The sequence below is a fragment of the Blennius ocellaris genome (assembly GCF_963422515.1).
Source record: "Blennius ocellaris genome assembly, chromosome: 20".
NCBI lineage: Eukaryota > Metazoa > Chordata > Actinopteri > Blenniiformes > Blenniidae > Blennius > Blennius ocellaris.
Window position 1 is genome coordinate 13907089 of NC_137669.1, and position 144179 is coordinate 14051267.

The 144179-nt window shown below is 44.4% G+C and overlaps 5 protein-coding genes across 8 annotated transcripts in view; 2 read left to right on the forward strand and 3 right to left on the reverse strand.

Moving 5' to 3' along the window:
* Positions 1-12925: 12925 nt before the first annotated feature.
* Positions 12926-14384, reverse strand: fabp4a (fatty acid binding protein 4a). The gene is made up of 4 exons (XM_080515508.1): positions 14244-14384; positions 13966-14141; positions 13761-13862; positions 12926-13228 (listed from the first exon to the last, which is right to left on the reverse strand). Exons 1-4 carry the CDS (start codon positions 14314-14316, stop codon positions 13175-13177), a joined length of 405 nt encoding a protein of 134 aa, XP_080371634.1. The 5' UTR covers positions 14317-14384; the 3' UTR covers positions 12926-13174.
* Positions 14385-15365: 981 nt separating this feature from the next.
* Positions 15366-17371, reverse strand: mrpl53 (mitochondrial ribosomal protein L53; the record flags this gene model as incomplete). Its single annotated transcript, XM_080516452.1, has 3 exons — positions 15366-15556; positions 15915-16027; positions 17277-17371. 3 exons carry the CDS (start codon positions 17369-17371, stop codon positions 15438-15440), a joined length of 327 nt encoding a protein of 108 aa, XP_080372578.1. The 3' UTR covers positions 15366-15437.
* A 3587-nt stretch (positions 17372-20958) lies between these two features.
* On the forward strand, positions 20959-69697 carry pag1 (phosphoprotein membrane anchor with glycosphingolipid microdomains 1). Of its 4 annotated transcripts, none has more exons than XM_080515912.1 (10): positions 20959-21191; positions 47263-47338; positions 52163-52198; positions 54129-54360; positions 54823-54880; positions 58316-58412; positions 58842-59011; positions 59296-59730; positions 65582-65641; positions 66745-69697. In XM_080515912.1, exons 4-10 carry the CDS (start codon positions 54173-54175, stop codon positions 67087-67089), a joined length of 1353 nt encoding a protein of 450 aa, XP_080372038.1. In that variant the 5' UTR covers positions 20959-21191; positions 47263-47338; positions 52163-52198; positions 54129-54172; the 3' UTR covers positions 67090-69697. The 4 variants fall into 4 exon arrangements, with proteins under 4 accessions (XP_080372038.1, XP_080372037.1, XP_080372040.1 ...); XM_080515913.1 differs by lacking the exon at positions 20959-21191 and adding an exon at positions 37963-38074; XM_080515911.1 differs by lacking the exon at positions 47263-47338.
* Positions 69698-72957: 3260 nt separating this feature from the next.
* znf704 (zinc finger protein 704) lies at positions 72958-118990 on the forward strand. Its single transcript, XM_080516241.1, has 9 exons — positions 72958-73551; positions 77959-78146; positions 108658-108761; positions 110186-110463; positions 113784-113884; positions 114363-114657; positions 115091-115225; positions 115316-115407; positions 116039-118990. The coding sequence occupies exons 1-9, from the start codon at positions 73285-73287 to the stop codon at positions 116151-116153; spliced, it is 1575 nt and encodes a 524-aa protein (XP_080372367.1). The 5' UTR covers positions 72958-73284; the 3' UTR covers positions 116154-118990.
* A 10028-nt stretch (positions 118991-129018) lies between these two features.
* The window catches only part of tpd52 (tumor protein D52), a 15344-nt gene continuing 183 nt past the window's right edge, over positions 129019-144179 (reverse strand). The window contains exons 2-6 of the mRNA XM_080515794.1: positions 133801-133928; positions 133085-133233; positions 132518-132619; positions 130838-130886; positions 129019-130112 (exon numbers count right to left, since the gene is read on the reverse strand). Of these exons, the coding sequence (XP_080371920.1) occupies positions 129987-130112; positions 130838-130886; positions 132518-132619; positions 133085-133233; positions 133801-133928 (554 nt within the window). The 3' untranslated portion in view covers positions 129019-129986. The remainder of the gene's footprint in view (positions 130113-130837; positions 130887-132517; positions 132620-133084; positions 133234-133800; positions 133929-144179) is intronic.

The following is a 144179-nucleotide window of genomic DNA, read 5'->3' on the forward strand; positions in this document are numbered from 1 at the left end:
TCTCATGTAAAGACTCTAGTAACACATGTGAAGATTGAATTGTATGCATCACAATGACATCGACTTTCAGCTGCTCCCTTACACAGTTTGTGGTAAAAAGAAAACATGTATTTGAGGTGATCTGTGGCCTTAAACTGTAGTGGGGAGAAATTGCATTTTCTTTTTTTTCTTCTTTTTTTTAATGGCCCTTTTAATGATCGAAGTTACCAGTGGAAGGCCTCAAAGAAAGGAGGCATTTGGCTTCATTTTGAGTGCATAAAAATGATGAAAACTTTGAATACAACCACAAAAGGTCCAAAAGTCCAAGTTATTAAACTCTATACACAAGCATCTTCAACTTTATACAAAATAGACACAGATAAAATCCACAATGTTCCAGAAGTAGTGGCACATTGTCAACTGGCCCTCCCTGCGCTGGACAGCTATGGTGCCCTGTTGTCCTGGAACATGGAGGATAGTGATGAAGACTGGGGCGAAGAAGTACAATGTGGAGGTTCTTTATCAACGCCCGCACTACTGAAGCCCAACAGAAAACTGAACGACATTACAAATTCAGGCAGATGGCACCACATCCCCACTAAAAAAAAATGGAGGTGAAACTAATTTTGTTTATACGTGTCGGCTCATTTGAGGGGGAGGAAACACGGCAGATGGCGTGTAGTCTGAAGTACCCGAACGTCCCACCTGGGAACACCGATGCACGAAACCCAACAGGAGACGTGACACATGACTTCATCTCAGGCAAGTCGGAGTGCGGCGTTGCATCACTGGCCTCTGAGGGAAGCAATAATGTTGTGTTGTAAAGAGCTCTGACTGGGCCTGACTCTCCTCATTAAGGGGAGCGTGTGGCGACGAGGCAGCTCCTCATCATCCCGGGTCTGCACGCGAGCGAAACACTTTTGTTTCCAAACAAACGGATGAAATGCCGACGGACACGAAACCGTAATGTAAACACTACGTGAGCGAAGTGAAGTGGAACACTCCATGTGAGTGCGAGGCCGTTGAATGACTGCATGGGTTTGGAAGAATTGGAAAAATGACGGTTATCCATGAATGACACTTTTCTCTTCATAAGATTCTACAATCCATTAAATGTGCAAATATTTGGAAAAGAAAACTGTGTTCAAGTTCATGCTTTGGACATTATATAATTGAATAAATGTTTCAAAATCAAACTTTGTCTTTCGTTTTTACTCTCTTTTGGTCTTTTTCTTTATTCTTTTATGAAACATTTATTTAAAAGTAGTTGAATATAGAGTTAATTGATAGCATAATGTGTATGAATGCAATAATCATGCTCAACTGAAACGTTTTAAGCATTTCTCATACTTTTAACCGCATTGTTCTTCTTGGATCCGAGGATCGACTAACAGCTAGATCCTCCCGTCCAGTACCCTGGAATAGACTTTCCAGGGGAGGCTGAGGGATACTATATGTTGTATTACTATGCTATATGTTGTATAACTATGCTATGTGTTGTATTACTATGCTATATGTTGTATTACTATGCTATATGTTGTATTACTATGCTATATGTTGTATTACTATGCTATATGTTATACTACCATGCTATATGTTGTATTACTATGCTATATGTTGTATTACTATGCTATATGTTGTATTACCATGCTATATGTTGTATTACCATGCTATATGTTGTATAACTATGCTATATGTTGTATTACTATGCTATATGTTGTATTACCATGCTATATGTTGTATTACTATGCTATATGTTGTATAACTATGCTATATGTTGTATTACTATGCTATATGTTGTATTACCATGCTATATGTTGTATTACTATGCTATATGTTGTATAACTATGCTATATGTTGTATTACCATGCTATATGTTGTATTACCATGCTATATGTTGTATAACTATGCTATATGTTGTATTACTATGCTATGTGTTGTATTACCATGCTATATGTTGTATTACTATGCTATATGTTGTATAACTATGCTATATGTTGTATTACTATGCTATATGTTGTATAACTATGCTATATGTTGTATTACCATGCTATATGTTGTATTATTTAATTTAAGAACTGATTAAAAAAAAAAAAGCAGCTACCACAGTGACTTGTCTCAACTTGTCTCAACCTTTTTTCCTTCAGGGTGAAAGTATTTCATTTTTCTGTTGTTTATTTCATAGTCAGAGGATGAATGATAAAGTAAAATGTGAAATACATGTAATCTTTGGATAAATGAAGATGTAACTTGAACCTCTGGATCTTTTATCTGTTCGTTGCAGTCTTCACTCCTCTTCTGTCTAAATGCCTTGCCGCTTGGTCAAAACTTTAGGAAACTACCCTCCAGCTGCACCACAAGAGAGCAGCAGAGGTCTGCTGGTTCAGACGCATCACGTGAACGCAGCAAACTGAACCCTTTGCCTTAAATGTGTTTATGAAAGTGCAAGTTAAGGAAATTGTTTGTGTCATACAGCGAGTCACATTGCACCAATTGTAGTATGTGGTTTAAATCAGGATCATTCTATTCTATTCGCATTTTAGTTCAAAGTCATCATTTTCTGTGTTGGTTTTTTTTTTCTAAAAAGTGTGTTTGGGGGTGTGTGAGTGGGGGGGGGGGGGGGGGGAATTGCAAAAGCGCGCTGCAGCAACATTCAGGAATCTCAAACATGTGAGCTGAGTGACAAATCAGTAGTCTGGCACAGAGGTCACTTGGGTCAAAGAGTGAAAATGCTCTGAAGACCGAAATAGAAAAGGACTTTTCAAACTGTTACTTCTTCAATTATATAAATAACATTATTTAAAAGAACCATTTCAATTTTACTCTCACACACATGTACAAAAACAGTTTTTCCATCCCCTCCCTTTTACTTCACGTCTCTCTCTTTCCCCGAGTCTCTGCTCAGCGTGGGTAGGCCACTTATGTCTCCTGCAACTCGTTGCAGGCGTCCCACCTTTACTACGCCTTGTCCTCGTCCAGTTCTTTGTCCTCATTGTGACACCCTCCTCTCTGATTAAAGGCACGGCGGGGAGGCGCGCGGTGGGTGTGTGTTGCATTTGCTGACTGGGCTGGCTTGACTCTTTGGACTAGGTGTTAGGTCTGCCCGTTCAAAATGATTGTGCCTGGCAGAGTGAATGGAGCCAGTGAGGCGGACGCCAATCTCACCCCAATGAGCGTGATCCCAGTCAACAGAGGCCATGCGATGACTGCGCCCAAAAGTAATCGGGCCCAAATAAAAGCTGCGTCCGGCAAACGCTGACCCTCATAGAAACCCAATAACCTGGTGGGATTACTGCTGTTTGTGTGTGTGTGTGTGTGTGTGTGTGCTGGAAGACACGTGAATGAATCGGGGGGGGGGAATAATTGACTTGGTGGTTGTGACAGTCAGTACTTTTGCTGGAGTCTATATTTACTGTACATTTATTCCATCTGATGTCTTTTATGCACTCGTGCTGCGATGAACTCGTAAAATATGATGTGGTCTACTGCCTCAAGTCATTTTTCTCACAGTTGCTGTTGTTGTTTACTGATTTCTGCATCTATGTTTCTGATATACTGTACACATAGTAACCCCAATGTAATAATTGACTATTTTCACCTATTTTAATAGTAAATGGATTTTTACTTATTGGGGATATTTTATATGTCGATTCAATTCAACTTTATTTATATAAAATAGACACAAAAGACACAAAGCAGTTCTGCATTCAAACATTAGAACCTTATTAAACTATCCCATATGTGAGAAGGGACTACTCATTTCATATATGATAGTAAAATGTAACTTGTACACACATCAGATCAAAGTCACAAAAGAATCCGCTGATCGTGTTTTATTGCCAAGCAGACCTTCATCGGCTCTCTACGGTTTTCAAAAACATGAACATTGAGCGTATTGCTGTCGTGTCCTGGGCCGAGGGAGGAAGCAGAGATAACCTGAGAAAGTCCCATTATGTTTGAATCAGGAACATCCTTGTTTAGAGGTCGCAGTGCAAATCGCCACAGCGTTGCAAGCAAAACATCCCTGTATCCCTAAATGGTAATTAAAAATTGTTGGCTTTTTATGTCATCGTATTAAAAAAATTTGTCCATCAGGTCTCGCAGAAGCAACACATCACCTTCCTGTACATAATGTTACATTGAAGCAGACCCTCCCTCTCATAACAAACAGGAAGAAAAAAACATGGAGTTCCTGTGAAAACAGTTGCTGTGTCTATACAGGATGTGTATTATACTCTCAGACATACACTAAGAGAACAAGGTCAGCGAGTATCCTCAAGTCGTGAGCCGAACAGGAAGTGTTGAGGTTGTCTTTCTATTAGTCTTTGTCCTTGTTTTTTTTGTTTGTTTTTTTACATTAACTACTTAATTCCAGCCTTATTATACATTTGTAGCAGGAATTTCAAGGAAACCAGAGCCAGCCAGACTCAACCCAAGAGTCTTCCTGCTGTGAGGCAGTAGAGCGAACCACTGCACTGACCACCATCCAATATGTCCAAAAAATGTTGTTTTGTGATGCAGGCCTCTTAATAATCAGAGTTGTTCTTGTCAAATAGACAAAGAGTTGTATTAAAAAAACACTCTACTTTTATTAAGATTAATCATCAAGCATATTTGAAATGTTAAAGAAACAATTCTAACGCGCATGCTAACTATTCCACATGGAATTCAGCCTCGGCTTAAGGAAAGCTGTCAGAAAAGCACAGTTTTAGTCAACACTGATGTAGAACCTTTTATAAAAAAAAGCAGCAATATATCATCCAGATAACCATGTCAAGAAGCCCAATAAAATTTTTTATTTTTTTTTAAATAACCACTGCTGTCAATGTGGGAAGTTTAGCATCCAGTAAACTTTGTACATTTGTACTGCTCCTGTAACACACAGAGGTCAAACACACATCCACGTTAGAGGAATGAACAAAGCAGTCATCAGTGGGTCAAATAATCGAAGGGGAAAGGAGTCACTTGTGTCTACGAGGAGACCGGGAGGGAAGCTGTCATGTGATGTATGGTTGAAATTCCGTTGACTTGTCAAAAACTATAAGCCAGACAGAATACTCTGTGACATTTCGTGTTTCGCTCGGCGATCAAAGAGCTGACCCTTCACATTCCTACTTGTACAGTCGAGATTAAACCGACAACGTCGAGTGAACAAACACTTCACGCGGTTCCGTGAATCACGGACAGGAGGTTGAAGAAGGAACTTCTCCTTCGTGTGCCGTGGCAGCAAAGGGAAATCCTCGCTATTTTTTTTTTCGCCAAATGAACAGGATAGAATCCCAACCTCACTGTCTTGTATGTAACAGTGAGAACCAATTAAGTAGATTACGTCTGCTTCTCTTCAGCCGTGACAGGAACACCCAAGGGGAGGCTGAGAGATTACTACAGCTCTCCCACCGGTCAAGAAAAAAGAAAAAATCCCCTCTTCCTCTTCATCCCTCACCCACTTTCTTTTATTTCCTGTTAATGTAACAGTGCGTGCTCACCTTCCGCCTGTTGTTCGCACTGTGTCGCGAGGAGGTCGGTTCTTGTAATAGTACGAACACTCCTCTCTTCCCGCAACGACTGTTTTCTTTACTCCTCTAACTAACGGCAGCCACGTACATTTTCCCCCGAGCCTTTAATTCAGTTCAATCATGTCATTTTGCACTATTGTGACAGGTCGGGTGTGTGCGCTATAAGTGCGTACAGGTACAGACAGTTTATACAGTGATAAAGTATTGATCTTGAATGTAAAGATTCAAATTCCAGTCGCAGAAAGGAGGGCATCGACAGGAATAGCTAACCAAGTCTACAGTGCATGGTGCAATATCTCTAGCTGGGGCCAGGGAGCAGCTGAAAACACACTTTTTTTTTAATCACCGCTGACGTGAACCATTTCTCACTCTGTTGTCATGATCGTGTCTCGAAGTCACATGCTCCCTTTTACTGACTTCTGCTTTTTATTTTTTCCCCCCCTGATCAAAAGTGCCTGACAAGACAAAGAGAGAAGGGAAGAGTTGACCCACACAGGCTGCTTGTTTGTTCAATGTGCAGCTGTGCAATGCAGGGAAGGCGGCCGCGCTCTTTTCACACACGGACATCCGATCAAGAAGACGTAAACCCGGAGACCTCAGATCAATGTTAACACAGCTGGAATCGTATAGAATACAAGCGTGCCTGGTTTAGTGATGTGCAGTCCGTCCTCATATTATAATTCTAACACTATACCGGCCTTTTCCTCTCGCCTATCGGAGGCTGCGTTTATCTCGCATGCTCATCCTGGCCTTGTTTCTTTTGTCAGGACAGAATCTGCACACGTGCAACACATTACACCATCTTGTGGTTCAAAGTAGTATTACATGACATGACTGGCTTCGATTCGATGCTTAAAGTCAACCTCACCGTGGGATGACAAATGTTTTGTTTTTTTAGATCCACGATTGTGACAATTTTGCCAGATTGATTAATTATTGAATGTAATAAAGTGGAAAACATATAATATATCTTTACGAGAGTAATGTTAGCATTACTTGTAATTGTCTGTCTTAATAATGAGTCATAACCTTTACATATCAGTTTTGTTGTTGTTGTTTTAACATTTGCGACAAAGAAGGACAACAGCTATTGCTATCTATTATCTATTAACAACCCCATTAATAATAACCCCCGTTTTTGTTTTAAACATGGTCATTTTAAATGTTTTATTCACCGCCACCGCGGTCACAATATATTTACTATTTGGGTGAGACGTTTCCAGCTATAAAAAAAAAAACCCAACAACAACATCTATTCTATCTGCTGAACATCCGTTGACAAATGTGAAAAATACGAAAACAAAAACTTTGAGTTTCTGTCTCTCATTGACAAAGAATAAGCAAATCACCAGAATCACCACAGGCAGACAGTCTGGCCTTTTGCGTTATCAACATCATGGAGTCATGCCACCTGCAGTGGAAGGTCACCATGTCTGTGGAAGTGTGTGCATGAACAACAGAACAAAACATTGTTTCCTGCTCGCTTATATTCCCAGATTTCATGGAGCCGTATACTCATTTGTCTCCTGAGCACTGCAATGGTATGAAACAGTTGGCTGTATTGTCTGGCACAAAAGGTCAAATTCTACTTTTTGTGAAAAAAAGAAAAAGAAAAAGTACAAGCAAATTTCAGACTGTAATGTCTGCAACCACCCTGAAACTGCATTAGAGGTTTTCAAAGATAAAGATGGCTCCACTAAATAAAGGGTCACATGCAAACTGTCAGAGGTTTGATGGGTGAAAAACACAACTTCTCATGTATTATTTCACTTTTACTGCAGAGACACTGTCTGAACTTAATACAACAATAATATCTTAGATGTTGCTTAGATCTTCTCATTAAATTGCTTATCATTCCCAGCCTGTCTCGCTCTGCAAATTTCATGAAATCTTACTAAATAGTGCTGTCTTTAGCACTATAGTACAACACAGTGATCAAGCAGAGGCAAATTTTATGGTGTAATGTCTGCAGCAGACCCTGAAGTCAGCACACATGCACATGTCTTGCAAATAAGCATTTCAATCACTTTTTTCCATTTCGTGTTTTGTACAAATATAGCCACCGTGGTGCTTTTATCAACACATTCTTTCAGCGTAGCAGATAAAAAGCATGCATGCTTTAGTTATGCTGATTTCATTGGGTAATATTCTTGTAGGGTTTGTTTGGGTTTTTTTTTTTTTTTTTTTTTCCCCCTTCAGAGGTTTCATTCATGCTCTTCATGCCACGGTCATAAAATTAATCGCCCTGCATGCTTCACGTTCTCAACAAACAGAGGCCTTCTACCATGTCACTTCCCATCGGGCCCAATGCAGACCCACATAATATTCAACGGTCGCAACGATTTCAAGGATCTCTCTATATCCTCAACATCATCACCCCCTCAAGATTACAAGTCACATGTCCTGGCTGTCACACAGTGGCTACAGGAGGAGGAGGAGGAGGAGGAGGAGGAGGAGGAGGAGGAGGAGGAGGAGGAGGAGTGGATAATCCAAGCACTGTAAAGACTTGTGACGGATTCACAGCAGAATTTTTTTATTTTTTTTTCCCCGTTTCTTGCCTCGCCAAGCTTTTCTCAAGCTGCTGTTGAACAGAAAGTGCATGTTGTGTTACTCGTGTTTGCACATGGACAGAGGCTGTAGGCGTGGGTTTGCAGTGTTCTCTGGGGGAGAATCTATTGTTTGGGCTCCGGCGTGCATATAGCCTCACTTTAAAGATTTTTTTTCACCATCCTTCCTCCTCGCTATACAATCACAGGCTAGGGGCCTCGTCCTTAGCTAAACTTTGGCAGGAACTCCTGGTGGGACGACTGGAAAAACAGAGGGTCTTTGTGGTGCTCTCAAAGGCAATAAGTGGCTTCCTCATATACAGCACAAAGGCCTTTGAAAGTTGTGTTTTGTGGTGCCTCTTTCCCTTTTTACACAACAACTTCAAGCAAGTTTTGAATCTAAAGCTCAAACACTAATTCAGCTCATTGCTTAGAGTGAACTGGTATTGCGTTACAAAAATAAACTAATAGCTATTTATACCTTGAGTATAATGGAAGTCCCTGATAATATGGATTTACAGTAGTCGACTCCAGACACAAGGAGAGTTCGCAGACTTATCGAAACACTGCATGCTACAATTCAGTTTACTGACTTTATTCCAACGATACTTACTCCAGTAAACTGCATCACTTTAGTGAGTTGTTCAGTACGTCCAATGAAAAAAGCAGCTGTCGAGGCTAATGTGGGTTAATGCAAATACTTACAGTCAGTAATGATTTAGGGACCAGCAGTTCAGTGAAACATTAACAGAGCTGCTCTTTGCTGGAGATGAAGGGCTGCGCTAATGCTAAACAACAGCAAGACAGAGAGGGACAACAGCTGTACACGAGCATGACGGATTTGACAGTATCACCGACATTTTAATAGCCATCTAATGTTTTGCCAAAGCCTTGCTTCAAAAAAGCAGTAGCAGTGGCATTATAGCAAATGTGTTATGCATTACAATTCAATCCAAAACAAATGATGTGTTCAGTTCTTCCAGATGTCGGCCCTGAAATCTCAGAGTTTACAGACTGTCTCTGGCCCTCCGCCTGCTTTGTGCAGCCAGACAGTACAGGGTACAACTTCCAGACACTTGTTGGTGAAATCAGAGTTTGTTTCTTCACACTTCTGGATCTCCAGGTTCAGGGAAAAGAAATGCCGTTGCATGGCAACCAACCCCCACACCCACCCAGCAGCGCTGAGCAGAGGGGCGGCGGCGGACATGTTTCTGGTTGCTCTGGACACTGATCTCCAGTCAGCGTGGCTCGCACAGGTCCTGCCGAGAGGGTGGAGGTACATGCGCGGGGGTGTTCAGGGTCCTTTAGCGAGCGCGGAGCCGCACTTCACAGGAACTCCGCTTGGAAAGCAAGTGGAGGTCAACATCAAGGCCGTCCCCGCCCTCAAGGAGAAACCCAAGTTGGACAACAGTGAAGGGGAGTGGGAACTTGTGTTGTAGGTGCAGCGAGGAGAGTCTCTCCTTACTGTTTATGTTTAAACGTTTCCCTGAAACCAAAGAGACTGAGACTCAACAAGTTGTGAAAAAAGAAGGTCAAACGTTTGGCTGCACCAGTTTGTTTGTTTTGTTTTTTTCTTTAACTTTCACATCTAACTAAGTGCGTTTTTATTTATATCTGATGTTTCACGTAAAAAATATTCATAAAGTGCATCTTAATAAGACTATAAAACACAATTCAACGTAAAAACACCAACGTTTCTCAGTATAGAAATGCTTTCCGCTGCCTCCTAAAGATTTAATGCAGCCTGTGCTGTGTTGAGACAGCAGGAGAGAATTCCAGTCTTGGGGCCGCTGCCCGAATTGCTCGATCCCCACGAGATTTGAACGGAGAGCTCGGGGCAAACAGCAACTTCAGACCTGTTGACCTCAGAGCAAAGGAGGAAGAACATGTTTCCAGCAAGTCAGAGATAGTTTTGGGAGCTTGACCATGTAGGGCCCTGGAAATTAAGACAAGAATGTTAAAAGGAATTCTAAAATGTATTGGCAACCGATGAAGAGAAGCTACGGCTAATGTGAGACTTTCTATTGACGTCATTTCAGTTAAGTTACTGTCTCTCGTCGCTATTCTTCAAATGTGATGAGAAAACAGAAACAATTTTGTCTTTGATTGTGTTTTCTGCTTCACAGGTTGAATTGTTGTGGCTTTTCTGAGATCCAGACGCGACACCAGTTCTTACTCTTCATTGGATTAAAAGAATGGGAAATTCATCGTGTGTTAACGGCACCCAAAGTCACAGCTGACATGTAAATACACATCATCTGATTACTCTTGACTTTATTCCTTTAGTCTTACAACATGAAAACAAAAGTTAAGCTATATACAGTACAGGAGAACTGATTGTTGTATACGTACGCCTGCTGATCCACTTGAGCATTAAAGGTGTTTTTCTTTGACGGAGTTTAAGCCGAGGACACGCAAAGGACAAGCAGAGGAAGGGTGTCAACCCCGTAGTTCAAGTGGAGCTTTCCAGATGTTTTGTGAAGGATGTGATTTCATTCTTTTAAAGTCCGAGACAATCTCTGTTAACACCAAACAACCCGAGAGTCAACAAGATATATATTGCCTGTCAGGCCTGAGAACACACAGCGGTGATAAACGCTCACTGGAACAACAGACACATTTGGCTTTTAACACTGTGAAAGATTCACGTTGAGCTTTAGTTCACATTTCTTTGCGCAGAACGTGACTCAAGCTAGAATTCCACCACTCCACACCTTCCTCCCGTGGTGCCTTTGTGTGTTTGATTGTATTTTTTTTTTTTTTGTGTGTCTTGTTTCCTTCCCTGCCAGCTTGCGGTCAGTTGGCCTCTCACTGTCTTTGTCCTTCCTGAACAGTTTCCTGGTTGCACTCTGAGACCACTCTGCCGCCGTAGGGTTCATCTCCGTAAGCTTTGGACAGCAGCAGCAAGAGCAGGACCTTTCCTCTAGTGGAAGGTATCCCTTCCTATCCTGTTTGGCTGCAGGCTGAAAGAGTATTATTTCAGATGGTCTGAGAGACTTTCTTTTTTTTTGTTTTGTTTTGTTTTGTTTTTTTATGCCCCATGCACGCAGTTCAATTTATAGAGGTGTACTGTTTATTTACACCTCTTCTTGAGTCCCGAAAATCCAGAGAGACCATCTTGACTTGTTGAGATGTTTTGAAATTGCCGGGTTTACTTAACAAATTAGATTTACCGTCACTCAGAAAAGCTGAGGATCTATGATACGAGATGCCTGTAAGTCAATCCAAAGCAGATGTGGTTTGTTCGCTTAAAAAAAAAAAAAAAAAAAAGGCTTTTCCCAGTACTTTGGTATGACACGCCCAGAAATCTCACAAGAAGTGATCAGATATTGATCTGTTCACACTTTAAATGTGTTAATGAATCACTGATACTTCAAGAAAACCCATACAAGTTCAGGAAGGACCTGCAAAGACAAGGCCCCAATCAGACCCGGCTCTTATTGCTGTGAAGTGATCATGTGTACCAACGCACCACTGTACCAGCATCTGTAAAACTGTGATAAGTAACCATGTCGTAACGCAAACAGTATCACCACAGACTAGTTTACGATTGATCATAACACTTTGCTCCGAGTGTCGCTGACTGGAGGTCCCCGGATGAGAATCCCCGGTAGAATGCAAGGCAGCGCTCTCCGCCATCAGGCTCCTCTCATGTGGAAACCAGCTCCCCGCTTTCACCGCTTTCTAGTTCAGCTGCAGGTTTAGATTACTGGGAGGCCTTGACTGCACTGAACTTGTCATGTAAGTCTGTGTTCTTTCCCTCCTCTCGCTCTCTGTGCCTCCCTGCAGGATCTCTTGACAGCAGAACTGGAAGTTTGTGATCTGACTCTCCTCCGCCCATCAAGTCTGCAGCGAGTGGATCAGCTTGCCTTTTTAAAAAAAAAACAAGCCTATTTGCTTGTGTCTCTCTTTCGATCCTCTGACCGCAACCAGAACATGCTGTTACTATCCCTACTGTATGTAAAGCAACGTGATTCGTCGTATAATTGCAGAGGACGAGGGAACAAATGTCTGCGCAGGTTCACACATGAAATGAGATCTTCAAACAAAGCCAGTGGGACAAACAAAACTTAACATTAACCTCTTTGGCTGTCAGATCTGATACTGTCATCCACTTGGCATCCCGCCAGGAGTTTAAGCGTTGCGTGTCCTTGACCACTGCCAGCCCTATTGTCCCGGCCGAGGGGTGTAGGAGCCCCCAGTTCCACCTTGTTCAGCTGTTTTGGCCATTAGGTCCAATCAGCGCTATCGTGTCTCTTTCCTGTCATGGAACAGTGGCTGTCGTAAATCTAACAACCTGTACAATGTAGAAAAAGAAAAGAAAAAAAAAACCATCAAGTTTGACCAGTGGCCAAAGGGTGGGGACGCCCCTCAGTGCTCTTAGTTTCTCCCTCCATACAGCTGCCAGCACATGTGCGAGGGGAAATGTTTAACCTCCAAGACGGGAAGAGGGGATTTCATGTCCCTGGTGACCTCTCTGCAAGATGCTGGAAAGAGTTCACATTCTTCAAAGAATCCCTGCTAACACACATTAATAATCATGACAGATCCTGTCTTCTTTTTTTTTTTTAAACAAGGGGAGTGTGGATCTTTTAGATTGTTTTTTTTACCCTGCCCAAAATAACTGAACTGTAGAATCCAATGCAGCTGCAATTAACCAGTCCTTGTGGAGTAATAACACTTTGTGGGAATGTATATCATTAAAGTCAAGAGATCAGCTTCTTAAGATTTACCGTGTTCCCATTAGAGCGCATATTTGTACAGCATTCCTCTGCAATGTCTGGAAAGCTTTCAAGCATGGTGGAATTGAAGCTGGATGTTACACAGTTAATAGACTTCAGACCGACGGACCACCAATGATAGAAACTCACAAAGACATTCTCACAAATTTTAAATGTTTATTCAGATCACCACAACAATTCCAAATGAAGCCGGATGTGTCATGGAGAACGGTGGCACGGGATTTGGTGTTTGGCAACAGAGTGAGGATAAAGAAAAAGGAGAGCAGAACACGCCAGTGCTTTCAGTTTGGTATTGCGCTCATTGAACTGAGCCTGTCATCCAGCAATGCATCAAACAAGTGGGTTGGGGGGGGCCGCAGGGTGGGAGGGGGGGGAGCTGAAAACGACTCCATCATGCCTCCTTCACGTACATCCTCACTGCAACCACGTCTCCCATAATGCATTTCTGTGAAGGATTACAAAGATTAGGCCAGTGCAAGTATCTGAAAGCACACGTTTTGAAAGTGTGGAAGCAGGGGAAGTGGGGAAGAGCAGAAGTTTGCATCACATTACCAAAACACATAAACCCTCATGAGGTACTTTTGTTTTGTAAATGTTAGTCAAATATAGACGACAAAATACTTTAAGACTATTTGCATAAAAAGTCAATAACCTAGCAAAATCTAATTTGTTTCAAAATCATGAGGAAACATGATCTGTTCCAGTGGAAAGTTAGTAGAGCAGGGGTCAATGACCTGTGCCCTATAATAAACTATTTAGAATTCATTAAATTAAAGGTATCAACATTGAGATTGGAAAGGGGGGGGGGGGGGGGGGGGGGGAATCCAACAGTGTCACCTCAAACTACAAGATCAGAATCCCTTTAATAGGCGAAGTTAAGATAAATAAATAAAAATAGCGGTTCATATTGTGAAGGCTGGAAAAGGCTGCAGGGCTATACAGGGGAGAATTTGTCAGTCAGACAACATTACCCTTACCGCTATCAATTTCCCATCCGAGATCTCCCTCTCGATATTCGTTTCTTTGCCATCCCAGCTCTGTTTCTGCACAAGCTTGCCATTCTCCAGAGTCACCACAGTCTGCAGGGCACAAACGAGACAGTCAGGTTTTGATTGATCTCAATTTTGTTTTTGTTTTTTGTTTTTTTTTATTATTATTCTCTGAACATCTGGAGGCACTAACCCTGGTCTTCCTGTCGTCTGCGGTGGTCTCCTCAAAGGGCTCGTTGAGCTTGAACTTGATTTCAGTAGTTTTGAAGGTGCTCTGAGACTTCAGAGATATGAGCCCCTGATCGTCCACCGACACTATTAAATTGGGCTTAGTCCGGTTTCCCACCTGCCGGATCGCGAATCCCACTCCTGCAGGGCAAAAGGTGCATGAAATATAAATTACATGTTAAGAAAATAAACAGAACGATAGTTATCAGCTGGTGGTGTTTTTACAACTATAATTTTTCTCACCGATTGCTTTCATGTAATCATCAAAATTCTCGCTGGAAATCATCTTCCACGTCCCAACAAACTTCTCGACCATATTTGCAGACTGCGGTGGATGTTATCCTCCAAACAAACAGACCAGTGCGGCGACTCTGGACTCTCCTCCACGGTGGGAAACTCGCTCGCTGCGCTTTTAAAGGGCTGCTCCGCTTTATCATCAGCCAATCACAGCACGCGACGTCACAGCAGAGCCGAGCAAACCCCGCCCTCTTCCTCCCTCTGATGCGTTGTATCACGTCCGATCACAACGAAGCTCCAAAACAGATTTTTTTTTTTATCGGGCGGTGCTGCGATTATTGGTTCTAATTAATGGAAATGTAACATATAACGTCTTATTGTAATAAACTTTTAACTCTCTAAATTTATATAGCACGATAAAGCTAAAGAGGAAACTTTTACAAGCGCTAAAGTGACAAAACATCAACTGAATAAAGAATAATGGACAGATTACAGTGGATGATTCAAAGTCTTTGTGTCAAATCTGTTTTCCTTTCCTTTCTCCTTTTGAAGTTGTGGTTGTAAATATCTAAATCGCCATCGTTGAGTGTATAATGTGTGATCCACACACAGCTTCACTGTGTGTGTCTTTCTGTAGCCAGCCTTTTATTATTTATTTATTTATTCATTCTATCATTAGTGCAACCATAATTAACCCCACAAGGTATGCATTTTGCCTTCTGTTCTTTAAAAAAAAATTGGTAAAATATCAGAACCAGATCAAATATTACTGAAACAGGGAATTATTGACAATGTTTGGACAATGAAAAAGAAAACAAATTAGACTAGCCCTAGTTTGCATGTTCTTCTTGCACACACGAGTGTCTGTTGATGTCTCTGAGTTTGAGCATTGTCTGTGTGGAAGACAGAGGGATTGGTCTGAATCATTTGCTCCTTTTTTTTTTAATGATGTATATTTACATATCCTTTGTCACTTTTTCCAACATGTATGAACAGTAACACAGTATGAATGTTTTCATTCAAGTCGATGCCCGTAATGTGGATTAACTTAAAAATAGCTGGCGTTAATTCATGTCTAAATGTGTGTCATTGTTAAATCCAAAGTTCACCATCACCGTTTACATTGAATGACATGGTTTTATTGTACATTGTTAAACTGTATACACAAATAAATACAATACACAGAAATATGACTGAGGGTCATTTTTTGGCTGCCGGTTTCCCCTGAGGGTCTTTAGCGGCGCAGCGGGACTGGAACGCGCTCAGCATCTCACCGCCGCTCAGGTGTGTCCCTTTTATCTGCAGCGTCTCTCCGTCCGCTGTGGAAAGAAGGCCAGAGACACACTGTGGTGACTCACGAGGACACAACAAGTCAACTCCATAGAGGAAAAAGTCACGTCGCGCACAGTCAGGTTCATCGGAGCTGAGATCTGTGGCCCACGCCTCAATTGGTCGTCAACCTTGACTCACCGATTGTGAATGATGCTGATTGCACGAAAACAGGAAATTTAGAGGACAAGGTCACGTGAGACGTTGAGGCTTTTTGTCTGCCTGCTCTGAACTACTAAAAGTGCACCGGGTGGGTTTAGAAACAGACGTTTGCCTTGACAGCGACCAAACTTTGGACGTATCATTTTTTCTCAAGTGTGTCGATGGAGCAAATAACAGTAAACTTACTAAAAGTGACTTTGACAACAGGCTCAGATTTGTCGTGTTTCACCACGGGGATCACCTCACAGTTCATGTTGGTGGACCGGGCCTTCTCCGAGCCCACCAGGGCCAAAAACTCTCTGTGGAGCAGGAGGGAGGGGAAAAACACACACATATTAGCTGTATGCACCTCAGCAGTGGTGAGTATATTAAAATTCTTAGATTAGAATCCACTAATCGAAGACTCTACTTAAAAGTTGAGTACTTATATAAGGTATTACAACAACAGGGTCTTCATCAGATGAGTGACCCATGCAGGCCACAGGTTAGTTTATCAAAGAAGGTATTAAAAGCATCTTTTTTTTACATAAGTATCTTCGATATCTGATTTGTTTACAAAGGGTTGCACGATTTTAGCAGGATTAACAGACGGAACACAGAGACCAAAAACTGATAAATAGATTATAGCAAGATTCTACAAGCTACCTTTTAATGATCAAAAATACTTAAGTTGTATTCCACACTGTGACAACAAACACAATGAAGGACGGAGAAATGGCTCAGCCTGAAAAGTGAAGATTACAGCTGGAAGATTTTCAGATTGTAATCTTTTTGTTTTTTGTTTGCACAAAAATGTGTCAATTGTCTGTATTTATAAGCAACTACTTTAACGTTTGACTGGGACAACACAGCTAAGATCAAACAAGGCTCCTGAATAAAGAGCAAAAAATGTGTTTGATATATCTGATTTAAATTCTGCTTGAGCTATTAATCAAAACACCACTTCCTTTATTAAAGAAACATGTCTGATAAATGCGTTGTAAATAATGCAGATGTCAGTATAGGTCTATCTAAATCAATTCAATTTAATCACAGGTATAATCTGTAAAGGAAGATGGATCTCAGTACTAAATCATAAATTGTTTACAACGGCCAAATTGCTTATATCTGCATATGTCTCTTTCGTTGAAACAGATCTGTCTACCAATTTAAATAGTATATTATATTTTTATTATACTGTAAATTTCGTTATTTCTTCATTCATGTTGATTCTCCTTTGTTTGCATTATTTCCGCTGCGAAACTCCAAATGTCAACGTAAAAAACAAACCATTTCCGTCGCTACAAGGAGTCAAGCCTCACAGCTATGAACACAAACGAGAACCCAAATTTAAAAAACACCACATTCTATTGTGAGTGTGGGTTTAGCGTGCCAGAAATCTGAATACCGCAGTTTTAAAGCGCAACTTGGTGACTTCAGTCAGGTAAACAAGTGACGCTCGCTGTCATTGACGGAGCATAAATGCTCAAAATGTAACGTTTGACCTCATTGTAGTCTGTTTAAACTACGACCGGAGGAAAAATACGACATTAAACTGCTGTTTCTCACCGTGTGGCGCGGACGTTGGGCTCGAAAGGACAGAACTGCACCGTGATGTTCTTCACCGCCTTCAGCACCACGGCTGCCTTCTTGGACGCCGCCATGTTTTTCTGCCGCGGTGACCTCTGACCTCCACAGAGCGACGCCGCTCCACGGAACCACTAGGGGGAGCCAAAGGATCAACAATTTACAGCTGGGAAAGTCTATATGTTGATATAAATGAGGGGGTTTAATATACTGTTAGAATAGTAAATAATTTCTAATAGTTCGGAATCACAGATGAATGTAACAAAATAATTAAAGTCTGTGGATCAATGTAGAGCCTGAGACGCTCAAGAAAGACACACGTCAAGAAGAAGCATCGCTCACGCTCGTGTCTTCAGATCATCCCACAAATGCATGTTTCTCACAAATGTGGCAACATGTACGACACGATCAAGCGACGACTAAGAAGTAATTGATCCGAAACAAATGTCCTCAGTTTTTGTAGGTAACAAAAGAGGTATTGTTTTCTTTCAAAACAAAGTACAAACCTTCAACAAGTTATCCATTGATTCTTTTCAATATATTTCAGAATTACACATATATGTATAAGGAAGATGTTCTTTCTCACAGAAACAGACTGCTTAAGGGGCTTGTATAGTTTAACACTTAATGATTTGAATAATGTTTTGTCTTTGTCCAATGGAAAATGTAGTTAAGATGGAAATGATCAGCAAATGTATTCAAGCAAGGTAAACTAAAGCATCTTTTTCACAATCCCATGACAAAGATGTTTAAAGCAAACTCAAGAAAACCAACATTGACACCTTCCTGTAATCATCGCCGTGCCAGAGAGCAGAATTATGTTGAAGGGCGAGCAACGCGGATGGTGGGTCTGTCAGGAACTGAGTCAATAAAGGAGGTGCTCTTCGGCAAATAGACAATCAAACGGACATGTCTCATAATCAAATAGACAGAAAGGACAGGAAGTGGTCCCCAGCAAATGCTGCTTCCTGCACGGGTTAAAAACATCAATACCAGACGGGGGAAGAAAAAAAAAATGTCAGAGGCGATAATACGTTAAAGATTTTTTTTTTCCTGAGTGAGCACTTGAGTTGGATTTAATTATTGCATGAAGAAAACATTGACTACGAACAACAAATGTGCGGTTGAGATGGTCAAGTTGAATTCTTAACGAAAAGAGTACACCTCACGCTTTGTATTGTCTTCTCAGATTTATTGTCTTTCTTTAAACACATATTTCTTGTGACTGAAGAGAGAGAGAGAGAGAGAGAGAGAGAGAGAGGGGGGGGGAAAAGTGCACACTAATGTCCTTATGTACCCTCTCTGCATTGACCTCTGCATTTACACTTCCTTGACCCTTGTTCGCTATGGCCGAGGGTATTTATAAGCACACTATTTTTCAGGTCGTGTGAAAAACAAGTTCCCGGATCGACGGCTCTTGGGCCCCCGCACAATTTCTCCAGGCTTCAACACGCCTCCAGCCCCTCTTCCTGGACGTCTTGCAGTCCGACCCAACCGGTGACAGTTGGACAGTGGGGAGGCTACGGGGCCTCTAAATTTAGATGCGCAGCTACTGCGAGGCAGAAGCATTTCCTCTACACACCCCACATGCACGGTGTGCACTCACACACACATTTATTAAATGGTATCTGGAACTGTACAGTGAGTACACCAATAAGAAAGTGGTAGGGGGGGCGGGTTGGAGGGGGGAATTTATCAAAAACAATAAATCCTCAAGGGGCCTGTTGACCTCAAAGAAAAAAGAAAGGTATTGTCTTGGTGCAGGATTTACTCTATCAAGGTCTCTGCCTGAGCACAATAATAAGTTATGAAATGGTCCGATGAGGAAACTGTGGTGTTCGGGACACATGTCCTATTTAAAACTATTAGTGGGCCTCCGTCGCTGCACTTTGTGGGACTTCAGGGAGTGTTTACTCACTATCAATACTACTACTATATCTGCTTTCACTTCTTTTGTGCGATAACGTGACTCAGTGTGTCCTGCATTGTTACTCGCAGTTTTCTACACCTCGGCTGAGCGCCGTGTTGGGTATGAATATAGATTGTGGAAGCTGTGATCCTATCGGAGTGTTAAATATAGAGCGGCTGCACTTGAAAGAATGAATCAGGAAAGATTGTAACAATATGCGAGTGAACGCCCAGAGGGGTTTCAAGAGGTGGTACTACCAGTAAATTCACTTCTGGAGAAAAGGTGTTTCCCCTGGAGACTACACACACACACACACACACACACACACATGCAGAATCTGCACGGAAGTGGCACTTTGCTATTTATTACAGTCAAAGCTGAGGAACTAAGAGGAGTCCTGACTATTCACGACACAAAATCACACTATCACACGCAAAACTGGAAAGATGTAAGAAGAGTGCACTCAAAACAACACAAACCTAAATTGTATGGGCTTCTCTCCAATCTATCAATCACTGGATTAACATGAGACTCATAAATCATGGAGATCATAAATCAGTATCACATGAAAAAAACCCACTTTCCGTTGACATCCTGGGGCATGTTTTGTTTAACGCTGCAAACAGGCGTCTCTGCCAAGAGCAGAAACTTTAATATCCTCAAATATCAACCATATAAACAACAGTCTGTGTAGAGACTTTCATAAATGTGCTTTATTATTTAACAAGTGAGTGCTATAATGTAAAAACAACCAGTGGTTCTTCGGCTGTGGGAAAGACTGGGAAATTGTCTCTGCTATTTGTACTTTTGCATTTTTTAAAAGTAGTCAAATAGAAACAATCAATTGGAAGATGAAAGCATTATCACCTCATTAAATGCTTCAGAAGTGAATTTCTTTAAAGTGTAGTAGACAGATTCAAACCATGATAATAAGCTCAAGTGTAAAATTAAAATGTAATTTTGACATCAATCATAGTCTTATAAAGACTTACGAGATATTTTCTTCAAATTGAAAGCGTCTGACTTTGGATTTTAAATGCATTTATCAATAATACCGTTTATTATTATTATTTAAAAAAAAAGTTAACACAAACAAGAAGCCTGGAATTTGGTGTGAGTGAAAGGACTGAGACTTTGGGAATGACAATATCAGACACCCAAGCAATTTAAAACATAGCCGCCAAAAATAAATAAATACAAAACGCAGTGCAAACCCAGGTATTACAACAAAACAAAAGCAAGATTAAGTTGAGTAAATAAAAAAATAAAAAAATAAAAATCAAACAATGGTTCAAATGGTGTAGACCAGTGTTCTACAAACTTTATGACCGACAGAGCCTTTTTACCCACTTTCTACCAAATGGAATTAGCCTGGACGTGCAAAATGTAATTAATCATCAAAATAAGGGGACGTTTTCACGTTTGCAATTTTTTTGTTTCAGCCACTATACTTGTATTTTTTGTTGTTCAAATTTTTCAGTCATTTAGTGCGCATATATTATTATTTCTATTTCTAATATTATTCTTATTATTATTAGTAGTAGTAGTAGTAGTAGTAGTAGTAGTAGTAGTAGTGGTGGTCTTGTAGTAGTTATTTTTACCGTTTTTATGGCCAAGCCAGTTGGACTCAAATAGAACTTCATTTCCCAGAAAGCCGTGCGGCGCCGCTGCCTCCAGCCCCTCCCCTTCCCCCTCCTCCCCCTGGTGGCAGCGGAGTCCAGGCGGACTGTGGGACTCGGCAGCAGAGCGCAGAGCGGAGCGGAGCGGCGCTGAAGTGAGTGGAGCTCCCGGTTCTCTGTGCGGCGTCCTGAAATGCGCGCAGCTCGGCGGAGAACAACGAGTCGCGTCGCTCCGTGTGTCCGTCCTCCTCCAACCCCGCGGCTCCCCCCTTACCCTCCCCTCCAATGTGAGCTCTACCCCCGCTCCTGGCACTTTCTCTCCCCCCCCCCCCACTCACAAGCAGCCGCTGAATGCTGCGCTCTTTCCTGGTGAGTTGCTCCTTTTGCCATCTCCACATCTCCGTGTTTGCAAGTTGCGTAGTTGCCCTGATGTTTGATTGTTGTTGTCGGTCCGTGGAGCGGCGGGGTTGGACTGTGTGTGTGTGTGTGTGGAGAGGGACCGGGGATGAGGAGGGAGGGGGGGCGAGGAAAGTTACCGAGTTGTGACTGCGGCAGGTCGCTGGTCGCTCCGGAGCCAAACGAGCGGTGACAGACGAGCTGAGGCAGGAGACTTGTTGCCCTCCGCTGCACATCCTCCTCTTCGTGCACAACTAGTACTTGCTGCTGCTGCTTTTCTAAGGTTGGTTTTTGTTTGGCTTGGATTGCACATTCCTAAAAAAAAAAAAAACCTGCAGCTGCATTCAGTTGCAGCAAAAAAAAAAAAAAACTCAGGATGGTGCATTTCCAGCACTGCACCGCAAAGCTCCACATCACCACGGCCACACACATACACATGCTGCTTATTGCATGCTCTTCATGTGTACTGAGCAGCGCATTTCGAGGTTGCAGACGTACCTGTTTTGTCCTAAAACTTAATTTTGTGTGTGTGTGTGTGTGTGTGTGTGTGTGTGTGTGTGTGTGTGTGTGTGTGTGTGTGTGTGTGTGTGTGTGTGTGTGTGTGTGTGTGTGTGTGTGTGTGTGTGTGTGTGTGTGTGTGCGTGCCCGCGCAGAGTGCGCCTCACCCAGTTCAGCGTATGTATCTCATCCCTATAAGTTGCAGATGTGGCTGTATTTGTTTCTGCACTGCACTTCACTTCCCTCCGGGCGGAGATGGTCATGCGTGTGGATGCAGCCTGACAAGGATGCTCGTTCTTCCTCTATGTCATGCATGCATGCACGGGTGCACCACACACACACACACACACACACAGTGCACCATGCAGATGAGACAGAAGCTCATATTCCGCAGCCGCCCCTCTCTGCGATTGTGATTCAGAATTTCCCCCTCAGTTTCCTCACCTGCCAAATGAGTAAACACTCTCTTTTCACACTCTGTCAGCTCTCTCTTTTTAACCCCCCTCCCTCCCTCCTTCTCCCTTCAGACTGATGGTTCAGTTGTTGAATATGTTGGCAGACCGTTCACACAGCAGCAGTCTGGCTCTCACAGAAGTTGACAGCAAACACAGTTCGCACTTTGTTTAAGCTTCCCTCTGCATCCACTGCACTTCCTTGTGTTACAGGCTAAACATTAACGAATCGTTGTTTTTGAGGTTTTTTTTTTTTTTTTTTAGACAACATCTCTTGATAAGGAAGTGACTATATGGTCACAGTAGAGGCTTTTGAACCATTGATCAGTTAACAAGCCTAAAATTAGCTCTCTTTTTTTCAGCACCAGTGAATGCCTTTCAGTATTTCAGCCAACAAGGAAGACGGATTTAAAAACCTTTATTAAAAAAAAAAATACTGGTGGCTTTACAGCTCATAGGGTCATAATGGGACGTGTGTCAGGTCAGACCTCCGTCACTCTGCTCGGTTGTGAATGTAAAAGGACGACAAATGGGTTGTGACATTTTTAACTCCGGAGTATTCATAGCTTGCTCCTTAATGCTGGAATTTGGAAGGAGCTGAGGCGGGGTGCGTGCAGCTGTCAGGAGATGAGTGACGACGAAAAGCGCCTCCAGTCATCGCAAGAGATTTTTTTTATTTTTTTTTTTTTAAACCAAATTATTGCACCGGTACAGATGAGTGTTGAATTGCGTTTCCCAATGGTTCTTGCATGATGGTTGTTTCCATCGCAGCACGTTGCCACCTTCCTAAAAGTGTCATCTTCTTCATCTTTCATTGCAATGCAAATTTCCATTCCCAGTGTGATTCTGAGTGAAAATGGTCATAAATGGGCTTGTTTCCTTGTGTTTCGATTCCCCGGCTGGCCTCAAGCTGTCAGAAAGACACTTGAGGAGTGAACGGCGGAAACCATCTCGACAGCAGCAAAAAAAATAGTCCGTTAAAACATAACCACTGAGTTGTGTCCTTTCTGTTAATTAGGTGTGTAATATGCAGACACGACACCCGGGCAGGAGGCAATAAATCAAGGCGGATTTCGATTTGTAGCGGCCGGTAGATGAAACGTCTTTGCAGAAAGTCATTTCCGTGACCCAAAGGTTTGTGTCATTCGGGTGAGGAGCGGCCCGAACAGCTGGCTGCTCCTCTGCTCTCGGTAAAGCTGCTCATCATGTGTGTGATGGAGAAGTTGCTGCACCGAGCCTGAAAGTCCTGCAGCTGAGGAGGGGAAACCTCTGTGTGTGTGTGTGTGTGTGTGTGTGTGTGTGTGTGTGTGTGTGTGTGTGTGTGTGTGTGTGTGTGTGTGTGTGTGTGTGTGTGTGTGTGTGTGTGTGTGTGTGTGTGTGTGTGTGTGTGTGTGTGTGTGTGTGTGTGTGTGTGTGTGTGTGTGTGTGTGTGTGTGTGTGTGTGTGCGCGTGTGCGCGTGCGTGCGTGCGTGCCGAGCTTTCATCACTGGCTGTCAGAATGTCGTTTAAGCGAACGCACACATTTCACACCCACTTAGGCTTTAACAAGCAGGAGCCCCATTGCTGTCATTGGTAGGCAAATGGTGGAGTGTTTGGCTGCACACCCCAGGTTTTACAATTACCCTGTTTGATCCCCGTGTCCGTCTGGAACACACACCTGGGGGAATGGAGGGCCGAGTGTCGAGCCCGGAAGAAACCCGAGTGCTGGAGAGGGTTTGTTAAATGTCAGGTTTGCTCTGGACTGACTCCATTCTGTTATTTTATTTATTAAATTTTTTTTAAAAGAGGAAAACGCTATTATGTGGCTGCAAAGAGTATTTGCTTTGTCATTGATCTGAAACAGAGCGACATGTTGAAGCTAAATGTGTTTGTGTTGGACTTTAAATGGGCTTCCTGTTATATCGGTAAAGAGGGGGAAAAATAAAATTAGATAGATGAGAATTTCTGTCTTCTTGTCGTCACGCAGCCACAAAACATGGCCCAAGTTTGCTTGTTAGGTCCAAGGCATCTTGTTTTCTCCTCCTATGTAGGTTTGAATCAAGTAAACGCATAAAATAACCCCGTGGAGCTATTTAGTGACACGCTGTGCTTGAGGGATGTGCCTCGTGCTGATAGAAGCATTTTTCTGTTAAGAAAACGCCCATTTGTGGGTTCAAGGGCTGATCTGAAAGTGGTTTTTGTGTGTGTTATTCCTACCTTTGCAGAAAACATTAGTGTTTAATCCTGAGGCTCCTCCAAACGGCAGTGCAGTGACACCGACGGGGCGTCATCCAGCGTGAATGCTCTCACAGCGATTATAGCAGTCTTGTGCTCTCGCTATGACAGCTTGACTCCATGATGTCAAGCGCTACTGAATCAGAGGCGATGATACTAAATGGTACTTCAATACATAACGATGACAATCCTGAGCATACCTCTGCACCAGTGCCTTCGAGGAAACAAAGTCAACAGCGAATCGGGTGCGTATTCTGTGTTGCTCTCATACAGTTCTAGTCATTTATGGAGGTATTTCTGTCCGCGGGAGGTTTGTGGTTTATGAGATCTTATCTCACCCAGATAGCGTCCAAATACATTTCTACAAGACGAGAACGTCTGCAATGCCGCTATGAAGGAGAAGCGACCATCAACTTTGCTCACGCCCAGAAGGTTGTTGGAAAAAGTTCGGCGCGAGAAATGAGGCGGAACGAGACGCGATCAGCGAGGGGAGAAAGGACCGAGCGAGAGAAAGAGCCATTAGACGGCGGCTTTGACAAACGAGCAGGATAAACAATGAGAGAGGAACTCTGATAATTAAAAAAAAAAGAGGATATTGATCTGTGGAGCACGGGGCGGGTTATCACCGGTGCGCCTCTCCGTCTCCACAGCGCTATTGACCCCCCCCCCTCCCCTCCGCAGAATAGATTTTTCATTTGTCCCTCGCAATGTAAATGGCACCGTGTGTGCGTTTTCAGTAGTTATGAGAGGCTACAGAAGTGGCTCTTCTTGAGTAGGAACCCCAGCACACAGCCTTCAAAGGGCGCACTTGAAAGAGTTTACGGATCTTCAACAGGTTCGACTCAGAAATGCAAATTTCCCTCAGTGAGAGCGCGGCAGCACAAAGATAAAGCCGGCTGACAGATGTTCATTTTTAACCTGCTCGTGTCGGGCCGAGATCAGGAAGTTCTCGTCTCGACTCATTCAAAGCAGGGACGCCACCGGCCTCATGAGTTATTTATTACATGTTAATCACTGACCGGGTGACAAGGTTGACCGATATGGGAGAGACGTCAGAAAGTTATTTCTTGTATATTTGTATAAGTGACGACAGCTTTGACACGACAAGCCGCTGAGCTTATTATGAAAGTATGCCAAGCGAAGGAGCGTATAGTCCCAGGTGTGTGTGTGTGTTTACGTGTTTATGTGTGCGTGCATGTGTGTGTTAATAGCAGGACTTGTTTGTTGGAATTGTTGTTCCATTGTTGGAATTCCACCTGATCGCGCTCAGCCGAGTCTTCCCGGGCCGAACTGTAGCCAGATTTCACTGCCTCGCTCGGAGAGAGCCGAGCTTTGTCGGGTTTATTTGTCACGCAGTGTAACCGGGATGGTTTAGGAACCATCAACTGCGCCTGATCACGTCCCCTCACTGTCAAAACAACAGAAAGGAGTTTCTCCGTTGTAACGAGTTCTCCTCTTTTTCGAACCACACTGACTAAAGAGTCCCATAATTAAACTTCAAATGTCAGAATCCAGGCCAGGGGTCCCCGAGGGGCAGGACTGTAAGGCACTGACCTAACGCTGACATTTGCAACGTTTGGCCCGAAGCATAACCTTTCCCTGACCTGAAAACCGCTTCAATTCCATATGTAATAATTCACAACACGGCTAAATGTTTTGTGTGCTCATGAGGAAGGCATGTCCCCATAATCTAAACGGACTTAGTTCTCCATCGTTGAATATAACGATTGAAAAGACGCAAAAGCCAACGTGTGCACAGACGTCTCACGCACCCGGCGATGATTCATATGCATAGATGCAAACCCGTTCAGAGTTTATGTCCACACGCAGACTTTGAATGTGTTTTACTCTTCAAACCTCCTTGAATGAGCGTCGGGTTCCGCCCCGCTCTCATCATTTACCTCTCCTATGAACGAGCTACATAGAAAAGCACAACGTCGTCGGCTCAAAGCTCCCCGAGCAATTTTCTCCAGGACAACGGGGACTGTTCCACCTCGTGTTCGGCGGCGCCACTCCCGCGTGTTCGCGTCGTGCGTCAAGCCTGTGCTGCAGCGCGCCAAAACCACCTCGGTGCTGCAGAGGCGGAGGGGCTGGGTTGAGAGCGAGCGAGTGAGCAAGCAAACGCCGTGGATGCAATTAATTGAGGTTGCCTCAGAGGAAACTCTAATGGGAAATCAGAGTCCCTCTTCCCAAGAATCGTCTGTAACACAAGTTGTTATATATTCACCTCCCGTTGTTGGAGCACGCTCCGAGTCGAGGGCGGGGAGAGGAAGATGACTTTCAGCCTGATGCACTGTGATACAGTCCTGTGACCGTTTGAGAAAAAAATAAAACAACTCGCATGCACAGAGAGATCATGCAAACACACACACACACACTCGGCACACCTCTGCTCCCATAACTATAAAGAAATGCAGATATTAAACACGAGCTTCGGCATCCAGCCTGTATGTGATTTGCAGCAACGTCAATCTTTTCTTCTCTCCAGAGGGTTGAGAAGGCGTTTCCTCTCTCACCAGCTTGTCAGTTTGCAGATAATCTGAGCTTTGAGATCTGAAGCTCTCCTTCACAGTGGAGGTGAATAGAAACGTAGTAGACAGTCAAAGAGGAAACATGTGTTTCCACGGAGAGCTCAGATCACACTTGATAACCAATTACTGTCATGAGTCACAGTTTTCTCTTTTTTTTTTTTGGAGATGATGATTACAACATCTCAGTAGTGAATGTGAGCTCGGTGACATTAATATCAGCCTCAAGATGAATAAACATGCTGAACCGACTGTCCTCACTGAGTTTTACACTCCACACAGTCAGTCTATTGGCTCTCAGGCCCGGGCTTCTGTCGTTCAGTTGTGATTACGCGGCAGAAGTGATCTCCGATAGCTGTGACTTCCTTTTGTTTGCGCATTTTATTCATTCCTTCGGAGGGCAGCTACCTGCTGTTGTTGTTGTTGCTTCCCAGATGGGCCGGCGCCAAGGACCGGGAGGGGTTACATCTCCTCGGTAACGGAAAGCAGCAGGGTTTGCGGGAAGTGTGATTCTGTTTTCGATTAACACCACAAATGCAACTTGTAACACATTTCCGGGGTCTGGCAAGTGTTGTGAAAGTGCGACGTATGAGTCAGTGTGAACAAAATGATTTGGTGAATGTGTGGAAGAGGTGATGGAGACGTGAATGGGTGAAATGTGCGTGCGTGCGTGTGTGTGCGTGTGTACAGGCTGGGACTTCTACTTGGTGTAAAGTGCTGCTGATGCAGCACACACACACACTCACACTGCAGGGCTGGGACAGTATGATTTCGCCCCAGGGGAGGAGGGATCCTCTTCTTACACTCTCCCGGCTAAAGCACTGCAGGTATAAGCTGCATGCCAACACACACACACACACACACACACACACACACACACACACACACACACACACACACACACACACACACACACACACACACACACACACACACACACACACACACACACACACACACACACACACACACACACCAGCACACGTTCTTATCTGTATTCTGTACAGGCAATTTTTTCGGTCTCGGCGGGAACAGTATCTCTGTCTTTTTTGGGGAAATCGTTTGCCTCCCGGTGCCTGTTGGACTTCACCGTGCACTGCTCTGCATGTTGTGTCCTTGTCTCCGTCTCTAACTGCGTTTCTGTTGTCCGCCGGGCAACGACGAGGCCGCCTACTAATTTATTCAGTTGTTTGAGAAGTGTGAGAGAATGCACGATACAAACGCCGCGGCGCTCTGCCACTGCTAGCAAGGTTACCGTGTGTTTATGCCACAGGCTGCATAAAAAGACGGCTGCAGTGCGGTTTGAGGTTTCTCTGGGTGGTGCGCTCAAACTGTAGCTGGTAGGCAGCAGGATGTGTCTTGTTTTTTGGAGGAAGGAGCTACCTCTCACAGGAGAAGTGCAATCTGAAGGCCAGGACGCGCATGTGACACTTGGCCGTCAAGATTCACGTGAAAGACACTCCTATCGTGAATGGCGACTAAAAGGTATTGAACTATGACGCGATATCAAATCCCGTCCTGATGGCGGTGCCTCTTTCCACTCGTGGAGCAATTCAAGGCCATAAATTGTACATTTGCATGTACATCCTCCCAGATAATTGTCCAGCAAGGAGACTGATGTTCCCTGAGGGACCGGCAGGTTTTTTTTTTGTTTTTTTCAGCGCCACCAATGGAGATAAACGGTCTTTTGTTCCTTCAGCCATCAGACTGTTAAATCTTGTGTGACAGAGGAGATATCCTGCATCTGTGTGGTCTTGCACTTTGATCATCTCTCTGTCCACTGCCGTTTGTGTTTTCTTATTTATTTTTTTTTCTTTTACCAAAGCTGGCTGGACTTGGAAGTGAAGTATCCTGATGGGAATGTTTAATCAAACGTCCCTACCAATAATCACTAAAGTGGGGGTCACATGTGGCTTCTGGTCTCCACATGTTTTGCTCTATCATGGACTCCTGACCCGTCCAGGGTGTGAAACACCTCCACCCTAAATTAGCCGTACAGTAGATGAATGGATCATCCTTCAGCGTATGCTTGTCGACAAATGAACTCCCCATGGTGTGTTTATGTCTGGAAAGAGGACCGTCGGGGACTTTATGCAAAGATTCAACACAGAGCAATGACTGTTTCCGTGTTTAGAAGTGGAGCTTCAATGGTTGTGTGTCCATGTGTGTGTGATTATTGCCATTTTATGCACATGTTGGCAGAGCTGCAACACACACACACATGCAGGTGAGAGTTCTTGTCCTCCACATGGTGGCATTTTGCAGTTTTTTTTACAGCGAGATGACAAATGGCAGAGGCAGTGGATTGTCTTTCATCCGTCACCAAGGACCGCGGGCTAGTTAGCACCGTTTTACACCGTCTCTCCTCTGTCTTTTTTTCCCTCCTCTTCCATTGTTCGTTGGCCCGATTGCAGTTTATATTCCAGCGTCTCCACAGCCTACCTTATTTGTCTTCTAACACTCTCCAATTTTCTCTCTCTTCACCTTGTCTCGCATTCCAATCCTCCTCCTCCTCCTCCTCCTCACCGTGACTTCATATTTTCTTTCAATATGTCCGCTTTCCATTCCTCTTTCTGGAGTTGCCATGAGTCTCTCTCCGTGCCCCTTTTTCCTTCCGTTTTCCGTGGCCTGAAAACCTGCATTTTTACCCCTGGTATCAGTCTCGAGCAGAAACAGACAAACACGCACACACGTACACACAAAGGAGATCTGTCTTGGTTACAATTAAAGCGTACCTCCCTCTTCCCTTTTCCCAGGCTGGCTCATAATAGGAAATGCCCTTGTTATCTCGTCGGGTGCCAGCATATTCATATAGGCCGTGGACAAACAAGGTGTGGGTACGTGCTCCGCTGTGCCTATATTCTGAAAGTATGCATAACTTACGAAGCTGATGTTTCATGGTTCGCCCCGCCAGACTGTTTTGTTCTACGTGTTTGGACTCATTAGTGAAGGAATATGATGGATTTTCTCTCTTTAAAATGAGATTTATAAAGTGCCTTGACAAAACACAACACAAAGCAATATTGTTGACGGGTAAATAAAAGATTTATGATTCGATGAGGTTCCTAAAAGGTAGGGAAAAAAAAACATAATTCTTCTTAAATGAATGAATCATCGTCTTACGACAGCCATTAAAAGGTCAGAAACACATTATGGATATTTTTTTTCAGGTAAAATCTCTCCAAAGCAGGAATAATATCTGCTGAGTTTATTTCATCATCTGATTTGAAGAAAGATCAAATGTATTAATTCAAATTATTAAAAAGAATAAAAATAAACTTTACATTTCAGTAAGCATCACATATTATTTAAATTCTGAAGTCAAAAGTCAGCTGAATAATGGATCATCAAGCCACATTATAGCAGCAGTACCTTTATAATATGCACATGTATGCATATGCCTTGGTGATTAATGTCTCGCTACTGCGAGTAATGTTTCCAGATGTCACCAAGACGGCAGATATTCAGTTCAACCCATTTCCACCGAACCTACACATCATCAGCGAATCACTCCTCTCACTACATTTTTCAGGGTAAAGTGATCACAGGGGAAGATTGCTGTTGCTGGTAATCTTGAGATCACTATTGATGTGTCTTTTCACTTTGAATAATTTGCTGCTCCATCCCATCCATTTAAAGCAACTCAAACAAGCTGCTTTCTTGGCTGAATAAGTGGGCGATAGTCCCAAAGCACTAGTCATACAAATACAATGTGGTTGAAATATGACATATTAAGAAACAAACGCCAAAATTTGCTTTACCAGTCCCAACGTTGTTTCATGTTAACATGCCTTGTTGCTTAAAGTCTAGTTGCAGTAAACGACTCCCAACGAAGTCTCGAAAATCTCAGCGATGACACAAATTACACATCTGCTCAGTCACTTGGTGTGCATCCGGTACTTGCACTTATCAACAGGCTTCTGTATTGTGACACATGTGACACATCACCATCGACAAATGTTTCAGTAAAGACGAAAGGAGGGAAAAAGAAGAAGAAGATAAAAAAACAAAAACCGTCAGCAGGTGCAGCCTGTTTGCTCAGTCGGGTCATGTCTCGTGTCTGTCTGCCAGCCATTGCTCTTTTGTGGGCTTGTTTATAGACGCTAACGGCTAATAAGCTACTTTCTGTTCCCTCGACGCTCAGCGCTGTGGAAATCACCGAGTCAGCGGGCGAAATTTAACTGGAGACATGATTACCGACGTGACCAGGGCGCTTTATTTAGCGGGGAGCCCGTTTCAAACGTCACGTTTTCGGGTCGTAAATCAGAAGCGTGGACTGTGTGTGATCTGCACAGCTGCCGCCGTCGAACTGCACTGACATTCATACACTTTGAAACGGGATTACGTGACCAGAAAGTTGAAGAGGTAACGGTCGTGATGGGGAACATAGTTTATCGTGACGCCTCCATTTTTTCTCCCCCCCTCCCCCCTCCCCCTTATTTTTTCTCTCTGTGTATTTGAGCTCGAGGTGAGAAAGACACGGCTGCAAAATCCAGCTGTTGGGGTCAGTCTTGTGCAGTGTTTTGTTGTTGTGGGTTGTTGGCAGGAAATGAGCTTAATGCACGCATGAAACCCACACGGCTTTTCTCAGATGACGAAATGACAGATTCAATCAAAGGGAACATCTTGGCATTTTTTTTTTTTTTATTGAGCTTTCCCATCAGCAAGTCCGCCAGCAAACTATGATCCAGTGCCAGATAAATGAACTTTCATCCAATCGCCGTGCTTGCGACATGGCCTTTACTCTAAATATTAGCAATATAGGAAGTGATCGCTTTTGATTTCTGTCCCGGCTCAGCGTATTTAATTGATTTAGGTTATTATCTGGCTTCTTCAGAGGAAATGACCCGCTGGATCCATTTCACTCAGCAGATAGGCTTTAGCCTGCTTCGCAAATGACTGTTTATTATTTATTACTTAATGGAGTTTCGGGCATTATGTCACCAGAGAGCATGTGTGTGTGCAGACGAAATGGTGTTTATGTCATTTCAGTCTGAATGCAACAGTTGTCAACATGAGAATTTTAGGAAAGCTTGGGATGGAATTACCGAGGTTTTTCTGCCCGTCGATATCTGCAAGTCATCCAGGGAATTCACTCTTGTTTTCTCCCCCACTCCATCCTCATCCTTCCTCCAAGTCTCCGTCAGGGCTCGGCTCATTCAATAGGAGGCTTGTTTGCCGCCGCTGCCTGCTGGTAAATATGCCGCGCTCTCCAGGAGGAAACAATGGCGGTGACAAAATGTAAAAGGAAGGAAGAGCGAGGGAGAAAAATGGAAGATGCAGAGAGTGCCCGGGCGACACGGACAGAGAATTAGCCTTGACTGAATGAGTAAATAGAATTGGAGAAAAGATGTTTGAGCCAAGTGGGGGAACAAAGAGTTGATTGTTGAAGTGAACTGAGGGGCCTCTCAGTTCCTTGGACAGTTGGTCCCTGATGTTGTTCTTAGATTCCCCGATGAAAAGTTTTGAGGTCTGGACACGTTCGCTTGTGTTAACATTTTCACATGGACGGGAGAAAAGCAGCTATGTGAAGCTAAAGTCATCACGCTATATCACAGCTGTTCACACAACACCGTTAGCGATTAGCGATGTAAAAAAACCCGTTGGAAAATCATGAGAAATGGATGAGAGGGCTTATAAAACATTAAGGCTTGTGATCCTTCTTCACTCCACTTTGTCGAAATGCTTATCTTGTTCTTGCATAATGTCTTTTCTCACAGATCAGTGAGGTTGTAAAGTGAACATGCTTTGCAGTTACCGTGTTTTGAAAGAAACGCCAGCAAAAGCTTAAACGCTTTGAAGAAGCCGAAGCTTTTCAACGACGGGGGAGGAGGAGGGAGATGAAAGATGGTTTTACCTTTCAGCTTTTGGTACCGGAAGCAATCCGGGCGGCGCTGAGGGAGATGCAGGACTGGACCGATGTGAAAGAGAGAGAGAGAGAGAGAGAGACGTGAGCTTGAAAAATGAAGAGACCCGCCACAGCAGGGTGCTCCGCTGAGCCGCACTGAACAGCCACATAAAGGCGGTTTTGAACCAAAGCCAGTCCCTCTCAGCACTCCTCCAACTCTAAAGCAGTGAGGAGAGCAGAAAAAAAAGTGGGAGAGGGTGTGATGGAGGGTGGGGGGGTGAGGAAAGTTAAAGAAAATAGGGCATTAAAAGAATGGAGTGAAGATGAAAGAGCCACAAAGACGGAAAAACAGGTGAGTCCTGACAATAGAAGTGCTTTTCCGTGGTTTTCCTTCAACTTGACAGAGTTTGAGATGAAGCGATTGGTCGACAAATAATTTCCAATGCGCCGCCGAGACTCTCTTCTGGGGGATGCTGCACTTTCTTCGCAGTGAACTGCAGACTCTCCTGCGCAGGAAGGAGGCGCAGCGCAGGAATTCAAGCATAAAGGCTCCCCAAGCGAACCCAAGAGTTGAAACGTATGAAAAGCCCACACTTTATTATTTTGAGCGTGACTCATTCAGAAATGTGTTTGCGGGTCCACGGGCTTTGAGGAAAAGTGAAGGATGTGAGCCAGAGCTCTCCGACAGGCTGGGAAGTGACTGCAGGAAATCCACGTTGTAATCAGACCCACTTGGTGGCGATTTGCGAGACATAACAGGACCGTAGAAAATCCCAGAACTCTGGTGGAAAAATGTCCAATCGAATCCTGCCCTTGACCGGCCAAATTTCCAAATCAGGAAAGGGATAACTTATCATTTATCATTTTGTTTTGAGGAAGAAAATGTGATGAAATGAATGAGTGCAGGGAGGTTTTAGCCCTTTTATTGGCTTGTTTCATATTCACTTTGGCCCAGACAGAAATAAATAATCTATTATCAAACAACCTCATAAATCTTTACGCAGACGTTCGTATTTCGAAGTGAATCCAATTAGCTTGTTTTTCCCTGAGATAGATTTTGTACTCAACTCAATAGCTCAAGCACTGTTGCGGCCGCATATTTTCGCCTTCCAGGAAAAATCCCACTTGAATTCAATCCCAACTTGTATTTTTTAGTCATTTTAATACATCTATTATAATATGGAGGACTCTCTTTTGCAATTTGTTGAAACGGGCAGAAATGAGGTTTCAATCGGAAAACATTTTCACATTGATGAGTCCAATGGCAAAAATTGGATTTTGGTTTTTCTGTAAAGGAATATTTGTGTGAAATGTAACCGCTATAATAACTGAGGGTGAACTGTCCAGTCTTGTAATGGCGAGAATGGTTGTCTGTAGCTAATTTGAACCGTGTGACCCACAAATCGCTCTTCTATGTTAATCACATTCACATTCAGTTTGGGGTTGAGTATCTTGCTAAAAGACGGTTAAACATGTGGACAGATAGGGACTCGTACCTGCAACTTTAAGATTACTCTACCATCCGAGCCACCTGTATTTCGCCCTTCCAGGATTTGCTGGGATACACTCATGGATGGTAGTTAAGCTGAGCTTGTCATGACTCTCTTCCTGTTGCTGTTTGTGGGCATTTCTGCAGACGTCTTTGTCGTGGCCACCATTGTAGTCTGCTTCAGCGCCGTCGCTCTGAATTGAATCAACGATGAGGAAATTATTTGAGTTTTTTCTGTCGATGGCAATATGAAATCCCGTGTCATTTCTGGCCCAAAATAGCTATTCAGCATCCCGTGTTGTTTTTGATGAAGAGTGTGCGCCGTGGCGCCGAAGCAGGAGAGACGCAGGATGAAGGAAGGGGGGGATTCCTCGATGAAGAGACGGCGACTCTGAGAGAAATGGAGGGCGGCCGGTCGGTTAATTAAAAAGTCAGACTCCAACAAATGAAACGAGACGATTAGTTTCTTTTTCAACCGTGTCGTAAAGGTTAATTTTTTAGGTTCAACCCGGCCCGCGCTATGTCTTATAAGACTGTGCTGCCTGTGCTGTTCTATCAGCCCGGGCCCTTCTTTCCCTCCATATGTAGAAATGCACACACCTCCCACCCGCCTGCCTTCTGCACATGTACACAGAAATCGGTGTTGGCCCTCAGCCTTCACTGTAACTAATCACTCCGACAGCATGGCCATGCCCCCTCATTAAGCATGCCTTACACTGAAAGCAACAGCGCTAATGACTCAGCATCGGCTGTTTCTCACACACACACACACAATACACACACTTAATGTCATAATAGCCCCATTAAACCACACAAGATCGACGGATGGCATTCCTATCTTAGTGTTCTCCGCTGTACAGCCATGCTGCTCAGTCAACAGTACCGTTTTTGCGTTTTCGCCACGTGACGCTCGCGACGCCGTAGCCACAACTTGATGATTGCAGACGATTGAGGCGCTCTTTATCCCCGCCAATAGACACGGGCTGTATGTGCTCTCCCGACAACACAGACCCCGTTCCAGAAACTTCACATCTCATTTGTTGTGACGCGAGCGCTTGCCGGTGTTCTTCCAAGCTTTTTTTATTTTTGCACTCCTTCCCGCGCCGTCATCTCGCATCCACTGAAGACTGGCGGTGTGCGTACAGCGCGCTCTCCCTGTACAGTACAGTTACCCCGCTCGCGCTTCACGAACCTGACATCGTCGGCCGAGCATGCACACATTCAATCAGCACCGATTTGCTACGAGGCAAATCACAGTGGGGCTGAATACAAATTAGCGCTGCATTCAGTGCCTGAAATGTACAATCTGATTCTCATTTTTATGTAGATCTTAGGAAAAAACATATATATATATAAAGAGCAGATTTCAATTATTTTTATTGTGTCGTGAGGTTTAGAAACTTTTAATATCAAATTTTCCCTCCCTTTATTCCTTTTATCATTATTATTCCATCTTCAAATGGAAAAGTAGGCTTGCTTATGCACACGCATGCACAAAAGCAGGACCCTCCAACCCCACCCTCATTATTTATTGACCCCCCCCCCCCCCCCCCCCCCCCCCCCCTCCTCAATGGTGACCTGAAGCTGGCGCCAGCGGTTAGCAGAGATTTATGTATTTGCATTGGACTTTCATGTAGTGTTTGTGCCTGTGCCTGTGAAATGTGTGCATGTGCGTGCCAGATGTGAGAGGTTTGCATTATCTGCCTCTGGGGAGCAAACAAGCGGAGAACCACAGACTTGTGCTCTCTCTGTTCATTGTCAAGGGAGGTGGGGGGGTGGGGGGGGGTTGCTAAGGGACGGCTGGACCGACCGGCACTGCCCAAATTCCGGCTAAGCACATGGATGCTTCACGTCTCGGCCGACAGCTTAGCATTTTAATCGGGAGACACCTGTAAATTGGTTTTTAATTTTCGTTCGACAAGACCAATTGCTTTCCTGGGAATCACACGAGGTTTACACAGAGCAGCAGAGGTACTACTGAATTGAATTTATGCAGATTAGCTTTCCCAGAAGTGACTAGATTATGTTGCAAAGCTGCGGTATGTAGTACTGGGGGGGGGGGGGGGGGGGTAAACGACAACTCCAGTACTCCACCCAACTGTGTTCTCATACAGCTAATGTACATGTCACGGGGAACTTAGAGAAATCCCACTGAACTAAACCGGGTCTCCAAGCACCGTGCACTCGTGCTCTTCTGATTTGAAAATTACAGACATTAAAAGCAATTCTTTCACAAATATTGTGTAATTAGTTCATTAAAAATCCTCACTGATTCACTGCTCTAATTATTTCGTTGATCATTGACATGGTAACGTTCCGATTTTCCACATCGCGACACCAGCTTTCTTCGCTGTACTTCACTCCATAGACAGAGTGCACTTTGTCCCTGTAAACAGGAAGTCAGCTTGCTGTTTCACCGTACTCTTCCAGATCAAACCATTACAGTAATATCTATTCTTTCATAATGGTAAGACGGCATTCCTGTTAGTGTCCACTTATGCAGTTGTCATGGTGATGAATACCTCGGTTCGCTCACTGCACATGTCATTCATTAATGCTGTTGACTGCTCAAGCAACTGGGATGAACCGGCGAGCAGGACAATGGGATGGACTTTCGAAGATATGTTGTGACTTTTGAGCACACGTGTGTGTGTGTGTGTGTGTGTGTGTGTGTGTGTGTGTGTGTGTGTGTGTGTGTGTGTGTGTGTGTGTGTGTGTGTGTGTGTGTGTGTGTGTGTGTGTGTGTGTGTGTGTGTGTGTGTGTGTGTGTGTGTGTGTGTGTGTGTGTGAGAGAGAGGAGGGAGAGCGAGAGAGGAAAGGAGTGGAGGTTTGAGGCGCCAGAACAGAGGATATGTCTGGCAGCTGTGTCATTTTGCAGAGTAAAGGATTATGGGAGAATTACTATGAATGAGCAACAGGACCCCCCCCCCCCCCCCCCCCCCCCCCACACACACACACACACACACACCCATGCACATTGTTTTCTCTGTGTGTGTGTTTCAAAGACTCATTGAAACTGTTGGTTTCTGTAACATTTCCAGCAGCTGGAGTCACATTAACCAGCATCTAACCTGTGGAAAAGTGACAACTGAAGCACACCCACATAAATATTGTCACATTTTAGGAAGGTTTTTTTTTTTTCTTTTCTTTTTAATTTATTTGTCATTTCCAAATAACTCACCGGCGTATTTATTCATGCTATAATGAAGCCGTTCATCAGGAAAACCCTGTGACCAGAGAGCTAATCAATTATTTACTCTACATAAGCCTATCGAGTAATGTTGCCTCTAACTGGCTGTGTTTGTGAATGGGAAGCAAATGAATGGATGCTCATCGGGGGCGGACGGCATTAAAGTCTTATCATAATCCAATAATTGCTTGAGTTATTAAATGATTGTTTTTATAGTGAAGCAGAGATCAATAGTGGCTGTGATGCACACATACACACACACACACGCACAGACACCGCAGACGCGCACCAGTGACGCACAAAGTCTGGGATACATGTAATGTGTCTGAGAAAACATGTGTGCACTTGTGTTTCCCCCTTGTGTGGATGTGTCATTTCTTTACGCCACACTTCATGGTTGTTTTCCCTCCTCGCCAGCATCCCAGAGTGTCTCTGGAGCCGTCGATACGCACCGTCATTTTTTATTTTTTTTTGCTTATTATTGGGACACGCTGTCTCGGCGCAAGACAGCCTGCCAGGAGATAACAAGACCCCGGGGGTCGAACACCCTGTCCGACCTCTCAGCATCACGGCGGATGTTAAACACGCTTCGCTTGATCCCTCCGAAGTTTGTCATGTCGCTCAGACGTCTGTACAGGTAAACAATTTTACTCATTGATGAATGACACGCCGCGGAAAAAAAAAAATTCCTTCACAACTGACAATGGCGAGGTGCTTTATACTTGAGACACACGCCGATACCTACTTATATTACATTGCGGCCATTCATCTCGCCCCAACGCCAAAGAACCGATCAGATATTGAAAGAAAATCGTACAAGAAAGAGCAGTGAGCATGATTGTTATTAAAAGATGTCTGTTTATTGACAGTGGCATGAAAGTAAAAGTTGCTCAACGAGTCAATTACTGCTTCAACTCGGCCTGAAACTCGTAAGGCCAGCTCTGACACTTGTCAACACCCACTTCCTCGCTGCCTCTTGTCTTTTCCTGTAAATCTTTCTTCCCTTTATCAACATCATAAACTTAAAGGAGCGACACTCTGTGACGTTAATGCTTTTTTGAATCCACAACTTTCTGCTTCCTCACATAACACATTGATTGTTATTAATTATTAATGTTATTTCTTTCTAGTTAATGTGAGTTAATAATTTAGTCAGACACAGTAGCAGATGTTCTCCAAGTCAAAACAGTTTGTTTCTCCAAATCACACGCATCATATAGATTAAAAATGTAGAAGAGCAAACTCTTTGGGTCTCAATATTCCTCAAAGATGACAAAAACAAGAATACATCTACTTGTGTTGAGCTACGTTGAGTTGAAATAAAAGATAAAATTCTTAATTTGGAGTGAAACTGTCCTAGAGGATCCTCTTTACGACGCACGACGACAAAGCTGCTTTCAAGTCCTGAGACAATAATGTGGGAGAAGCTGTCAGCAGCTTGTCTTCGTGGGTCAGCGGTCGAACACAAATCCCATATGTTGGAGGCTTGGATCCAGGTTACAACATATGTCACATAACACCTTTTGATGCGGCGACAGCTTTCCCCTTTGCTGCCGCGCTTCCATTTTAGAAATCAATAAAAGTCCGTATTGCCACTAAAGCGGTGCGATGATGGAGCTCATCACCGAGTCATCCTATGGACCAACTCCTCCACGACTCCATCAATTATTCACGGGAATACTCTGTGAGGGGAATCTCAAGTTTGAGTTGAACGAGAGCTGATGATAAGCTGAACCGAAACACCGAGTTCAGTTTCAGTTGTAATGGATTTTAAGATCGTACGGCTGTTTATTGAACACTAATTGCTGATGGACGTAACGGCACCGGGGGGGGGGGGGGTTTGACGCTGTGCTTCAGTCTTGAGACTTGATGTGAGAAAAGACGTTGACGTGGATATGTCCACATTCAGGAATCTGAATCAATTGAGTTTGACCCCACTGACTTACTGCATCAGTTTAAGAGTGTGAGGATCACTATGACATCGACAAACGATGAGCGTTTCAACGTTTATATAAAAGCTTTGAGACTCATTTTCCCGGGACTCTATCAAGTCCACTTGTTGTTCTTTAGTAGTCGACGCATGTCTTCTCCTACTTGCGCTCCATGCTGTCTCTTTTATTTCTTGCAGAAATCTTTGAAGATGAGGCGGCAGCACTTTAGAATAACTCCAGACATCTGTTCCAATCTTCTTCTTTTTTTTAACCGTTACAGAACTTCACATAAAAGGACTCTCAGCGTGACGCCTCTGTTTTACTGATGCAGTCTGGCTCATTTCATGTGCTATTAGCAGCAAACAGTGAAGGTCTTCATTACCACAGAGTGCGTTTTTTTTTTTTTTAACTACACCGAATAAATTAATTGGCAAAATAACAGAAATGGTAAAGACTTTGTGTATGGTTTGACTGTTAAAATTGAAAATATATTTAATATTTTACACTTTCCGTCACAAATATTATGCTACCTTTTTATAACGTCCCCCATTTTTTTTTTTTTAAACCAAATCAGATGTGTCAGCATGGCCAGCTGTGCGGACAGAAAAGTCCTATCAAACCCGGCGCTAAAAAGAAAAAGACTCTCCGGCTTGAAACAACAGGCGTCCACCACTCGCGGCGGGGAAAAACGACTTCCAATATCTTCAGGCCTGTTTCTGCAGCAGCAGTGGCTGGTTTAGCCTCAACAACAGCAGCCTACAGCCAGCTTGTTTATTAGTGGCCCGTCAACAGGACAATAGCTGGTAGGCACATGGGGGGGGGGGGCAAACCTTACTGAGTGAAATGACGAGGGGAACCACAGAACAAGGCGGAGGGAAGTCAAAACACAGGAAATTAGCTGCTGCTTGCTTTCCCTTGTCTAGACTTGTTCCTACTAATTAATAAAAAAAAAGCCCCCTTGTGGATGTCTGGTCCCGGAGGAGCCCGAGCTTCACTGTCACTGTCGCACGTGTTTGTTGCCGGTCCCGCTCTTGAAGTGAGGCCGCGTTTGACCCATTTGTGGCCCCCAGGACTGTGTGCCGCAGTGTTAGCCCTACTATAATCCCCCCGCGACCCAGAAAGTCATTTCTAGAGCAGGTGGTTATGTGGGCCGTAAGCCTAATAACACAACAATGGCGTCATATGGCTGCGAAAGTGTTAAAACGCCAGCAGGGGTCTGGCATCTCGTGTGTGTGCATTATTTAAAAAAAAGCACAAAAACCAAAAAATGACTACTGTTTCCACTGGCCTTGGCGCTGCTGTTGAAGTTCTGAGAGTAATTATCGTTGCTTAAAGGCAAGTGAAGGAGGATTTTCTAAGTTGGATCCAAAAGCAAAGTGGACGTCCCTCCTCTGATGCTGCCATATGATGAAATGAAAAAAGCAAAGGATTAGCTCAAGCATTGTGTGTGTGTCTGTGTATGTGTGTGTGCGTGAGAGTGAGTATGATAGGAATAATGCCGATTTCAGTATCCCTGCTTTAGTTTTTTTAACACTCTTGCTTTGAATTATGGATAAATGCAGCTGTGGCCGTTTACCCACAATTCCACAAGATTTTGTACACAGGATGTTTACAGCAAAAGAAAAAAAAAAGGTTGGAGGTTGACAGATTTCCCAGCATGCCGTGGCATTCCTGCAACGTCTCGTGGGGCTTTTTTTTTTTTTTTTTTTTGCGGAGGACGGTGTGCAGACGATCGCACAAACCGAGCTGTTCTCCAGGGCGTCTTTTTCCAAATGAGGCCCTTGTCTCATGGCCTCTGACGACATACTTTGAAAGTGTGTGTGGCCTGTTTACATTCCACTGATTCCTCAAGGGAACCCCCCCCTCTCCATCCTCCTCACCCGCCCGCGAAGGTGTGTTTATTTTTAAACTTCTCCCACGAATACAAGTGACAACTGTCCGCCGAGCGCATAATGAAAAGTCCGCGGTTCACAAACTCGTTCATAGCAGCGGCGTGCCACCGTCCCCCTGGTCGTTTTGGTTTTATCTCTGCGTGCAATTCAGAATTTAGAGTTTACTCGTCCCCCCCCCCCCCGTCCAAATTTAACTCTGAGATTTCGAGGAAGTCTTATACAACAAATTTGTCGGTGGAAGTCCGGGGATTTCAAATGTCATTTTTGTAGTCAAGCAGCTTAGAGCAAAATCTGCAATCTCTTCTCTGGCCCTGCTCACGCTGGTAATTCCTCCTCAAGAGATGATTGTATGCTCCTTGCTGTGTCAGCTGAGAGAAAATCAGCCTTTTCTCTTTTCTCTCCCCACCATTTCATCTTCTGAAGCCACAATCACATGCTCTTTTTTTTTCTTTTCTTTTTTTGGAGGGGAGGGGTGTTCTTTTGTTTTGTTTTTCTTCTTTGCTCGCTTCGCAGAATGCACATGCATCAATGTGGACTGCAACAAAATGCCTCCATGTCACAACACCAGGTGACGTTTCATCTCGAAATCTTTGCAATCCACAAAGAGAAACTTCCTCTCTACCTTGAGCTCATCACTGAGAGACACTCAGGAAGTTATCAAGTCCACCATAACATGTCATATATTGCGCTATATACTCAATTTTAAGCGGTGATGATGCAATAGTTCAAAAGAAGAAGAAGAAGCAGCAGTGATGGGGTCAGAGATGTGTGAAGTGGATCTTTCGTGTTAAGTGTCCGGGGCTCTGCTAATGGCCTCTAATACGAGTTGGCGTTCAGGAGCAACGAGAGGTAATTTACAAATGCTATCATGTAATGACTCTTTATTGTCGGAGCGCTCGGAAGGATCGTGTGCAGAAGGACACATACGGGCGCAATCTTCAGGGAAAAATACATGAGCAGATTATCCAAAAGTGTGCTCCGATCAGATTTATAAACAAAAAGTGGAAATGACGTCGACACTAGCAGCCCCACAGGATGTTTGGGAGGTTTCATCAATGATCTCACCGTCAGATAAGTAGATCTGTCGGAGTATGCTTGTGTATCCCCCCCCCCCCCCCCCCAACACCTTATTGAGACGCCGACTTTATTTACATGGATTTGTGTGACCTGGATCCGAGGCTTATCCCGGTTTAGATCATATTCAGGATACGGTGTTTGTGTAGATTAGGGGGAAAAAAACCTCATCATACGTATCCCTGTGTTAGAAGACATGTTGACTCAAACCAAAGCAATGATGGAGGAAATGTGACGGCTGAGGTCAGAGGTCTTTTCGGAGTAGCACATGGACACGCTTAAATAACACTCTTCAATCTGAACCCGGGTCCGGTCACGCTGGAGGCCAGGGCTTAACCCTGAAGTGGCGTCTCGAATTTCCCTGCACTTGTAGGAGTAACTGTGTATGTGTGGCTGTCTTTCCGTGTCAGCCTGTGAAATACTGGCGACCTGGCGAGAGTTTACACCGGCTTGACAACGGCAGCATCGAAGACGGATGGGAAATCTGCCCTTTTTGTTTGGGATTTACAGTAATCGTACGCGTACGTCACATATACTCGCGCTAAATCTTCCAGAAGTCTGCATCCCGGTATTGATCCATTCCTCTGCACAGGTCCAGGTTTCTGAAATTCACATGTGCAGCACGTAACTCTGGAAAAAGTCCAATCATAACCGGAGTCGCAAGCATGCACGGGGAGTAAAAATAATTTCGGATGGGTTCCCCCCCCCCCCCCCCCCCCTCGAATGTGTCCTTCCCGCCTGCACACTTTAAAGCACGTTATTCACTTTCTCAAAGTCTGCATGTGTTCCACTTTACTCTCCCTCTCGGTCCGTCGGTGTCGGCCTGTGAAGGATATCAGTGAATGTCACCTCTGCGCACACATCTCGACACATTATCCACCCACTGTGTCGGGATGGATTTGCCACCGGCCACCTCGGCTTCCAGGAAAAAAAAAAAAAAAAAAAGTGTGAGAGTGTGAGGTTGCCTCAGTAGCATTTTCCTTGTCCGACGCTCGCGGCTTTAATATATTCGTTCACACGACTCGCTCCTCGTCTCTCTCTCCCTCCATCCCCTCTCTGCCTGATGTCTGTCACTTGCTAATTGGTTCATCTCTATTCAGATGGCTCCGTGTGTGCTGATCCATTATTTTTTCTATGTTTAAATTTCTGAATCTGCCTGTGTGTATGTGTGTGCCTAAGTAATCATCCTTGTGTGTGTGAGTGACAGCAGATTTTCCACCACCAGCAGGCTTTCTGTTTCCTGCTCCGATGCACATTCAGTCGGTTCATTTGGTTCGGAGCTCTCTCCCGGGACACGCTGAGCCGCCCCCATTAACTGATTTGAGAAGGGCTGCGGCAGACACTCCCGCTTTGTAAATAAATATTCCACCATGTTATATATTTATTATACACGGTTTGGCCTTCCTAGTTTGACTAGCTGTTGAATCTCTCGAGCGGCGCGTCGCCAAAGAAGCCCCGGCCTGTGTGATTATGCACTTTTTTGTCTTGAGTTGTGCTTGTAAAGAGACATCTGCAGCACGTAATTATGTCTGTGCCATTCCACCGCCAATTTCTGGAGTCAGTAGTGGGTCAAGCAGCCTACAGACTGGCAGCTGGAATGTAACTAGCTTGTTAGGAACATTAAACCTTCTCTTCTAATTCTTAGAAAAACACTGAGTAAGCAGATTTCCACCCAAAAAAAACCAAACAATTTCTTTTAAAAGCAACAAAAGCAATAATTATGTGCATGTATTTTGTTCAATGTGTCATTGACGCCGAGTGCAGCCGAAACAACGAATTTGCCCTCTTTACTTGCTGCCGTGAAGGGTGGTTGTAACCCTTGGCTTGTGAAATGAGAAAACCAATTGTATAAAAGGTGACGGCAGATCGGTATCTGTCCTCTGCGATCTTCCCGAGTTGTCCAGGCGTTGCGGTGTTTGGGTTTCACCAGACTATCTGAAGATTGGTGGCTGAGCAATCGCCATGTCCTGCAGCTTCCTGTCCCCCCCCCCCCCCCCCCCCCCCCCCCACCCACCCGTCCACGCCCAGCTGTCCACCCCACCCCCAGCCGCTCCCCCTGATTGTCGATGTGGCCTTTGGGTCCCTGCAGGCTTCCATATTTTACCATCTCTTTACGGGCTCGCAGGCGTGTTGAATATGTGATGGTCTGGTCTGGAGGTGTGGAGAGGTGAGGAGGAGTGGGGCATGGTGGAAATATGGTGTAAATATTTCAAATGTACTGATACACAGACATGGTTTCACATGTGCGTAATTACCGGCATTGAAATACAATGATAACGGACAGGATCTTTTTTATTTCAATGTCTTGTACTGATAAGAAATATTATAATGGAAACAGTGTTGGTTCTTCAGTAGTATTCTTTAAGCTTGTTCCAATCAAAGGTGGCCATATTCAATTCTCTTCACTACTTTTTCCACTTTCACACTCAATGATTTGCTCTTTTTCCTGAAACGTTCATCGAAAACAAACCAGCCGGCCTGCGTCGTTTCTCTATGGTATTGTTTCTTTTTAATTGAGGGAAAGATGATTTTCGCATGACATGTTTCAACTGTGTCTGCAGTCTTCCTCAGAGTCATGTGGTGCAGGATGATGTGTTTTATCAGGTGGCCTGCTTGACAGATCTGTCAGATTCTGTCAGACCAGCCACGCCCCCCCCCCATCAGATGTCTTTCCCGACGAAATGTTGCTTAACAAGAAGCTAAAAAGGACAAAATTAACATAATTCAGTAGCATTTTCCTTTTTCTTTCCCCAAGCAAACCTCACATTACAATCAAACTCCGTTTAATGATACTTATCATTTAAATCTCCACCACGAAATATCTTAAATGAGAATATCACTGGAGTATTACAGTAATAAAAATAAGTGTTGGTTCATATGAGAGGGAGAATAAAAGAAAGGTTCCCCAGCAGTGTCATCAGGGGAGTGTGTGTGTGTGTGTGCATTATTAAAAAAAAATCCCCAGCGTGTATAAGCTCATCTAAAATATGATTCAGACTGAAAGGTCAGAAGACGCCTCAGCTTATACTTCCAACCGCTCACATGCACTCATTAGCGAAGGGAGCTTTCTTCTTCAGTCATATCGTAATGTTGCTGAGGGTCTGGCAGGGTCAGACCCCCCCCCCCTGCGGAGCAAACCGTCTGGGTCATCTAATAAACCCCCCTCCCCGCTGCGCTCGGTGCCTTGTAAAGATGGATCACATTTCCATTGAAGTCACTCGGTAGTTTCACACACACCTCTATTAGGTCCTCTTTTTGTCCAACAGGCTGAAGTCACAGGAGGCGAGAAATGGAAGGAAGGAAGAGTTGGATCAGTGATGGTTATTAATGCATATTTGAGGCGGAAATCGCAGCCCTGTGTTTGTCCGCGTGTCGCCTCGCCGAGGCGCGTGCGTCGCTCGTCTGCGGGCATCTGTTGCATCTCATTATTGGCTCTGAGCACGAGTCGCCACAATGGATTTCTCACCCGCCGCACAAAACATCCCTCATCCTATTCAATCCATCCCCGATAATCCCTTTATCTTGGCGGCTATTCAACACGTAAAGGCCAGTGCCGCTGAATAATGATGTGGCCGTATCTGCCGCTCGCTAGCGCTCATGCTAATCTTCATCTCGAAAGGTGACAATGCTTGGGGAAGTTTTATTCAGCGCTGAATAAATCTGGTAATTAGAGTTGTATGTCTTTGTTGGCATGATTGCGATTAGTATTTCCTTTTAATTTGACACTGTAGTGATGTGGTCGTCCTGTAGCGCCCCCCCCACCTTGTGACATGTCTTTATGGATGCTAATGGCCTTGAGGCATTGTCATACGGTCACCCCCCCCTCAGCCATGCTCTTCACCCCTCGACCAGCAACAGTTCAGCCGCTGAGACCTCTTCTCTCCGTACGTCAGCACTTATCGAGAAGGTGGCTTCCGACGCGGCCTTGAATTCACGGCATTAATCGTGTTTATTTTGTTTCCTGCTCTGTACCCCCATTTACATATTTGGATGACACGCCCGGCTGCTTCGTTTAATCACCTCGAGTCGCTCCGCCGCACAGTTACTCAAGTCGCTTTTGTTTTAGCGTGTTAATATTAGCACTACAGTGGCAATACAGTCACACAGCTAATCAATTTGAGACGGTGACAGAAGGCCCTTTTCGCCGCTGGTGTGTGGAGGATTTAAAAAAAAAAAAAAAAAGTGCTTTACTGGGAACCTGCAAAGCAACGTCGCTTGCTCCATTGAATTTAGAATTTCAGCTGTTTGCGTGCTCGGCAAAGTAGCGGAACACAATAGTTTCCACTGTGTGCAGAAACTTTCTGTATTCGTCGCAGTTCAACACGTGTTACAGGAGCTTTTTTATTTTTGGTCAAACTCGGACGGGTGAAGTTCTCAACCCTGCCCCACACTTCTGCTTTTCAAGGCAACGTGTGGGAAAAAAAAAAGAAAAGATTGAGTTAAAAATGTTCAGCATGTGTCGGAGAGAAGTAACTTTCAGTCTGAGAGAGCTTTTTCTCTTAGAAGACGGGAAGAGGAAAGAAGAAGTGAAATTGTAAGTGTTTGAGAGTGAGGGAGTGTGTTAACAGTTCATACAGACACATATTTGTTGAGCTTAATTGAACGCCCGCTCACAGAATGAAGTCCTAATGATGGAAATGCGGAGCAACTGCCTCGGGCATTGGTGAAGAAAAAAAAAAGATCAGAGTAGAGTGAGATGGAAAAGAAAACTTCAACCTTGGAGAATAAACTGTGAATTAGTCAATTTGTGTGTTTAATGAAAGCATTTTTGCAGCAGTGTGATTAATATCCTTGCTTGGAGGGAAAATGTTTTGCCAGCCGCTCTCACAGCGAATAGTGGAAAATGCCTGAGGTGATCAAGTCAATTAAGTTAATGTTCATCCGAACTGAAGAAAAGTTTCTGGCTGACTTGTGTATCCTGTCTGCAGGCCCCATGAGACTCGCAGTTCGTCAGTGCGCTGAAGAGCCGGCACAGGAGGACAGGAAACGCAGCTTTCCCATGGGGTAGTGTGACATTAACTAAAGGCAGATTTTACACACACACACACACACGCACACACACACACACACACACACACACGTACCAGAGCCCCCCGTGGACTGTAAACGCTCCGCCGGGTCAGGACAGGTCAAGAAATGTCATTCAGCAGTGAAGACACAAGACACATGTTGCGGTTTCTGTGGCTTTGCAGCTGGTCGGAGTTCGGGAGCTTGTAAAGACGGCATTGAATTATCGAAACTGGAAGATGTGGTTTGAAAAAAAAAAAAAAAGATGTTAAAGGCTGCCGTGAAGGACTTATGAAGAGTAATAATACAACAACTGCAGCCTATACAGTGCTCTTCTCTTTCAGGATGTTTTTATATAAGCACTGAAAAGAAAGAGCCAGTAGGTGAAAAAAAAAACGTTTTAGTTTGGCTGCTGTATCTTTTCAGGTCTTGATTATTAAACATTTATCTGCTTGTGGAAGAAGCTTCGCGGTTGGCTTATATTTCCCCAATGGGAGGTCGTTTTAAATGTTACTGCTGGCAAGTATAGTTACTGTACACTGCACCGGGGTGCTTGCGTGTTTTTTTTCTAAAGATGAAACATAAATATCTGTAATATGAGAGCGGACGAAAACAGAGAGCCTCGCTAAATTATGCAGTTTCCAATTTTCCCATTTAGGGAGGATAGATCAATTTCTCCTGCTCAAAACCATTAACCCTTGCGATGGCCAGTGTTACCATGGCAACGCTCCCTTGATCGGGAGCACCTGTTTTGTTTTGTGTTTTCTTTGGATTTAAGGCTGTTGGAACACGCACGTATTCACAGAAACATGCGTAGAGGCATATAGTGATTAGCGAGTTGGGCTGAGGGTTGAATTGAATTGATGAGCTTCCACTTGTTTTACACACGCACACACACACACACACACACACACACATCCCAGGATTTCTTTCTTTTTTTTTCCCCATTTGCAGTGATGTTTCTAGTTGAACTGATTTGTCTGTGAATGCATTTGCTTAACTGCATTATTGTGCGAGCGAGGGCAGGGTCCCTCTGCACTGCAGCCTGTGGGGAGCTGTATATCATCAACCCTCCCTGGGGATGGGCAATATGTGCACGGCTGTGTGTGTGTGTGTGTGTGTGTGTGTGTGTGTGTGTGTGTGTGTGTGTGTGTGTGTGTGTGTGTGTGTGTGTGTGTGTGTGTGTGTGTGTGTGTGTGTGTGTGTGTGTGTGTGTGTGTGTGTGTGTGTGTGTGTGTGCAAATGTGTGTGTCATTGTATGAATATATAGACTATATATTTTATTCCGCTTCACTTGTACCTTGCGTGTTGTTTTCCCTCTCTCCTATTTATCAAATCCACTTTCATTCTGGCGTTTGCACATCTTGATCGCTCCCTCCTCCCTCTTTGTTTTCCCCTTATCTTCCAATTCTCTCCTCTCTTGGCTGCAGTCCCCAATCTATCTTCTACCCCCCCCCCATCTCTCTCACCCCTCATCATCCAAATGGCCCTCCGGTCAGGACACAAGATGGTCACTGTTGGGTTTGTCTCATGGTGCAGCCATGCTCGTTGTTGTTCTGGGTTTTTTTTGTTTTTTTTTTTACTGCGACCAACTGTTCTCACAAGATGCTGAAAGCCGACCAAAGTTTCTGGCGGGGGGGAAGAAAGGGCCTCTTGTGCATCCAAACGTGTGCCCCGGAGTGCAGTCGTATGTTTGCGCTTGTGCGCGTTTAGAAATAGACACTGTTTGGAGTAACTGAGTCTGCAGTGAACATATAGGAGGCCTATAAGGACAATCCATCTTACACAGAAGTACTTTCATCCAAATTTAGAATAAATAGTATATTGTTGCTTTTTTTTTTTTTTTGCAAATTGTATGGGGTTTTTTTTTCTCTCTCCAATCATCACTTCTTTTCTCTGACAGCTATTTTTAGAGTTTGTTTGTTTGGTCTTTTTTTTTTTAGAAAAGGCACGTTGAACTTCCTGCAGAACTCCATGCGGAAAAAAAAGTTGAGGTTTCCTTTTCTCAAAAAAAAAAACTGGATTATTTATTATTGTGGAAATGCCTCTGGCTCTCCTTTGAGAAGCTTCCCGAGGCTCATTTCTCAGCAGCCATCCAGCTGTAAACCCCCCCCCCCCCCCCCCCCCCCCGTCTGCGTTGCACCCTGAGGACTCTGCAGAGGGAGGGAGGCGTCGCACGGCCACAGAACGCATCCTGGGAAACTGACGCGGCGCGATGCTCGTGGAAGTTAATTCATCTCTGCTTCTTGGCTCAGTCCTTTACCTGCTTTTCAGCAGCTTGTCCGACAGATGAAACACACACACACACACACACACACACACACACACACACACACACACACACACACACACACACACACACACACACACACACACACACTGCTGCAGGGTCAGGTGGAGTGTCTGCCTGCAGAAGCAGCAGGGCTCAGATTGGATGCCTTGGCCTTATGGCTCTCGTTTCTTTCATGGTGGAGGCTTGTGGTTATTCTCTCATCCTCCGTGTGTGTGTGTGTGTGTGTGTGTGTACAGCTGTGTGAGGATAGCTGTTGGATTTTTGCCGTTAATTCCCCCCCCCCCCCCCCAAAAAAAAAAAACATTCCTTTTTAAATGATTTTTCCAGTCGGTTATTTTCTATGGCATGAAACAGAAGACAGCCACACTGATTGTCTCGTGTCCAAAGCCTCTGTTTTCTTTCACCGGAGCCTGAAGGCGCTCGGAGAGAGAGAATGACAGCACAGGAAAGTGCAGTTGTAGTCCTTGGCTTGCTGTCTTGTATCACGTAGCAGTTGCCCTGCGAGGAGCTTTAAAAGGGAGAAGAAAAGAAGAAAAAAACCCGACTTTATTTATGGTTTCTACCGAGCATTAAGACATGAAGTGAGTCATTGGATGGACGCAAGGGGAGTTTATTCAACATGTTTACACTCGGCAGGGAAATATGTTAACGGTGTTATTCGTAGGTGGATCTGTTTTTCTACTCCGCAGGTTCCTCTTACCATTACAATTTAAACTATGTGATCATTTTTAAAGAGCAGAACAGTGCCGGAGTGCAAAGATCCCACTCCCAACAACAATGTGTCACCACGCTGGCAAATAAGCAAAGAGGTGTCCCGGACAAAGAGCCTCTTTCATCTTTTTTTAAAAATCCTTAACTTTTGTTGAAACGACTGGCAACGCACTTCCGAAAAAAGGTTGAATTGTACCGTGTTGCATCAGCTCCTTCTTCTCCGGAGAGATTGGGAAACTGAAGGAATTACTGGTAATACATGCAGCTTGTGGTTTGCCTCGCTAAAAGGCCATCCTTCTCCGTGTTTCTGTAAATATCGTTCACGATGTGCAACATCTTTAAAGACACCATGTACGTTCTAGAAATCTGAAAGTACTTTTTAAAGCTTTGTCAAAATAGTGACTCTTGATCCTCGTTAGGGGAGAAAATGTTTGCATGGGAAATGTTCCTGAATGTGGCACACAGTCACCTGAGAGGTGAAATTCCATTGTGAATGACAGATGTTTTCACTTGTTTACGCATCACTGCCATCACTGTGTTCTACTGACATTTTTCTCATGAGATGATTGTGTGCTACAGCCATTCCTATGATAGAAGTTTGGCTAGAAACTACACTGATCTACTTAAAGAAATCTCAAGTTCTTACAGAAGCTATTGTCTTATATTTCCTCAAAAAGTCAAATTATTTAAAAAAATGACTTTCAGCTCTCGGCTGTCTTGAGATTTGTCTTCAGCGTAATCTCATCACAGTCGTCGTTCTGGATCTTTTGATTAAAGTTTTACATTGACAACATATTTATCAATCTGCATGAAAAACTGAACTGAAGTATCTATACTTGCAAACCGGCACACACCTGTACGAGTAACACACCTGAACACACACACACACACACACACACACACACACACACACACACCACTGGGAGGGGACCAGTCGTCCACGAGTTGCTTCCAAAACATTTCTGCGGGTATTTTCTTTTTCTTTTTTTTTTCTCCCTCCCTCCCTCCCAACCACCAGAAATAGCACGCTGATGGGTAGAAGGGAATGTTGCCATGGTGACACAGCGCTGTGGCAGCCGGTAATTATTCTGGTTTAAGTGCCAGCGGAGACGCGCACGAGCCGGCACACAGTGGCGGAGAGAGAGTGACACCTGGACACGGGCTTGTCAGACGTGGGGGGGTCGGAGAAGCAATTCTTCAGACACTTGTCACGTAGAAATTTGGACACATTTCTGCCACCGTGTGTTCCAACGACGCCGAGCAAAGTGAGAAAGGCGAAGGTCAAAATCTCGCCGGGTGTGTTCAGCCTGGGTGCACTTTGAAGCGGAGGCGCTGCACCTCGGGGGGGGTCCGTGTTTGTCCGTGTGTGTGTGTTCATAATGTGAAATATTGCAGCACAGCAGATATGGTGTGTTATATGAGACAATTGGGCAATGATGTCACCTGGTTATTATCCTCTCGGTTACAGACCAATCAATAACGTGGACCATGTGTGTGTGTGTCGGGATACGGTGATGCAGTGTTGTACACAATGTATATTCCTCAAGTGTGTGTGAGACATGTTGTCCAGTGTGTGCTTGATATGGATATTAAAAAAAAAAACGACACACAAACACACTCACTATTCCCTCACGGCTGTCCCACTCGCATGCCTTGCCCAGCCTACACTGGCGCATACACACATTTTTGGTCCACACACTCCTCGTACACACTGATTGAGCAACAGCACCCTCCGAGGATGAGATTCAGCTCGACGCCGTACTCGCACCAAGCAGTAATCCTCCCCTCCTTTCTCATTTTTATCTCCTCTCTTCCAGGCGAGGCCGACCTGACTAATCATCCGAGGTGTCAAGGTAAGGCAGTGTTCGCACACTCAAGCTGATATAGCAACATGAGCCGAGGTGTATTTTTCATCTGGGAAAACACTATGAACAACTGAAAAGCCAAAAAAAAAAAACCCCAAAAAACAACAACAACTCAGGAATACGTCTGTGTCCTTTGAAGAAAAAGTTAAAATTGGATTTTGGATGCGGCGGAAAACTTCCTCGCGGCTGGAAGCCGAGCAGCGTCTCCCACACTCCCCGGTCACATTAGCATAGCCGAGCGCAGAGACACAATGGAGTTTTTCCCACCACTTGCCTCAGAACACACACGCTCTGTATACAGGCGTACACATCACTGCTGACAGGGGCTCGGCTCGTGCGCACGAGACGAGCGGAATGATGGATTGTCATATTCTTTCTTTTTTTTTTGACGCCGTCTTCCCTGCCAGGTCTGCCTTCTGCTGTCGCTTCGACTGATTGAGAAGACCGAGACACGCAGGAGAAAAGTCAAGAGGGACGCCACCTCTGACTTTGGTGTGATTATTTTCATGCTCGCTGCCAGTCATCTTTTCCTTCACCCCTTTTCATCGTCTGTTCGCTTCGGTGCCACGCTGCCACCACCGACATCTCTGTCTGAGTCAGAGCGGGGCACACACAGCAGGACACACCACCACCCTCGCCACATCCATTTGTTTTGCCCATTTTTGACAGCCGGCGCAGCATACAATCTCGTCCCCCAAACCGCCGCACTCCTCCCAGCTGTGACTCACCCTCAACTCCACACGGACCCATAAATCACCCGCGATAAAAATCCGAGGCTCCGTCGGCTCAGCGAGACCAAACTTTAGCTGTTGGACGGGGGACGTGATGGGCCTTCTGATGCTGCAGAGCTCAGATCACCAGGGTTGTGGAAGGCTCTAGTGGCGTGAGGGCCACTGCAGCAGATCCCAGGCTGCACTGCAGTCTCGCGCTGCTTCTCTTCTGCCACCTGCTGGACGTCTGTGGGCACGTCGGCGAGTAGAGATGAGTTGTTAAAAATGAGAAGTCCTCAACAATTATAAAAAAAAACATTGCATTTGTAAAAAAAAATGTGTCACAGTTTATATTGACTGGATCCCTCCGACTCTGCCCTGCCCTCATAAATAATCAAAGAAAAGAAAAAACCACATAGCAATAAGTATTCAATTTGTTCTCGTGCAGTGAAGTTTGTTTATTTATTCAGTTGATTTACATCCATCTGTCGAAGTCAGGGTCACACTGGGTTGGATTCAGTCCCAGGTGTGTGTGGGCAGAAGGCCGTTTTCACCCTGAGCAGCCCAAACACACAGTGACAGACAGTCGCACACACTAACTCACTGCACGACACCACTGTGCAGTCCAGGAAATCATTTGTCGGTTTGAGGCATTATGTATATTCCCCAGCCAAGGAAAATATCCCTCGCGTCAATACACCTCCAGCGGTCTGAGCTGCAAAAAATGGCGCAGGTCATTTCTCCTCGTTTCTGTTTTGTTATTCTACCAATACTGTCCTCGATAGAGTCCTGGAGAGGCTGAAGAAATCACAGGACAGTGACGAAAATATAACAGGCGCCTTGTTCTTCAGTAGATATGAGAATCCAGTGATGAATGCACAAAAGTCAGACTTGATCAGAGGTTATTGCCACATTGAATTAACAACAATATTTCCCAGTGGATTCGTCCCACAGCTTGTGATTCACATTCACGGTTTCATAAGAGATGCAGCACAGCAGTTACAGTGTGGCCGATTGTATCCTTAAGTACACTGTGTTTATCCTCAACCAGCACCGAGGATTAGTTTGAAGTCGTGTCCTTGAGACGGCACCACTGCAGAGGCAGCGAAAAAGCAAACGTTTTCTACTGTGGCGCGGCTGTAATTGAAATCGCACCTTTTAATCCAAACTCTGTTTGTGTTTCTTGTGTTTTTTTTTCTTTCCCCCAGCTGGTACCCGTCCAATGTCCTCTCCTCCCACAGTGTGATGTGCCATGGCTCCGGTGCTGAGTGGAGTGTGGTGGGGGCCGGAGGCGGGGGTCGCCGGGTCGGGGCAGGCGGCGGCGGATGGCGCGGCGTCGTGGCCGGGGAGCGGGCAGCTGGTCCTGGTACTCACGCTCGGCGTCCTCACCACTTTGCTGCTGGTCTCTGTGCTGCTGCTGCTGTGCGCCAGCTGCCAGGGGTGAGCGATGCCGACACCGTCCTCCAACTCGGCCGTGGTTTAGTAACAGTACTACTAGTTTCTATATCAAATATACCTGCATGCATCTGGATCACCAAAGGAGAAGTGGTTCAGTGTGGACAACTTCCACACACGTTCCATTTTTTATTTTTTTTTGGTTTTTTACTCTTCTCTGTTATAAAGAGCTGGAGTTGTGTTTGTTGCATCGACCACAACCTGCCGCATGGTTTCTACACGGCGTCTCCAAAGGGAATCTGTGCAAAAATATATACTGATTTGGATGTGAGGGCAAATGATAATGTGCAATTTCATGATCGCGAGAGCCCTTTGATACAGCCCTTGAAATCTTCATAATCTTAAGATTTTCTCTCAAGATGTTTGAGAACAGAGTGAAAAGCTTTTATTGCACTGTTATTATCTCACTTAATTTGTTATGTGCTCCTCTGTATTTCTCCGACTCAGGCAGAAGAAAGCAGCAAATGGACATCCAGCAGGAGACCATGAGAACCTCATGAATGGCGTAAGTAGACATGTCCCTTTCGTCTCCTCCTTTACTCAAAAGGGCGCATGCATTAAGGGTGATTTGGAATAACAACTACCGGCTCATGGCACAATAATCATCCACACAGCACCAGCTTGCAGAAGGTTGGACGTGGAGATTTACAGTCGCGTGTTTTCAGTTTTGCCACCATGTGTCATTTTGATGAGCAATCACAGGCGTGGCTGTACATTAATATTCACTGCACACATTTTCCTCCCTCACACAGGGTTTTGCACACATTTGCTGTTGCCATAATTGTTCTTTTTTTTTTTTTTCCTCTTTCCCATCTCATTGTGAAATTGGTTGATGGGGCTCATCAGTCAAGAAAAAAAAACCAAGTAAACGCCCAAACATTTGTTTTCTACAGATGTATTTTAAAGTCAGTTGTCACTACTACTGACCTAAGCCTGAACATAACCTGAACCTGACCTTAAAACAAGTCTTGATTCAAAAAAACGGGGAAGCTTCGCACACACGCCAGGTTCATATCTACAGTGTCTTTAGTGTCACGTGGGCCATTTTCTTTAGTCACTGAAAGGAAGTACAATCGGCTTCAGTCACAGGTGGATGGATGGGTCTGAAGGAGACAATGCTAAGTACTTCCAGCCGACCTTGCCCTCCCCTGCAACGCACGACTGATAATAACATACTGGAAATGTGCTTTTTGTCCTCTTGAACACTGTGCCATCGCCAAAGATAGTAATTACTAACTACCATAATATTGATGCCTCGGTAACCAAGCAACGTTTAACAGTGACAAATACCCGGCTTTCACCAGCGAAAGCGACATCCACTCACTCCCTCACGCTGAGTGTGTGTGTGCGCCACATGAGGGCGTGCAGGCTGACACACACCTTCCTTATAGGCTTTTTGCATTTGATTGATAGCGCGACTGCCGGGTGACCAAATTGTCTCAGGAGGGGCCCATTTGTATGACGGGCCACGTCACCGGCTGACAGGTTAAATGGGGGTCTTTGTCTTTGCCGATGAGTGGATTAGACCTTCTTCACTCACCCGCGATTCGTCCGGCTGTTCGTCTCACAGCCGTGTCTCTCCCTCACTCACCTCTGCCTCGTCGTGGTTTAACGTTTCACAAGCACGTGGACTTTGATTAACTTTCTTAGCAAGTCCAACTATAGCTTGTTTATAGATTATAGAATTGCACATCTAAAGCAAAAGGCTTCCAATCGCACTGTTTCTGAGCCTAATTCAGGAAATGATTATACACCACGGTTTCGCTTCCTATTTAAATATCTTCAGAGAAATTGCGTGTAGTTTTCATACAAAGTATGAGGAACTCTGTGATTTTGCCAATTGAAGTGTCACATTAAACAACTGTTGAATCTTTGAATACAATAAAATCTACAGAAAAACTACAATTAGAAATGGGGAACGTTGTTTTTAGATTTGACTAGCAGAGGACATTGTGGTGAAAAAATGGCATAATGTTGATATTGCGTTGATTTTTCTTTACTATTTTCAACTTTTTCAGGTTTGGGCAAGACACTTTATTTCTTCATAATGATTTTAAACTTTCTGCACTACCTTGACGGTTAACATATGGACTTTTTGCGTCATAAAGGTTATTATGGTATCTTTGTATTCCAGCACCTAATTTGACTGTATGTGCCCCCTGAGCTAAATGAAGTTATTTGGAGACAGATTTCCAAATTATTGTTTTAATTGTCAACTATAGGCCAGTCGAAAAATCAATTACAACATCAGCTGAAAGGAATTCTGTTTTGGGGCCGAGGGATGACTAAAAATGGGAAGTCCGGCCACAAAATGGGGAAGGTGACCTAATTTCCATCACCAGAAGGTGATGGTCACTTTGTAAGGCAGCCTCTGGGTTGGTTCAGCATTCTGAAAATAGTACAAAAACATTCATGCTTCCGTTTTTCTTTTTTTTTCTTTTTTTGTTTTAAACACAACCCGAATGATACATCCATGAAAACTATTTGACGAAAGAGGATTTTCCTTGTGACTGCTCCCTGCTTTTCCCAAAGTGAAAAGATAACGTAATCAATTTTGGGGTCATAAAATAGTTAAAAGATTACATCATGGACACCCAGAAGCTATGACGGTGTATGACCACTGGGTGGTGCTCTGGAGCTTCAAATCCATCACCTTTGGGCTCAGTCACTGGAGGGGGAAACAACCAAACTAAACAAAGAGCAGCTTTGGCTTGCACTGCAAACATTTTCTGATCTCTTAGGTGTGCGTGACCAAATGATTATATCCCCAATGTGAGGAGGCAGCTCATGCACTCTGCATAAATCAGCCTCTGTGCAGGAAGTGCTCACCTCATCCTGCGTTAATTAGTGCAGTCTCTTTTCTGTCATTTGGAGAAGAGTGCTGATTGGAGTGTTTGCTTAATCTCACAGACCTGACGGTGTTTTGTAGAGGCTGATCAAACATGGATTTTTTTTATTTTATTTTTTTTAGGGTTGGGGATTCTGACATTTTAAGTAACCGATGCGTTTTTGCAACGCCGCCAGTGTAGAAACTGTCTTCAAAGGAAGGACGTAGTTTATAGCGCCGTGGTGCTCTACTGAAGTGTCCTTGCACATGGCTGAATCCCTGCCAGCGTTGTAGCACTCGATCTATAGCGCCCAGCTTCCTGTCGAGGGAAGCGGGTGGAAGCAGATTTCCCTGTGGGTATCCTCACCGTCTCATACTCCTATGGTTTTCATTACTATTCATGTGACACTACTAATACTGTCATTTTACCCTCCTCAGCTGAATTGCGCCATTATGCTTGACTTGGTTTTAGTGTCTCCAGTTAATGAATCAGATATTAGAGGCACTTAATGGCATCTGTCCATGAGAGGTTTCTAGATTACCTCAGTCTTAAGGAATCACCACCAACATATTTTGTTTAGCCATTTTACAGTATTTATTTATTATTTTTTTAATATACCAACAGAGACATTTAACATAAACTGGCACTACATTTAATTAAGGAAGCAGAACATGCTGGTAATGAGCTTAAAATAATCTGTACTGTGACTGGAGTCGTGGGAGAAAAGGAGAGATAAAGAGGCAGCAAAGTGTGAAAATTGAATGCCGGTGATCAGAAACACAAATATAAAAGCTTTTCCCTCCCACAAGAAACCTGAAGAGCCTGGAAATGGAGTTCAGAAGATATTACTATCTGCTTTTTGTGGTTAGAGGTGTGAAAATGGTCTCTCCTGTGCAAGTGGAAAAGTACAGATTGATTTTGGTCCCCTTGTACTTTCCTATATACTTCTATATATATGTGTGTGTGTGTGTGTGTGTGCGCATTCATTATGTAATTCATATTAGCTAATGATGTTTTTTTTTTTTAAATATGCATTAAACACCTCAGCGTCGAGGTGAGCTCCTCGAGACCGGAGCACAGCAGTAACAAACAACTAATCCTTTGTTGTGCAGGTGTCAGAGAAAGAGACGATCAGCCAATCGGCGGACAGTCCGGTGACTGACATGGCCGTCAGCAGCTCGCACAATGGTCCTCTAACCAGTGGTACAAGTAAGAGAAGACACGTCTGTTCTGTCTGTGCAGTCAACTGGTTAAAATGTAACACATTAACCGAAAAGTCAATGGCGTAACTGTCCTCTGCGTTCATTCCCAGTATTAAGTCACACGTCGCTGACATTTGCTCCACTTCTGTTGCTGTTATGCAGCTCGTTCGCTATTTGGCCGAAGCATTTGAAACCTCAGCTGTCGTTTTTTTTTTTTTGTGATGAGCATGTATGTGATGTTAATAGTCATTTCTACTTCTGTGGGTATTAAACACCAGTTTCGACACGCTGTAAATACTAAACCCTGTTTCCGTAGATGCAAAAGGAAACTGTGAGTCATGAAGTCAATGTTAAAATTGCATCGCGATTTAATAAACAGCACGACTATATTGGCGGTGGCAAGCAGTTAATTCGCCCGTCGTTTTCTCTCCACCAGTCCTCTCAGACACGCAGGACACAAGTCCCCAGTTGTCGGAGGAGATGCTCTCCAGCCAATCAGAGCTCAGGTCCTCCAAGTGTCCTCAGGACCGCGAGCTTCCCAGCATCCCCCCCAACAACGCCCTCATGGGGGACGGACCCCCAGCCTCGGGGGACAGCACTTACGAGGTCAGTGTTTAAAGTCACCTTTCAGCAGCAGAATCATATTTTTCTCCCGCAGACTGTGCTTGGACGTGCCCATTAGAGGGGATTAAAGCTTTGACTGCTTCAAAAATCGCCGGTCCGGTTGACTGAGTGATTGATTGTGCGATTGATTGAGCTTCGGGGGGGGGGGCAAACGATATCGAGGGGATTAGGTCAAGAATTGTGCCGTTTTTTGTTTTTTTTCCACAAGAGAAACGGAGAAGCATCAAAAATGTGTTTTCGACGGAGTCGGTTTTTCTGCCATGCAGGTGGTGAAGGAGATGGCGGCGGCGTCGCGCGACGTCAGTGTGGAGGACTCCCTGTACGAGACGGTCAAGGAGCTCAAAGACCCCCCCGCACACCTCGGCCTCCCCAACGGTACCGCGCAGCTCGGCCCCGACGAGCCCCCGCGCCACCCCGCCGCCTCCCTCCTCAACGGCCACCTCAGCCCCGGCACCCCCGAGCGGGGGCCGCTGTGCGCCGGGGTGGAGTACGCCTCCGTCGACCTGAACAAGAAGAGCCGCCACAGTGTCAACATGGAGGCCAAGAGGCGCTCCGATGACGCCGGCCTGGTGTCCAGCAAGCCGGCGGAAGAGGCGGAGGAGGAGCTCCCGCCGCCAGTGCCGGAGAAGGTTCTGGATGAAAACGACAACCAGCCGGTGGTGGTGAATGGAGTGGTGGAGGCCGGGCTGCCCAATGGAGAGGTGAGGGTTGTTCATCCGTCCATCTGTCCGTCAATCCTTTATCAGTTATTTATTTATTTTAATTTTTTTAGATCAATTACTCCTGCAGTTCCCACGAGCAGCACTTTCTCTTTCTGGTTGTAACATTTTTCCTCATTTTGTAAAAAAAAACAATTTATGGAAGTCCAGTCTATTTTTATTGTATTATGTGGATGATGATAGATTTGCGATATGTTGCACAGCTGTAATATTTATTCAGGACTATAAGTCACATTGCTGTGTAACTTGTTTTTGTTTTTTGTTTTTTTTTCATGCAGCAGCTTGAGTTGCATTCCTCCACCTCTTGCTGTTGTCACTTTTGACTCAGCTTCATTGTTTCTCAGGTTTTTTTCAGTCCCTCACGTTTCTCAAACACTGAACTTTCTTCTGCTCTGCTCCTGTTTTCTGCTGCATATGTTTAAAAAAACAAATAATCGTAGTAAATAGCTTGTGCCTTCAGTCAAATAGGGGAGTGATGGATTTTTTTTAGATGTACCAGCATCCCATTACCATGCAGTGCCATCTAGTGGTCCCCATGTAAACATTATTTAACTAGAAGAGATGAGTTATTGTTATTTGATTGCATTTGCAACACAATAACATCTTATAATGGGGGGAAAAAACCCGGGAAGGGGAATGTGGCGAAGGGGTTTGTTCAAACTTCCCAAATGATGAAAAGTCAAAAGTTTAGTCTTTCAACTTGAACAAAACCAATAGCTTGTGCGATTTTTTTTTTTTAAGAAGCTTTCCATCCTACGGTCACAATCCCCATCTCTCTCTTCCTCCTGAGTTTTCTCCATCCCGATAAAAACCATTTATCCCCCTGATATAGTCGACTCCGGTCATCTAATTCAGCGACGCTTTGCAGGAGAGTCAGTCTAAGTGGCTTGAGAAAAATACCATGGGGGGGGGGGGGGGTACAAAGAAGAAGGGAGATGTGTCTCTCCACCACAATTATCATCTGCTAAGCTGCTGTCTCGGTGCCGCTCCGGGGAGAGAGTGGCAGACCGGAGGAAAAAATTTGAGGGTGACAGAGAGACGGTGTAGGAGTGAAGGGGAGGAGACGGGAGAATGAAAATGGGAACCAGAGTGAGAAGAGCAGGAGAGAGTAATAGATGAAACATAGATAAGTGACGGAGAGATGATGGGAGATTGACTCAAAAAAAGAAAAAATGCTGAAAAGGCTGGGGTAGAAGGAAAGTCAAGAGTGAGAGGCGGCAAAGATAGAGCGAAGGAAACAGTGGTGGTGGTGGGGGGAGTGGGGGGGCTATACAAGAAGCCCAGCAGCATACAAATGAAGTCATCTGTTACAGAAAAGGAAGCAAGCGAGGAGAGGCGGGTGACAAAGAAGCAAACGACATTACGGAGGGGAAAGAGGTGACACATAAAAATGTCCAGGGGAGGAGATGGAGAGAGAGAGGGGACAAGAAACGAAGGTGGAAAGAAACAAAAAGCAGTTCTGCTGCGCTCAGCATGCTGCCTTCCACATGTCGAAATCCTTCAGAGGATCACAACAACAACTCACTGAGCCAAGGAAGAATTGCATCAGACAAAAAAAAAGAAAAAGAAAACGACAACTGGTCCTTCTGCCCTTCTCAAGTCTTGTTTACTTTTTGTTTTCCCGTTTTAACTAACCAAAACTTTCTTTGTTCTCTCCAGGGGCCCCGTGTTGACTTTTCCTGACTTTGATCCAGACTAAAATAATTAAACGGTTTTTGTTTGAGCCGCATGTAAATTTTTTCTTTTGCCACCCCTCCACATAACTCATTTTTTTTTGGTGTTTCTTGTACAAAACCTCAACAGCTTTTTTTTTTTTTTTACCAGTACATAGAACTGTGGGTAATTTTACACCAGATACGTTTTCTTCCCACAGGATTACGCCGCGTGCAGCTAATTAGCACTCTGAACAGTGACAAATGTAAACAATATACCTGCGAAACATTGGTGAGGTGGCGATCGAAATGTTGCTGCCAAACGTTAAGCATGACGGCAATTACATTGTTATTGTTTTCTCTGGTCTTCATAATTCCATTATTGTAAACAGTGGCTTGAAAAACGGCTCAAATCAGCAGCCAGAGCAATGGAAAGATGACCTATTGTGTAATAAACCATGAATATTATTTAATATCCTGCATCTCTCTGGCCTCTCTTACCCTCTGTCTATCCCCCGCAGCTTCTCTTGGTTTTTTTTTTTGTTTTTTTTTGTTTTTTAATTTCTCGCTCACTTCTCTCCGTCCCTTTGTCTGTGGTGTTGGAGCCAATTAGTTAATCACTGCTTCTCATTTGGACAGCAGGAGAACGTAGCCTCAGCTGACCCCCATACCCGTGATCAAATCTTGATCGAGTGAGCTCCAGTGTATCTCCACACTCTTCATGCGCGGGCCAATACTCACACAAATTCTTACACACACACACACACACACACACACACACACGTAAATGTACTCCTCCATATAGGCACCCACAAATGTATGCAACCCCCATGCATCTCATTTTGTCCCATACCACCCCCCATATTACACGCGCATACAGGTCCGCCCCGTGACGCGGCTGTGTTTACATATACTCTGCACCGTGGACGCCCTGGGGCTGATTTAAGGTTAACCGTGAATGTTCCTGGCTCCCTGTGGTTTACGCCCATGTATGACCAGGAGTCGTCTGTGATTTGTCGTGTGTGTGTGTGTGTGTGTGTGTGTGTGTGTGTGTGTGTGTGTGTGTGTGTGTGTGTGTGTGTGTGTGTGTGTGTGTGTGTGTGTGTGTGTGTGTGTGTGTGTGTGTGTGTGTGTGTGTGCGCACACACCAGCTGGCCGCCATCACTCTGACAGTTAGTCTGGCTTCATGATGGATGATACAGGCTATAGAAACTCTCCCTCTCTGCATCCATCCCTCGTATCTGCACACACACACACACACACACACACACACACACACACACACACACACACACACACACACGCACGTACACTGAGGTGCTCGTATGTAAATGTCTGAGAGGAATCCCCTCAGGTAACAGCTTGGTAAATGCTGCTCTCTTATACTCAGACAGGCAGGCAGGCTTTCTATATGCAAGCATTTTTACGCACACTTCCACCTGGTCTTCTCGCTCGGTGCAGCAGCTCCACAACTCGCGAAAGCTTCTTTGTGACCTTTTTTTTTTCTTTCTTTCTTTCTTTCTTTCTTTCCACAGCTCTTCTGATCCTGTGCAGTTGAACAGTTATTGGACTGTCATAAACAGCAGTAACAGTTGTTTGCAGTTATTTGCTTGCTTGTCGCCTGTGGGCTTCGTATGAGGTGCAAGAAATGAATTTGACGCAGCCACTGGGCTGCCGGGTTGTACGTTGGGGGGGGGGGACATGGTCCAGCAAAACTGTGATATTCACCATGTCAGCACTGTCGAGCTGCCTGTGGCTGAAAGGAGCCGGCGCTGTTCGATAGAGCATTTGTTCGTGTTTATGTGTTACGACTGAGTTGGTGAGAATTGGGTTTTTTGTAGGACGCTCGCGGAGCCGCCGGTGTTTGTTTACGTTCTCGTGCGACTATTTGGAAGTGCAACAACCTGAGATGAAGTGCACGCCTCACCGTGACTGACACCTGTGCCATCCATCTTCTGCGGCAGCTGTAATCGGCTTATAGCCATAATAACTCCGTTGTAGGTCACTGTATCTCCCACATGCATACAAACACATACCCGTAATCCTGATTTGCATACACCCTATGTGAGTGCAGTGATCTGTCAGCTGTAACGTGCAGCCATACTTCTCGAAGTGTTTGCCTGTTTCCTTAAGTCGACTCGACTTGTCTCCAAACTGAAGAAAGAATTGAGAGAAAGTAAGTGGCGAGCCATCAAGGAGTACCTTGCAGCTTTTTGCTTTGCAGTAGTACTTTATTTTGAAGCAAACACAAAGCTCAGCAAAAAACCAGACTGTGTGGACTGCAGGTTTTTTTTTTTTTTCCATAGTCTAAAAATCAGGTGGTCAGTCACGGTTTATTACTTATTTATTACTTTTTTCTGTTTTCTCCAATCTTTTATCTATTTTGGATGATATATTTTGTCTATGTTCTCTACTTCTACCTTGGGTGAGGTACCGTATATCTCCACCACTCACTTTGACCTTAACCTTGATTCCACATATCATCTCGCAACTCAATAATTCAAAGCACAAACACGACATGTATTGAGTTATGATATTCCTGCTGATACGCTTCTTTTAACGTGACAAAATGTCATTTCGTGCTGCAGTTCTGTTGGTTCGTTAGCTACGACGTAGGCCGCAGATCAGCAGTCACGATCGCCACCAAATCTGGGACGCTGTCGGGAATTCTATCGCAGGCCGTCTTTGGTTGCGACAACGACGACGTCCGTCCTTGAGCCCGTCTGCTGAGAATCGCACTGTGCAGCGGTCTATAAAGAGTGTTTTGTCGAACCGACTGATATTTCAGGCGCCGGCTTAGTGAGGGACGGACGTTTAACCGACTAATTGTGCATATCCCTAGTCCCAAGCGTGGTTAAGTGTCGGGCTCATAACGCAACCTAGAACATTTCTTCAGGGCTCAGAGCTTCTCCCCTTCACAGTCTGATGCTCTGACCAGTCAACCCCAGAGAAGTGCGTGCATCAAAAGCCGTGTATCTATATAATGCGATTACCGCTGATTGGGTGGCTGACTAACTTCAAATTCTGCTTTCATCTGCAATAACACTTGAGCCAATCGGTATGGGGGGGGGGGGCTTCATATATGATGGACAAACATCGTGAAGCGCACTTCGGAGTGCAACGACTGAGCCCAGTCACCTAGCGTCCTTGTTCCGTTCAGATACTCCTCCGGGGGGACATTCTGGCTAATTGGTTGGCTAATTAAAGTGAAATGAAAAAAGGCATCTGCCGGTAGAGTGTATGCCGGATCTATAAAAGTAATCATGTCTCCAAACAAGCCATATCCATAAAGTAATCCAATTGATTTACATGCTCTCGGAAAATGCCAGTATAACATGTATCTGCATGAAGACGGTACGACGCGCCCGCTCCAGCCCGACAGCTTGATGGATGATCTGTGTGCACTGACTTTTTCCTTCGGTGTGGCCGGCATGGAGATTTTGTCCTTAAGTGACACCGAGTGCCGTGCCTCAGCGGCGAACAGCTTTCTCCGTTTTAATACATCAGCATTGACCTTGACACCTCCAGCCGAGATCTAAATCTCAAATTCGAGCCTTGTAAAAAAACGGAAAAGAAAGCGGCCGACACACACACACACACACAAGAAGCAGTGTTTTCCCCTCCTCTTTTTAATCCCCTCTGCACATAAACTATTTAGTGAGTGTTGGCAGGAATATTGAGATTCTTGTTAGACTCCTGAGGTGTTTTGTGCTGCTGTCAGATGTGCTTTGTTGATTAATGGCTCCCTCATCGATCACGAGGCGAGGTGGACAGAGGCGGCGCTCAAAAGCGTCCCACTCTCTGTCACTCCCTATCGACGTTTGTTAAATAATTTTTTTTAATGAATGGGTTGTTATATAGAACATTAGCCCCGTGTGTGTGTGTATCACGGGCAGAAACTGCAGATGCAGTGCCACGAGTCTCTCCCACCGCTGGGACTAGTTTGCAATTTCACTATTGGGGCCCCTTTTTTCCCACTGGTGGATATGTTTTGGAGAACCTGTCGATACTTTTCTCCCGCATGTTTTAGTAATACAGCTCGATGAGGAACACAACTAGAAATTAATTGCATTCCCCTCAAAGTCTTGACAAAAAAAAAAAAATGCTGCGTCGGTGCTTTCACTCTGCATGCACTCTGCACCCCGTATCTCAATCTATTGTGTTCTTCTTTTCTCCTCCAGTTGCACTCCCCTCTGTCGTCTGCACCGCGGCTCAACCACCAAGTTCTGTCAAACAATGAGGCAAGTGTGCGTTAAAACTCCCTTATTCCCCAAACTGCAGTTTCCAATCCCGAGACGGCGGCACTTTACTGTATGAATGCGAACACTCGAGAAGATTAGGGTGGGGGAAGAAAGAAAGGAAGAAAAAAAAAAGGACAGAACAAAAGAGAGGGGAAAAAAAGGCAGTGGAAAGTCGTGAAATAGTCATACGATATCAGGCAATGTGCTAAACTGGAAAAAAAAACAAAAACAAAACCTTGCGGGGATATTTGGTTATGAATGCATCGGTGTCTTGACTTCGTGTTTTTATTATCTCTGCTGCCACGAGGAGCGGATTTTTGTCGAATACATGAAGTAAATGACAATAATAAGCGGCGTGGCAACAGACGACACCGTGACACATTCCTGCCATTTCAACAGTATTTTACTGTAATGTGCACGATGACATTATTGTGAATGGCAAAGGATTGTGGGGAAATGCATGTTTTCTACAGTATTAACCTACTGCTGTAAACGTTCCCATAAGAATTCAACAATAGCATCAAATCACTTGCAAACTATAGAGAAATGCCAAATGTAAGCTCATTATTATTATTATTTTATTTGTGTGATTTGTTTTTGCACTCTTTTGCATTTTTATTCTTTGCTCAATCAAGAACATGTCAGCAGGTATCTAATATTATTTGTTGTTTTTATCTCATTATCAAACAGATCCAAAATATTCAAGTATATTTAAAAAATTTTATGTGGTATTTTAGTTGTTGATATGCTTTCACTCAAGAGCTTTTCGAAACGTTACAAACTTTATTTTAATTCTTGAGACTGCTCTGTCTGCCTGCAATGTTCTAAGTCAATAAATTGTGCTAAAGAAAAGCTTATTTTCACCATTTGTGTAATAGTAAGTGACTCTGTGCATATAAGATCATGTTATTTATATGTTGAGTATTCATCTGAACAAAAGAAATGATTTCTCGCTCACTGGTATTTTAACACTGATCCATTGTTTTGATCTGTAGTTTAGGCAACCAACCAATAAGTTACTGTAAAAATTCACAACTTTATCTCGTTGCGAAGATAGCGCAGCCGAAACATTGGTCTCACGGAGTGTCTCCTCTTCCTTCCAGTCGGAGGTGTACTCCACCGTCAACAGGACGAACGGCGACGCCAGCGAGGAAGACAAAGAGCACGACTACAGCAGCATCGCGGAGATCAAAGGCCTGGTGCCGGCCTCGTCCTCCAGCGACCTCTACGCCACCGTCCGGGACATCTACGCCCAGCCCGACGAGCCCACGGTGGGCGAGGACCCCCTGCTGGACGGCACGGACCCCGGCTACGAAACCATCCGCATCCCAAAGACTAATAGCCCGGACGAGGCGCGCGCGGCCGAGGGCGCAGACCCCGCCAAGGCCGAGCCGGACTACGAGAGCGTCGGGGAGTTGGACCTGAGCCGGGAGACGTCACGACTCTGAGTCCTCTCGCAACCCCCCCGTCGCCTCACGGGGAGGAAACTCCTGCGCCGACGCTTTTATTACCTACAGACATCTCTGCAGCTTTAAACTTGCTATCAAGTGTACTTTGAGCACATGGCTTAAGGGAAGGGGGGGGGGCAGAAAATGGCTCGCCACAGCATCCATCATCCACGCATGAGTGTCCTCATTACTGCTTGGGTACGGTTTATCAGATCTGAACTTGACTGTTTCTAATTTATCAAGCAGGGTGAATGTCTTTGGTACTTGTAGGCCTCAAAAAAAAAGAAATCTTGATTCTTGGACGAACATCAAACAATTAAGAAGAAAAATAAACAAATCGCGACGCACGTGCAGCAGTTCAAGATAATATAAGTGTCAAACTAACAGAAGGAGACGACCGAGAGTTCAGTCAGTTCCATGTGATTGGTGAACATCGCGCCCTCGCTCCACATGTTGAAGGAGTGACATCCTTCTCATCCGCTGGCTCTGCAGCTGCTCGTCCTTCCAGCTTCCTCCAGGTGACGCCGTGTCATGTTTTATTGAGGTGTCAGGTGATGCATTTTCAAGGCTGTTTCTTGTCAGGTTGGCAGCTCCTCCGCTGTGCATTCTCCCTTTTGAAATTCCTGTGTGGGTGTGAAAAGGGAAAGGAAAAAAAGAAAAAAAAAAAAACGAAAGATCTGTGGCCAAATGGTTAGCAGAAACAAAGATGGTGTTCGATGGATGCTGTCAAACTGAGCGGATGACTTCATGACTGCTCCGCACTGTTGCATGTCCTTTGGCTAAGACTTTGCACATGTATGAGCTTAAACACGTCACGGGAGGAGAACGCAGGCGTCTTCACAACCAAAATGGAGAACACAGGGTGAGGGAAGTGGATTTGTACAAGTTTTACCATCCATGTCAATGATTTTTTTTTTTTTTTGTGGAATTCATATTTATTTGAAGATGCATATCGTTGTGTAATTGTGAAATGTTTCGGAGTGTGTCTGTTAGAGAAGAGCAAATAGGCTTTTATAAACATTTCTAGCATTTTTATGGAGAAAACTAAATGGAAGTGAGTTGTGAGGACAGTTTGGTACGCTTTTCTCATCGTTTTAAAAACTATATATATACGTGTGCATACAGGTAGAAGCCAATTCAAAACACCTTTAATGTGACGGGACAAGCCTGCTCCTTTTATTTTCGGTATTTTGTTGTATTTTTATGGTTTTTGGTACATTGAAGCACACTGTTTGATATTATGGTACTGCGTTTATACACAAAGCATCATCACACTCTAGTTCAACGTCTGCACAATTTAAGCACCTGAAGCTTTTAAGAAGAGGAAAACCGCGACTCGTATGTTTGTAGCCTGTACTGACGACATGCCGACCAAGGCTTGTATATAGTTAGAGCACTATTTTAACCAACTGTTACTTGCTGGAAACTTTCTGTAAGCTTTTACTTATTTGTACAATGTCCAGAGTGGTATAATTAAAAAAAAAAAAAGAAGAAGAAGAAAAGAAGGAATAAGTCTGTTAGAGCTCAAACCTCATTGTCGATAAGCTTTTTATATCTTATTGTTGCTCAAAGCATTTAATCTATTACCGGTAGTAAAGCAGGAGCCAGACATATGGTACATTTCTTTTAGAACATGCATTAAAAGAGAAGTGTGGTACTTTTATTTTAAAGGGAGAGAAAGAAGAAAAAAAAAAAGGTCTCACAACTGTTGTTTTTGCGATCACCTTCAAATGAATAGGACCGGTGCTTTTTGCTGTAAATATCTCTTTCATTACTACATTAGAAGATTGTGTCATCTGTTTCCAACCGCATCAAAAAAAAAAAAATCTAACGGCATCTCCAGCTTTCGGCTCCCGTTTCACTGGACGTGCTGGAGCTTGTTTGTGGATCAGACGAACACGGCCGGCCTTGCGCCTGACACCTATCGGATTCATAAACGATGGACATTTTAAAATATCTCCCAAGTATTGCCACAGTGAAAGAAGGATTTTTTTTAAACGGGATCCAACCCCCCCGGGGTGTTTTATAATTAGAAGTCGTTAAAGAAAAATAGTGTTAATTTCAGCAAAGGGGTCATTATCAGTGTTATTTAAAACCATGACCATCGGAGTGCTTTGTCCCGGGCCAACTGATGTGAATCCACATCAGGGTGGTGCCATCAGATATGTTTGGCATTCACGGAACACGATAAATGACCTCTGAGGAAATGATCTGCCAAAAAGGGGAGGGGGGGGAGAATGTTTTAGTGCCAAATCTAATCAGGACAACATACACAGACACAGTTAATAGATACTTACCTAAAAATTACTTATCCTCTCAGGCTGTCTATGTCGGTCATATAAACACACACACACACACATACACACATGTCCCCCCCTTCAGGGAATGGGGGGTGTGTTTGAGATGCGGAGACGCTCCCTCGGCTCCACTCCTCCCCTAATGAGACCATTTGTTCCCCCCCCCTTACGACCAGCAGACAACTCTGCGGTGACACCCGCCTTTGATCAAAGGGCAAAGCCGGTTTTGGCAGTTATGTCCACATCTGTCACTCCCACTTCCAGTCCGGCTCCCATTCTCCGCATGTAAATATTTTATGACATGAATTGTTCTATTAAAATATATATATGTAATAAATTGTGTCGTTTTGTGCGTGTGCGTGTATCCACTGGGGCCCGCCTCGCAGAGGGATTGCACACCGCGCGTGATTTTCTCCCAAAACATTACGTTTGACATTAATTAGGTCATTTGTTAGCGCGATAACATCCTTTGGTATATTTTCTCCGCCACTCAGGGTGATAATTACGACAGATGAACTCGCCGGCCTGGCAAATCTGCTTTTATCAAAGTGCTGTGAACTTTCCCAATCAGAAGGGACTCATCCGTCAAGTCTCTTTGAGAGCAACAACTTCAGACGCGATGAGGTCACGCCGTCCGTTTTCATGGATTTTACGGAATTTTGCACTCAAGAGCCATTATATCTGCTGTATGACAAAGAAAAACATCATAAACAGTCATTTACATGATGCTGAGTTCATTTCTGTTGCTATACAGCCATACACTGCTGTCATTTCTTTAAAGAACTGAACTGAAGAAACAGGAAGACAAAGACACACATATATATAGTTTAAATATTTAAGATGGGGGGGAGGCACACTGCGTAGTAGTGGTTAGAGCTTTTGCTTCATAGCAAAAATCCAATTCCAGCCTTGCGGGGCCCTTTATTGGTAGGTTTTGCATGTTCTTCCTTTGCAGACGTAGGTTCCCTCCAATTATTTCGGCTTCCTCGTACAAAAACATGCATTTGAAGTTAATTGGTAGTTTTAAAAGGCCTACAGGTATGAATGTATGTGTTAGGATGTATACCACCCCCCCACCCCCTTCTTGCCTCTAGCGCCCTGCAACCCTAATTTAGATAAACAAGTGAGGTACATACCACTTTATTCATGTTATTCACACACATACTGTATATATATGCATCATGATGTGTTTGCTTTGGGAAAGAGTAGATCCTACTTCTTCATGTATGCTGTATGTATTTTCTGTGCACAGTCAAATCAAACAAACACAACTGTTGTATGTATTATGGTTTGGGTTGTTTTTGTTTTTGTTTTTGCTATTTTCACACGGTAAACAATCAGTAGGTTTGTGTGTCACTGTTAAGCAATGCAAACAAAATTCACTTTGCAGGATTCCCTGAGACTAATTATGTGGATGGAGAGATCAGGCATTCACATCGTGTCTCAAATTAAAGGGAAAAAAATGCACCTGTATGGTGTAATTTGTATATATTAACATGTTGGGTTTCCCATTCTGAGGCTGATTTGTTCTCATTACACTTAGTAGGCCCCACAAGAGTCATAAATTATTCACAAGTGATTGAAAAAAAAAATGTATTTGTTATTTTTACACTTTGGAAAGACTTCATTTGTTCGGTGTCGTAACTGCAGACAACTGGTGGTAACATCTGTACTATATTAATGGATCCACCTGCTCAGCACAGAGGTCGGACGCCTATTATTGCAATACAAAATGAATTATGACAGAGATATCACACTATTCCCCCTATATGTGTTTTTTACAGCTATTTCTGTCACATCTGCCATCAACCATCAGTTTGTATCGATGCTCATCAAGCCGCAGCTCTAAAAAAAAATAATAAAAAAGGCAACTTCCCAATAAGTTCAACTGCATAACCGATAATTTCAGATATAATCAGCTTAACTGCTATTTTGAAACCTGCTCTGCCAAGACTCTGTAGAGGAGGAAATAAGTTATGGAAAGGTTGTCATGGAAACAACAATGTTCGGAAAGTATATTGGACAGCGACTGCATAGATGACGACTTGTGCTGCGCCGAGTGTGAAAACTGCCGGATATTTCAAAGTGACAATCTGAAGTGAAAGCTGATACTGCTGAACCCGTCGCACTCGCAAGCCGGCTTGCTTCTGCGTATCATGTCATATAGTAACACAATTGAGAAATGCTTTACAGTCTTACAAACGTTACTTTCTGGACCAGAGGTGGCCCTGCTTTCCTGCTTCGTGTGGTTGTTTCTCTGATAGCTGGAAATATACTGCAATAATTGTCATTGTTGAGGCAATCCCAGTCAACTATGGCAAGTTTAAAGGTTAATAGAAAATTCAAACCTAAAAAAATTCACTGCTTTACAAGGAAATAAAGAAAATACATTAGAACAAAGTGATTAAGTAAAGCATAAAGTAACAACTTCATTAAAATACAGATAATAAAATAAATCAAATCTATTGCTTAATGCAAGGCCTGTTCAAATAATTTTACATTTTAAGGCCTAATTTAATAGTAGTGAGTGTGTAAGCAGTCTTCAGGTGTTCAGGAAGTTTCTTCCACCGGTGAGGAGTCGAGGAACTAAAAGCTGCTTCACCTTGTTTCTCAGAAAGCCTTTTCCTGAGGACCTCAGGGATCTGGATGTTTCACATTCAACAAGTACATCTAAGATGTAATTAGGCCCAAAACCACTCAAAGCTTTATAAACAAGCAGTAAGCTTTATGTGCAGCTTTATCATGGTTGTCATTATTATTATTATGATTGCTATAGACTTACGGGACTTTACTGCACAGAAAACAAGTTTTCCTATTTGGTGAGAAAATCAGGAATCTATTTTTGGGGGTTTTTTTGTTTTACATTTGCAAAACTTGGCCAGAGGAATCCAGAGATGTAAAAAAAAAAAAAAAAAAACCCCAGACCATAGTAATTTAGAAATCCCATGGCACCTGAAAAGTAGGCTACATGCCTGTACAACTGGGTTATAGCAGAAAGCTTAATGTCTGCTTGAAGTTTTTTTTTCCTTCCCTAGCCTAAATTCCCACTTTCCTCTGTCTTTTCACTCTTCCTATCCCCCTCCGCCCTCCCGGGTTTCTATCCATCCTTGCGTCATTGTTTTGAATGGAGCATCCTCCGAGCTGCGCCGCTCCTGTCGGAGGAGACGGAGGGAGCGGCGGGGGCTTGTGGAGGCGTGTGCTGCGCGGGCCAATCACGGCGCTCCGCGGCCGCCGGACCGCACATGTTTACAGGCAGCATTCCGCCGGTGGAGGCTCCGCTCGGTCGGAGCACACCCCGGACTGGATCTCGAGGCGGCCGGAGCCGGACTCACTCGGCGGTCGTGTTTTGACGCGTTTTCCGCGTGAAAACGACCGTGGCGGCGCGTGCGGCCGAGCGACGCGCGGCAGTCGGACGCTTCCGTGACGGATCGCTCGCGCGCGGGGGGCGATTTCTGCAAACAAATCGTCGTTTTGGTTAATCGTGTGCGAACGTCGTCTGCGCTCCGGGACGCGTGGATTTCCACGCGTTTTCCGTGGCGCCCGCTCGGCTCACAGGGAGCAGTGGGGAAAACAAACGGGTCGAACGGAGGGAGATCGGTAGCCGGTTGGACGTGGAGGTTGTTTGGCGGCGAATGACTGTGTTCCGTATCGCAGGCGGCCGCCGGGTGCTCTTCCAAAGTTGCTCCCCGGGGTTTCGCTGCAGTTCGCCCGCGAGGCCGTGCGGACTTTCCCGAGTATGTTGCCGCTTCCTAACATTTTGTCAGGGCTGCTGGAGCGCGTAGTCGACCCGCTGCGGTTTCGTGTTTTTTCTCTCGACGTTGTTTACCGGCTCGAATTCGACGTTCTCGCGGCGTGAACCGGCAAAAAAACCGGACGCAGGGAGACCCTTTCTTTCGACATGCATACGAGGCGCCTGGTGAAGCGGTCGATCCTCGGCAGCCGGGTCTATGCGCCGAGCCCGACGGGGGACGGAGCCCCGGTGACAGGGGTGGTCCAGGCTGTCAAGCAGGAGAACCGGGACGTGTCGGCCGCGGGGACCGGGAGCCGGCGCAGCGTCTACACGGTGCTCCTGCAGGACGGGAGCCTCAAGGAGTTCTCCGAGGAGGAGATAGCCTCGGGCTTCAACCACACTGCGGCCAAAGGACCGCTCAAGTCCAGCCTGAAGGTGTGTGTTTACGTGTGTGTGTTTATGTTTATGTGTGTGTGTGTATGTGTGTGCGGCGGAGGGCCCCGGTCTTCCGGCGGCCGGCAGCAGCGCTCGCACTGTTTTTGTTGTGCGGTGTTTTGCAGCGTTTAACCGCTTCCTGCACGGAGCGGAGTGAAGCGGTGCGTCGCCGCCGCCGCAGCCTCTCGCGCCTCCTCCTTCCGACAAAAAACGCGCTCCGCGCGCGGCGGCGGCGGGCGGCGGCGGGCGACAGCCGCGATCTGACAACATGCAGGAAGGAAATGACGGACTGTCATGACATTTGAGGGACATCGTATACATCTAGACATATATATATGGGGGAAATTTATATATATATATATATGGGACAAAGGGCTCGCGAGGGCCTGCGCAATGTTTATGTGGGCTAGTGGGTGGGTGAGATGAGGCAAACAAACACGCTCTGACTGCAGTGTTTTGGGATCACGTCAAAGAGATCCTCACAATATTATTGTTATTATTATTTTTTCCACACACACGATCTTGTGCATCCAGTCTCCACTTGCACATTTGCACGTAGTGCATGTGTTGTGTTTTGGGGGATTTGGCATCCATGCATGCTGCAGCTTGTCAAACACTTGGCTTTTTATTTTTAATTTTTTTGAATGGCTCCTTGTAGGGCTGTTTTATATGTGGTCTTTTAAATATAGATTATACGAATTTCCTGTGGTATTTTTGAGGGGGGAATGGTAAGTTTGCGCTGTTATGTCGTCAGTATAGTCGCAATAGGGACTTAATAAGCAATGACCTAATTGTTTTCAAGTCCAACTTGAATGTTTTTCCGTCACATGCACTCAGATTGTGTGCGTGTGTCCTTTTTTTTTTTTTGGTGAGGGAGTGACTGGAATGCTTGTGACTAAATAATAGCCTTTTATGCTTGGATTTTTTTTGATTTATTAGTGTACCTTACATAATGTGTCTGTTGTATTTTTGTGCCCATATAAAAAGTGTCATTTCCCACACAGAAAATCTTGTTCCCACACATTTTCCTATATCAACAAACATGCAAATTTGAGCCCATTGGCTGAAATGCACACCAAGTGTTTAAATTACAAACACGCACACATCAAATCTAAACAAAGACGGATGCGGATGGTTTTTGTCTGGAGACGTTGCTGACCTCGTGAGATCTTTTGAGGTTTGAGGAAATGCTACGCAAACTCTGGGTTTTTGCATAGAGCTGCCCCCCCACCCCCACCCCCCCACAATAGCTGTTGCACAAGACCGTTACAGTCACCGGTGCAGGCCGGAGGAGTGCAGCTGAGGCTGAGAGAGTAGTTCTGTCAGCACAATGGTCAAGTCTCTTTCAGCACGACTCAATTCCCACTGAGGTCGAAAACAAGCCATAAAAAAACGGGGAGGAGGGGTCTCCGCTCTCTGTGTGCCTCTGTGTGCTGGATTCACATGTGCTTCTGTGTTGCTTTGTGTGTGTGTGTGTGTGTGTGTGTGTGTGTGTGTGTGTGTGTGTGTGTGTGTGTGTGTGTGTGTGTGTGTGTGTGTGTGTGTGTGTGTGTGTGTGTGTGTGTGTGTGTGTGTGTGTGTGTGTGTGTGTGTGTGTGTGTGTGTGTGTGTGCATGAGTGTGTAGTAAAGCTTGGGTGTGACCCCACCCCATCCTCCTCATGTGTATTTGTAATGAGTGAGATGTGACTACTTTAAATTTTGGAGTGGGGGGGTTGTTTGTGAGGGCTTGATGCCCCAATTGAGCAGCAGCTGTATGGCCAACAAAGTGGGCAGCCTCAGGTTGGCAACGGGTGGCATGCTCCAAAGAATCTGGAAGCCTGGCACTGTTCCCGGTATGGCAAACGAATGCCCCCCCCCCCTGTTCTGTAAGAGGAGGGGGAGGGGGGGGGGGGGATGCCACTTGTTGCCTTGTTAGTCGGTGCGAGTGTGTGTTGTTGTGCCTGAGCAAAGTTGCATCGATTCCTTAACGCTGCCAAGGAGGCAGTCCCTGTTTTTTGTTGCGCCGTCCTTGCAGTTGTTTGTGTTGATCGAACGCCACCATGGGAGTGAATGAAGCAGCCTTGTTGACAGACGCAGGGTGACTCTTTGTTCTGGAGCGCTGATCCCAGGCAGGCCCGTGGCGGCCCTCACTGGTTGGCTGATCGACGGCGACCATCCCGTCTGTACGCGCATTTAAAAAAAAAAAAATGGGAGTTACTATTGTCATTTCAATTTGCAAAATAACATCCAGTAAAAATCTTAGTGGTTTTTTTGTTGTTGTTTTTTTACATGACCTGTGGTCTTGGGAGTACCATGCCTTCGATTATCTGCTGGATTCAGCTCCATCACTCCCGCCAACCTCAAGTTGGATGAATCGGCATGGAATCTGAGCTGCAATCTACCTAAATGTCACTTTGATCTACTCAAGACATTAAAACAAAATTGTAGATCGAACATCCTCATGAGCTATAAATTGGCTTTTACTGAAGACCACGTGAAGCGCAAGTCTGAAGTCAAATGTTGGAATCGTCAATTATTCATGCATGTTGATGGGGGGGGTTTTTTGGTGGAAGATGTAATGCAAGCGCTCGCCAACAGTGAAGGGCCACGCGAGCAAAAACTGACACAGTTAGGATTTTATGACGTGCTTGATTCTGACCTTTGACCCGTAAAGGTACAAGAAGCTTCACGCTCGGTGAGTCGCTGGCCAAAGCGAGCGGGTTATGAGTATGTGAGCGCGAGAGAGAAGAATGAGGGATGACGATGGGGGAGGAGGAGGAGGGGTGGGTTTCTTCTTTGTGCAGAGGAAACAGACCAAACACCAGCTCTGACATATGCAACTCACATTTCACCACCGATTTGGCACGATTCTCAATTTCCTGGCTCTGCGAAATGCCATCATTCATAAGCCTGTTGAAAGGAAGGCATGGCTGTTAGTTTTATCTGAGAAGTACACTCATCGCGCACACAACACCTAATCTTTCCCGAGCCGGTGTAATCCATCTTGTTGTTTTTACTCAAGTCTGTGTTTTCTCGGCGCGTTTCGCGCACCGTTTATGTGGCCGGCCTCCTTCATGAGTGATACTCGATACTCATCTCTCATGTTCAGTTTTGTTTTTTTTTTAACCTCATTAATCAATAAATTGTTTGCGTGTGTAATATTCTCGGGCGTTGTTGGGTTTTCCACCGTCCAGACTAATGGTATTCTCGACTTCCAGTTGATCTGCGCACGGACACGTTTTACGGCGCACGGGAATGTTTGAACGTTAGCCTCGACAACGCTCCGCCGGAGTGGGCAGCGGTGTGTGTCGCTCTGTTTGCGTTTTGGCTTTCACTTTGTTCCAAAGAGCCTGATGGCTTTGGTTACACACCACCGAGGTGTGTGAGGGTGTGTGTGGGTAGGTGTATGCAGGTATTCATGTGCAAAAATATGCTACATATCACTGTTGTGTAAGAATAGATGATGTAGAGCTGTTTTTTTGGGGGTTTTTTTACATTTTTACAGGTAGGCGTTTGTAAGAGAGTTGTGATTGAACCCATGATATCCCTTTGTGATGGTATGTGTTATTGTGATGCGGAGATGTGCACTCATTGCAGGTCGTGTTTACGGCGGAATACACGATGAGCCTGAAGATGCCAGTTGTTTTTTGTCTTTATTAACAGTGTTCGTCGCTGTTGAAAACAGCGTTCCTTCACTGTGGCCATTGTTCATCCATGTGACAACAAGTTGTAATTTAACAAACATGGTGTTTCTGTACTGGGAGTGGGAATTTAATTGCGCCTCGGTTCTACAAGCTGGTTGTTTAGATGCAAAGGACCCGGCAGCATTTATTCACTGACAGCCGTGCGCTCTTCTGAAAATGTATTGCGTGTACTTATAGTCAAAAGATGTAAATATGTTCAGCAGATTGCATTTATTTTCTCTGAACCTGGTGAGTAATGTAGAAAAGAGTCACACATGTGATTATTAATATGTTTTTACTCTATAAAGCAGGAATAATTCGGAAAATCAAAAGAATAAAAAAAAAAAAATATATATATATATATAAATATTTTTTTATTCTTTTTTTTTTAACTTCAAAATGCTTACACAAGCTAAGACAAAAGCACTTACTGTATTATTTTGGAATGTACTGCATTTATTTTGTTTATCCAGCCTGCCTTATGGAGGCCTGATTGTTTGTTTAGCCATTTTAAACCAAATAATTTCAGATTGAAATGTCAACATCAATCAGTTGGAAACTTACAGGACCCTGATTAAACCATCCTCATTTTACAATAACCCCCCCCCCCCCCGCAATATTGTGGATTTGTGAATACTCCACACAACTTCATATCATCGTTTGTTTTCAGCTCTGCCTTCACTTATTTATGCGAGTTTTTAGTTTCATAACCACTGAATACTTTGTGTTTGCACTCCTCTACAGCACAGCTCAAGTAACGGCGCTCCAGAAGGTCAGAAGATGGAGGGCGGCTGCCTGAGCCCGGAGGCAGTGGAGGAGCAGCGGCTGGCTGACGGCAAGCGCCTCAGCCGGGACCCCGACACCCGATCGGTGTCCCTGCTGGAGCAGAAACGCAAAGTAGTGTCCTCCAGCATCGACGTCCCTCATGCCAGGTAGGACTGTGTGTGTGTGTGTGTGTCAGTGTGCATGTGTGTGTGTGTGTGTCAGTGTGCATGCCAGCGTTTGATTCTCTCCCCGGAGAGATTTTGGCTGGAGTTCACGTACATGCAAAGTTCATTCAAAGTTTATGACATAGATATGTCATCTCACAAATAGGTCAGAGTTGATACAGACTGCCATCCATTTTCCTTTTCTTTTCTTTCTTTTTTTTTTTTTTAAATATCAGAACCTTGAAGCCATTCTGACAGAGAATTGATTACAATGTAATTTGACAGGAGTCCACTTCTGCTCCGTCACATTCATATTTTATCACACACCATCATATATAATAACACCGCACTTCAGCTTCGCCGGCATTGAGGAACTGAGCCTTCCTTGAATCCCACACTGAAATGTGGCAAAGCTTTGATTACACATTTAAAAAGCTGCGTTCCAATTCTTAAGAGAATTCACTTGCTGCCGCCATAACTTGCCGAGACAATGATGGCCTTGGTATTCGAACAACATGCCTCTCGTGGTTTCTCAGATTTCTGCGAAAGCGGCACAGACACAGTGCCATGACATTCATGCTAAATCTCATCAGTTACCCTCTTCAGTGTCTTCCCTGCCCTCTAACAAAGACACTATGGATTGACTGGGTCTTGTGGCTCGGGAGCCGGCATGAACTAATCGGAACAAATATGCTTGAAATCTGTGCGAGAGGAGCAGCGATTGCTTTCATGTTTTTGTTGAAAGTGGGGTACATAATCCATCTGATCCTTCACTTTGCAACACGCGGCCCGCTACAACTGGAAACAATTATCATGTAATGATGCATCAGTTGTTCCTCCACTCTTCCCGTGGTTTTCTTTCCAGTGGGTACACACAGACACACACACACACACACGGACACAAATATTATTTTTTAGAAGGTCAGCATGATCCAGCCACCGAAGCGGCTCCACAATGGGGGCAATTAAACATTAATAGGCAGCAGTGTACAGCATTGGAAGTGCCGCGCACTAAAGAAGCAACACACTTTTACTGTTAAATGCAAAACACTAATACACTGTAAAGAACCGCACTCTTATTGAACGCCGCTCCCCATTACTCGCCTTTATGCCGCCGGAGGAGTAAAATCAATTGCAACTTTAGCTGAAATGTACGGTGAAGTCTCTCCCTTTCCAGCAGCTTCATCACTACACCCTGAGCCATTGCTTTAAAATAATACTTATTTGTTGATGAATCATCGATTTGGTTCTCTCGTGTCGCTCATTAAGTGGAAGGTTTTGTTTTATATTTAATCCATCATATAGATGGGACAGACGTTTTACACCGGCCACACTATAATTACCTTCTTGCATAGGAATGGCAGTAATATTGATGTTTACACGGTTATGGTGAAAAATCCTATCGATTCTCTTACAGCTCCTGTAGAAGCTTGTAGCCTTGTGTCAGGGACAAAAAAACAAACAAAACTTGCTGTTTTTACTTCCACTTAGGCTATCTAGCAACAGAACTGCATGAATTCAAAATGTAACTCAACGATTTAGTCCTGATGGACACGTTTAAGATCCGATGGGACAATTGTTTGCAGTTGTCAATGAAGTAAGATTGTTTTGTTTTGTTTTTTTCCTCCACACATTTTTTTTTTTTTTTTTTGCTTTCGTATCATCTGATATCAGATGCTTTCAGGAACTGTGACAAGACTTTATCCCTTTGAGAGCGGCGACATACTGTACCTGCTGAGATCCTCTATTACGCGTTTCGATTGTGCGCTCCACTCTCTCACGAGCAAGGCTTTATCTCTCCTCTTCTGTGCCTCCCGCCTATCGCCGTCTGTCTGCACGGAGAGCGGGTGGAGGTAAATGAAGGCCACCTGTAGGGAAAACAACAGATGCACAGCCGAGCACATCCTGAATGGTGTCTGCGTTATGTGTGTTTTGGTTCTTCCTCCATATGCTACCGTGGAATCATGTAAACCTCGCATTGTGTTTTTATCTTTACATAAAAGTTTCTCAGATTTTTTAAATTTTTATGCTTTTCTTGGGAGTCATTGAATTTTAATTCAGACGAGTCGACTATAAAATAGTCAAAAACTACAGAAGCTGTCGTGATTATATGCATGCTTTCTTAGTTTTCAGCTTTTCCCGCCAACGAGTGACGAGGAAGACGTGTAATCGCCAAACTAATCACTCTTATCCGTAACTTAAATCACCACGATTTAACCGACGTTGGTCTGCCGCAAACACATGAATCTTTTTGAATGTTGTTTACTGTGTTTTTGACTTGAAATGAAATGCATTATTGTTGTTGTTATTAATACCCTCAAAGTCAGGATGGACTTTCAGGGTTGATTATTTGTCTATAATAGCTCAAATTGCTGAATCAAATTCAGACTATAATGCTTTAAAAAAAAAAAAAAAAAAAAGGTTCACTTCATTTTCACAAATTGAGAATGCGAAACAAGAAAAGTTGGATGTCGCCACACCTTTTGTAGGAGGTGTGAGCCTGAGCTCTTTTCTTCGATGTCACTGCAGTGGCCCCTTCAGTGAACACCACCATTATGGGCTCAGGATTAAGATCCATGGCTCTCATCTTTTGCACACCTGCAACCGATTTTCAGCCTCTCTTGGCACTGGGGAAGTAATGGTGTCGCCGCTGACCAGGGAGTGAGGCTTTATCTCTTATAGAGACAGGGGGAGGGGGGGCAGTGGTGGAAAGGAGACAAGGGAGTACTCTGAAAAATAGGGTAAATGTATGTGTGTGTGCAGTGGAGAAGAAAAGGGTAAAGGAGATGGAGAGAGCATGTGTACAAGTATGTCGCTGTGAAGATAACAGCCAAAGAGTGAGGGGAGAGAGAACGCCTGGGGATTTTTATTTTTTTTATTTTTTTATTTTTTTTGTCAGAGCCAAGTCTCCAGGGAAGTCTGACCTTGAGGTTGTTAATTGCACTCTTAAAAAAAAAAAGTTGCCTTTCTGCCGGTGATTTACCAGGAGAACGTCTGGCGGTCTGAAAGGTTCTCCAGGACCCCTCACAGCCCAGCAGACGATGGCTTTCCTGCCTCACCTGGGAGCCGCCGGAGTACCGGAATGCCACGTCTGCAATCACTGGGGGGGGAATAGGAGGAAAAATGACAGTGGGCCATATAAGATGTTGGCCCTCGGGGACTCTGTGTAGCTACATTTCACGGCGCTGTCAGCGGGTCCACTTCTCATTACGTTATTGAGTGGCCTCCTTCATCGCATTTGTTTACAGCACGTTTACTTACCCTGCTTTTTGTCAGATCTTGCACCAAAGAAATCAATAGGTGTCATTCAGTGATTGACCTGTTTCTGCATTAACCCCCCCCCCCCCACACACACCGACTCCCAAATGCCCAAAGAAATTGTGTCCTTCATGAAATCTTTTTGTTTTGTTCTTGAAGACGCCCAGGCTGAGATTGCTCACTGCCGCAGTTTGTTTCTGGAACGATTCTGTCTTCACGGTATTATCAGACCTCTCGACACGCTGTCAGGCTGTGGTCTGAGGCGGCGGCTGGGCCTGCTCCTTCCTCCGAGGTCTGATGTCCCCCCCCCCCCCCCCCCCCCCCCCCCCTTTGCAGGAAACGGTCAATTGTAACGAGAGCCGGCGGGGGCCGACCACTGGAAGCCAACGGCCTGGGTTTTGACAAATAGTGTTCTGGAGACTAATTGCGAGCAAGTACAGTCCAACCTCAGTTGAAAGGGAAATCAAGAGAGCGCTTTGCTTATTGTTGCAAAACCTCAAAACAAACAGATGTGAGGGTTCAAAAACCGCTGTTGTCATATTGCCCGGGTCCGGTCTTCTGTTTCTGTTGTTCGCATTTATGTGAATGGATCTACTTGTTGTTGCACATCTGCAACGTTTATTTTCCCCCCGTGTGAAACCCCAACAAAGTGACCGCATGTGATTTTGATTTTAGAAACAAAGAACTATGAATCGATACGAGGAATCTGGAGGGGCTGGGCAATGCCAAAGTTCACTGCCAAAGAAAAAAAAACCCATTTGTTATTGTTGATCAGTGTGTTTGCAAATCACCCCTGTTCGGTGGACCACGTGCTGCGGCCACGTCGCCCCCGTCCATCAGCCAACTCGGGCATGGAACAAGGCCAAAGGCACAGAGAGGACCAGAGGGACTGTCAAATTACCGCTTGTTTTTTGTTTTTTTTCTCTTTTTTTTTTTATAAAGTAGCGTGGCTCGTAATCTGCTTGTTTACCTTCTGTCAGTGATTTGGGTTTTTTTTCTGCCTTTTTGTACAACACCGTCACGACTCCTGGTGGTTTTTGCACAACATGTTTGTGTTTGCGGTGAAGGAGGGCGTTTTGAGTTTTGAGAGGAGGAGGAGGAGGAGGAGGAGGAGGAGCAGGAGGAGCAGGAGGAGGAGGAGGAGGAGGAGGAGGAGGAGGAGGAGGAGGAGGAGAATGGCCCGCGTCCTCCAGAACAGTTCAGGTTCTCCAGGGAGGGAGCAGCAGAGAGAGTAATGCTCGGCGTTCGCCAAATAAAACAGTTTTTCTGGTTTGGATGCCAGAAACGGCCAGAAACCACGAGATTACCATCTGAAAGGACGACAACAAGGACTTTCTTTCTTTCTTTCTTTCTTTCTTTCTTTCTTCCTCTCTTTCTTTCTTTCTTTCTCCCTCTCTTTCTTTCTTTCTTTCTCCCTCTCTTTCTTTCTTTCTTTCTCCCTCTCTTTCTTTCTTTCTCCCTCTCTTGCTCCACTAATCTCTGCATGCTATGATCTGATTGCATGTAGTTGTTTTATCGGGCCAATCTGATAGTCATAATATTTGAAACATGGCTGAACTGTGGTAGATTTCATATAAAAAAAAAAAAAGAAAATTCAGTCTACAACTGTAACTAAGCGCTTTGTGTTTAAGTTTGAACGATCTATATATATGTCTCCATCATTATGACAACTTCCAGAGGCTGTTTTCAACAAGACCTCCTTTTTGCTGTGCAATAAATTTGAACCTGATTAGAACCGTATTGTGGCCAGTAGATCGAGAGAGAACCTGTTGATCATCAAATTGAATATCCTGAAAAAAGTGTCTCAAACCGCCGTCGCACGATTCCCACATCCAACTCTTCTTTTTGTATTTTCCTCCATGCGGAGGAGGAAGAGAAACAAGAATCAATCAATTTTGGATCAAGTCCACCTTTCTCCCAGTAAGATTAGCCGTCACTCAAAATGTTTGTGGTTGAGTATATTGGTGTCATTTGGCCCCGCCTCCTCTGCGTCCAGGTCTTCGGGGAAGGTTTTAAGATGGGGATTTTGGATATTCTACAGGTTTGTTCATCACAACAGGCTGCTTCATTATCTAGAAGCCTCGATAAGAAAAGCCCCGGCTTTATACCAGCCAGTGGGGACAAGCCTAAGGTTCTTACACTGGCTTATGGGGGGTTAAAGGGTCTCTGATTATATCTCAGGACCAGGTGCATTCATGTTTTAAAAGGGATCAGCAGAGTCTTCAGATCAATTCCAGGCACATCAGCGAACCAGTGTAAACATGCTTGAATTAGAGTGATATGATCTCATTTGTTGTCAGCGTTGCGCAGTGACTATCATGTGCATCGCTGTAATATCAGCCTGGTTCTCTAACCTCCCACTTTTCATCTTTGGTTCCTCAGAGTGATATAACTCAGTATAATGAGACAAAATGAGATCTTCTCCATGGTGGAAAAAAAAGAATAAATGTGCAGGAGAGCAGAGACTAAAGCTTTTTTTTTCTGTGCCATCGGCTGTCATTGTGATTTTCAAGCGTGAAGGTTTGTTTTTTTCTTCCCGTCGGAGCATACGTTATTAAACAGTGATGTAGAAGGATACTTTTGTTCTGGCGATATTTCTTGGGTCATTCTATCGCACACAAAAAAAAGCTGGTGTCGACACAACGGCCAGCTCTGCTGACAAATGCCTTCAAGAAAGGAGTTTGAATTCCCCTGTGCTGTTTGTCAGGTCTCTTCTCTTCAGAGCATAAAAAAAAATCACCTAAATTGCCTGTGAAATTCTAATCTCAGATACAGGTTGAGCATTCATGAATCCGCCCCAGTGTGTTGAGCAACTCCGCTTTAGATTTATTACACCTCCGCGACACAAAGGCAAGAGCCCTTGCATCTTTGTCAATATCTGAGGTACGTGAGCGCGAGCCACATGGAGCTGATCTCCCGGCTCATTCGACGGGCTCCGGCTCCCAAGACAACAGCCACCTGTGATGCCGCAGGACTTGGAGTTGTGAGTTTAAATTTATATGCAAATTACCTCTTTAATTAATTGCGTGGAATACCCGTTAGTGTGAGTGGGACCATTAACCATGGATTAGTAGGCGGTTGGCCTGAATCCACTGTGATCTTTCGCCAAAGGTCCAGACCTTGGAATGTAGGGCTGAACTCGACTAACTTATATTGATTTTAAAGAAAAGACTGTGCTGTTTATCTAAATAATGTATTTAATGCCCAAAATGTCCCGTGGCTGATGACTGGGAGTGTCAGTGAGTCATCGTGTTCAGCAATCATTTCCCAGCCATCAGCACGAATCTATTTCCAGTTATCGACGTCGTAAATAAACGTAATGCTGCTTCTTGGGGAGTTTGAACATTCGTTATGACCGTTGGAGGGGCGAGACTAATTGTGTCAGTGTGACGGCACCGATGTCACGGATCAACAGATGAATCAATCTAAAGCCTCGCAGAGAATCCGACCAAGATGCTAATTTGTTCTACATGGCTATTGTATCTGTGAGAGACTTTTGAGCTCAATCATCCCTTGTCAGTTATCTATAATGCATAGTCCAGGGCCCCAAAGCCCATGTTTATGTGACAGTTGGCTCCGTCGGTTCTCTGCCGCCCCCGGACTAATCTATCGCCCTGGCTTTAATGGACTGACGGCACTGAACGCTGTCGGAAAGAAGAGCTCTAATTGATTCTATTGATGGATGTGCATTATGGTCATCGAGAGTGTATACAAGGTGGCACTAATTACCGCCAGTGTCAAGTGTCGCAGATCGTACCCAAACAGCAGCTCTAATGACACGTGGCTACTTCATCCGCCAACCGACTAAAACTGGCGTAAAACAAACCTAAGGTTTGTTTTTAATGGCTTTTTTTTGACCATCTGCTATATCTGCTTATCTCGTTTATATTATTTTAATTGTTTAGCCAACAAACAAAAAAATAAAGTTTTTGCTTGCTGCTTGTTTAAAGACTTTGGTTTTCTTTTGCTGCAGAACAAAGGCTCCGACAGCAAAGAGTCAAAAGCACAAATTTTGAGTCAAAAAAGTGGAGTGCCTCAGGTTTGTAAATTCAATCGTTTGCCTCCTCCTGTCCAATAATTTTGGAATTAATGTGACCGCTTTGACCGAGGCAAAGTTTTGGTTTGGGGCAAAGACATTGAGACACATCGGGGAGGCGACGAGCTTCACAAGGCGAACCTATTAAAAAACAACCCCACCCCTGCAGAAGTGCCCCCTCCCCGCATTATTTCTAATTATGGCCATCAATTTTGAAGCTCCATTGACCTGTCTGTTTTAAATTATTGATATCTGCCAGACTGACAGGCTTTATTAATTAAAATGGAGATGTACTAATTAAGAGCACGGCATGAGGGTGTCATAATTGTAGCCCCTTTTTAATTTGAGTGTCACACATCAGTTTTATCGCGGTTTAGCAGAGTGGGCGCGGCGTGCCAGAGCGCTGATGAAGGTGGGCTGGAGGTGCCCCAGTTTGACTCTTGTGTCTGGGCGTGCGTTTACCCCGGTCTCCTGCTAGCGTCCATCATTTGATAGCGCCGCATTTGGCACTCTGCAGACTGCCAGCACCGCCTTCTTTAAAGAAGAGATACGATAATGAGCCTCTTCTTTGTTCATGACCGTTTGCATAAGAACATTCGTTAGTTTTTTGTTTTTTTGTTATAGCCTGGGGAGACGAGTAAATTATATTTAAAGAACTCGTTCGTCCCATGAGCTGCTCTCGATTTACCCCCGATGTAAGCTCTTTCTTGGATCTTTCTTGGGTCTTTCCATTGGTTTCCCTGATGAGAGTCTGTTTTGAAATTAAAAGTGGAAACATGCTGCGAAGAGCTGCTACTGCCAAACATGGAAGTATGGCTTGTTGAGTGCAGCTCAGTACGTCTGTTCATCAGAATACATACATGACTCGTATGCACGTTCGAGGACATTATCAGGCGCCGACGTGCTGCTGTGATATATATATATATATATATATATCTCAGCCATGCTGTATTACTCATCGGCCTCATCTCTCCCCGTCTGCCTCTCATGTGCTCCTCGCAGTCATATCAGGTCAGTACACAGGTGTCTTCCAGAAAAAAAGTGTTGGAACGCGCAGCCGCCGAGAGCAGTCCTACATTTCCTCGTGTGTCCTCGGTTTTCCCAAAGCAAAGCTCTGATTGATCGCCAGCATCCTCTGATGCGGCTAATAGCTTTTGTCCCGATCCTAATGACAGGCGAGTTATTGACCACGATAGAACACAAATTACCTGCTCATTAGCCGTTTGAAACGACGGGATGCACCACCTTCCCCTCGCAAAAGCTGACCTTGAACTCCCAAAGTGCCCTTCGGTTGTCTAAAAAGACACGTGTTGAAAGCAAACGAGCGAATGAGTTTTCACCGGGATCACAGTCTGTCTGTCAGATGATTTAAGGTAGCCCGCCAAGCCACAAAACTAATAATTACAGTGGTGGGACACGTTTCTTTGGATTAAACTATGCCTTGATGTGATCCCACCATGTAACAAATCAAAACCATGATATCTACACGCCGTTAATCTCCAGATGTGTTGTGAACACACCTTCTGGACCAACAGATGTATAAAAGATACTCACACCGTGGGAGAGGCTGTAATGCGTTTAGCGTGGCTGCATGTAATTTCACCTCGGCGAGAGAGAGAGAGGGGAAAAAAAACAAATCTTTTCAACAGCATTTGTGTATTTAAAGACCTTTCTGCATAGATTACCTTCATTTATCATTTAGTCTTGCGGCGGAACGATTTTTAAAACTGGAATCGCAAAGTGAGAAAGCCATTTCATCTACACAGTATCTCAACTGTTGGCATCTTTGAAGTTTTTTTTTCATTGCCTTCAAATCGTCTGCTCACTGGTATAACACAGGCACTTAGTCAAAAGTCTACCACAGATGCCTTTCTCAACAAAAAAAAGACCTTATGTTGTGAAAAGGGAGTCATAAAGTTAATTGAAAGTTGGCCATTTGCTGGTCTGACATCGAAGAACCATCTGGTGTGGCTGATCTACATAAACTCTTGTCGAATAAGACAACAGTGCAATATCCTTTTACTTCATAATCCAATAAGGGGCCTCTGTGGTCTTTGGTGTCTCCAGTTAAGATCTAAAGCTGCGAGTAGGCACCAGACCAGAACTGTAAATAGGAGGCCAGGCGCTTCCAGAGGACATTTTTTTTTATGTGATGCATCATCTGCCAGCTGACTTGGACAGCTTCGTGTTGCAGAGTTGAGCCTTACAAAAAAAAAAAATGAAACAGAAACAGCAAATATTTTTTAGGGGGAAAAAAAACTCTGTGGGACCTCAAGGGGGTAGACTTTTGCGGTATTATAATAAATTGCATTTAGAAGTTTTGAAACATCCTTTCATCTTGGATGTCGTACTTGTGTTTTGAGGTTTAACGTGACTTCAGTCTGACGTTGCAAAGCCTTGAGATGCATAAACCGCCTTCTGTGGTGGAGAAGATTTGAGTGGTGGGATCCAGCTGCACCGTAAACGCACCCAAACATAATTGCCCCCTGTCGCACGCAGCCCACCCTTCAAATGGGATGACGCGTGGATTGTTGCGTCAACTCTCTGTAATATTCTCTCCGTCTCCCACAACTCACTTTCTCTTTGTCTCTCTCTCCCGCTCTCCCTTCGCCATCCTTTGTTCCTCAAAGACATTTGTCATCAGCTTCACTCGCTTCACCTGCAAGCTGGTTCCTCTCCACACACACACACACACACACACACACACACACACACACACACACACACACACACACACACACACACACACACACACACACACACACACACACACACACACACACACGCTCGTGCACACAAGCCCTGAAGGCAAAGGTGAGTTTTCCACAGTTGTGCTCTGCTTCAGGTTGTCCCTTGTCGCTGTTCGGAACAGCTTGAACGTGGGTAAACAGCCAACGGTGGCACCACCAGCTTTGAGGTGGATTATGAGGGGGGGTCTTTGTGTGTTTGGTTGGAGGGTGGTGCGGGTGGGCACATTGGAGATGGTGGTGGAATTCCAAAGACAGCTGGTACATTTGCCCCCTGAACCCCCCCCCCCCCCCCATTTGGAGCTCTTGTTCAGACTATCTCCTGTTTTCCTCAAGACACACACACACACACACCACCCCCACCGCTGCAGAGCTCTTAATATCAACAAAGCTGCAGTTTGGCCAAACTATAGATTCATTACCTCCATCCCTCCATCCCTCCATCCCTCCCTCCCTCCCTCCCTCCCTCCTCTCTCTCGCCCTTCCCCGTAAACAATAGGAAACAGCGGCTTCTGTCACGTGAGCCGGCGGCATCTGCAGGCGAGCTTGTTATTGTTTTGGTTTGCTGAACTTGACTTTTTAAGGTTCCCGTCGAGTGTTTTGCCAAACTATGAAGCCGATGATCTCCATGCACGCCTTTGCATGCGTGCCCGACTACGTCTTTGTGTGTTGATCATGGTTGCGTGACCTCGCTATCAGCTGAAAACGGATGTGTTCAGGAGGGACTTTTCTCTTTTGCCCTTTCGCTTACTCTACTTTCCTCCTTCTTTCTGCATACCTCTCTCGTTTTTTTGTTTGTTTTGCAGCCGTTTGAAGCATATATAGCTTTGATGGAGGGAAACATAGCACCCCCATCTCACACACACACACACACACACATACACACACACACACACACAAATAAAATCATCTTCTTGAGTTAGATTTGCCAAGATGCACACAAACCATGTTGCACAGCCACACGTCCATATGGCATGCATAATTCATGACCTCCCATTGACATCTATGTAAACATGGGCGCTTCCTCCAACTTCCCTATAGAAGCTCTTTGAAGAAAGGATCTTTGAGTTGACGCAGACTCTTTAAAATGACTCCACTTGAGCCACAAAGTTTTATTCAAGAAACGGCTTATTTAATGGAGGTTATTGTTTTTAAATCCTTTGCAGACTTTCCTCGCGATGCACGTCAGTCCAATCTCCTCGCCGTGCAGTTTCTCTCCGAATAGGTCAGCTTTGATGGCTGGTGTTGTGTACTGTATTGAATCAGTGGTAAATGTTTTCCCGTGTGGCAGATCATGTTTCACTGATGTTCTCGGAGACAAAGAGCAAACCTCCTCCTCCACTACCTCACTCCATCGCTCCTTGCTCCCTTTTGTCTGTTTACACAGTCCACTTTTTCCTCTTACTGTCCAGTCCTCTCCCTTTCCATTTTATTCCCCCCATCACTCCTTCATTGTTTACCCCCCCACTGGCCCGGATGACAGCATGAGCTTTCCAATGTTGCTTTGTGTCACATTCTTTTTCCCTCTCCTGCCTTCATCTCTCCTAACTCACTGTATCCTTCTTGCTTTCTCCATCTCTGTTTTCCCGCTCATTTCCCCCTCCGTCCCCCTCATGATCTGTGTCTCCCACCCTCCCACACTCGAGCCCTCCCTCCCTTCCTTTGTCTTCTCTCCCCACTGCCTGCTTTGTGTGTATGTGTGTGTGTGTGTGTGTGCGTGTGTGTGTGTTTTCCTCTGACTGACAGAGAGAGATGTTAACCCACTGCTGAGCTGCATGCTGGTGTGGCGGAGCAGGCAGTATGGCTAACTTAAACCAGCATATAAAATCAGTAATGACAAGCACTGCGAGGCACATACAGGATGATTATCTGAGCTTTGTCTGACAAAGACCTGTTGTGCAGCGACGGAACCAACCCTCTTGGGAATTCCAAATTGCACTGAGCCGAGATTTTACTTTTCTCCTCTGTCCAGTTGGCTTTCCTGCCAGGGAAATGTTCATTATACTGAAAAACATGCGGAATACTGAACATGTATGCAGATGGAATACTTACAGAACACACACACACACACATTTACAATTAACTATGCAAATATACCCATCATTTGCAGTTAACCCCCACAGGAAGGGTTAATGATTAATGATTTGTGCGCAATCACCCATCTAAAAACTGATTATTATATCACAAACAGACAGAAAACAAGCAGTCTTCCACACAATTTCATGTTTAGAGACTCGGTCCATTTTGTTGTTTTTTTTTTTTTGTTTGTTTATCTTTTGATTGCAGGCAGTCGCAAGCGGAGGCACGCAGCACTGACCCAAATGCTAAGTGACAATTGGCACGTTAGCCGGCTGAAAGTGTCCATCAATTTGTTGCCTCGCTCGCAGCGGCTGGGAGCGTCGGTGCTCGAGATGTGAGCGGCATAATGATGCGCATACACAGGTGGTGGCAGTGTAACTCACAAGTCCATACACATTTACGTAGCTTAAGGGCTTCGGCCGTCCGCTGTTTCTTTTTAACGCCGGAATTGAGAGCCACCATTTGCGAACCCTTGTGTATTCCGAAGTCGGTCCGCGCGTTAAGACGCACGGCTTTGTTTCGAAGAATGCCGATCTCCCGGACAATTACAAAGAGTCAATGAAGTCAGTGTGAAGCGTTTGTGTTTGCCGGACTCATTGATTCTTTTAGTTGCTGCTGTTTCCATTTCAGGAGGACTACTATGCCCCGGCGTATTCTTTTTTTTGAAACAATATACCGCACTGAGCACTATATTTGGCACGAGAAGTGATTCTTTTTTAAATTGATATCCCAAGTGGTGACAACATACAAAGTGTGGCAAACATAAATGAATATTGAATAAATGAATCAATATTTCCATGTTCGTTTTGTTGTTGTACTTGGAAAATAGGACAATTTCTCTTTGATAGACTTTGAAATAGTTTGTCTTTCAGACAAAAGGGTAATTTCCACGACAAACTATTTCAATAATCACTGTTTTCTGTGATCCGACTCGACACAGTGCAGCTCTGTACTTTGTGTGTTTTTTTGTTTTTTTTGTTGTTTTTTCAATATTGCACTTTCAAGGAAACACAAAAAGACAAACAACAAGGTTAATTGGTCTCCCGAACAAATTCATTTTCAACCCTGGCGTGTTTTCAGGCAAAGCTGGATTCTCGTGCACAAAACACTGAGGGATTGAGTCAGATGATGTTCTTGGTGCACGCGAACCCATCTGATCACTTTATCCAATGAGGCAATCTCACCTCCCGGTCAGAAAGAGTTCAAATAGATGAAGTCGCCGCTTAAACGCCCAAAAAAATATATAGGAAAGTTTGAAAGGTATTTGTAAAGAAGCAAACGAGCATTAATGTGATGGTGTAGTCACACAAAGTCTACATGGGATAATGGAGCAGAGCAGTCTTTGTGTGGACTTGTTGACATGGTTGAGGAGGGGGAAAAAAAAGGGAGGGGTGGGCTTCACTGTCTCTCCCTTTCCTCGTCTCTCTGGCTCCCTCTCGCCTTTCTCGTGGTGTTTTCTTTTTTTTTTTTTCCTTCCTTCGGTCACGGCTGTCTCTTCATGGTTGGTGTCACATCCTCGTACCACATAGCAGTAAATTAATCAGAGATGATGCTCGCCTGATGGAGACCTTCCCCCAAAGCACAGTCTTCTTCCTGCCCCCCCCCCCCCCCCATTTCTTTCACCTCTGATTGTTTTTCTCCACGAGACCAAACAATGTTGACCAGCTCTTGATTTATGTTGACTATATATATACACACTTTACCAACAAATGGCACGAGGACAAAGAGAAAAGGCAGTTTGCTGCTTCTCAAGTGTTCCTCTATAGTGAACGCAAACAATCCCGACTGCAGGTATATATAATACATTTGCCCTGAAGGAATGTGCCCTAATGTTTTGCACAAAAAGCTCCACTCAGTTGCTCATCTCGTGATAAAAAAAAAAAGAAAAGTTAAACATTGCACAAAGAGCAAAGAAACGGGAAAAGGAAGAGGACGCACGGTGAGGGGGGGGTGAGAGTATAGGGGGGAGGGGAATAAGTAAAAGGCCTATAGGTGAATGTTGGCGAGTGGATCCTTTGTCCTGCCTGGAGGCTGTGTGAAGCGATTGGACCAGCTGATAGGTCTTTTATAATGCTCTCCATCGGCTCAATCTCCAGAGGTTTTATGAGCACCTTCAGCAAACACACACACACACACAGCCACTGCCCCCCCCCCCCCCCCCCCCTTTCCTTCCTTCGAAGTGTAATTGGGGAAAAAGAGGGCCCCTTACCCCGGTGTGTGTGTGTGTGTGTGTGTGTGTGTGTGTGTGTGTGTGTGTGTGTGTGTGTGTATATATGTATTGCTCTCCTGGGAGCCGAGGGGACGGAGGTGTGTATGGGAGCGTGGGCGTGTGTCCGTTGGTGTCTGCTGTGGTTAAAGCCAAGGTGTTTATAATCAAGCGCAGCAGTGATAAAAGGGTGCTTGGGTGTGTTTATGTCTGTGGTTTATGGCACTTATTGGCAGGTTGTGTGTGTGTGTGTGTGTGTGTGTGTGTGTGTGTGTGTGTGTGTGTGTGTGTGTGTGTGTGTGTGTGTGTGTGTGTGTGTGTGTGTGTGTGTGTGTGTGTGTGTGTGTGTGTGTGTGTGTGTGTGTGTGTGTGTGTATGTCCAGAGGGCAGGTGGAAAGAAAGGAGCACTCAGTGGCTAAATCGTGCTGCTCAGAGAACCCCTGCTATCACCGCCGCCCCTCATCACTAAACACCTTAAAGAAGTGCATAACACTGGTGAGTTGAAAAGGGAGCTGATGGTGTGGATTCCATTGGTCGTCAGTCCTTGGTGGAGAAACGGTAGAAGAAAGACGGGGAAAGGACAAAGGAGACCCTCATAAAAAAAAAAAAGATGTGCTTTGTGTCAACCATAGAGGAATTTGACTGTCGGCAGCGTAAATTATTATTATGACTCAGGAGAAAAACTGTTCTATAAGTTTTTCCATTCAGTCTCATAAAATTTTAATTATTGTCTTTTCATTACACATTCTTTCTGATGACAGAATGTGCTCAAAAGCTAAAACGCAGACCTTAATAAAGAATGGTTAGTTAATAACTCATGATAATAATTACTTAATAATTACTTCATCCATAAATCCCCTCAGAATATGAAGATATAATTTGGGTTGATGCTAATATGTGTCTGACTGCAAACTTGAAGGAATTACTGGAGAACTTCTGCTGCTTCGCCAACCATCTATAACTAGAATACAGCTTAAAAAAAACCTCTGTCATATTTTTGCTTCTGTAATATTCCACATATCAGTTGTGTTGTTTAAAGCCAGCAGTTGTCTTGGCTGTCTTTACGACTGCTTGTAGTTTGTATGTATAGATATGTACAAATGTTATGGTTTAATGTCTCAGTTAACAGCTATGACACAGTGCATGTCTTTTTTTTTTTTTTTTACATTCAAAGGGATTTTGTTTCATGACACATAGCTACTTTAGATACAGTAGGTTTCATTCCGGAGCTATTTTTTTGATCAGCGCCTGTCAAGTGTTTCAGCGACTGGATTTATTAAGTTACCAGAGTCAGACCTCAGGTAAAATAAATCATGGTATACCACAGGCGGGAAATAAAAAGACGTAACGGAATCACATAAAAAAAAAAAAAGACCTCCTCTGATGTTTGTTTTCCCTGCTACAGCTCCACTCTTCATTTATTTCTGACACCGGGATCAGATGCCTCCATTCCGCCGGCTTTGCTTCAGCTTCAGCCCTTTGTTTACTCCGAGACTGCACCGTATGGTTCCACACACACACACACACACACACATGCACACATATATATGTAAAATGTGATATAATGACAGCTGAAGGAGAGGAGCGGCTTCGTTTAAACGAGAGAAGGAACAGAGTGAGATTTTCACTCGCCAGCCGCTTTAAAGGTTGCCCTGACCCGTAGCTGCTCCCTTTGTTCACATCAGCAGACTCTCTCCGACTCTCCCACGGTCACGTATACATTCACATCGCCGGAGTGTGTTCAGGAATATACACATCTCACAGAAAGTGACACTTGCACGTGCGCACACACACACACACACACAGGCACATGCACACATGAGGCCAAATGAGTAGCTTGAAGCTGTGAGATCATGTGTATTCCCTCCGCTCATTAGGGCATATAGCAACATCAATTCAGGGGAAGCCCATCACTTGTGCTCTGTGTGTGTGTACGTGTGCATCAAGATGAGTTATCCCTGCTGCCACCCCTCTTCCTCCCTCCGTCTCCCTTGTCTTCGCTCTTTGCATTTTAAATGTGTGTCCATCATCACACCTATTACACCCATTGTTATCCTTGTATCATTAGAAATACGAGAGCCTAATTTTAGAATATTGGCTCAAGGGTTTTCTGCATAATTTATTTTTCATGGCATTTTTTTTCCCTTAAGGTTAATGTTGGCTTGTTCTCATTTAGTAAAGGCCTTTCTTTTGAATGTTTATTGTGTTTTATTTATTTATTTATATTTTAGAAATTAAAGAAATGACAAGTATGGTTATCAGTCCAATAATTTATCAGCGGATATCTGAAATTGTTGTCATCCAATCCTAGTTTTGACTTGATGACCTTGAATTGCCATTACTTGTTTGCTGTGGATCAAAAAATGTTTCATTATGTTTTCATCAGTGTGAGTTTTCTTTTACAGTGACTAAGTCCAATACTGTAAAGTCCATCTGATGCAATGATTACTTTGTTCTTGTTCTTGATCTTAATGCTGCCAGACAAGAGATGCTATTAACATCTCACACAACAGCACCTAACAGGATTTTGGGATTTCATGACGGGAGATTGTAAGGACGTCTGGAGTTCAAGAAGCAAACATCCAAATCACGCCTTGTAAGAGGTACTCGTGTTTATTTGTGTTGCGCGGAGACCCGCCTGCATTTGATGTCGGTGTTTCACCGCAACCTTTTTGTCAAGGTGCTTGTTTTGATTCTTCGGGAAAGCACGCTGGGACGCGACGATTGTATTGTCAGCAGGGATGGGTTCAGTATATCTGTATAAAAACAAAACAACCCAGAAACAAGGACGCTATATTCTAACAAAAAAGTTTTTTTTTTCAGAATAAGTCAGCATTGTACGCATTAGAAGCAGATTTACTGTTCAATATGCGATAAAAAAAAAAATCTATTGTTGACAAGTTTCTTATTTACCTGCTACCGTAGTATTAAAGTAGACCTCTGTTATTGTTGTAAGTGCTGCACATGTGTGTGTACGCCTGCCCCAGAGGCTCCGACGTACTGTATATTAGACCTCTAACCTTAAAGCACCGATCTAGGGCAAAACCAACCCCAAGTGTGTGTGTGTGTGTCTGTGTCTGTGTGTGTTCACACACCTCCCAAAGGCGAGGCTCTACAAGGGAGCGCAACCTATAGTGCAAATCTAGGCCACACTCTGACTGCGTGCACGAGTGTGTCAATCAAACGGCACATTAAAAGGTAAAGTGCAGCAGAAAGCACAGATGATCATTTCCCCCTCATCTCCGTTGCTCAAGGGGTTAACTGTCTTTATGGTGGTGAAATGAGAAGAAATCAGGACTTATATACATCAACCTGACGTGCGCATACACACATCCACTCACCGAGGGCCTACTTCTCTGCCCCGCAGCACTTTCTCTGTATAAACACATGCACCCGCTACCTGGAAAACCTCACTCTTTCCCTATACCGTCCCTGCGTCTGAGCCATTAATGTGTCACTGTGCCTTTGTCAGTGTGAATGGTAACGTTCGGGTTCAAAGGTAATCCTTTCGCGCAAAAAATCGTTTGACACGGGGTCACGAAGACAACAGCTCTGCATGTCTCATTTTATGTTCATCATTTTATCAGAAAAAAATCCAACCTGATAAAGAATATTCGCAATTCTTATGGAGTTTAGTTAAATTTGGGAGTCAATATATTAAACAGGAACGTGTCCCTTCTGACTGCTGTTGATTGACTGCAATGTATTGTAATGCATTTGGAGTCAAAAGTGCCCCACATAAGTATTGCCAGCGACTCCTCTGACAATTTAAATCACATTTGTCTGACTTTATTTTCTGTTGCAAAAATAATTACCTTTTCTTTATTTTTATGCAAGTACCAATATGTGAAAACTCATTGGATTAGTGTTGTCACAATTTAAGTGCTTTTTTCCCCCCTTCTTTGCTTTAATGGAATTTTCCAATGCTTGAAAGACAAATGGCGGCCAACCATGTACCATATCGATATGAGACTTAGATATCGTGTCTAACTATCAATTGAATCCTCAAAAATAAGGGAACAAGGGGAAACGACTCATTACCCAATTCACTAAACCAAAATCTGGATCAGATTTTCTGCTGGTTAATGTTTGTAGCTGACTCAACAACAGACTATACATCAGCGGTGAGTGGCACATGAAGGTCCTTGTAATGTTTTAATCAGTAATGTTGATGCTCTACTCACTTATTGAGGACCCATGAGCATGTCGTTACTGCTTTAAGATGGATCGTCTCTGATTCTATAAAAATGCAGACTCGCTATCAAAATAGAGGGGGGGAAAAAAAGCCTAATAGCTTTTAAACTATATTTATCTATACATTTATCAAGCTGACTGTTATATCTAAGTGGAAGTAATTGCTTCTCCCCTGTGTATGTGTCTCTGTTTACATGTATGATCTAATTTGTGGCGGTGTGGTGTGTGCAGGGGGTGTGAGTTGTTTTTTCTTTTCCTGCGCGTGCACGTGTGCATGTGTGCACTTCCAGCCTCCCAGTGGTGTTGTGTTTAAATGCTTATTTGATTAAAGTAAAGTAGGCTAAAGAGCAGCACGGAGGAGGGAGGCTGTTTTCTCCCGCGCTCCAAAAGTAGATCGAGCGCCGAGAAACGCGGAGAAAAGTGGATGCGAGTGGCTGTGTGTGGTGTCAGTAGGTCTTTTTTTCTTTCTCTTTTTTTTTTTCTTTTTCTAACTTATTTATCTAAAATATGAAGCATGTTTCCTCCACGCCTGGTGCATTATTGTCAAATGCTGCTGAGAACATGCATGGATGTGCCGAGACAAAGTGGCTCTGTTGACCTGAGGATACTCCTGCTGTACAGCTGTGACTGTCTGCACACACACACACACACACACACACACACACACACACACACACACACACACACACACACACACACACACACACACACACACAGATACACAATCAGGGCCTTTGGCTCCATGCCCAGCTAATGTGCGCCGCACCCTGTTTTTCTCCTGCCACTAAAAATTTTTTTTAATAAAAATAAAGTCGTGTTTGTTGTTTTAAAAAAAAAAGAAAATTAGCAAACATCGTGGCCCCTTTGTCCGTCTTCGTGAACCGCCATGTGCGCGTCGCGTTGTGAGTGTTCGCCATGTTCTGTGTCGCTGCTTGTTTAAAGGGCACGCAGACAGGGAGGCGAATTACTAAAGCATGCTAATGCACAATCAACTAATTAGTCACTAGCGAGTGCCGGTGGTGGGATTGCGGTGTGGCTTTCAGGAATAATATTGTTGATTCTTAATGACTTCATCACCCGCTCTAATCTATACGTGAGCGGCCCTATAGATTCACTGAGACGCTCTCTGTGCAGTGAGCAGTCGAGGGCACGCGGGATTTTCAAGGCTTGTAAAGACGGCGGTGTTGTGGTGAGGTGTGTTGCAGTCGTATTGTTCAGGAATATGATGAGGGGAGGCTTTCAGTGTGCCTCTTGAGAATGGAATATATATTAAAAAAAGAAACCACGTACCAATGCCATGTGCTTCATAATGTCTGCAGAGGAGCCCTCGTTCTTTGGGTCTGAGTGATACTAATGGTACGAAGCACTTCCTTGAACGCGGTTCTGTTTCCGTCTTTCATGTCGAACGCTTTGAGAGTCAGCAGTCACTCATAATGATGCCTCACTCCGCTAATGAAAGTCAATTTGGGCAACTTCACAGCACGGAGATCTTTTGAGGATCCCCTATCTCCTTTTTTTTCTTCTTCTTTTTTTTTTTTCTTCTTTAAACCTCTGAAGCAAAGAAGTCACCAAGAAGTTGCGTCACACAATCTTTGAGGTTCTGTAGATTTATTTTAGCCAGGCTTAATGATCATCAGTGTTTCACTAAAAAAAAAAAAACGACTTCAAATTTGAAAGTATTTAGTTCTTGAGACTCTGAAGTGTTTCAAGACACGAGTACTCCGACAGACGTGTGGAAGGGGAACTATGACTTTGCCATGTAGCTGCTCTGTCTACAGAGTAACACATCTACGATATAGAGTTAGACGCTATGCCCCCTCACGCCATGAGAAGTTTGCGTTTCAGGAAATGGACTCCAGCCTGCCGGAGCACGATCGTCTCTCTCTCTCTCTCTCTCTCTCTCTCTCTGCACGTCGAGCAAGTTTCAGGATGTTAAAGGTTTCCGTCAAACTGAACAAATGTCGGCGTGATAATTAATTCCGCAGTCTGCAGCGAGGAATGTGTGCAAAGGAGTTGCCGCACTCAAAACAAGGATCTTGAAGTCAGTGTATAACAGTAAATAGTATTTTTTTTTTCCTTTCTTTCTTCTGTGAATTACACCCTCCTGTCAGCGGAAGCTCATATCTGATGTCTGGTTCAGGACACAGCTGCAGACTCAGGTGCATTATTGCAAAGATGCAGATGGATCACTGTTGTGCAGGAGGGACGTGGAGATCGTAGAAAACATTGAATATGGATTTAGCCAACCGACTTGATTATAGGAAGAGTCGACAGGCTTTGACACCACTTAACAGGAAAATAAATGGGATTCATAAATCCTCAATGAACGACTTATGTGTTTGACATGTGATTTTCCACTGTTTTAGATGTACAAACATAGCTTGTGTTCACTTTCCCCATGTACACCAGAAAACGCCTACAGTCACTATCAAATGTCAAATATGGCCAATCTCAAATTACATTGGGATAACGGCACACTAATCTGATCCAAGTGGAAGATTTTCTGCACGATATAAGTCGGTTTGGAGTAATGCTGCGACGACAAGTTCAAATCTCAGTGTGAGGTCGTCATTAAAAAGTGAAGGATGGATTTCATCCTGATACAGAGCCCGATATTTTTCAACATAATCTTTTTTGCAAATGTTTCCACTGTGATGCATTAATGCAAATTGAGAACTTTTTTTTTTTTTAACTGTCCATTTTTCAGCATGGGAGAGCTCCGAGTTACAGCTCGAGTTACAGTGAGTCAGATGGAGGTTTGGCACCGCGGCTCTAAAGAGCTTAAGCAGAGTCTGTGTGACGGGAAAGATGCCCATGGCTCCTATTTCAAGACGCTGGCTGCCAGGCCAGTGCATATGTTGTTATGGCTAGCAAGATGACTTGGTCCTTTGATTCCATGTCTGTGTAGGAGTTTGCGTGCCCGTCTATGTGGGGGCTTCCCGAACAGATGTTCACCTCACAAACGCCGGAAGAGCCTACATGTGTATGTATGTATACGTTTGACGCCACGTGGTAGTTTTACAGCATCACTGATAAAAGTTATTCTTTTCTTCCGTCACAGCCGACTGGCACAGAGGCACCATTGTTTTTAAAGACAGACAGTCGATGAGATGCTTTGTGATTCAATGAAACATGTGGGTGAAGGTGAGGAAAAGTTGCATTTAGCTCTTTGGCTTCACCACAACTTTTTTAATTATTTTGATTGTGACGACGAACCAAATCTAGATCTTCGGCAATTATCCGATTTGACCGTGTTTGAAATGTCTGAGAGGATATTTAACAAACGCTTGAAGCCACACTATATAGTGTGGCAGAGAATAAACAATGACACACATGATCATTGAGTGTTCCATTAGCCTTTTGCTGCATCTGCATGTTCTTCCTGTGTGTATGGGGGTTTTCTCTATATTCTGGTGTGTGTGTGTGTGTGTGTGTGCGTGTGTTTGTGTGTTTACTCCTGTGATGCCCTGGTGATGTCCACTGTGTACTTTGCATTCATCCACAGTCAGCTGGGATTAGTTCCAGTGCACGGTAAGCCTTAGTTGAATTACGCTGTATAGAAGATGGATGGATGCATAAAAGCCGATATAATCTTGACCTTTGACAACAACGGAGCCAAGATCCCCTAAGATCAATACAAAAGTAATATTTAGGAAGGGTCCCACACCCGAAGGAGACTGCATGTCAAGAATATATGCACCAATCGCCGAGACTTTATGTTCACACTTTGAGAGTTTAATCCATCATTTGATTATTTAAAATCAGACAAAAGCAGTCCAAGATTATGTATGTAGGATGTTCTCTCCGTGTGCTGCTGGCCTCTATTGCAGCCATAAAAATGAAACCTCCTCCTTGAGCCTCACGTTCAAATTTATGAGGCAAATGTCATTTTGCAGCTGTTGGCGGCACGACTGCCAACGTCTCGCCTTCCATGTCAGAGGTGGAGACCCAGACTCACACTCCTTTTATAGAACAATGGTCATAATGCACTTAAACTCAAAAAAAATTGAACAAGTGACACTCTGCCGTGATGCGAGTCTTTGTATGTCTCAGCTTCGGAAACATCAGGAATGTTTTCCAACAGAGAATTGCTTTTGTTTTCACCTCCGCGTGTCAAAGTAAAGCTCCTCGGTGTTGCCCCTCATACATATCTGCCAATCAAAGGCTGTGCCCTTCATGCATGTTAGCTCCATGTCATATGCAGATTTCCATTTATGATTTTGATACCGTGTGTGTGCGTGCGTGCGTGTGTGTGTTCGTGCGCGCGTGTGTGTGTGTGGCGGAAACGGGGGAAGAAATCAGATAAGCACATTGTAGTGGAGGAGCTTTCTGATTTATAGGAGCTTATAGAGGAGGAAATGGGCTTCATAGTCCAGTGGCTGTTATAAACGAGTAAACCTCCCTGCATGGCACGGCATCAAAGAGACAAGGCGACACACACACACACACACACACACACACACACACACACACACACACACACACACACACACACACACACACACACACACACACACACACACAGAGGCATGATTTTTCGCTGTCGTTTACTAATTTTCATTCTAATCAGTGGCAACGAAAGTCAGACGAGCTGGAAACTATAGTGAAACAGAGTGCGGCTGCCGGGGAGAGAGAGAGAGAGAGAGAAGCAGAAATGTAAAGTCGGTGCAGGAAGACGAGGCGAGGGAGTACAGATAGAGGAGTGTAGGAGTGCAGTGTGCTTGGCAGTGCTGGTTTCAGGGGAATTCCACTCACCCACCACACCTTTCAGTTGCCTTCATTAGAAATGACTGATAGTGTTTGTGGGTGACACGGAAACCTAAACTGCTGGCGGTTCGCACACGTCTGTGTGCGTTTCGAACAGTGACCTTGGCCAAATTAGTTTGAAGGAGTTTGGAGAGAGAGAGCTTGTTAAAAACAACAAAAAGATTAGAACATGTAAACACAGTAGGGGCAATGAAGTGTTCGGCGAAACATAAACTGTGTTGTGAACTCTGGGCTGCTGGGCAAGAATGTGATCCGATGGCTTTCGGTTTTCTCTGACCAGATGTTTTCTCTCATTACCTTCAAATGAACTATTTCTGTCTGCAACCAAATACAAAAGTCCTCTTCATCCAGCTCTTTATCGAAGAATGGTGGGACACTGGAGGCGAATCTGAAGCGCCTTGGGAGAATTCATACACGCACTGGGAAATCATGAAACCTCCATGCAGAAAGGCCCCAAAAACCTTTTTTTTTTTTTTTTTTTTAATTCTAAACTTACTGAATGTAACGAGCATGTTTCACAGCTCCGTTTCCCCTCGTCTCCGCCGTGACCTCTCCACTGTGTTGTGGTCTGACCTCGCGTCCCACGGTGACCTCTCCCCTCCGGTTTGTTGACCTCGCTGATTGTGTCTCTGTGTTAATGTTTGGAGAAATTAGACACGGACGCCGGGGGAAGCGCCGGCACGATCGAGCATCGACACGACAGCGCCGTCCTCCCCTTTTTCGGTGAAGATCTATTTACCCTGCTTTTGCTGAGCGTGCAGTTCAAGTCAAACCGCAGACCGTCTATGAGTTTTTGTTTTTCCTATCTTAACAAATAACATCCGGTTTTGTCACAAGCAGACGTATAGTTCATCGGCCCCCACAGACCTGTCAAACCAAGAGGTAACCCAGAGTAACTTGAACCCCACTTATCTCTCTCTCTCTCTCTCTCTCTCTCTCTCTCTCTCTCTCTCTCGCCCTGCCCACTGTTTTGCTTGAAACTGAACACTCCCACAACAGTGGCTGCTCGCCTTCAGACACACTCGCCTGTGACCCCCGATGAATTTGCTCCTTCCACACTTCTCCAGAAGAAACTGCACCTCTGGTAATGGAAGTGCAACAGGTTTCCGTCGCCCACCGCAGGCACACAATTCACTCCCATTTTGGCACGCGGCCATCTCTCCCGCCAAACCCACCAGAACCCCTGAAGAGGGAGCTGTTGTTTTACTTGTGTCCGCGTTACCCAGAGAGGGTTAATACGGTCTCATTGCTGGTTCTTATTTTAACTCCTGGAGTGTCTCATTATGGCCCTTTTACAACATGTGTTCATGATTTTCTCAGCAGCCAGTGAGTGATCTGCTGGTCCTGTTTTTTGTTTTTTTGTTTTTTTTCTTAAATCAGACATCCAGTAGCTCTTGAATCGCTCAGTAACAAAAGGCCCTGAATCAACCTCGGGTGTTTTTCCCCGATACCTGCTCTGTTTTCACTTCTCTGACCTCCACGTCGACCGGCCTCAGCCTGCACACTGCTCTTTCCTCCTTGTTTAGTCTCTTCATACAAAGTCAAGGGTGAAAGAAGAATGTCAACTGGCCTGAAACATGCAGTGAGTTTAATGTCTTGTTAAAGTTCCCCCCCCCCCCCCCCCCCCCCCCCCCCGACGGCTTCATCACACAAGTGTTTTCGTTTTTCCACGTGATCCGGCCTCGCCGCCTGGAGCCTGCGTGGGAGTGCGTAGGCTTCTGTTGATCGACACCTGACCTCTGGTCCTGTCAGAAGGAGAGGTCACTCTTTGGTTGGAAGTTCTGTGATCTTCTACCAGTGTGCATTTAAAGAGGCAACAGAATGATCAATATGTTATTTACAGAACCAATTCATCAATTGGCCATATTTAGTAACATCATGTTGGTCATTTTTGTGACTGATTGTATAGTTGTGATGTAATAGTGTATCTTTACAAAGTCTTAAAGTACACCTCAGGAATGGATTATATTTTAGTATATACGAGTGAGGCGTCTCTGAAGAGTAATTTCAGTAATTAAAGAGAAATTGAAACCACCCGACAAGCCAATTTTTAACTCTAGCCTTTCAAATACATGAGCGTTTGCTACTTTTCTCTTTGTGGGGAGTGACTGTGAAAAATTAGATTTAAAGTGTTGACAAAACAACTACGGTAATAAGTCTGAACACTAAACTTTTGCCTTTACAAAAAATAATGGGCTGATTTCTTTTTTTTTTTTTTAATGATGAGAGAAGTCATTATGTACAGCCCCATTTTTTTCCATTCGTAATTAAAACCTTTTTTTCTGCATGACAATAAGAGCATTTAAATATTTGGCTCAGAGCAAGAGGAAGAAAACAACAATTTAATTGCTCCATTACCCTAATTTCTAATAAAGTATTGTTTATCCAGTAGCAGTTAGTTGATTTATTATTTTCATGTTTTTATTTTATCGTAATACATTTTTAATGTCACATTTTCACTTTAATAATTGGTTCAAAAAGTTCCACTAATATTTTTTGATTATCATACTTTTTTCTCTCAGATGTCACTTATTTGCATCTTTTTAGTTCGGTTGTGTTTGCTCGTTGTTTGGCTGGTCTATATCTTTATTATTTTGGTTTTTATTGGCGTTAAAGAACCATAATCTTTTGGGTTGTTTTTTTTTTTTTTAATATACTATCTAAGTGGAGTAACCATTAGTGCGTTTTTTTTTTTTTTTAATATACTATCTAAGTGGAGTAACCATTAGTGCTATTATTACAATATGAAACTGTGAAATTAGCTCATAATGTTGAGAGTTATTTAGTGGATCACTGTTATGCCTTTTTTTCAATGAAAAGGCTTGAGGGCAGCTGTAAATCAAATCCAGGCAATTCCGTCTGCGTGGCGCTGCTATATGAACAGAATATGTATCAATTAAAGTGTTTGTGGCCCCGTTTTCAGGTCGATTAAGAGAAACCTTGGCAGTGTCCTAACATCATTAACAGCTTCTACGGTGGAGACTCGTTTTCCATTTATGAATAGCCAGCAGCAAGATGAAATTACACGTATCTATTCCATGTAATCTGCATTAGTAAACATGCTCTTGACTTTCTCTGCGAGCTTTCTTGGCGAGAAAGCTCCAAGCCCACAGTAATGCGCCTTTTAGGAAGCCTCGGGGATCAGATATGGGAAGTTGCTTTATTGCAAATGAGTGAAGTAAGAATTTTAAAGGACAAACGCGGGAGAGACTCGCCGTCTCGCTCGCGCTCTCGACGCAAACACGCCAACAAATGAAGCTCATCTCTCTGAATTCACTTACCAACCCATTAGCCATCCCACCATGTCTCCTGTGTCACATGTATCATGTGTTTTAACATGTCCCCCTCCAACACACACACACACACGCACACACAACATATGCTCTCACTGTGTGTTAATTATAGCCATCATAAGCACTTGGATGGAAACTAAGTTTGATAAGGCCTCTAATGACGAATGCAATTTGGGAAATTCCCTCTTTTTTTTCTTTCCCCGCTCTCTCTTCTCCTCCGTCTCATGCATCATGTCTTCATTATTACTTTTCCTAATGTGCTTTTGTGAGATTTACTCTTTCATATTTCACTACGAACAAATCTTCCAGTAATTATTATCTGTCACTGTTGCCATGGAGATGATATCTATAGTCACATGATGGCCTCCCAAGGTGACCAGGAAGTGGTTTTTACAGTGGCACAGGATGGGGGGGGGTTATGGGTAAATGTGGCAGTTGTGTGCGTGGCCTCTTTTCTTGATTTATGTGAGGACTGCAATGACATCATATTCAACAACAGAGAGGGTCATAAATTAGACATCAGCTAATGGAGGCTAAGGCTTTCTCTTTGTTAACAAACTCTTCTCTTCTCTTCTCTTCTCTTCTCTTCTCTTCTCTTCTCTTCTCTTCTCTTCTCTTCTCTTCTCTTCTCTTCTCTTCTCTTCTCTTCTCTTTTCATGGTTCTTGTGGAATGACTCCACCAATAGTTTTCTTTTTGGTACATTTCAATCACGCCCAGTTAATCTGGATGCGTTGCATATAGTACATGTTGTGTTCACGTTCCTCCGTTTTGGAAGATGTGAACAACTTGGACTCCACAGTAAGATTCAGCTGTTGTAATACTGTACTGGACTGATGTGGCGACGAGGAATCTGAGTTTGAGGACAAAGCTCTTTGTTTACCGTTTGGTCCACATCGCCTCCCTCGCCTACTGGTCATGAACTGTGGGTCACGACCTTTCCTCTGCAGGGTGGCAGGCTCGGCTATCCGGGAGAGACTTAATAAATAGGCTGCTGCTACCGAGCCACTGGAGAAATTATGGCTGTCGTTTGGTTCAGGAGCAGCTTTGGGTCCCTCCGGAAGACCAGTCGAAAAGTTGTGGGGGATATCTGGGCTTCTTTGTTCTTTATATTGGATGGATGGATGGATGGATGGATGGATGGATGGAGTTTCCTACTGGCTGACAGGTGTTCATGTTCCTCATTGAGAATTTACGTGGTATTTTAAAGATGATGACGCGGTACTGTACAGTCAGAACAAGTCAACGCTTAACCACGAGTAAAGACTAAAAAGTTTCTCCAAGATCATAAAACCATGTAATATTTTTTTATATGTTACATCTGAAAAGGTTTATCCTCTTAAATTAGCTTTTAATAATAACAACTTAAAAATATTTTAAATTCAAAAGAGTTTTATCTATATGAATAGTGATTTTTTTATTTTTTTTTATTTTTTTTAAATTTCTTGAAACACAACAGTCCTTCAATCTTGCCTGGGTCTGTTTTCATTTAAAGGAGTGCTCTGGAAATCCCCTTCAGCTGTCTTCAACTTTTTATAACGTATAGTTAGTAGGTCCTGGAAACAAAACAAACCAAATAAAAAAAAAATCAACCCTCACATACTGCCTGTGGAGAACCAGAGAGTCCCGGTGTGGTCGACAAAACTACCTCAACTTTGTCTGGAACCACACAAAAACATGAAGTCAAGTTTTGATTGTATATGTATGTTAACAACTATTATTTACCACATTTAGCTGGCGGTTGTACACAAGGCCAGAGATGTAATAATCAGCACTCTTGGAGGCAAACAGCATATCAAGTCATCCCCGGTTTATTTTCTGACTGGCAGCTACAGGAGATGTTTCAGCATTTCCACTTCTGAACAGACATGAAGCTGTCAGCCGCTCGACACTTCAACCAATGGACAGCTGCAGTACAGCTGCTGAAGCACATGGACAGGCAGGTATTCTTATCAACAGTCTCATCCCATTACCAGAATGTGTTTGATGGTCAAAATGTGAAATTCTATACGTGTTTGGCTAATCACGCCAGTGGGGATGTTGCACAAAATCATGCGTTTTTCAGTAATTATGGCTATAGAGTATTCCAATCCCGAGTCCTGTCAATCACAATTAACTTAAGAAGGTCAGTCAACTGTGGTTTACTCAACTCACTGTGTGGATGTTTAACACATGTGAACGTTTGCCCAATAGGAAGTTAAATTAAGATGTTTTGGTTTCATCTGAAATGGTGTTTTCGAGACTGTATTTAAAGCCACGAGCCAAAACGGGGGGAAGTCACGACATCTGATCCTCGACTCTACAAGTTGCTCCGTTTGTGAGTCTGACAAATGTTTGCGTTCCCGATCATGTCCTGTTGTCCTGCTGAAATGGGCAATGAAAGTCATCATATGTCCCCGCGATCGCTCCCAACTGCCCACATTCGCTGACTTTATTGCAGCCATGCACCAGACAGTAAACCGCAGTGTTACCAAGGAGCTCGGAGTAATTTCATTATTTACCTCTCAATTTTTGATCCTGACTTTTTGCAACCACAGATTGCTGCAGTAACTATAGATTTTAAATGCAGGACATTTAACTGATGTGAAAAACCAAAATGAAATATATATATATTTCATTTTGGTTTTTCACATCAGTTCTCATCTGGCACATATTTGGCTCAAACACAAGTCGATTGCTTACATACTAAAACAATCACCATCGGTTTGTATCTTTTCACAAAAGCATTTTTTTCCTCGCCTCCATTTTATCCTGACAGGCATGGTTGTTTACAGTTCATTGCTTATGTCGAAAAAGAATAAAATCCATAAATAGCCCTTCCACATCACATTATATATTGGTGAAAATACAAGCTTTTGTTTGGCTGCCCAGTCATTTCTCTTCCCAGAACAAAGTGGACACGTGTTTGTTTCCCCGACAGTTATGTGGAAAGTAAGAGACGGCTTGTTTACTTCGACTGCTCGCTGCCTGCACTGCATCTCCACACCAATTAAGATGCAGCGCGACCTGCCGTTTGATCTCGGCAGCTGTGATAAGTAGGCGATCGTCGATGTCGTGTTCTTTTATGGCAGCTAGACGATTTCATCATCTTTATTGAATTGACTTTGATCATTTGGCTTCTATGCGCAGTCAAAGCCTCGCTTGCTTAGGGACCACACACACACATACAGAGTTTACCTCTTTAACAGTGTGTGTGTGTGTGTGTGTGTGTGTGTGTGTGTGTGTGTGTGTGTGTGTGTGTGTGTGTGTGTGTGTGTGTGTGTGTGTGTGTGTGTGTGTGTGTGTGTGTGTGTGTGTGTGTGTGTGTGTGTGTGTGTGTGTGTGTGTGTGTGTGTGTGTGTGTGTGTGTGTGTGTGTGTGTCACAGGTATATTGTCAACAGTCCAGCTATTGACACGTCTTTGATCACAGGGATTGTCTCTCCCTGCGGAAAACACATGTGAGGATTAAGACGCCTGTCTTGGAGTCCACACGCTCTGCTTCCCAATTAGAAGAGACAACTCTGTGTGTTGGGTGTGACTACGGTCTGCCATGTGCATTAGTTAGAGTATGTACTCTACAGCACTGGCATTGGTGTTTATTATATAGGCTTAAGGGCGTCAGTACGAGACCCACATCAGTCTACTTTAGTTTTATGCTCTTTTTTTATTATTATTATCATTTCCATGGTGTTTGGCCAATTGCATCAGTCATAAAACAAGTGGGTGTTATTAGCAGCTTATGTTGCAGTCATTACAGCAGTATGCAAATCTGAGAATCTGTATTGTATGAAAACATCTGCTTGAGGACAATTAAAAACAAGTGTTCACAGTGTTCTTGAGTCAATTGTTTTCTGTGGAACTCTGCGAGGAGAGAGAAGATGGTATTGTTGAGTCTTTCGTCGGAACGCAGGCTTGTTTTTAATCAAATCTTCTGTTCTTCTGCTGTGTTTTGACAGACGGTCGGAGGAGGAAGTGGATATGGACAAGGTGACGGCCGCCATGGTGCTGACCAGTCTCTCCACCAGCCCGCTGGTGAGGAGTCCACCTGTCAAAGTTAGCGGTGAGTGTCCTTTAAATTACACAAGTCGCGACGTCCTCGTGACTATAAATACGTTCGATGTCAAGTCTGATGAGCCACATTTTAATATTGACATTTGAATGAGTTTCGAAATTACAAAAAGTTTTTCAGATGAGCCAAATTCACGGCAGTCTGAGTTAGTCAACAAGGATCCAGATGTCAATTAATAAACAGACTCAAACTAGAAGTTACCGTAACAATGATATGATGTTCGTATTGTCTAAGGTAGTGAAAGACACACAGTAGTTGCAAAGCCTCAAAGGATCATTTCTATGCTCTCCTATACACATTTTTCACTCCCTAACAGCTTTTATATTGTGAATGCATGCAGAAGTTTACATTGATACGTCGCAGCCACCTGCTGCGCCGGTATTGTTTCATCAATGAGTTTTGTTAATCCACAGCAAAACACAACGAGCTCTCTGCCACCCATCCCATGGCAGTAATCCACAGTGCCCCCTGTAACCGTAATCACATGCCATCGTTCACATAGTCTGTGCAACCATGCAGCAGTCAACTCAACCAAAGAGGAATGCAGCCAAACCCTCCAACCACCACGCACATGTTATCACGGTCACATATCGCCGTGCACTCAGATGTTAAATGTACATCACATACATCATGCACGCATGCACAAATTGAATTTTAAATACCGGCAGTGCTGTTGGTTTCATGGTGTATTCATACATACGTTTCACCCATATACATGTGTCTGCAATCGCAACATCAGCTTTTAGCTCAGTGCACTCGGTAGATTCTCATGCACGCTACACACCTCAGGCGCAGCCGTGGCTCACTTTTCTCCGATTTTCTACCAGTTAATTGTTCAAATGATTGCGTTGGATTATTTAAAGAAAGCCCATTGTTAAACCGTCAGCGTTTCACTCAGACCACTCTGCGTTTCTCTACGAGAAGACCACAGGGAGAGGCCACTCTTCTCTTTGTTGATGAACCACTCACTCTTTGATGTAAAACACCGTTATGAAGAAAGGAGAAAAATCTGAAAAGGCTTCCTCAAACTGGGTTTCTTACAAATGCAGACTTTATAAAGTTTCCCCCAGCCTGTCTCTTCACAAAGTGAAATAGTTTTTGTAGCTGATATTCAATAGAAATGGTCCTTTGATCTGAAAAAAAAAAACAAGACCTTGAAAGTCTCTCAGTGGAATCACACAACAGGAACACAAAGTAACAAAAGTGAGCTTTATTGTCTGTGTCATAGGCAGCTCAGCAGTCTCTTTTATATGAAGTGCAAATAAAGCTGTCTGAACCTACTGGAATGTCTTGATCTCTTCTTTTGTTGTACCTCCTAATCTCGCGAAAGATGTTGTGCTGTATTGTCAAATGTTCTGCGGCTTGCTTTTGCTCACCTTCTCCTGCACCTCTTCCGGTCCCCTCCGTCCTTTCAGAGGGTCTCAGTGGGTCGTGGAAGGACAACGGCTCAGCGGGACCCTTCACCCCGTCGAGCAACAGTTCCTCTGGAGGCTACTGGAGCTGGTCCGCGCCCAGCGACCAGTCCAACCCCTCCACGCCCTCCCCTCCTCTCTCTGCCGACAGCTTCAAGCCGTTCCGCGTGCCCAGCCTGGGCGGCGTGGGGCCCGGCCCCGCGGGACCGGAGGACCCCAGTCTGGACGAGCAGGACGGCAGCAGTTTGCTCTTCGATGAGCCCATCCCGCGCAAGCGCAAGGTAAATGCTGCCACCCGGGTAAAGCGCTCTAATGTAGGGCGGACTGTTAGCACACACACACACACACACACACACACACACACACACACACACACACACTGACAGTTTGATCTGAGTCAGTATAGAGTCGGATAAACACTCAACTCTTCTGGGTGTCGTATGCATTGACGAGGGCGAACAAAGAGCATATAATGAAAACTCTCCACTTTCAATTCTTTCTGCTCTCGTCAATAGTTGGGCACGACTGCCATCACTCATCCATACGTTCCTAACCAAGTTACAGTCGTAGGAGCTGAAACTGATCCGAGCTGGGACTGTGTGAACAGGGTGGTACAGTACATCCTAGGAAATCTATCCGGTAATAGAAGTAACTGACAAAGACAGATAAACCCCCCCCCCCCATATATTTTTACAGCAGTCGGTTTGCAGCTTGATGATTAAACTGTACAGTTACAGCATATATGCTGAAATGCAATAATACTTGTGGAAATCACGTAGATAATGTCCATAACAGCAGACATAACACTTTAAATCATTCCATCATTGTTTCTGAGCGTTATTTTCCAAACACTCTGTTTTCTTTTTCCGGTTAAAATCCCAGGGACAAACAAACATTTTCAGACTAAACTAATTTCGTGTCGACAAGGTTTGAGAAGCTTCTGCAACAAACTGACTGACCTGTGCCATCTGTTTTTCTATACTGTTGTATCCAACTCAGGGTTAAATAACGCTGACTTTAGATTCTTCAGACTCAATTAGTCTCAAACTCATGTTGCGAGAAAGGTTGCAACCGCATGTATATTCTGCACGAATAGATCCACCCCGACTCAAAGAGGGACATTCTCACTGTGTGGAAGGAGCATTAACACCATTTCTGGAAGTTTACAAAAGTCACATCAACAGTGGGTGAAATTCTTTTGTCACATTTGCACGTCTGCCGGGAGACAGCTCTCAACCATCAGGAAAGAAAAAAAAAAGGTCTTTAAGATTCTGTCACATCCGAGCGACCTGGCGGATTTCTTCTTTCAAGGATGCCGCAGCTTCCACCATTAAGCTTCTGGATGTAAATGACTGATGGGTAAATGGTGAATACGCCACAGGAAAGGACATCCAGCCATTTGTTCCAGTGGCAGTTTTGTCTTTGCTGTCCAGATGTTGTGACCTCAGCAGACAAAGGCAAACACTCCGCATTGTGTTTTCCTTCCCCACTCGTCATTTCTCTTCATCTCATTTCTACACGCCGCTGACAGCTCATCTCATCCACAGCGTCACCGTCACTCATTATTTTTTCAAATGTATATTGCCCCTCTCTCTCGCTTTCACTGTTTTGCTTTTTTTCACTCACTCTCCTCATTTGTGCCTCTCCAGTGTGAGCTACTTTGCTGATGGTATCATCCATCTATTCCCCCTTTCATTCTCCGTCCCGTCTCCCCCCCCCCCCCCCCCCCCATGTGTCTGTGTCCTCCCCAGACATTTGCCCTTCATAATTACTTCTCAGCCTTCACATTCAGACGGTCCACAACAGCATTAATGATTTTAATACCTGCAACAGCAAACATAAAGATCCCGCCGGCCTCACATCTCCATAGCAAATCGATAGAGGCTCCTTGGACGAGCTCCACATTGGCACACTGCGCTGTCCTAATTGGGGACTTATCAAAAAGAACGGCACTCGGGGAGGGAGACATTTAGCAGTGCGGATTAGAAAGAGAGATGATGGCTATGAATAAAGAATGAATGAAAAACTAACAGGAATTGGAGGGGGGGGGTGGGAAACGGACAAGTCACGAGAGCAAGGATATGGAATCGCTTAGATGGCTTGAATAAATAAACGCACACTCGCATATTGTAACGGACAATACCGGGGCTTCATGCAAAATGATCTCGGTGCTCCTCCTGTGCTCTCATTTTTCTCTAGGCAACACAATACCATTTGAAGCTCCCCATTTAATTAACTGTGAAATGTTTCTTTAAAGGGAATACCCTCCCCACACACACACGCACACACACACGCACACACACACACACACACGTGCGTGCACACTCACACACATACAGTTGCTCGCACACAAAATGGTCTTTTGTTACTCAAAGACAAAACAATGCACAAGGGACAGACGATTGTTGTGTGTGCGCACGTCTTTTCTGAAAGGAGGAGGGGAAGGAAAAAAGAAAAAAAAAACATTGTGTCAAAATTAAATCAGCCCTGCTCAACAATAGTTTGAAAGACGGGCCTGTAAGCCTATTTATAATGGCTCGGACTAGAAGGGGGAGGAAACTCAGGGTTGTTTTTTTTTTTTTTACACCTTGAACACAATGTACAGGATCAAAGAGCCTCAAGGTGTAATTACAGTAAACTGATAAAACATGGAGGCTCTCAGGGTGTGAGGCACCAGCACACATACGCTCCAGTTATATGAACAAATAACCAGTTTAAAGAAAAAAACCATAATTTGAATGTATGTTTCATCACACTGCAGTATGACGAGTGCTAGTTTGATCATTTATTCGCCAGAGCCGAGACAAAAGACGCCACGAGAGACGATGGTTAAGGAAAATGACATTAGCCTTCATCATGCAAGTAGCTCACTTATAAAATACCATAAAATAAACTTTTTCTACTTGATTTTTTTTTTCCTTTGGTACTATTATTACAACTCTTATCTGTGTTTGCAAAGTCAGTTCATGAGAATACTCGATGAGCGCCGGCTGCTGGAGCCGATCCCAGCTCCCGATGGGTGAAAGCAGGTTTCACACTGGACGCGTCAACAGTTGGTGTCAAGGAGCAAACGCAAAGAGACAGATGGCCGCACGTTTACACTCACACCTCTGTGTGATTTTAGACTCACCACTTCACTTCAAAAAAATCTAATTTGACAGGAAAAATGTGCAAACTGTGCACAGAAAGCCCCTGTAAGCCGAACACGAAAACCCAACAACATATAAACAAACCTCCTGATTGAGAGCTATATTATTACGTGTGGCGTACGTCAATGAACATATCAACTCTTGGACATGTGATTATTGATCGCTTCACACTGTTGTGCCATTAGCAGAAGACTTGATGAAAGTACATAATCACATCCTGGGAAGTCGAGCTGCACTGAGGAGAAATACTCGACGTGTTCCTTTTCATTTGTGACCCGGAGTCGCACGAGCGGCGATAAGAACGCTCACATTCAGAGAGTTTTGCTTGGCGAGGGCATCTTGTTGTTCGCGCCGCAGGTGAAAAAGGGACAGGCGTCCACTTGGAAGTTCTGGTTCGGCGCCTCAGCGAAACGCCGGTCATCTTTGTTTTGTTTTGCTGTTTTCCCCTGCAGAACTCCATGAAGGTGATGTTCAAGTGCCTGTGGAAGAACTGCGGCAAGGTGCTGAGCACCGCGGCCGGCATCCAGAGACACATCCGTACCATCCACCTGGGGTGAGGCGCACACTTCGCGGTGCATCATGAAATCCCCCGGCTGCCCGCCTCGTAAACATGTCCGCCGCCGCCGCCTCCTCCTCCTCACACGACTCACTCCGGCCTGCTCTTGTTGTCAGAGCGGGAGATTAATGGCTTATGGATTATCAGCACACTGACACGTCCTGCTCGGTCGTATGTCGTGGGGTGGGGGGTGAGGGGGGGGGGTGGGGGCGGGGGGGTGACAGGTGATGGGAAAATGAGCGAGGCAGCGAACAATAACGCCCAATGATTTGCACGTTCATTCTGACATTTAAGTGGATATTGACCATGATATGCAGGGGTCGCGGGTGATTGCATTGGCACGCTCTGCATCACAACATGCAATCACTTGATTTACTTATTTATTTGTTTCCAGAAAGGTCGTGCGTCCGTGTGATTTTCACGCTCAGGCCGTCTCGCCTCACCGTCTCTCTCTCTCTCCTCACGCGTCCGCCAGGCGTAACTGTGACTCGGACTGCAGCGACGGCGAGGAGGACTTCTACTACACGGAGATCAAACTCAACACGGACTCGGTGGCCGAGGGGCTGAGTAGCCTGTCTCCCGTGTCGCCCTCTGTGCTCTCCCCTCCGCCGCCTCCCCCCTCTCCCCTCCCGGCCCTCGGCCAGCTGCCGGACTCCCACAGGCCCCAGCAGCCGGCGAACACCAAGGAGCCTCATGCTGGCGGCACCACGCCGCTCAGCCGCTCCGCACCCAGCGCTCTCTACCTCATCCACACGGACCACGCCTACCAGGTAGTGAGTGAGAGCCCTGCACACACGCTCGCTCGCACGGCGCTATCAAGGTCCCCCGTCGCGATGGTGACGCTCGCTAATGAACGACCTTGTGACCTGACCTGTGTTCCTCCAGTGCCATTAGCAGCTGTGCTAACGGTTTGTCAAAACTGCAGCATGATGACGTCATCGTCGGCACTTTTAGCTCTTTTCCGGAGCAGCTCTGATTAAAAAAATAAATAAATGTTTAAAAAAAAAAAAAGAATAAAAGCAAGCAGTTCCAAATGAAAGCAATGGAGAAAAAATACTTTCAACGTGACTTTTTAAGTTATTATGTCTGTATGGATGGAATTAGTTGCATGCCTTCTTGCCACCTTCATTCATTTTGATAGGAGCAGAAATAAATCCCACCTTCCTCCTCCTCCTCGTCCTCCTCCTCTTCCTCCTCCTCCAGGCCACGGCTCCAGTGTCGATCCCGTCCAACGGCAGTAACTTGGTTGGCTCCGCCTGCACCAGCTTCACTCCCACCAACAGCTCCAGTTTCAGCATCTCCTGGCAGTCGCCCCCTGTCACTTTCACCGGAACCACAGTAAATACCGGGGGCGCCTATAGAAATCTATATATTCATGTACATAATGATGTGTATTTCCAGGCTCACAGCTCTGTCCTCTCTCCGCAGGTGTCTCCCAGTAAAAGCCAGGGATTCGGTGAACAACGTTCTCAGACCATCGCTGTGCTCTCGTCCCCTCCCAGAGCCACCACTGCCCTCAGGTACCAGCCCCCCCCCCCCCCCCCCACACTGCTCACTGCGTCTTATCTAATACGCACTTGTTAGCTTTAATCAAAGGCTTTATTCTTTCATCTTTTTTTTTTTCCTCACCAAGATGCAACATGTATTTAGGCCAGCGCGTCTGATATAATTTCCCACTTGAATTAGCATCTTTGCTGAATCAACATTACCTCCTGTGGAGAAACATCAAAAATGGAATATCGCCTTTCTTGAATCAGCCTTTCAAATCGACACAAGTCATGATTATTCAGCCCAAATCTGGCACTAATTTGCCTGCTAGAGCCGGAAACCCCCCCCCCCCCCTGTTTTCTGTGGTGCTGTCAAATTAGAGCTGGAGAATTGGTGCTGCAGCACAAAGTGTGTATCAGATGTCCACATACATTCCCAATCTTTGCCTATTTTTGTTCAAAGTAAGATTATTTTACCATGTCATGCAAAAAAAAAAAAACAATTGTCATTTTGTTACAGTTTTTATGTGGCTGGTATCATCCCAAAGTGGGACTCAAAGGTGGAGGTTTAACTCCAACAGCCATGATCACGTTTACATTTACATAATATCCACCGTCTCTTCTGGAGTGTGAGTGCTTCACCCGTGTTCCTCCATCTCTGCAGTCGGAAGGTGCGCGGCGAGGGGAAGAAGTGCCGCAAGGTGTACGGGATGGAGAACCGCGACATGTGGTGCACCGCCTGCCGCTGGAAAAAAGCCTGCCAGAGATTCACCGACTGATCGGAGTGCGACGGTCGCCGCTTCAGGAGCCACTGAAGTTTTTGGTTGTTTTTTTTGTTTTTTGTTTTTTTTTCACCCAAGAAAGTGGGACGGGGAATCGTTTTGCATGCAATTTTCTTTTCTTTCTTTCTTTTTTTTTTTTGTCCCAGCTCAAAATCGCAACTGTCCACCAAACTGGCCCAGTCCCTGTTCCTGACCCCGCCCACTGACCCCCCCCCCCCCCCCCCCCCCTTCCAAGTCTCCATGAAACCATTCCAGATGTGGAAGCAGCTGAAGGACAGCAGAGTCTCCAGTCCAGGATTCCCAGTATTGCCTCGCCATTCCCCTCATTCCCAATTTTTGGGGAAACCCCAGTGCAGCTAAACAGTGTAAAAAAAAATTTGATCTAAAGATTTCTGCAGTTTTGTTTTTTAAACGTTGAGTTCAGTGTTGCATCTTTCTATGTTTTGTACAGCTCTGGTTTTTCAACTGAAAGTCTAGTCAAAGAAAGGGTTTTGAAGAAAAGGAAAAAAAAAAAAAAGGCCAAAAGCTTTTTTTTGTGTGTTTTGTCAACAGATTTAAACAAAAAAAAATTAACTTTTTTTATCCAAAAGAAGAACAAACCTCTTGGCTGAACTATTTTGGGGGGAAAAAAAAAACTAAAAGCACTGAGGTGAAACTCTCTTTTTGTTCTTCCATCGGTGTGTTCATTCGTTTTCATTTGGCTTCTGGACTTTTCTGGAGGTGATCTTTGTTGTCACCGACGTCACGGCGACCTCCTGGTCGCTCACCGCTCCTCCGACGGCCCCCGGTGGAATGTAGGACAGCGGGGCTGCTTCTCAAGGCCGGAAGAAATATAGAGGTGAATGATCAATGCAAAAAGAGAAAAAAAAAAGAAAGAAGAAGATGATGATGATACTATTTACAGTCAGGGAAAGCAGGTGGACCATATTTTACCACATGAGAAATCCACACAAAACCACACAATCAAAGCAGTCGATTCATTTTCTTTGTTTGTTTTTTTTATCAGGGATGACGATTCTTAAGAAAGCAAAAACCAGCAGCTTCAACTTGGGGTCAAACCGTATGCAGCACTATCTCGACAAATTCTCTCTTTCATCACATGTGACAAGTTTCCAACCAAAAACTCTTTCATCTTATTCTTTCATGTTTTGGGTTTTTGTTAAGGTGCCATGTTTAATGTTGTTGTAATGTTGATGTAGTTATTTCCTCTCTCTCTCTCTCTCTCTCTCTCTCTCTCTCTCTTTTTTGTTTTCTTTTCTTTTATTTGGTGAAACCAAGACTGTTTACCTGCCCCAACTAACCAGAGTGTGTTAAACGACCTTCCTGACAGCGCCGGACGTCAACCCCGCATGTGACGCCATAAAAAGATCAACATCTCTCACCACATACAGAGAGACAACTTGCCCTCCTCCTCCTCCAACTTTTACACTTTCCCAAAGGGAAAAAAAAAAAAAACGACTTTGTGTTTACATGCGCGCCAAAAAAGGTGCATCTTAATAATCTATTAACCAAAGGAGGAGGGCAAAAAAAAAAAAATCAAATAATTAAAAACCAAAAGTGAGGCACTTTCACTGTATGTGTGTGTAACGGAGTACTCGGTACTGTTGGGTTTGTTTTTAGAAAGTTACTGCGTCCTCTCCTTTTTTTTTTTTTTTTTTGTCAGTCGAGACTCAACTGGGGGGAAAAAAAATAAAAGTTGTAAGCACTTGATGAGATCCGCACACTCGGCAAATTCTGAGTCACATTCTCGTGGCGGTCCATGTCGTGGTTTCTTCCCGGTCGGCTCTTCATCCATCACAGGAAGTGGGAAAAGCACTTATTTGTCCCCCCCCACATCACGTTGTATGTTCATTGTTTGAAGTTTGGGTGTGATTTCGGGGGACACCGGGGATCATGACGAAGCTCCACCGAGCTTATTTCTGACGGAAGAAAACACCACATGGACGCTGCCTTTCGTTGATGAGCATTTAACTTTGTTACTGATACAAGAGAGGAAACAGGTTAAAAAAAAACATTTTTTTTAAAGATTTATTTATCTGTGTCCTCATCTGAAGTTCAGCGTCTTCGTTGGCTCAAATGTCGGGGAAACAAGATCACAAATTGTTTACAAAATGTGGACCACTTCTTTTGTCACCCTGTTTTATTTCAATGTCAAGTGGACGAAAAGTGATCGGGACAAAATGTGTCGACCCCAACAACACGCTCCGTTTGTTCCTGCTTTGTGTCCCTCTGCTCTTTGTGACCTTTGTTCAAACAAACACACACACACACACACACACACACGATCACACCGATCCCAAACCAACACCAGCTGATAAACTCACACATCCGCCCGTTTCAATACACATGAAAGTCGCAGCTCTCTTAAGCTCTTTTGATTTAGTGTATTTTTGTTTTGTTTTGTTTCTTCATGTATATATGTAGTCCATGTACTCGCTCTAAGCTTCTTTTATTTAAAAAAAAATTTTTGATGACCGATACCTGGGTCGTTACATCTGCCACCTTACGAGCCCGGCAGGTTTGAGTGCGAGGAAATGATGTAGTGCTGGACCTGCGGGGCTCCTCTTGTTTCGAGTGTAGGGCTAGCCTTAACGTCACTCTTTAAAAGATCTTTGTGCTTCTTCTGTGTCTATTGCATCGATGTTTCAGTAGTCTCCGAGCTGATTTGCCATTGTATCATGTGAACACATTATTGTTTAAGAAAAGACACGCCTATATAAGTAAAAGGAAAAGAAAACCATTTAAAAAATCAAAGCAGAGAAAAAAAGAAAAGAAGACACTTGATCTGGCATGTTTTTATTTTTCCACATATAAATATATGAATATATACTTTTCATGGATTTTGTTTTCATGTTCTGCTGAAGGAAGATTGTTTGTGGCTACTGTAGGAGGGGAAACCCAGCGGAACCTTCATCACACACTAAGCTTGTTATGCTGTATTTAATTGAGTGTGACCCGCATGCACCCGCCTCCAGCTTCTTCACGTCCCGCTCCTGGCTGACGGCGCCGCTCCGGGGTCGGGAGGGGGAAGGGGGAGGGGAGGGAAACCCCAGCGCTGATTAAAAACCTTTATCTTATTTCCAATTCTCCACTCCCTCGTGGTTATTGGAGAGGCCGCCTGCAATTAGTTTGATTGACATCTCAGTGAGCGCGTGGGGCCGGTGAACGTGAAGGAGCCCCGGGGCGGCGGGCGCGCGGGAAGCTTCTAAAGCGAGATGCCCCCGAGCGTCGCCGTGGCTCCTCCCCCAGGGGGGGGGGAAAGCTGCAGAGCTTCCTCCAAACGGCCTGTGGCGTTTCTTCCCCCCCCCCCCCGTCGGGTCGGGTGCCGGTCGAGACGCCGGCCGAGGTTCAGACGGGGGGGGGGGGGGGGGGGTTGGATGCGCCCGGTGTGTTTCCGTTCGTTTGTCTCCGCCCACCTCCCGTCCTCCATGTCTGTGGTGCTTCATGTCGTGTTTGGACCGTTCCCCCCCCCCAACGAGAGGTCGAGGTCCCAGTCCAGGTGCAAATCCCAAAACCGTTCCCAGGTGCTTAAGTCCGCATCATTGAAGTGGCAACATTTACAGGCAGCTAGTCCTCTCCGGATGGAAAGTCCGTGTTGTTTTTTTCCATGAACGAGATTGGGTCATAAAGCTAATCTCACTCCGTCCTCTTAAGAGCTAATCAGAGCTACTCCGACAGGTATCTGCTGCCACGTTCCTCCAGCGAGGACCCTGGGGTTTGTTTCTGGACTGTGGCCCGTCCCGTCCCGTCCCGCACCGCCGCACTGACACCACCTCGGTCCCGTCCACTGCCCCGCGGCACAAAGAAGGCCTTAAGCGCGAAGGTGCTCTCAGAGACGCCCGGTACCAGGCCCATCTTCGCTTTACCGTCCGTTTTGGGTGCTGAGGGCCTCGCCGGGGTCCTGGGGAGGGGGAGGAATAGTGGTGCTATGTACCTCTACAGTCTGTCCTCTGATCATATTTACTCCATTTTGTACACCATGTTATTGCTGTAGAACATGAAAATAAAAAACACCCTGCCTCAAGTCTACCAAGTGTCCGGACACGAGTTAGTGAGCGGATCATCCTAAAAACCCCGCCTCTTCTTCTTCTTTTTCCTCTATCTCTTCCTCATTGCTTCGTCATTGAGTTTCAGTGCTTTTATTTTGGTGACTCCCACTGAAAACTGCCTCCTCGTTTCTGGCGAGAGCCAAACACAAATACTCTATACCTGCAGAATACTTTATCCTTTAGTTTTATAGAAAATGCAAGGTTATATATGTGAGCACCGAGGTACTTTAATTCACTGCAGACAACAAAATAATTTTATTATGAAGCTCTGGCTTCGTCAGCGGGTTGGTGTGACTATTACATTTTGTTCTCTAGTTAACTGTAAACTAATGAACTCACTCTGCAGAGAGTTTTAAATCAATCTGCGCCACCAGGCTATGATTATCATCTCTTCAATCATCCTCATTGACCCGCCGCGCTAAGAATTTGTAATTTATTTACTATTTCTTGTCCTCCGAACCCTCTTTACAATGTCCTCAGTGGACTGATTACTGTGATCGTACTCTCATTACACTCCAAGTTATACTCAAATTACCAACAAATCAAATCCAAATATTATTATCTTTGGCATCTCTGTACTTTTTTTTCCTATAGATTTTTGGGTCAAAATGGGGCACAGATTAAAGATAACCCCCCTTTGATTTGACAGATATTTGCATGTTTTGGAGCTGTTAACGATCAGATGTCCACACGTTTATTGTGTCTGTTAATTCACTTCCTTTTGGGCGATCCTGGCAGACTAAAGCTCATCACTTGACTCAGAAAAGTGACGGCTAAACGATGCCAAACGTGCCATATGGCCCCGTCCTCCTGATCGGATGGCGTAACTTCTCCATATTAAACCGATCTCTGGCTCCCGGAGGCAGCGAGCGGCAAAACAATGGGCTCCAGAAAGGCCCTGCTATTATAAACATGTGTTCGCACAGCGGAATTAAAACTGTGGCATCAAAGGCCCACGATAGGCGGTCTTGTCGCGGTGGAGAGAGTGATATGAATACTTATGAGGACTTCTTTTTTTTTGTTGTTGTTGTTATTCAAACTGAGCCGCAGCGGCTGGTCCGGCTTTTGTTCTCTGGTGTGTTCACGCTGCCGCTGCCTATTAAAGGGCTGAGCTTTCAGCTGTGATTTATATGCTGAATAAAACAAGATAGCATTATTCTGCTTATGGATGATAATAAAATCAACTCTTGTGAGTTACGAGGGGCCCTCCCAATAGGTGTGTGTGTGCCCTGGTACATGCACACACACACACACACACACACACGTGTGTGTGCAGTCCAGCGTAGTTACCAAGCAGCGAAGGCTTTAACAGCAGTTCATGTGTGGACAGTTTTATAAGGAACGCCTGCTTTATGTACCTGATCCTTTGTGAGGTCAGTATTTCATACATGACAACACTTGTTTGTGGCAAGATGCTGATACTTAATATCCCTTATATCATCCGTGTACAGGACAATATATCCTACAGTATATACAGAATAAGCTACAGTGCAGCATATCCAAGCTAAAGCTAATCATTATATCGATGTGTTAACCCACAACTTTAATGAACTTCCTGCCGAGTTCTGCTTTTTTGGTCGCGAGTTTTAAATAGAAGTGACGGGTTGTGCCTTTAGTCGGGAGGCTCACCCCACCCCCACCCCCCCTTGTGCTTGTTACCAGCTTCCAGCAGGTGATGGAACATGTGAGCAGATGCCTCTCGGAGGGAGTGGGGGGGGTGGGGGAGGCTGTTTTCTGCCCCCCAAGGTTCCCTGCAAACAGCCCGTTCCTGTACTCTGCATGCAGACGGGCAGCAGGCGGCGCCGTGCGGGGGTCACAGGTCAGAGAGGTGGACGGGCCTCGCCGAGCGGCGCGTTTTACGCGGCTGCATTTGTTTTTTTTTTACGTGGTTCACGCAGCCTCAGCGCCGGCCTGTGGCGGGGAGGGGTAGGAGGAGGCCCCTCCATCGGGCCTTCATTCATTCAGGAATGTGAATGAGGAGGAGGAGGGTGGAACAGAGGGCGAAATAGCTTCTGCAAACGCCGGCGGGCGGGGTCTCTCCTGACGATCGCTGATTCGAAGAGAGCGAGCTCCGTCGGTGTTTCTGGCAGCTGCTTCGCCCTCCTCGCAGTGATCTGGAGGAGGATCATGTGAATGTGCCTTGACGAGCGCAGAGCTTCTGGCTGCAGGAGCTCTGGAGGTGTGTTGCTGTGATATGCAGGCCCACAGCGACCGTGGAGGAATGTCTCCGGTGCTGGCTAGTCCGAGTTCTGCTTTCTGTGCGCATCATTCAAGAGATTTGTGATGCGAAGACGTGTCCCGTGAGCTGCGTACGGCGGCCCTTTTGGCCCCTTTTTCCTGGTTCCCGAAAAGACGTTGCAAGATCGATAGTGACTTTTGTACTCTTTGCTGTAACTTGTAAAAAAAATAATAATAATTTGATCCAAGCTCATGATGATGCGGTATTTCAATGTGGTTTTCTTTTTGTCTGAAATGTTTCATTTTCTTTGTTTTCCCAAACATCTCTCTCTCTCTCTTTTCTCTCTGTCTCTCTCTCTCTCTCTCTCTCTCTCTCTCTCTCTCTCCCCCCCTCCCTTCCTATACAAGGGCTTGTAGATAACCGTATGTCGACGTGAAGAATCGCTGTTGTGGTGCAAACTCAGAAAATGTTTGGGAACTCAAGGAAGCCTCGTTCAGCAAGCAGCGCGAGGGAACAGACAGCGACGTGATCCATTTTTAGCGTGGAGCCGCTAAGTGGTCACCACACGCTCCCGATAGAGGCGTCACCTGCTTTGTGTGTGAAGCCTGGGTGCAACATTCATCTGCTCTAACAGGAGAAAATACGTGAACAAAAAAAAAAAAAAAAAAATCAGCCCGAGTTCTATTATTGGATTTAATCATTGAGGAGTATTAATTGGATGAAGATTCACAACCGAGCTGAGTTCACGGTCTGAGGGTGTTTGTGCCTCCCGCTCCTTCCGCTGGAGCCTAAATATGCAACGCAGAGACTCTCCCTCCATTCTGAAGTGAATCACCTCGCTTGCTGTTCCATCCGATTACAATCATGTAGACCTCAAGAACTCAACGACTGTCGCACTGGATTTTTACACTTTTTTTCAAACCGTATCTATACACTGCTCTGGTTTAAATGTATTTTTTAAAACTGCATGTGCATGCAATTAAGGAAAAATATGGGATACATGCCGTGATGTAAATGTGCTCTATCTGTGCTGTGGCGGCCATGACGGGGGGGGGGGGACGGCATTCTCACAAGTTTAATCTGGATAGAACTCATGAGTGGAAAGAACATTGTTTATAGTCCAGCTGCAAACGGCTGCTTTGCTTTAAAGGTGCTTCATGTAAAACTGAGGTAATACCACTTCTGTCCATTTGGGGGCAGAAGTGAGTCACCACTGTGTCTCGTCCCGCTCATTTGTATTCCTGTCAGTTTTGGCAGCTTGTTTTTCCCAAGTAAATCATTTTCTGATTGGACTGATAACAGACTCGCAATCACAAGAGTGGACGGGGTTTATTTTTATTAGTCTGAAAGTTTTAGATTAAAATATATCACATCCTGCACCTTTAAATTGTAAATTGGCAGCTGTGGGTTTTTCCGCGAACGCTTTGATAAGTCGCAGCCAAGTGCCATTTATATCCTGAGCTGTTCAACGTGAATTCAGAACACGTTTTAATGAAACATCCATATGTGGGCACATTCCAACTGTAAAATCTCCATCTATCTATTCTTGTACTTTAACTATTTTATCCAAGTTTTATTATTCGTGTGGCGATCAAGAGTCCACAGTTTGGCCCTGGCTGCTCTCTCACCCTGATCTAGCCGCCGCAGTATGTTGGCATTTTCTATCCTTTTGAAGCCCCTAAATGTAAATGTTTGAAAATGTGTTTCCAGACCGTAAACTAAATGGTAGATGCAACACATCTTCACCTCTCCAGCTCTGTCCAGGACGTCTCTGCATGACCGGGTCTGTTTCAGCCTTCAGTTCAGTCTCTGCTCATTCAGGAAAGCTGATTTTGGAAGCAATAGGAACGTCGTGAAAACTGACACACGTTTGCTGACTTGCTGAGAGTCACAGGAGAATATGACTGGTTGGATTTAAACCAAAAATATGGAAAACATTCTCAATTGGCTTTTGCAAAACAAAAACTTAATCAGGAATAAGAATGGAAAATATTAAATTTTCCATTTAAAAAGTTGTATTCTTTTATTAAGGAAAGTTGAAATGTTGACAATAATTCAAATTACAAGGTAAATGTGGTTTGGAAAGTTGTGGTAACGTTGAGAGAATAAACATCAAGTTTGCGCGCCACAATGGTAGAGTGATTTAAGCAAAAGGTTATAATACATTCATTTATCAAACTGTGGTCAAAGCAAAATTAAAATGTTTAAGAAAGAAAAAGATTTTTTTTAATACTTGTTTAACATCTTATATTGAAATGTACATATCAGAATTTCTCTTTATTACAAAAAACTCAGATTAAATGATAAGAATTGAATTAACAGACATTTTAATCTCGAAAAAACTGAAATGTGAAAAAATTACTGATCGTCTCCTCCAGCTCTCATCAAGAAGGCCAGTCGACGCGTTTCTCAAAAGTCTTTGGTTAATTTTCGGAATTTCTCAACAAAGAAAACCGACAGTATCTGCGGCTCTGCGTCGTTCATCAAACAGCCTCTATCAGGACACAATATGCAACCTAAACATGTCCTGCTTGTGCAGAACGTGTTCCACAACACAGACTCCTCCTAACACACACATATACGTAGACGCATTACGAGTGAAAGGTGTGAAAGCACGTCGAGTCGGATCATGTCGTCGGGGCAGAGTGCGCCCTCGCCGCTCAGCATATGTCCCTGTAGCTTCAGGACTCGTCCCGGGACGGTGTGCAGAGCTCGCTGGTGGAAGACGCTCCTGTCTTGGCAGGACGCCGGTCCAAAGGCTCGGCTCTGTGTGTGTGTGTGTGTGTGTGTGCGTGTGCGTGTGCGTGTGCGTGTGCGTGTGTTTCCAAAGGCCGCCTGAGGTACAGCCCATCTGCTCGATGTAGCGTTTACACCTCCTCCTATTAGCCTGTGTGTTTGTGTTGGGGAAGTGAGCACAAAAGCTTCATTAGAATGTGTGTGTGTGTGTGAGAGAGAGAGAGAGAGAGAGAGTATGTATGATCAACACGCGCACACACTCACGCACACACACACACACACACACACACACACACACACACACACACACACACACACACCTCCCTCCCTATAAAGTCTGATCAGGCCATTCCTGCAGCCATAACTGCACATTTCAATGTGCCAGCTGTCGTACCTCATACATTATCAACTAGTACATTGACATAACATAATAACTCCCCACCCGCACCTCACCGCCCCCCCCCCCCCCCCCCCACCCCCCCGCTGCCAGCAGCCGGCGTGATTCATCATCGTAAACGCCTGCATGCACAGCTGAGGGGATTTCACCTCCACCAGGCCGCCTGGCGTCTGCCCTGCGCCGCCGCTCCTCCAGCTCGCCGTCTGAGCTGCAGGCGGAGGCACAAAGGAGGCAGGCGGAGGAGGTTCAGTGTGTCAGTGGAGTCCGACCGCCTCAATAATTGATGAGGACGAGCAGAAACAAGCAGGGAAGCTCAATCCGTGACCTCGGGCCGATAAAGACGGCGAGGCTTTCCTTCGCTGCGAGGCTGAACGGGGGGGCCGAAGGAGACGCTCCAGAGACGCTCTGAATTAGTGGCAGCAACAAGTTGATTATGTGTGTCTGTTGAAACTCAAAACCGTATCTGAGGATGTTTTAGTTTCCACTTGAACTGTCTCTGAAATACATTGAAAGAACAACCTACAAGTGGGCAGACGGCAGCGGGGTAATGAGGCGCTTCCCCTCCAGTAAACAAGATGTTGGTGAAGCTATGACAGTGTTGTACTCGCCGACGGCTTGCAGGGCTAATGCTAATGCTAACGCTAATGCTCCACACTCCTGTGTGGGTACAACATGAAGCTTCCTGAGAAACATGAGAGTAATCAGTTACTGCCAGTCACTCGATTACCTCATAACAAGATGATCAGACCCAACTCAAGTAGTAACTGGATGTACTCAGAGGTTCTGTTGTTTGATGCATGATGCATTTACACACACACACACACACACACACACACACGCAAACCCAAAGCCATTTCTGAACTGAATGTTCTTTCTTTCTGCACATTTGAAACAAAGTTCAAATTCAGTGTCACACCCTGTGTAGTCTTTACACACACACACACACACACACACACGCACACACACACACGCACACACACACACAAACGTGGCACCTGCAATACGTCCTCTGTCTCTACACCACTCGTAAACTCGACTGCACCAATCATGTTTCTTATCTTCTTTTCCACAATGTTATCAGATGAATTCTATCAATATGAGATGGTTTCTCTCTCACAAGGAGAATAGATGCACACTGACTGTTAACTTCTATTCTTTTCTTATCTTTGTGTGTAAAAAAAAAAAAAAAAAAAAAAAAACTGCCATCGTTCTTGTTGTAAATGGTGTTTACTGACAAAAAAAAAAAAAAAAGAAGTTCTGGTGCTGTTGTTGTTTGAGTCGATGTACAGTTTAGACCTTCTCCAGAGTGACCTGTGTGACTAGAACATTCTGCAGACGTCCGGTTCCAACTGAATAAAGATTTTTTTTTTTGGCAGCTCTTTGTTAACTGCTGTCACGGTGTCTTTTATTGGATTATTGAACTGTTTACTGCACTGTGTGTTGTTGAAATAATAAAACAAACAAGTCATACACCACGAGGAAAATACCATGAGATCCTATTTCAGTGGAGGTGTATGCTGCTGGTTTCATCCATATATGTACGTATTACATTCTATTATTAGTATGCTCTCTGTATAAAACCAACCAGTGAGTCTGAGTAGATAGTGATATTTGTCAGTGAGCATAATGATCAGGTGAGAAACATACACAGACTGAAGTGAGCAGGTCCACTGACACTCAAGGCGTTGGTCGATAAAAGCAGCTGTGCTCGTGACGGCGAGATTGACACGGGAGTTACTCCTATTGAAAATACTGATATTGATTCCTGACTGTAGTGTTGTGTGTCTGAAGCTTTAAGGACACGTGGGTGTGTGTGTGTGTGAGAGAGAGAGATTGTGTGTTTGTCCAGCGATTGTCCACTGAAATGGACGGTTTCCTGTCTGGAGCGGTTGTCGATATGCGGGTCTTCCACCAACTGGGGGCGCTGCAGCACCTTCACCCAGTTCTGCTTCCCAGCTGAGGTTAATTGGTGTCTTTACATTGACCACAAGCACGAGGATGTATTTCTCCCCGTTACACGTGGTCAGCCTGGCTTTGTCTAAAATAAGCCACTTTATTCTTGGATTTGATCCTTCGTGTTTATTTTTTGTCTTCCTTACTTCAACAAGCCTGCATATGATGTCGTCACAATCCGGTGAGCCACATCCCTGACTCATGCAGAACACACTTAAAATTAACGTCTATAAGATTAATTTACAACCTTGAATGAAAAGAATGACATATAATAATAGTAGTAGATTTTCTTTGAGCTGAGAAATGTATGCATGTTTTATTTATCAATAAAACAAGGTACGGTGAGGTACGGTGGCCCGAGAGGTGCAAAACAAAATAACACGTGAAAACACCTTTACAAAATGTGAGAAAAATTTACATTTTGGAAAACAATAAATAAATGAATAGTAATCGTCACACATCAATCTGTCAAGGAATTAAGTAAAGGACATAGGGAAATATCACACACGTACACAAAACCGCATTAATCGGCACTTAAACAAAACAGGCAAAACGGACTTGTGCTCCTCCCTTTCCGGGTGAAATTTTTTTATAAACTTGTACAAGTGTTTCGCATTTTGTTAATTTGTTTTCTGAAATGTAATTTAGTTTTCTGAAATGTAAAAATGTTTTCTAAAATGTAAATTTGTCTCACATCTCAAGTGTTTCACATGTTGGAATTTTGTTTCGCACCTCTCGGCCACCGTAGAAAGGATCCTCCTCCCTCACATGAAATATCCAGCAGGCAAATACAGACATCAGCAGGAGTTTTCTTCTCAGCCCCCTCCTGTGGCCAGATGAGGTATTGCACCTAGAGGAGCGCATTTAATAATAGCGTAATGAATGTTACTTTTTTTGTGTTTTGCTTTTTATATGGTGTATTTTCAGCCTCTCAAACTCAGAAATGACAAGCTATTTACTTTTTCTTCAGCTGGAAAGTAACAAATAACACATTAGAAAACTCACTGTTGCACAAAGCAAGCTTCCAGGTTAAGAATTTAATATAGTCATAAGAACATTCTAAACTTTACTTTATTGTATTTTTTCAGGTATCTTAAATGCAAATATCAAATTTTTACAACTTTCATTCTTCAGATTGGCTCCTTACAAGTTTTGACATCTATGAGAAACAACTGGAAGTTACAGTAAAGAGAGAGAAAAAAAAGAATAGACGATTGCGATGTGTTCAAACACAATTATATCCAAGCCTTTGAATCTTCACTTAACTTTTTGGTTACAAGTTTGGTGTGAAACGTATGAAGAAATTTACACATTTTAAATAATAATATGAATATCTGCTAGTTTGCTAATTTATCGGTACACATTTGTGTATTTATTCAAGCAAGGATTCAAGGAAGGCAAGAAGTATGTCTGATGTTTTGTGCCACTAAGATTGTATTGTTTGGAGAAAAAAAAACAACTTAGTCACCAATTAACCACCTTAAACGCTCCATTGCTACTGTACATCTCACATTGTGCCAGTTTAAAGGAAGACAGAAAAAACTCCCGTCAGGCTTTTCTTCTCTTTATTGCTCTTGTATGTCACACATGGTGGGGAGGCACAGTGTTGCCTCCCTCACCGAAACAATGGACAAGTGTTTAAATATTGACTCTGGCTCTGGAAGAGACATTTATTTCGCTCTGGGCTCGGGGTCAAGGCTGAGCCCCCGACGCCATGTTTGCTCTGCCTCCGTTCTGCTGATCTTGGCTGCTTTCCTGTAACGGTCCGAGCGTTTCGGACAGAAAAAAAAAAAGGCAGATTTTACACTGAAATTCCAAGATTTTGCGCTGTTGCTCTCAACCCAAACCACCGACAACACACGGTTTACCTTGACCTGACATTCAAACTCTGAACAGTGTTATCGACTACGTGATGAGTGTGTGATGCCAAAAAGGAAGAAAACAATGAGGCAAACATGAAGGAGGAAGCAAACAGTTTACCGAGCGTCGCTCCGGAAAGGAGGCCCACCGAGTGCTTATAATATCAACACGTAATGCAAGTTTCAAGACAAAGTCTGGCTCACATGCAAAGTGTCAAATCTTTTTTTTTTTTCTAATCAAGTAAAAGTATCATGGCTTTTTCTCCACTCAAGTAAACACTGAAGTATGAATTCCATAAACGATTAATTGGAGCATGTTTTGAGTGTTTGCTGGTTTAATAAAGGCCGAGAGGGAAGAGAGAGGAAAGCATTTGTCCCATCTCCAGCCCGAGTAGACTCCAAAAAAAAAAAAAAAAAAATACGTGGAGAGACCTCATGTCTGCATGCTTTCAGTTTCCACACTGGCGAAGTAGAGAGAGAAGCACATGTCAGGGTGAAGCAAGCAGACAATTAGATCACAAGGAGGCCAGTGGTGAGTCATTTGTTTGTAATAAAGAGAGACTGGCACAGAGGAGTTAAGGGCGTGAGCGGTGAGGGCCCGGGAGGGGTTAGAGGGTCAAGTGAGGAGGGAGGGTGGAGGGGGTGGAGAGGTCGCTCTCAGTGCATCGGTGAGTCGTCGGTGGGCGAGTCCAGCGGCTGGGGGCCCAGAGGCTCGGCCGTGGGAGGGAGGCCGCCGTCCTGGTCAGCAGGGTCGGAGGTGGAGGTGGAGGGAGACATCTTGGTCTGGAAGAGTGAGAATAGTCACATTGTTATACATGGAGAGAGCGATAATAACAAGTCGAGCCAATGTCTCGGTTCATCACACGATGAGACTTTGGAACTTTAATCCATCTTGACAGAAAAAAAAAAAAAAAAACATGATTCAAAGTGACAATTTGTTTGCGTTCAGGATGAAGAGTCCATCACAATCTGACAGCGCCTCATCGATATCGACACTGATTCACCGTCAAATCAATGAGACGTTACAGACGATTCTCTCTCATGCAACATGATGCGACGTACCCAAACGGAACATGACAAGAAATTTACATGAACGACGGGCAACATATCCTGACGTATCGCAAACCTGTCAGATTATCTAACGTGAACATTAAAACATCAGAATACTGAAGTGGTCACGTAAACGGCTTATTGTGAAATGCTTCAATGCAAAGCGAGTTCTCCTCGGTCCTCCTCAGCGTTTTTGTGACTCATTTCATTCTTAGTGAGGAAGAAATTGTGCAAAACTGCAGCGATGAAGTCAGAACGCAAGTGGTCTTTTTCAGGCCATCATCCATAAACCCTAGAGATTGTTGGCGATGGAAAGTCCTGGTGGATCAGCAGTTCCTGAAATATTCTTCCTGCGTGGCATTGAGTTTCTGTCATCGGTTGATGGACGCGGCAGGCGAGTGTACAGTGTACATGTATAATATCTGGGGTCATTTTTTTTTTTTTTTCTCATCCCTTACCTTCAGTGTCTCTACTCGCCCCTCAAATGTCTTGAAACTTGGTGCGTTCCTGTGTAAAGAAAGAGAAACAGAGTGACGACCTCCCTCTCCGCCCCGCACTGATTGAATCAGTCTGACTTCATCAGAAAAACTGTGTTTCAAAAGGGGGAGGGGAGAGAAAAAAAAAAGAAAAAACAGCTGGACATCCTGTGTTTAAGCGTTACGAGATCATGTCATCTGATCCTCGATACCCACAATGGGGGAACTTTCGAAAGCGACCCCATTGGATTCAGTTACTTTGAAAATTGAAGGTGAGAGGGGAAATGTGATGCCCTTTCTAAAAAGGTTCACACATTGAAGTTTTCTTACGGATCATTGACGGTATAAATAACATTTCAGAAAGACAGAGTTGAGTTCCATCAGTCTGTTAATGGTAAAAATGTATTTTTCTTTGCGCAGAAAACGGCTTGTTTGGTCGTTTGTGATTGTGGGAGTTTCTCAGCTCACAGGTGATAAAATGCCGCCTCGACTTTTGTCTCCAGATTTTTTTGCCGGAGCAAACTGCCGCCTGGCTGAGTGGGATTGTCGAATCTGAACCGTCAACCAACCGATAAGCAGCACTTTCATGTAAGTAACGTGAAGAAAATAAAACAAAACATCGAGTTCTTTTGTCTTCTCCGACACACGAACGCTAAACAAACTTTCTTTGACTCGTGTTAAAAAACAAACATTAGGAGAACTCCTGCAGGGCCCCCTTACCTCATGGCCGGCATACTAGCAGAGTGTTGTAATGAGTGTATGCTGTCCGGCAGCATTGAGGAAAACAAAGCGTCACGTTAGCGGTTATTTTAGCGTAGCAGCAAAGTTTGCACACACATATAACAAACAAAAACAAACAATACAAAGACATGCTCACGTACTGTACAAACCCTCATTAATTGCACCAAGTGAACAAACGCAACAAATCCCACTTTATCCAGTTAAGATTGATTGTGGGCGTGTGCTAATCCCACGTTATGAATAGAATGTCATCACACAGACAAACGGAAAACTACCACACGGCAAGTGCATGTGTCCCCCCCCCCCCCTCGGCGGGGGTCATCGTTTAAACCCCGCCCCCACTTTGAAGCAGCTTAGGCTCATCTGAGAGGCTGCACTTCTCAGCATACCGCGGCTTCTGAGGGGGCTAATAATCTTGTTTGCGGCTCGGTAATCCAGAGAGAAAGAGGATGACAAGGGAGAAGACAGATTAGGAACTGGGAGGATCAGCGAGTGACAGATCTCATGTTACAATCTGTTGTTGGCTTATTAAAGCCGCGTGTAATCGGGGAAAATATTAACCGAGTAGAGTCCGATATGGGAGCAGAAGTCTTTGGCAAGAACTCGGGGACCTCTTTTCGCAGAAATCACAGTAATGTCATCAATTTGCGGTTTAATAAAGAATTACACCGAGTTGGGTTGCCACAATCAACAAAGGTTAATTTTAACAGTGTCCTGCACCAGACAATTAGTTACAGAATGGACCTGATACGCACAACTGTGGAACAGAATAGTGTTGTTGATCCTCAGAGGGGAATTCTTGAAATGATCAAACGATGTGAAGCGAGTACCTTCAAAAATTCATCAGCGATGCGCTTTCACCCACAGTAAGCTGGGATTGAGACTTGGGCTTTTTAAAAGCGCCGTCTCCCTCCAACTCACCTGACGTCTTCAAACTTTCGGCTGATCGCTGAGCCCATATTGGAGAAGGCCGCTGTGGCCTTTAACCCCGCCTGAGACAGAGTATCAGAAGTCCTCCTGTAGCTGAAACAGACAGAGATGGTGAGAGGGGGGGTGGTGGTGGTGGTGGAAGCTGGCAGCCGGAGGGAGGATATGACTGTGATCAAATCGAGACTGGAGGCTCAAAGGCTGCAAAGAGGCATTGAGGTCAGAGCAAAACTTCAATGTTTTTTCCCCCCCGTTGTAAAAAGCCCGAGAACATCAGAATGTTGCTCATTTCCTGTAATATAAAACCCATCAGTCTCACACAGGCTGCAGCCCGTCAAGACATCTGACATCTTATTCCGTACAAGGAGCTCTTTTCTCAACTCTGCTGACAGTCGCCAAGCAGTTGTGGATACGATGAGGAAATTACAGATGACGGAGCCGCTGGTTGAAAAGTTTCTGATGGGTTGTTTTTGTCAATCAAAGGACCGACTACTGCAGAGATATCAGAACCCTCAACACCAAAGACTGGCTGGCAAGAATAGATTGTGTCGGATGACTTACGCGGTGGAGGTGGTGACCTCCTGCCAGGTCTTGGTGATGTTCTGCTTCAGCTCGTTCAGAGGCGTGATGCCCAGCTTCCTCTTGATCTCAGCCAGCTGCTTCTCCTTGGCCGCCAGCACCTGGGACAGAGTCAGGATCTCATCTTCAACCTGAGAACACACACACACACACACATATTAGAGTACACATCAATGAAATGGATTAAATCTCCAGTTTGGATCATTTATCATTTGATCTTGTTTTAATATTCCCAGCTACTAATGTATTGATGAGGGATGAGCCTCAGTGTGAGAAGATTCCCCATATTTCTTGGTGGGACTTCGCAGGTCCTTCCATTCTCATGCCTGCACCGATTCCTCTGAGCGACGGACAATGAGGGGACAGGATCAGTCACAACTGGGATGAGGCGACAGATGCAGCAGTGGATCAGCTGATTGAAGCGAGTCGTCTTTGCATCCCAAAGCTCAATCCACCGTCTCACTCTTGCGCATGGATCCGAGTGTATTTTTGGGCAAGACGCTGCACCTCATGCGGCGGTTTGTAATATTGGAACGTGACTCAGACCGTGAAGCACTTTGACACCGCTGAAGCGACGAGAACGAGCCACGTTACTTCCCTGGCATGTTCAGTCACAGTCACGTGCAAGTCACCCACGGCGACACGTTCGCCGCTCGCCGCTTCATCCGGCGCTTCCGTCGGTGGCGTGAAAGACTGACCTTGGCGAGCTCCTCTTGCAGCTCCTGGCGCTCTTCCTCCGTCATGGCGGGGGGAGAGGACGGCGGGCCAACAGACGCCATCGCATCTTCTCCCAGCTCTGGGACCGAGTCCGGATGCTCCTGAGCACCTGGGGGAGATGGGAAAGAAGAAGAAGAAGAGAAATCATCAGCACCTTTTGCACCTCTTGCTTGTGTCTCGGTGACCGCTTCATGACACAATGCTGGAAGACACAAATCTGCCTCTGAGGTCATTTGTCTTTTTATCCAGTCCGGCCAATTATTTGGAGGAAGTAAAAATACAGAAACAAAGACGAGGAAAAAAAAAAAAAAAAGGACAGTGTTAAATATAAAAAAGGGGGAAGCCTTTAAAATGAATAATATAACAGTGGTAAGGGGAGAAGTTGGAAAAAGAGGAAGTAACTTCATTAATATTCTTTGGTGTTTCCTTCAGCAGGAAAACAGGCAGAAGTGTAATAAATAAATCTGAACAGCCACCAACATGATGCTGGCTTCAGGACATACATTACCCTTATCAACATATAGCAGATTTTCATAAATGAGGTTTCTCTTTTAGAGAGAATATACATTCTTCTTATCCAAGAAGTAAATATATTCATGCCAAGCTAAGCTAAGCTAAGCTCCCAGCACCTGCAGCTTCGTCTGCAAACCACAAAAGAGGACGGAGTCAATTTGTGTCCCCTACAGTCCAATCTCCACTAATGTCCTCTCTAAGGCTGTTTAGTGCACATCGACGTGAGCAGGTGCACCTTTTCTCACGTGGGCCGTTCATGTGATCGTATTTCTCAACATTTCACAGAGCGACGAAAAGGGAAGTAGAAGCTGGTTCCTGACTGACTAATTACTTCATTGCATTCAATGGGGAATGAAACATTTCTAAATTGAACGCGTTCAATTTAAAATTTCTGTTAAAAACACCTTCCTTAAGAGAGTAATTTCACTTATTTCCCCTCACATGGAGGGCAACTTGTAAAAAATGCCACTTGGAATGAATTTTCCTCCCAGCGCATTGGCTCCCGTTGCTTGTTTAGTGCCACAGGCAGATGCTTTACAAAACAACATAATCGAGACTTGAGTGAGGTGAGGACATAGACACAACTATCACAACAATCCGTTACTCCCATACAGGCTGTGGAATTTCCTTCAAACTGTCTGGAAAGCTCTCACAAACCCTTTGTTCCCTTTAAGTATTTCAGCTCCTCAACTGGTTTATTTGTAAAGCATCATGTTGTTCCTTCATTATTGTTTACGTGGTAAATAGCAGTGAACATGACAGCGAAGAATGCGGTGTCGAGAGCCAGATGGGTTGTAAAGACTCAGTTTAGCTATACTTTCTCCCGCTGTAATAGTGCGGGTCAGTGGCTTTTTTTTTTTTTTGCCAGAAAACCACAAACCACCACTTCCATGCTCCAGAGTGCAGGAGACAACGTGAAGTCCCACACCGAGTGCGCTTTTTTTTACGCATGGCACACTGGTCAGCACTAGAGTTGCCAGATATGACTCACTGTTTCCAGCCCAAACAATATAAAAACCACACACCGCAATAAAAAATAAACAGCCCAAACCTCAGCCTGTGTGGGAATTATGTTAAAGCCATAAAACTATTATGTGTGTCATAAAGAACACGTCATAAACACACAAATGCATGGAGAAAAAACAAAAATAAAAGGTAAGAGAATTTGGTTCCCCAATTGGGGGATACCTGACATATCTGGCAACACAGGTCAGCACGTGTAAAGCCATTTTAGTGGTTAAATACGAGCTGAAAAACATCGAGACAAAATGAAGGAAAGAAGGAGAATCGGGTAAAACGAGCACATTAACATTAACATTTTTGGCGGCGCCGATTCTTCCGGCGCTTTTCCGCCACGTCAGTCACACGTCAATGACGAGGGAGTCGCATGCAGGAAAATAACCGAATCAGTACAACATACGATTGAGGCCTGGGTCTGGTGTGAAAAAAAAAAAGAGAGAATTTGAGCCTTAACCCGGCCACATAACAGGTCGGTTACGAGTCACTCCTGAGCAAAAAAAAAAAAAATCTGAATTGTGTCGCATTTCCCTGCATTGTGAACGAGGCCAGAGTGGATTGAGACTGAATCACAAACAATCTCACGCGCTTTTGGATTTTGGAATGCAAGCAAAGGAAAACTGCCACCACGCACAGGGAGAACCTGCAAACTGGCACATTGGAGCTCCGACACCCGAAGTCAATCCAGGGACGGTGTCACTGTGAACGCTGAGCTACCGTTTCCTCTAACCAACACCGCGGGAATAAGGCGAGCTGTCTGGACCTGAATTGACAGCAAAAAAAAAAAAAAAAAAGTGACAAAGGGAACACAAGAGCACTGTTAGAGTGAGTCGACATAAAGGAAGACGAGGAAATTCCGCTTTAGTGGAGACATCAGTAACCACCCCCACTGTTTTTCTTAAGCGTTTTGCTTCATTCGCGCTTCAGCTCTTTCTGCCTCTTATCTCTTGCTTGTCTCACATTTGCCCTCACTTTCCTATTAGCAGTGTTCCAGCACTACAACACACACACACACACACACACACACACACACACACACACACACACACACACACACACACACACACACACACACACACACACACACACACACACACACACACACACACACACACACACACACACACACACACACACACACCTGCTTACAAAGACCGCATTGTGCAACAGACACTTCCCCTTACATTGCCTGTCCTTGAGTCACTAATAGGACAAGCCCACTATTTTAGCAGTCCTCAGTGTTTTATTCTCATAACCTTTGGTATGTTGCTACAGGCATCGATTCTGATCTTTTTCTTCAAGCACCTTGGCAGGTAGCTCATACCGAGCACATCTGCCATGGAGGAAAAGAAAAAGGAAAGAAAAGCGATGTATTCCTGCAGGGAGCTCTACAAGCAGCACTGTGTGAATAAACTTATGGCTTGAAGCAAGTCTAAGTGCTTTGAAAAGAGAGAAACACAGAGAAGTTTATATGGGAGTGTGGGCAGAAGTTTGGCTCGCTGCACCAAACTCCTTACCCACCCACATCACTACCCAATCCCTCTGGTTGAGCTCATTTCCTGTCAACTTCTGCCCCGTGACCTCCTTTCTTGGTGTGGCTGTAAACGTCTGGATAAAAACTATTGGGGAGTGGCCGAAGAGATAACGGGCTAACAAAGTTTTCTGCATCTCCACTGAAGGAAGGCTGCGAACTTCTTCAAGTTCCATGGAACTCGAGTCATTTCTCCTTGCATTGTAATACTGGAGCTGTCGCTATTTTTAAACGGGATGATTCAGCTACACGAAGAAAGAAGGAAATTATGGAGCACTTCCAGTCCAAGAGCAAAGTCAACAAACAAAATTGGAGGATCCACAGTATTCAAAGTTTGGCATCTCTTTTAGCCAATTTGAGGCCTAATCACAGAGAAAGTCTCTACTTTATAGGATAATATATCCATGTTTATCATGCCGAGTAGCAGATGTAAACAGGGAATACAATCTTTAAAAAAATTAAATTCTCAGTTTGTGTCAATGTATCGTAAGAATCATCTTACTTTTTAGTCTTGGATGACACTTTGCCAGCAGAACCCCCCCCCATCAATCATTTATACAGCTTCATCCACCTCCGGGTCGCAGAGTGCCTGAGGGAAAACTAGAGCACACCACGGTCGGGTCACCCGTCCATCACTGGAGGTGAGAGTGCTCACCACTTCACAACTGCGTCGGGTCGTCAATACTGAGAACAAACCTGCGGATGCGTCCCTACGATCTACAAATAAAGACACGATCCGATCGATATTCCGTGTGACACATTGAGCTTTAGGAAAAAGACAAAAAAAAAAAAGACAGGGATATTTCCAGAATAATAAATACGGTATTGAAATAAAGTAATCGGAGCCATGGGAATAAAAGAAATTCACAATTAAACAACAACAAGCTGCAGGTTGCCCTCCCTCACAACACTGACGATGACCATTTAGTCCCTCCCCCTTCTTGTTTGTGCTCCCCAAAAATTCTTGCCGGTCAATGAACCAAACCCATGTTTTGTCTCGTTTCCAACACACATGCACGTGGACACGTCCTCCCCGTGGCCTCTCCCTTTCCTCCTTGTGATTACCTCTGGCGTTGACGGCGGGCGAGCTGGGCGGCGTGTCGCCGTAGGCTGGAGAGAGGTAGAGGTAGCTGGAGTTGACCCCTTGCTCAAAGTCGAACGGAGAGTGGTATTCCTCCAGCGGCTCCATATTCACGGCTGCTGCTCAGAGCGACTCGCTCCACTCTGCCGCCGCCGCCGCTACTACCTAAGCAAAGTGCTGATTGTCTGCATGTGATCCAGGCATGTGCTGGTTGTCCCTGCGTCTCCCTGTCGACCGCTCGCTGGTCTCTGGCATTGAACGGTGGACAAATGCACGGACTGTCCAGGAAGTGCACGTGTGCACGAGGGGAGAAGCTTTTCAGAGAGCCGACAGTTTTTGCAAGTTTCTGTGTCTGTGTTGAGACGACATGTTGAAAGCTGTCAGATCCTTTCTGGCTGTTAATAAGTCACCTCGTCTCTCAAGCAGCTGCAGCTGCAGCAGCAGACACACTTGCTCCTACTTCCTCTCCACGGTAATCCCAAAGGTCAACTCCCAGTCCATCCTTCAAGCAACTGTGTGTGCAGTCAGTGATGTCATCAGAAGCTGGTTCTCCAGTCATAGAGCACGACGCTCCAGTTTCGATAGTTTCAGATCCGCCTGCCAATTCACATCTTCATTCGCTTTCCGCCATCCCGCCCGTCATCCAAGGAGGAAATAAGAGAGGTCTCATTTGTGAGGGCCAGTCATGTGGTGTATGCGTGTGTGTGTGTGTGTGTGTTGGGGGCGCATTAGATGAAAAGCATAATCTGCAGTGGCCCAGATTACGGCAAAGCGCTAATCCAGGGTGGACGGTCCAGCTTGAAGCAGCAGTAATGCTAGTCAGATAGAATGGAAGGGAGAGGGTGCCAGAGGCTACACTACGCATTTGTGTATGCGTTTGAGGGGAAAGTGCTGCGTGAAAAAGCAAGGCCCCGAGCCACTGTGAGCGTTGATACTGTAGATTTATATGCATCACTGTGAGGTCACGAGACAGAACAACTACTGAACCAAAAGCTTCTATCAAAAAAACCTTTACCACAATTGTGTCAGTCGACCGGGTGCTACAAATGAAACTTGTGCCTCCAAGTCATTGGAGGAAATCAGTGTACCAATTTCTTCAGATACAATTTTCAAATATCAAAACACCGGCTGCAATAAACAGCAGTGTCCTGTGTGTGTGTGTGTGTGTGTGTATTGTCTCTGGCTAAACATGGCCAATTGGTGGCTCTGAATGGTTCCCAGTTGCCTTTGCCCCGTGAAGGACTTACAACCCACTCAGTGTCCCCTGCCTTTGTTGCTTACAATCACCATTTTTAGGTTGCAGCGAAGCAGACGAGAACGTTTGCGTCATCCCCTCCAGGAAATACCACACATTACGAGAAGACAAGCACCGTCTGAGAAAAACCAAAGCAAAAGGGGGGGAAAAGCACTTCTCTGACAAAATATACTAAACCATCATCTGAGGATTGGTGTGATCTATTCTCAAGTGGGTTCTGTTTTTGCTGTTGGGCCTCGGCTCCTGTAAACACACCGACACCGGAGCAAGGTCAGTCCATTGGAGGACAGAAAAGACCTTCCAGAGACTGTGAACAGATTCCAGCTGAAGAGTATAGAATAATCTAGACTGAAACACATCCTATATTTGAGGAATCAGCCTGAATAATACCTAAACTTGGTTTACAAGACAGCACTGAGTGATAACCAAAATATACTTTAGCCCGACTTGCAGGTCAGGCTCTAATATGAACCTGTATTGACAAAGGTCAGTTCAGAAATGCTCTGCTCGCAGTAACTCATCACACCAGCAAACAAACATGCTGCTGCTCAGTGGGTCGGCTCCCAATCTCCCTTCCCCTATCATACGTCGCCCAAATGCAAGGCTCATCCTAACACACTCTGAGAACCCGCGGTTCAGCTACAACCATTTCCTGCTGGTCGAAACCAGGACTCTGAACCCTGAACACTCTGACCAGTGGATCCCCTCGTTCATGAGACACTGAATTCATGTGACACTCATTTGGAAGAAAATGACAAATTATGCCCGAGCTGGATAAATCCCAGAACATCGCGGTCACAAACCGGCCAGCCCATTGCAGTGATGGTGTGATGCTTGGCATTTGAAATAATGACCACAACAGACGGGAGCGCCAAAAACAACCCGAGCAGCCCGTTCCACTGTAAGCAGGAACAAACGGCCATTTTAAACTGGTTAATGAAGCACAGCGTGAGATCAATTACCTTACTATTCAAGGCATACGCCGTCACATGATCGGTGTAAAAACAAGAATCATGGGACGGGGATGATTGTCAAAGCATCGACTTGGCCCACCAGGTTCTCATGAGATGTCCATCATGGGAAAACCAGTAAGAAAAGCGAGGATGAAGTCGACCCCAGAGGAAATCCATAATGTACATTTCTATCTAATCTATCACACTATGCAAACAGTTCTCAAGACAAAGTCTCACATTTTGAGAACTCAACCCCCACCTCCCTGTAGAGTGGCATTAGTCCTCTTACCCAGAAAAGAAGGAGCATATTTCTCCGTGTTAAACTACCGTTTACGGTTGTCTTGATAAATCATCATCTTTTTTTTTTTTTCAATCATAATGTTTCTGACTCCGATGTTCAGTTTCCACTGTGATGATAATTATCCGTTACAAGGTTCCTTCATGCCTCGGCTGCCTCACAGTGGCATTTCCACAAGATCGTTTCCAGAATGCAGTCAAAGTTAATCTACAAAGTAAAGCACTTTAAAAGTATAGTATATCATAAACAGTGACTAATATATCAAAACATGTCATTTTCTAATGTTACGTTCCAATGAGATCTGATTTGTTTTGGCCTCGTGTTGTTCAGGCTGATGTTATAAAAAACAGTGTCCCCCAAATATTGTTTGATGAGAACAATGATTGCAGTTTTGCAAAAAAAACAAAACAAAACAAAAACACACTAAGTTGAAAAACAACCTGACTAAAAATTTATTTTAAAGCCAATGACTATTATGTGAGTAAACATGAGAAGCTGTAGAAATGAGGACAAATTGTCAAACAGGTCTGGGATCTGTGGTGAGGTTGAAATAATACTTGGGCATAAATAACACAATATATTTGAGATAAATAGTTTGAACTTTACATATGTCCTGTGCTCCATTTGACAGAGACGCCTGAAGTTTCTCCCCGCAGTGTCAAATAGAAAACACAGACGCTGCTCGACAGGTGAGAGCACAGCCGAGCCAAATCTCACAACTCGATGAAACATTCTCCATGAAGCCCGACTGAACGCAGAGGAAATTATATAAGCTCCCGGGCCTGAAATAAAAAATAAAAAAAATACTCTCATGCTACCATCATCAATTCACGATTTCAAATCTGCGGTAGTGGGATGTACAAAATAGTTGGGTTAACAATCTACACCAGCTCTGCAGCGGCTCTAAAGCGGAACTACTGATCAGATACATCATATTTTATTCATTTTATTTTGCTTCTGTTCACCACAACCAAAGTTCTTTTGTTCACAACAGCAAGGGCTGTCAACAAACACCTCTTCCTGTACAACACAAGATATAGTTTTAAGCGACAAAATAAAACTGCTCATCTTTTACCGTAGACAGACCAATATTGCAAAGTGAATGTCATTTTTCAAATGATTGTACTATGGACAGTAAATCTGAAAACATCCAGACAATCAGTTATTTAATCATCCTGATGTCTGATAAGGATGAAATCATACCTTAAAGCAGAGCGAGAGGTAAAAACTCTTATCTGTCTTTTATTTTCCAAAGCATGTGACAAAATGCTCATATTGAGACAGAGTTTATGAATTTGTAATTGCAATAATTGATGCATAAAACCATACAAGAGCAACTTTTGTGAGAATATCATTATGTGCCGCTAAATTCATTTCGGCCTTGAACAAATGATCTGAACATCACTGGAGGGGATGTTGTCTGAGAGAGACTTCCTCCAATAACTAAAAGCACTCAGTCGTGCCTCATAGAAATCTAATAAGGCAAAAACATTGGCCACTGCTCGCGATCAATCTCATTAGTGGGGCAAATTGGAAAAACAAGATGGACTTTGCCATTTTTCCAACTGACCGGACGCACGGCCAAAAGTTCCTGTCCAAGAAGCGAAAGGCAGTAAAAACAGACACTATCCAAACTCTAGCCGAAGGCAGTGGAAAAAAAAGACTGATCTGAGAACAGATGTGAGAGCAAACAACAACTTTCAGCTCGCACGCACAACAGCGGTCCTATGTGAGAAACCTCTTTTCACTCCGAGGCCTCCAAGCGCGACACTCAGAGTACTGGAACTTCTGCAGCATGTACATATTGTGCATCATCTTTCCACTTTGTGCCGATACCACAAATGATGACAAATTCATCAATTTGCCCACACAGCCAATACTGTGTGCCGGTCGCCACAGGCTCCCTCAACACGACGACAAGCCAAAACCACCACTCGTATGATCTGAACTCACTAATGGGAAACTTCATGTAACTGGAGGGCAAAGAAGCCGAAAAAGAATATACTTGTCATCAAGAAGGTCACGGACACACAGGAGCACAATCAAGAGGAGATGAAGCGCAGTCCTTTTCTGCTTTGACCGAATAAACTCGCTCTCCTCCTCCTCCTCCTCCTCTTCTTCTTTGTGCAATTTCTGCATTGAAAAACTGGCAGCAGGATGCAGAAACAGACCTTAAATTTCATTCAAATTAAACAGGTGAAAGAAGATTAATTTAATAGATGTTTATGATGTGAAATAGTGACGACTGAAAGCCGGAATGCAACAGGTAACACTGGCAAGGTGAGCGACTGATGAGGATGCTGGTACTTATAGTGGCGGGATGCAGCTGCCATGGATACCAGCATACAAATGTGACACTGAGATGAACTCTGCAGTCTGTTGCCATGGCAGTGGAACCATAAAAAAAAAGAGAACTCTATAGTTCCTATGATTAAATGTAGTACAATAAAACGTGGGGAGGTAAAAGTGTGACTTTTGTCGACAAGAATGCAGGTAAATACATCCACAAAACTGCAGGAAAACGAGTTTCAACAAGATTTTCCTTATCATGTGATCCTTGTATTGCAAACAGCAATTGATCTCTGAACAGCTGATGCTACAAAGCACACATAGCTGTGTGGAATTAACTCATATTGTTAGTTTCATGAAGCATGGCTTTCAAAAAGGGAACATTTCAGTAAATATATAAAAGGGGAGAGGAGGCAGCGATCCTGGTTATTACAGGCGTCATTCTGAAATCATAATTATTAACCGGTATCGTGTTATCTCTGCTGAAACATTGACCGTACACTAAATAAGTCGACTTGTTCACTTTCGTAAAATATAAAAACAAACGGTTTTAAGAAAACTTCTGTGAAACCTCGGGGATGTCATTTGCAGAACAGAAATGAGGTCAGGGCTTATTTAAGGAACACACCCTGAGGTAAACAAACACACCAACTTGCTATTCAAAGCTGTGGGGCCTTTCTGATGAGCTGCGTTAGAAATGCAAGTCTAATTGTTGCACACTTCGAATTGACTGAGAACAGAAACATTTGCGGCTACGAGACAGCAGATGAGTACCAGGGGAGGAAAAGAAGAGAGGAAGTAAGGGTGACCGGTATGGCAGGATTCATTCACAGCATACCTCCACAGCCCTTATTGCGCACAGCTCTGCGTGATTTGGCAGCGTGAAATCCTTATGCAGCAACTTTGAAGCAGGGTGACGAGTGCAATTGTCAGATAACACCAAGTATAGCACTTAATTTTCAATAGAAAAGTCTGGAACGGATTGAAGACACCGTCACCTGACTGAAGCACATGAATCAGGGTAATTTGCAGGACTTAGAATTAGTTGTCCGACGGGTGTAACCTGTACAGGTTCAACGCGTTTTCATCGTCAACTTTCCACAGCACGCCAAACTTCTTTTTTTTTTAAAGTTTTGTTTTCTTTCTCAAACCCAAACGGAAAAACTTCCTCGTTGGGTGTTTTGAACTGAAGCAACTCGGCGATCAGTGAAATGATGAAACACGAGTCTTGTTGTTTTGGACTTCCGTGTCTTCATTTTTTTTAATTAAACGATAACATTAATGTCTCGGATCAATTTGTCTTCCTACTAAATTATCTGTGTTGCTTTCTCTGCCTAAAGACGCACAAAAGTGATTGGGGTTTTTTTTGGGGTTTTTTTCAAACTTAAAAAGTAGCATATGTTTCCCAGCGGGACTTTCAGCT

Bases quoted from the DNA above. Each gene is read 5' to 3' on its own strand.
- znf704 (XM_080516241.1), top strand. From the start codon at position 73,285: ATGCATACGAGGCGCCTGGTGAAGCGGTCGATCCTCGGCAGCCGGGTC. The intron at 114,658-115,090 runs GTAGTGAGTGAG...CTCCTCCTCCAG, and splicing joins ACACGGACCACGCCTACCAG to GCCACGGCTCCAGTGTCGAT. The intron at 115,408-116,038 runs GTACCAGCCCCC...CCATCTCTGCAG, and splicing joins AGAGCCACCACTGCCCTCAG to TCGGAAGGTGCGCGGCGAGG.
- pag1 (XM_080515912.1), top strand. From the start codon at position 54,173: ATGGCTCCGGTGCTGAGTGGAGTGTGGTGGGGGCCGGAGGCGGGGGTC. The intron at 59,731-65,581 runs GTGAGGGTTGTT...TTTCTCCTCCAG, and splicing joins CCGGGCTGCCCAATGGAGAG to TTGCACTCCCCTCTGTCGTC. The intron at 65,642-66,744 runs GCAAGTGTGCGT...TCTTCCTTCCAG, and splicing joins AAGTTCTGTCAAACAATGAG to TCGGAGGTGTACTCCACCGT.
- fabp4a (XM_080515508.1), bottom strand. From the start codon at position 14,316: ATGGTCGAGAAGTTTGTTGGGACGTGGAAGATGATTTCCAGCGAGAAT. The intron at 14,142-14,243 runs GTGAGAAAAATT...TTTGCCCTGCAG, and splicing joins TGATTACATGAAAGCAATCG to GAGTGGGATTCGCGATCCGG. The intron at 13,863-13,965 runs GTTAGTGCCTCC...TGTGCCCTGCAG, and splicing joins CAGACGACAGGAAGACCAGG to ACTGTGGTGACTCTGGAGAA.